This window comes from Anopheles ziemanni, chromosome 3, assembly GCF_943734765.1.
Source record: "Anopheles ziemanni chromosome 3, idAnoZiCoDA_A2_x.2, whole genome shotgun sequence".
Taxonomy (NCBI): Eukaryota; Metazoa; Arthropoda; class Insecta; order Diptera; family Culicidae; genus Anopheles; species Anopheles ziemanni.
This window is the reverse complement of record NC_080706.1, coordinates 27,997,306-28,119,201: the sequence shown is the minus strand read 5'-3', so window position 1 is coordinate 28,119,201 and position 121,896 is coordinate 27,997,306. Positions and strand designations below refer to the sequence as shown.

General features: G+C 45.7%; 4 protein-coding genes across 4 annotated transcripts; 1 reads left to right on the top strand and 3 right to left on the bottom strand.

Moving 5' to 3' along the window:
* Positions 1 to 5,065: 5,065 nt before the first annotated feature.
* On the top strand, positions 5,066 to 5,912 carry LOC131287593 (MICOS complex subunit Mic27). The gene is made up of 2 exons (XM_058316657.1): positions 5,066 to 5,406; positions 5,482 to 5,912. Exons 1-2 carry the CDS (start codon positions 5,076 to 5,078, stop codon positions 5,847 to 5,849), a joined length of 699 nt encoding a protein of 232 aa, XP_058172640.1. The 5' UTR covers positions 5,066 to 5,075; the 3' UTR covers positions 5,850 to 5,912.
* A 1,149-nt stretch (positions 5,913 to 7,061) lies between these two features.
* LOC131284468 (uncharacterized) lies at positions 7,062 to 19,743 on the bottom strand. Its single transcript, XM_058313328.1, has 7 exons — positions 19,187 to 19,743; positions 12,649 to 13,298; positions 11,042 to 11,593; positions 9,972 to 10,102; positions 7,518 to 7,744; positions 7,324 to 7,444; positions 7,062 to 7,241 (listed from the first exon to the last, which is right to left on the bottom strand). The coding sequence occupies exons 1-7, from the start codon at positions 19,741 to 19,743 to the stop codon at positions 7,113 to 7,115; spliced, it is 2,367 nt and encodes a 788-aa protein (XP_058169311.1). The 3' UTR covers positions 7,062 to 7,112.
* A 10,519-nt stretch (positions 19,744 to 30,262) lies between these two features.
* LOC131284467 (uncharacterized) lies at positions 30,263 to 31,239 on the bottom strand. Its single transcript, XM_058313327.1, has 4 exons — positions 31,071 to 31,239; positions 30,829 to 30,905; positions 30,571 to 30,727; positions 30,263 to 30,396 (listed from the first exon to the last, which is right to left on the bottom strand). Exons 1-4 carry the CDS (start codon positions 31,237 to 31,239, stop codon positions 30,263 to 30,265), a joined length of 537 nt encoding a protein of 178 aa, XP_058169310.1.
* A 4,463-nt stretch (positions 31,240 to 35,702) lies between these two features.
* LOC131288777 (serine proteinase stubble) lies at positions 35,703 to 91,371 on the bottom strand. The gene is made up of 10 exons (XM_058317953.1): positions 91,227 to 91,371; positions 66,335 to 66,391; positions 51,089 to 51,479; positions 50,484 to 50,818; positions 50,264 to 50,409; positions 48,915 to 49,221; positions 48,614 to 48,803; positions 48,226 to 48,523; positions 36,140 to 36,289; positions 35,703 to 36,003 (listed from the first exon to the last, which is right to left on the bottom strand). The coding sequence occupies exons 2-10, from the start codon at positions 66,345 to 66,347 to the stop codon at positions 35,869 to 35,871; spliced, it is 1,965 nt and encodes a 654-aa protein (XP_058173936.1). The 5' UTR covers positions 66,348 to 66,391; positions 91,227 to 91,371; the 3' UTR covers positions 35,703 to 35,868.
* Positions 91,372 to 121,896: the final 30,525 nt, after the last annotated feature.

The window sequence follows — 121,896 nt, the reverse complement described above, 5'->3', positions numbered from 1 at the left end:
TGGTGGCGTTCAACTGGTTTCTCGAATCTCTAGGGTTCACTCGTTTATCCGCTAGCCAAACCGAAAGCTTCCGGCTGGCTTCTGGTCGCCCTGTGCCGTTGACCGGTTCATACGCAATGCACATGACAGTGCACACAGGCAAACACCCTTGCAAATGGGCGACAGTTAGCCTCTGGTTGCATCTTCAACGACATGAAAAGATAGTTATCTGCACATCTATGCCCGGAACATATTTCATCGGGTGTGAGGCCAGCAGCATCTTTCGGACCGAGCGTACGTCATCCGTTCGTCGCCCGTTCCGGTGTGTCACCACCCGAGGTCAGAAACATTTGTCCCAGAAACCACACGCACATACGAGCGAGCGGGGAAGTAAGTGAACTTTTGCAAACGGCTTTTCTTTTTTCCTCTCGTGTAGTTTTCATTCCCTTTTTTGCAGTGCCTTCTGGCCCAGATGGGATGCTTTTCGCTCGCTGGGACCGAGTGACTAACAGGAATGGTACGTTTTCTCAAGACCACTGGAGTCTTCAGAGCCTCCCTGTGGGATTGGGGTGGGGTGAACGAGAACAGTTTTCCAGCAAACCGCCAAATCGGTGCCGCACATCGTCTGTCATGTCATGCACCATGCCACACCAATGCACACACGCACACACTGTCTTGGCCACTCTGGGACGGGAACACCCGGGAAGCAGTGACTGTTCCGGATGTGAACATGAAAAAATGGGAAAAGTCACCACGACGGATGGTGATGAAGAAATCAAGACGACCGAGAAGAGGATATATCTACGCAATAATGGGCACAAATAGGGAACACTCGCGTCATCCTAATTGCTCCTGCGATACGTGTCGGCATTCCGCTTTTATTTCTTTTCCCTCCCCCACGCGAAGGAGAGGACGGGTGTCGGTGGGGGAGGTGTCGCCCGGGGTCGATTCGATTTGCCACAGTCCATTTGGCGAGCGTCTGGTTCTGGTTCTGGGTTTGCAGCGCTGGCCTCGTTTCTGGCATCCAAACGACGATGGCTGGCGGAACGGGCGGTCCATTTTGTGCTTGGGATTTTTAATTCAATTTTCTAATGGAAATCCAGCCTCCTCCGGTCGCTCGCCGGTTGGCTGGCATACAAGCAGCGTGCACAAACGGCTCGCCACAAACACAGAGGAAGTCGTTCACTTTGCCAACCTCGCGTCGGCCGGATCCTTGTGACCTCATGGTTGTACGGTGTCCGGCAATATGCTCCTCCGGGGCAAATGGTCTTTCGACTTCATCATGATGACGAAATGGCTTTGATATAGATGATTGGAATTTTTACGTTTGGTACGCTTAGTTTCCCTCTTTTTTACACTTTACGGCGATGAAAGCAAGTGAAATTAAACATTTAATGTTTTTCATTTAAGAATATATAATCTAGCTACAAGTTTTGCTACAAATTTCCTTTGGACTACTCACTGTATTTGAGTGTGATAAATTATCTACATTTGCATACCATTAAGATGAGTTTACAACAATATGCTAAAAATTGTTTGAGGAATTTAAATGCTGAGCTCTTACTGTAAGATGAGCTTAACATTATCTGTCAAGAGAAATATTATCATTGTCTGTTGTACTCTTCTTTAATTAAAATTTTTGAAGTAAGAATTTTCACATGTTTTTCATACGGAGCTTGACGTTCTAGTTTAATGGTTTAAAGTGAAACATAACTCCTAAATCTAGTAAAATATTGAAAAAATCATATTGAATGAAACAGTTTATGCAAATAAAGATAAGTTAATTGTAGAAAAAAAAAACTCAAAGGGTTTGTTTTTGCAAAAGTTTATTTGGAATTTGTATTCTTACTATAAGCAAGGAATTGTTAGAAAATATGTTTAAACAATCAAATTGTATTAGCTTCTATCAACTGGTTTGCTAAGTGCATAACATTTTTACATATCCTAGCTTACTATGATGCTCTTGTGATGCTGATGGGTTCCTTTTATTTTGTTTTACCTTGTCGGTATGTATGTTTGTATGTATACATGCTTACTACACTGTTAGTACTTTATTCAGTTATTTAGTGTGATTTGTTTAGGGTTGATGTGGATTCTACGTCCATGGTATGTTTTTCGTTTTATATGCATATGTGCTGAAAGGTAGGTTGGGTGTCTGTCTGGAAGGTAGCTAGGGTACAGGTAGTTTGGGATAGGTAGGTAGGTTCGAATGCATGTTTATGATATTTATATATGGGCACGTGTACGGATGCTCTCGATTACGATTATGATGCTTGTGTTATGAGTGTATATATTGTTTTGCTTGTGTTTATGTTTACCATACTTGTTGGATTACTTTTTTATATCTCTCTCTGTTTTTTTTTTGCTCATTTTTCAATACGATTTTTGTTTGTTTCTGTGCGCATGAATCGAAAAATAACAAGTCTTTTATCTTTTCCACTTTGCTCGGTATGTTCAACAAATTTCGATTAAATTGAACATCGATGAATATTTACATCGAGGAGGAAATAATACTTTACGAGCAAGTTGTGTAGTTTTTTTTTGATTGATTTTTTTCCTTGTTGTTTGGCTTCGGTATTTTCTTTTTTCTTTTTGTTTTACTTCACTAAACTGCCTATAACCTGATATAGCTCTATGCAAAACGGAACGAGATCACCTGCTTACGAACGAACTCAGAACGTAGAACGCAGTGGAATATAACATCAGATATAGAGAAGGTGGATATGTGGAGCATTTTTTGGATCGCTCTCAAACATCGATTGATTCAGTTGCTGGAGTGATTGGAGTCGGAAAATATGGGTAAACGTGTCGGGCGCACCGGATACCGGATCGATAGCGCAACGGACGGAACGCCGCCGCTCCCGACGCAAACGTCGGCCTCTGCAGGGAGACGCCTATAGACGACGAGTTTTTGTTGTATAACTATGACGACAATACACGATTTGCGATTTAGGATACACACAGTGATGGTTCGATTGTAGGAATAGAAATATAGTTCGAGATTTAGAGATAAGTTGTGAACTTTGCTGATCTTACGCGTCTCTTTCTTTCCGTTTGCTTTTTTTTTATCTCGTACGTTCTCTGCTATTCTCTCCTTGCACTATCTCTTCCAGTAGGGGATCCAGCTCTGTCACCTTTTCTCTATACCTTTATCATAGTTCCTTATCTTTTTTCCATTAGTTTCTTTTGTCACTTTTCATATCTATGCTTTGCTTTTTCCTTTTTTATTCTGCTTGATAGGGCTTAGTTTAATGTAAGTTGGATAGGATTTTTGTGTTTCTTTTTTTTTTTTGCTCTGTCTTATATGCACGAATAGTTATAACGAATTATTATTTGTTTCGGTCCACGCAACACTGACATATTTGTTTAACTTTTTGGTTATTTTTTGTCTGCCTTTAACCCTGAGCCGCAATTTCCTGTCGTGCTTCGGACTTAAGCTTAACGAATTCCTTCGCTATTTCGTCGTTGTTTCGCTGCGACAGGATACGCAGTATAGTCCAGCCAGTCTCGTCCATATGGATGCGCTTCTGCAGCGGAAGCCAGCAGGCGAAGGAACTTTGCTATAATTTGAGGAATTCCACGGGAGCGATGAAAATGTTAGGCGAGAGTTTTGAGAGAAAGAAAAGAATATAGTGTTTTCCGTTTTCACTCCCACCTACCATCCAGTTTTTTGTTTTTTTTTCAAAGAAAATACAAGGATGATAGATGGCTTAATGTTTCAATTAAAAAAAAGGTAATCCCATCCCACTATTAGTATATATGGCACACACACATTCACTCTATCACCCAAACACACTCTTTTTAGAGGAACTATTCGAGTTCTGAAAAATGAAAGGTTAGTAAATTCAGTACTGTCCGAGACAGAATAAACGAAACACTTGAGAACAAACAGCTACCTTACTTTCCTTTTAGAAATCGTTAAATGTTGTGACCTTCAGATCCGTAGTCCCTTGTTACTCCAGTAAAGAAAACTGCTCTTTCTTCAAATAAGCTTCCTGTATGAGAAGCACAATATCAGATTAATGTATATTTGTTACATATAGGACATTTAAATGATTAGCTAATCATTTTCAAAGCACAACGCTAACTAACCTCAATAAGATGATAAAAATTTACAACGTCACCATGAAAGCTTCGGAACGGTTGACTGCTCCAATGTGTTTCGTCTAGGCTCCACGCAAAACTGTTTTCTTGGGGAGCCTGCTGGGGAGAATGAAAAAATCGATCGCCCCCAAGGCATGCGCAGTTATACCAACGTTTACTGTGCACCTAGCGTTGTGTTTAGAATTAAAAACCAGATTGAAATGGAATTCTAACACTACACAACTCTTGATATCGCACAAAATTACAAAATGCGCACTGTTTCTGTATTTTCAATTACAAACACGTGGTGTACATGAAATCAATTCTTCACCCAAATAATTGAATCCATATCTTTGGAATTTTTGTATCTGGAATGATAGCAATGGAAAATGATGATAGATTTGATAGTATACCGCCAAATACCCACTTGTGCTTTGTGTGTATTAAGTCTTTAATTTTAACTAAATCAGTAACGAAATAAATACCGGAAACTTAATTTCATTTTGCAGGTTCGAACTAACAGCAAAAATCAAAACATTTACCATTATCGGACCTGATAATACATCACTTTGGTCATGCATAGCGATGAAAAGTGTACACTGAGGAACTGTAACGAACCTGTATGTAAAAGGAACGCTCCTGTAATTTGAACTTGCCGAGTTTTATATTCTATACGAGAACAATAAGTTACCTCAAACACAGTTAATTTAAATAAATCAAACAATTTTTAAGCTTACTATGCCGTCGTAGTCTTGGCCAAACCCATAGATTTATCTCTTGAAAAATTACAGCCAACTTCTTGTTTTGGAACTAGGTACACCGTTCCAATCTAATGACTTATAAGAATGTGCTAGGTCCATCGTGGAACTCTCAACACTTCTTTTGGCAGACCGATTTTGTTTCGGATTGAAATTGTTGTGAAAATTACATAATTTTCTAACGTAAGTTAATCAGTTTGTTTATTCTTTAATAGTGTCCCGTTGGCATTTACCATTCCGCTTCACCTTTCAGCGATGATCCGTAACGTGGGGACGAAGGCATCTCCGGTGCTGCTGGGAGCCGTGGCCGTCGGTGCCAGCGCTGACCAACCAAAGCCGAAACAAGCAGAGCCAAACAAAATGGTTTGCAAACCATCCGAATTGCCGCTCTACCGGCCGCTGAATCAAAAGATTGCCTGCGAATGCCATCACGCCCGGACCGATGCGAAGGCCACCGGAGCGACCGGTGCCATTGAGGAAGGATTCCGGACGGTGCGCATTCAGGTGCAGGAAACATCCAAACTAGTCACCGATCAAAAGAAGCAACTCGTCGACCTGTACGAGGAAGGAAAGAAACAAACCAAGTGTATGCATTCTACCGTCGGTCGACGTGCCACAAATTGAGCCTGTTATTTATTTTCACTCGTCTTTTCATCCCCAGTCGTTCATGATTATCTGCACCAGGAAGACAACACGATGCCACGCGTCGGTGCGATCGCGATCGGTGGATTGGCCGGTTTGATCTTCGGTCTGCGAGGTGGATTTTTCAAACGTCTTATCTACACGTCCGTCGGTTCCGGTGCCGTTGCTTCCGTCTGCTACCCGCAGGAAGCGGAAATGTACGCGCAGCATGGTCTGGTGGAGGCCAAGAAGTTCGCCACGATCGGATACAACTTTGTGTACGGTGTGAAACCGGGTGACAAGCAGCTTGAACTGCCAACGATTCCGTCGAATTTGGGCGAGTTCAAGGATAGTGTGTCCGGTTTGGCTAAATCAGCCTACGAAGCAGTATTCCCGGAGAAGAAGTGAACGTAGAGGCTGTTTGGTGTGTGTGTCTGTTGTGATCCGTGATGCTGTTGACACGGCATCATTCCCGTGTTTCCTGCTCGTTATTGTAAAATACACACCCTTCTGATGTAGACAAAATCCTTTGATTGTTTCAAATATTTCCGTTCTTATGCATCTATATGGGGTGGATAACAAAAGGTGGATGACAAAATTTGCCAACTTGAACCACTTTATGTGCACAAAAAGACATGCTGTCCATGAAATGGTTCTTTAAACTTGCGAGCAAACAGCTACGACATCTACTTTCGTCTTATGAACATCCGGACAGAGACGGTACGGGATTTTCTTTTGATCGAATGGAAAGCAAAAAGTCTGCTAAAATATTAATTACAAAGCTGTTTATTAATAATATCAATTTTACAATATGTGTTACCTGCAAAACGATGTAACTGAATGCTGAATTCGTGATTCATATGTGAGTGCAACATAAATGTTGGTGGGTTGTTAGAAAATACTGTAAATTATTGATTTCTTTCTGGTTATCCTAAAATATGAGTGATTCAAACATATCGAATATGTTTAAGATAGTATTCTTTCATATTTCATACACCTATTGTAGAACGTTTTCAGTTATTTAAATCAAAAGAATATTTATTTCGTTCAATCCTTCGTTCAAAACCGATCGTACACTCCTTTTCAAACAATTTTCCTTTAACCCAATCTGTATTCAATCATGCTACACACTTGAGTGAAACATAAGCGAAATCACATGCAATAATATGTCCTATCGCAAATCACGTGATGCAACGAAAGTTTTTGAAACGGACATTTTGGCGATGTTCTCTAGTTCGAACAAATTCTGAAATTAAAAATCCATACACTACCTACCAAGATCGTTCAATCTGCTCGCACCGCGCCCCCATTCGCATTCCACCTCATTTAACACTAATCTACAGTTCCTGCCCATTATTTATTGTTTCCCGTTCCCGTGTTGTTGTAGCTGTAGTGCTCGTCTGGCTTCCAATTCAATAAACTTGTTTGCCACTTATTCATTTTGATTTGATTGGTTTCCAACCCACATCAACAAGCAGCTCGTTGCCATTTTATATGTTTTATAATAGCTATTTTAGTCCTCTCACTAAACCAATATTTGCTGTGTTTGCATCGATGAGATCGGTTTGGCCACTGAAAGTGAAGCCTTATAAACTAGTGTTTTGGACGTTTCTTAGTTTGATGCTTTCCTTCGAGTTCGTTAACCGTTATTGAAGCTTCCCAAGCTTAGGCCTAGTTTAGGTGCTCGAAGTAATTCGTCACCTGCCGGTTTTCCACGTCGCGAATCGGCACCGCAGGTGAGTGGCATTGGAGTCGGGCCGACTTTTCCCCCGGTACTACCGTCAGCTGGCGTAGCTCCACCTAGGGGCAAGAAGAATGGATGGACAGTACTAGCAGTAAGTCCCTTCGGGAAATCCACGTGAACGTAACAGCCGATACTTACGCCCCGGCCAACCTCCACCGTCGGGTACTGGGGCAGCTCGATCGAACCCTTCGTCAGAACGAACGAGTTGATCCACCGGCAGTCGCCGTATACGGTCACGAAGCCACCGCCGTTCCGGCCACTGCAATCAACATCAATTACCAAATTAGTGAATCGTCCATATATCGCCCAACGGCCGATCTGTCTTTTGCTACCTTAGCGCCAGCGAATGCCAGTCGCCATCGAGTAGGGCCGGTTCGCGCACCGGCAGCATCTCCGAGAGTCCGTACTTCTCCTGGATCACTCGCAGCCCACCGTGGCCGTCGGTGACGAAATTTATCGACAAACTTGGCCCTGTTGTTAGCTTCGAGCGAACCGACAGTATGTTGCCGCCGGCTGCTGCCGTTGGTTTTCCGGTGGCAGTCTCGTAGAGTGGCTCTTGCTCATCCCCTACCGCTGCCGCGTGATGCTGCGGGTGAAGAATATGTTAGAATAGATACAGACCGCCATACACTCATACACACATATACACGGCGACGTTGTAGTTGGATGAGGAAGTTTCGGGTCGTGACCATGCAAGATGGATGAAGACAAATAAACGAGCGAATGAAAAGTTTCCGTGCCACATGCAGGAAATTTGGGAAGAGGAATGAACTTTTTCTCTTTGTTGATCTGGTTTTTTTTTCTTTTTTAGGGTGCACGGAACTGGGTTTACTTGGGTTTTTTTACCGTTTTAACTTGAATAAGACTAATAACTATCGATCGGTATAAGTATCCAATGACGCTTTGTGTGTTTTGAAACATGCTGTCGCTATTTACAAATCTTTTTTAGATCCCTATGGAATTCAAAATCTTTTGTTTGAAAAGATTCACGTGCGTAGATTGGAACATACATTCGACTGGCAAAAACAGGTTTTTGATTTTTTTTTTCTATAATACAGTAAGTACCGTAAATATAGAAATAAAAAAAGAGAAAAGAGTTTTGGTAATTTTTCTTGTGTTAACCAAAAGTGTAAACTTTTTTAATCACAAATTGCTGTTTGATACGATACTTAAATTTAAAGCGAATATAACAACATTCTATATACTTAAAGCAATGTCTCTTAGAAGTTGTCTAATCATATACACATTTGTGTGACTTAGATCTTCAAAATATTGAAGCGTGTATGGTAAGTTTTAAGGCATCGAATAACTTTTCCATGGCCAACTTTCCTATGACCATCATCATGGGTCAAAAGTTCCGAGGGTTAATAAATACGGGCATAGGATCATACTGATATTTTTTTTTCTGCCCCATTTGTCTTGATTTGAAAGGACAATTTTTAGCATTGCTCACCGCCATAACAGACGATGGCGATCGAATTTGATGGTGGTATTGTCGATTGCTCGGGGGTAAACTTTGTTGCCCCGTTTTTCTCCATGAAGGATGCTGCGGGTCGTGGTGTTTGAGAATTGTTTGGGGTTTTTTTAGTTCTCCGATGTTTATCGTCTGCTACGCTAGCATCATTTCACAATGGCCTCTGTCCGGCACTTTGTGGAGTCCAGTGGTTCGTTCGTTCTAACACACTACCTCAACGAGGTTCATTTTAACGCCTGGAAAGTATATTTCCTTGTTAAATGTTTAAACCATATTGAAGGGCGTTTTAACAAAGTGTTTGTGTTTATAAACATTGAATCGTTCATTAAGATACTAACTAAAATTGTAATAATACGTATTACGTATAGAGCAATAGATATACTATTACATTTTCATACGAAAGCTGGCCAATAGCCATTTCTATTTTAAATATTACTAAAAAAAATTACCGATTTAATTGATCCTATTATTTAATAAATCACCACAAGTCCAGTGTGTCTTAACGATGGTTAAAGTAAATAACTTTTTTTAAAAATAATATACCAAATATCAAAATTTCACTAATAATCAATATTCTAAAACATCGAAACTTAAATTATAAGCAATGATGTAGTCGAATGGTCTCAATACAGTTGACAATTTCGTCCATAAAATAATTAATAGCTGCACAGAGCTTATACTGTATGTCGCAATCAAATAGGACGTTCAACCAAACTACTATTCTAAGTGCCCCGAGGGAAGATGATTCCTGTAAGTTCAAATAGGGCAACTCCTAGACACAGTTTCATAGCTTCGACGAAAGTAAATAGTGTATATTTGCTTTGGCGGTGCTGTGTTTACCTAAGAGTACACTAAACCGCTGGTACCAAAGTATCATCGTTCCAATCGGACTGGACTAAAGATATTACTACCACATAGCAAGGAATAGTGGCCAACGTTCCAACCGTCGCTCGATTAGTTCTTTATTGAATGTACAACTTAACCCATGGGAAACTGTCAAAGACAATTGCCTTTTCACTGAGTGAGCTTTTGAATGGTTACAGCATGGCGTATGCGTTCCTACAATTTACCTCGACAATAGGACATATGGTGCGACTTTAAAATGGATATGATTGAAACTAAAGTTCTATTGGAAACAGACGTGAACATTAATTGTTTGATACTTTACAACTCAACCATGCACTAGGAAGATCTAATGGGCTTGTTCGGATTGATAGCTCTCATGCGTTATGCTTCGTTTTCCGTACTTCCAGCAAACAACTCTATGAATTGTTTGCTTCAGTTTAAGTTTTCCGCACGTTCTTACCCTCACGCGAAGACTTATCATCAGCGTAAAGTTTTGCTCCATTCGATTGATTTCGTAATTGATTCGATCGTCAATTCCTTCGTTCCAGTTCCGCTCGTGGTTATCCGGTGGAAGGGCCGTCAAGAGATCGATGGTACCTGCGGGATGAAAACGAATGAGCAAAACAGTATAAACGAACATCTAGCGAATTGGTTTATGTCCGGAGATTGAAAACTTTCTTTAAACCTTTGATTCACACGCCCGAAGGTCGGTAATGTAAAGCGACATCAATCGCATGTTTTTGTTAGCGTACGACTAACTTCCAGGATGAAAAATAACACCTCACTCGAAAAAGTGTGTGTCCGTGTACGAATGAAACCACTTAAAACTCAACTCGAGGGAAGGAAAAGGGAATGTGCTTTTGTTCGTCTTTCCGCTCACCAAACGCCCCTCCATCCATTTATCGTCCGCTCGGAACGAACGGAACGGAAGCCGCGAAAATCTTGCCAAAAGTTATGGTGGCTTCCGAACCGTCATCTGCAGCCCATAATATTACCTGCAACTCCCCCCCACAGAAGCCAACAGACTGCTTGGATTGTGTCGTCGTAAAATGACAAAAAAAAAGGTACCGCACCAACGTGAAACACCTGCTCATATCCGGCCGGTACCGGGTTTGGCTCGGAAAACTCGAGGAAACCATTAGCGGTTGATCACGCAGGAGGTTGTGATGGTAGTTTGTGTACCCATGCCATCACTTGACGAGATTTCTGCACCACTTTTCCCGCTCCCTCCACCCGCCGTAGGGGCAGATAAATCTGTGAGTGTGTAGGGCAAACAAAAGCACCACAACGTGGCACTGAGGAAGAGCCTCAGATTCGCAGCGGGACAGCGGAAGGAGATGTGGTTTTATGTGCTCGTCATAAAATCATCATGTGCGAGGTGACGCACAAAACAAACGGCACATGCAAACAACAAGTGATATAAACCGTTGCTATCGAAGAGGAGTTTTTTGTTGTTGTGTGAAGCTGGATGCGTCTGTGTCGAAAAGAGAAGAGCAGGAAAATGGTGCGGCAAAAAGGTTGCATTTGGTTGCTTACCGGTGCAGTCGAACAGGTTGCAGCTTCGTTGCTCGATATTGTGCCCCTCACAGGATGGCCACGTGCCACCGTCGGGGGTACGGTTTTGCTGGGAAGCCTCGGAAAAGCCGGTCGTCGGTGGCGTCGGAAAGCTGCCCGCTGCTTCGAAGTCTTCCTCAATCGTCGGGGCTAGGTTTATGGTATCCTTAACATCTTCCCTCATACCACGGTGCGATATTCTCTTCCCTTTCTCCTTCGGTTGCTTGCCCCCGTCCTTTTTCGCCCGCAGTAAACTTTGTTCATCGGTGGAGGCGCCTGGTGGCTCATGCAACGTAACTGGCTGCGTGCGTAACGATGCGTCCGGGAGTTGATGGTGCGCTGCATCGTCCCGTTGCGATGCCTCCGTCGGGGGAACCGACGACGACGATGATGATGGAATGGTTGAAATGCGTGCTCCACGTGATGCCGGCGGTTCACGGACCCTTGCCGAGCGCAAACAATGGCGAAAACGTTGCTGCACACCTTTCCCGCAGCCAACGCTGCAGACGGTGTAGTCGCTCCATTTGCTCCACCCTGGTTACGTACCGAGGAAAACGAAAGAAAACACCAAAAGAAAGAGTCGATTTGAAATATAGGGCTCCAGCGTTGGCGACGCCAGTGCAAACAAACGCAGCGTAACACGTTCCTCTCCATTGGAACGGGCTGGCCCAACCGAGTTGTGGTAGAGGGGTTGGGGGAGGTAAATCATCCGGTAGCGAAGATTTGAATTCCCCAAAACCCGGCGGCACCAGGAGTCGGGAAAAATGGAGCCCACAATAAACGTTCGAGCGAAAGGCACAAAGGGACGAGGGAAATGTTAAGTAATTGAGGTTGTATCTTTTCCGTGTCGTAGTTGTTTACTTTTCTGATTTACCACCACGATCCAAGACTCGTGATGGAAGAAGCTTTACTCGAAGGCACGATGTTTTCCGAGCGCTGGATTCGTTGCTGCCCTGGGGGGGCATGAAATTAAAATTATTTTCCTATTGTACCGTCGGCCTGGGCGACCAGGGCCATTTGAACAATGGTTTAGCTTTCAGCACAGATTGCTCAAGCAGCAAAGACGGAGGCGCTCCAGGGAAAGGTTTAGCCGAAGAAAATTTTCAACAGAAGTGAAAAACATTTCAATGAATTAGGAATGTGACAGGCGTCGTTTCCAGCGATTCGGATCAACGCCTAATTGGAGGAATAACGGATTATGCTTATTTGTAGGGCGGTTGTTTTCATAAAATCTATTTTAAAATACATTTGAAAAATAAAAGATTAAATTAATGAAGCTATTCTCCGCAACTTGATTATCAGTAAGATTAAAAGTATTGAAGAAATATCGTCATTCATTCAAGTACTAGCATTTTTCATATGTTTTCTTAAAAGTTTTTGTAGGATGTACATACTTCTCAAGTCTCCGATTCAAAGATAATCAGTTTTATTGCATTTAGCTCATTTATTCGAGCTTTCCTACAATGTGGTACTCATACATGATACACTCCCTTGGCGTAGCTTCATTGTGAATGCCGCTCAGCACTCGGTTTTGGACAGCTTACGTTACACTTATGTCGAGGTGAAGAGGGCAATAATTTTCCACTTACCCAGCGCTTGCCAGAGGGCATCCTCTAATCGCTCGTCCCACCGCAGCAAACCCACGTATGGATCAACCCGCAGTGAATTATCCTCCCCGGCCGCCCCTCCTCCCACCAGCCGCCCAAACACGATCAGCGTAACAGGCAGCATCTCGTTCAGCGCGTGGCCAATCTGACCCTCGCCTTTCGAATCCTTTTCCATCGATCGCGCACCGGGCTCGGGTAAATTAACACGTTCGCTTGCCGTCGAGGGTTTCGGGCTGTTGCGGGCTACGCCAAGGTTACCCTCGTCAGCCATTTCTTTCCCCGGCGGTGACTCCTTTCCGGTGCGATCCTTGGTGGCTGGTGGTGGGAGCGATAAGCTGCTGGGCTCCGTAATGACTGGACGCGCATTTTCGTTCGCCCGTTCGCGCCGTTGCCTCCATGCGGTGCAATTTAGAATTTTCCCGCTGCTCTCGTTGATGCTGCGACCGTCTTCTCCGTGACCATTGTCGCTGCCGTTCTCGCTGGCGTAAGACTTCATTGTGTTCGACGATGGCTTGGTGGATGCTCCCAGCGTGGATGAAACAAACGTCCGCTGCTTGTCTAGACGGGCGGAACTGCCGGAAGACCGACCTTGGGTGGGCACACGATGATGCGAATATTCCACACTTCCATTGCTGCGGGAGAACAGGGAAAGAAAGCGAGCGAAATTATGATTTGCGGAGCAAATTTCATTATTGCAGTGTAAGGGTGGTTCCACGAACCGCTTGCTGCCTTTAGCTTTCCACGCTTTTTTTTTTTTTGTACCGCGAACGGATAAATAAATTCCAACCCTTGAGCAAAGAATGTGCACAATAACGGGGCAGTACTGTGGAAAAGTTTTAGAAAATACGCTGGAGATCATTTTTAATGGAGAAAACCCTACAAGCATATTTTCTATAAATGTATAACAATATGTAGAGAACTTATTTTGAAATCCAATCGCTAGAAAAAACTTCAAATGGAAAAACCTTTTCGCTATATTATATTTGTAAAATGTTCGTATCCTCCATCGTGCGAAAATATAATTAACCCACGTGTAAGTCTAGCAGTTTACTAATCTATCAATTTTCTTAATCCCATAACCCTCACCGCATCTCCATGGTTTTACGCTTTTGTACAAGAGAGCATCAGCTTCAACGAAATTGAATAAGCTTGATCGGATTAATACTTTGCGCTCCATTTACAAATAAGCTTTCAAACGAGGAAAACGCAAACAGTGGATGAAGTGGATGATCGTTTCCATTATGGAATTTTCTCTTGACAGTCGTGTTGGTTTCATAAAAACCGGATAACGTTTGATTTAACTGTACTTTATTTGGTTTTGAAGAAATGCACAAATTATTCCGTAAATTTTGTTTCGAAAAATAGTGAAACTAAAAAAAAATGCGAAATGTGGCCATCAGTTGGTTTCCATGTTTTCTTTCCCTTCCCCGTTCCGTGCCCCACGCAAAGCGAAACTATTTAAATCTACTTTCCAAACAGATCCATGGCACGCCCCGAATCGAATCCACAAAAGCGTTCCACGAATGAGTGGTTTGATTGCAGCAATAGTTTTCCACTCGATTAAACCGGCATCGTCCCAATCATGATGTAGCCGATGCTGGCTGCAATTTGGTTTTATTCGAATGGAGCGTTGGGGGGAGGGTGGGGGTATAGTCATCAGAAACAACGGTCCAAGGGGGGAGTTGAGTTTTCCCGATTTAATCCCACATCGTTCTGTGTGCACCACACTGTCGGGGTAACTCTTCTAACCGATCCACTTTACGGTGTTTGTGTGATCGGAAGTTTGTGGAAAGAAATCGATTCATGGATCGACTGTTGTACGTCGAGAATTCGATTTGCTTGTCGGCAGCTTGTGCATTTATTCCAACCGATGGACAATTTTTCACTCTCACACAATCAATTTTGCATTCGAAGTATTTGGTTGAGTGGTGTCGAAAAGATTGCACTTCTATATACTTAAAAGTTGAGTTGAGATTGTATCAATACTGCTACAAAAGGATTGTACTTTTTCTAAATTTTCGTTTCTTAAATTTATCTCCAACAGAATACATTTTACCTTGACCCCTATTTTAATATTTTATGTTACTTTTCGATGTATAAAATCAATCCAACTATCGATTATAGGTTCATGTGTAACGAATTCGCAATTCCAGAAAATTGTTCTGTGATTATCGTATAGCCTCGAGACGATACGAATAGCATTAACATTAATTACACCCGATGGAGACGCCCGGTAGTTTGAAAAACATCCCGGAAATTCCGCACCAAAAACGCACGAATTCTCGTGCCAGATGCATGTTCTGACTCGCTTTCCATTTAATGAGTTTCCCCCGACGTACACTAAAGCGATCGGCCCCAGAGACACATGTATTCATGGTTGTAATAATGCCTGTAAAATTGCTTCCATTCACATCACCCACAGTCAGGACAGGGCTGGTGGATAGTGGAACCGTTTTAAGTTGTTTTTTCCCTCGTCTCACTTATCTCATTTATTCATTGAATTTTGGCTGCACCAAAGCGAAGAACAAAAACGGGAAAATTGAAAAACAAAAAACTTCGCTACCAGTATTCCGGCGAACCAACCACTTGACGTTAGACACGTGGCGCGAAAGTGCTTGTTAACCGTTGGAAAATTCAATTATCTGCCCTATATCTGCCCACCGGGAGCTCGATCGCTGTTGGCGCTCCCAGGGATCGGTCGAAATGGGTTCCATTTACGGTTCGCGTAACGTGTCACCTTCGCGAAGCGCCACGTCAGGCTCGTTAGGGGAGGGTGCCATGGTGGGCGCAAAGGAAATGGCACATCGGCCCGGGTCTGTGACAATTGAAACCTACCGGACCGGAACCAACTCTCATGTGCGGTAAAGGACGAGGCGGAGGGAGAGCTCGAGGTTTCCAACTATCTCCTTCTATGGCACCTAAAACTCCTACCTAACACGAGGCATATATACAGCCGTGGAATCGTCGAAGCGGACGTTTGGACGTTTCCACTTGCCAATGTTGGTGGTTCGCAAACGGTTGGAGGAAAACCGGTGAAGCTTGTATGAAGTCGATACGATTCACCGAGCGAGAAAGAGAGAGAGAGTGAGCACTGGCATTGGCTTATGAAAGCACATTCGATTCCACGGTACGTTTGGTACGGAATTTATCTAGCTGAAAATCTAGTTAAATGTTTTGGGAATTAATTGAATATCAATTGTGCTGGTGATTTATTGCTTTCGAGCGGCTTTAATATCCCGAGGTAGGAAATAAGTAGCAAAGAGAGGGGAAGGTTTGTCATTTTGTTCGATTGGTTAATACTGTAGGTTAGTTGTGTAGAGTATCAAATATTGCTTAAAATAGGTATTTATAACAGAGAGTAGATGAATGGAGGTTTAAGATAAATGTTTGTTGTTCAAACTTAAAAAAAACAAAGTCAGAATGGACGAGGGGATAATAAAACTATTTATATAAATGGTTCATATAAACGTCTATCAATAGTGCTGCCAATGGAGTGACAAATAAGTAAACTAAGCAATTCACTCCTGGTAATCCACTATGTATGCATTTTCCTAGGAATATCAGTGAGACGATAAAGCGCAACTTTATATCCACTTTCAACACAGCCTCGATGCAATCACATTCGGTTCACACACGTCCCTATGAGATGGCCCGGTCTATAGCCAACTGAAACGAGTGCAATCCTGATCCTATGGTACCCTCTAACAAGCACTGATACAAAACGCCCCGACATAAATGCGGGTGCGTATCATAGGCACGACGGAAAACTCATCCGCAATCACACCGGAAAAAAGCAAAGCCCACCTGCCGGCTCGGTATGCTCGGTGCCGTTGCTTCAAACTATAAGAGGAAAAACTCTCCCTCTCTCGCCCACACACAGCTCCATAACGGTAGCCATGATAGCCCCTATTAGCATAGACACCACTCAGCCGTTGCCCTACTGCAGACGGTTCGTTTTAGTCCAAAGCGGAGGCTAAGCAAACACTAAATCACAATTGACGTGAATTAAGCAGTCGTGCTTGGTCAAACAGATCCAATGTACCTTGAATTGGTCCACTCCTCTTGCACATAGAAAGGGACGTAGTGGAAGGGGCTAAATTAAATGAGACTGGGAAGGGGTTTCAGTTTGTTTTGCCATAGTCTATCTATAACACAAGTAAAATGGTTGGCCGAAATATTCCAGGGTCTATCATTTTTGAGCGGGTGATTTTATTTCTTTCCCTCAAAAAGTTTTTTTTAATTTTTCCCCAAAATTCCGACGAGCTAAAGTGGAAAATGTAACGATACTCCGACTTTTCCGCGTACACTGGTAATTTTCTGCCGGCTGCGATTGTTGGAAGCGTCAAAACGAGTCAGCGTCGGGAAAGCATCGGCGAAGCATAACCACGAAAAACCTGTGATAAATTGCCTGATTCATTTACATGCCACTGCAGAGTGGTTTGCAGATTTTCTTCCGCTTGTGCCTCTTTTTTTTCTCCTCCCTTTTTTCTCCCCCCTCGTGTGAATCAGTTAAACCCAATCGTCCAACGGAGGTCGACACTCGTAACCGTCGGTAGCATCTGAGGAATTAAAAATGGGAAATAAAAGTAGAACTTCAAAACACTTGTACCGCGCCCCGGTAGGGGTAGAGGAGAGGTGAGAGGATAATGGAAAATTCATGATGGTAAGTTTCGTCAGAATTTCCCCCTTCCCCCTTTTCCTCGTTCGTCGTTGCGGTATGGCACGTGAATACCGCGGAAGTGAAAAATGGATTCTGATACGAGCGCGATAAAGAACGCGAGGAGCAAAAACCGAAAAGGTACCGGCTAAAATGAATGAAAAATGCGAATGGAAAAGTAGTAAAATTCATGTGTCCTTCAAATTCCCTTTCTTTCCCTGGAATGTTGGTTTCTCTCCGCACGGTACTAACCAGTTCTTCTGTTGTCTGCTCCCACACGAAACACATTTAAACAAAAAAAAAGCACACCCAAAACACAAGGAATACGATCGCCCAACTTTGCGTCTGCCAGCCTGTTTTGTTGTACCGCGGAACCAAAGCGTGAAATTGCTTTCAATAAAATTATTTCCGAGGCGGGCGTACGCGAAAAAAAAGAGCATGCTTCCGGGGAAAAACTTTACGCCCGCCCGGCCCGGTTGGACGGATGTTTTCCCCCAAGATGCGTCAAAAAAGCGGTTCGGTTTCCTTAGTCACGCTGATTTCGTGGGTGTGGGTGGTTTTTCGGTCTTTTTGTTTTGCGCCACGATGCAAAACGATTGCTGCCCACGGTCTGGCACGCTTTCGCCATGCTTCGTCATGGTCATGGTAATGAAATTGCATTCCCATTAGTTAAAGCAGTTTTTGTTCTTGCACTTCCCCCGCACTCGGCGCTTCTGACCGCTGACGATGAATCACTTTCACGGGCTCCCCGGAGGATCTTGCTATGAATGCAAAGTACCACCGGGAAGTTTGCATAATGCACCGTTTACTGAACATGATCAGCGATTTACTGAAATGAATCATTTTGCATTTTTGATGTTTAAGATTGATTATAATAATGGTAACACATGTTTATCCTGTTCCTTAAAAATCCGATCGCATGAATATACAAACATAAGATGCGATTGTTTGTTAATTTATTTTGTTCAAGGTTTAAATTGAACAGTTAGTTTAGTTTTAGTATATCAAATACAACTCCAAACAAAGATTTTTATAATGTGACAAGAGATGCCTAGATTCTCACGGTATTTCCTTAAAACTATTGAATTAAACTAATCCGTTGGTCAATGAAATAGACTGTTGGAGTTGTAAGCTCTTCTCCAAGGTTATAATCTTGTATTGAGACTATTTTTAGATAAATTTCAGAGTAGTTTTAGACTTCCAACCGGGTTGTAAATAATAGTATGTGATGTCATGTTTATCTTTATGATAACATGAAACAAAATTGTTTTTTTTAGTATCTAACGCTAGTAAAACAAAACTTTCAGGTAATAGTATTCAGCATAGAGTTTATACTTAAAGAATGAGAGAGTTTATACTTGATGATGCACAAAATAAAATTCTTCGTCCAAATATTGTTTATCATTTATCTTAAAATTACAATAAAATTACCTAAACAGCAATCGTATGTTTTTCCAATGAATTATTCATTTATTCAGTCATTATTAGGTGGTTCTTAAACCGCTAAGAAATGTTACGCTTTAGAAGCGAAGGAATAGTAAGCCCCGTTATCTTTCGAAACGTTTGTGGCAACACAAAAAGAACATCCATATCTCGCCCCCCGGCCATGGCCAATCAAGAAAACGCTCGCAAACCGTGCGCCAATTGGTTCGGCAAATTGGCACTCCTTCGTTTCGCTTTGATTGCACCAAAATGAGGTACAAATAGGAGGCAAACCCGGGAACGAGGGTTGTTCTGTTCGTGCTGTTTTATTTTTAACCCCAACCAATATCTACCATCTTCTCAGCGCGCGCTGAAGTCGCACAATCAGCGATCGGCAACCGGAAGGTGGCCGTACCTCCGTACCTGCCCTCCCCCACTTACCTCCAGATGATGAAATAATGCCGCCAGCTGTTCAGCTGCAGTTGTTGGAAAAGTTCATTTCCTTTGTAGACGGTGCCGGGCTCGAGCCGTACGACGAAGTCTTCGCTTCGTTCTTTCCACCGCGGCTGGTGGTGTTTCTGGTCCTGCTGGCGGCGCTGATGGGTGGCGACCGTCGGGCGGGTTAGGGCGGCATCTCGCAGGTCGTTTCCGTGGCCAGCGAATGCTTTGAATATCACGTCACTTTGCGCCACCAGTTCCGACAGGTTGAGGGTGTCCCCGTCAGCCCCGGCCGCCCCCGACGGTGGCTCACCGCACACACTTTCCCACCGACCGCCGGCTCCGAGCAGGGCGTGATCCTGCACGCGTATCCTCACCGCGTCGGTGCTACACTCGACGCACCGCCAGAGGAAAGCACCGGAGAAAAACAGTGTCACCGTAAGCAGCCGCACCGATGAAACTGGCCGCAGCCGGCCGTCTGCTGTCGGTAGTGCTTTTTCCACTTCCACTCCACCACCACGCGGGACTTTTCCCGAAGCACTATTCACGATTAACACCATAATGCTCCACAAACACGACGCAGAGGAGGACGACCTGGAGGACGGGGTCGACGATGGTCGCCAATCCATTTGCACCGTCGCTTCGTTCGCATTCAATTTTCCCCCACCATCATCCTTAACAATCGACAAGCTCTGCGCCCGTGTGTGTGTGTGTGTGTCCGCGCGTTTGTCGCAGTTTGCAGTCCTTTAGTTTGCGGTTACAACTTCACCCTGCGCGTTTCACCGAGAATTTCCAGCGAGACGGAAAGAAAATAAAAGCACTAGAATGAATGAAACCTGCAATGAATTTCACTTATTTCGGTACACCTTTCCACCATGTCCGTCTCGTCGCTGGTCCCCGTCCCATTGGCAGCGTCATTTTCATAACCTTCCACAAGACCGCTGCCACGAGAACCTGTCTGTTTCGGTTTTTGGGTTTTTCCGCAAAACTTTCACGACATTCTCGATGTCCCCTCCCACGGCCCATTTTTCGCAGTCTGTAACGGGTCTATGGGAGGGGGGAATTCGCTAGCCCAAAATAATCCCCTCGACATTTCCCGACAGAACACCTACCATCGGAACGGTGTGTTATAGCGCGTGTGCGTGTTCCATTACGCTTCCTATCTTTATCGTAATCGTTTTTATTTGTTCCCTTCCGAAGGAAAGCGACTGCTGGCGGGAAAATTGAAGATGGGATGCGAATGTTTTCGACACCAGTGAAGAAAGTGTCAGCGAGAGGCAGCAAAAAAAAACCTGTATATAGATGGTACAGGCTTTATGTGCTTGTTTCTCGGTTGGTTGTTTTTTTTTCTGCCACTTCATTTTTCTCTACCTTTCCTTTCGAGCACTGGTTTATTGGCCAACCGTGGCGAGCCACCTACGAATTGCGCCAAAAAGTAGCTTTCCCCGGGAAAGGATGACACTCGCAATGGATACCGGGGGTTGTGTTTTTCTCCTCCCCCGATTCCTATCCCTTTTTTGCCGTATTCTTCAGCGTTCGGATAATGCTGCTATTTATGGTGGAAGCATAATTTAAATATAAACTCTACCCGTGCTCCGACCTTACCCGGCGCTAACAACGGTGTGGAAATAGTCCGGGCAAACGAATCGAAAAAACGAAATAAAATAAATTTATATGAGACACCGCACGATAGAAAAGCACTGTTAAGGAAAGCATAACTCAACGGACGCCGGAGCGGCGACACAAACCTACTGGCCCCGGGCTGGTGGGAAGCTAAAATGAAATAAATTTTTCAACCACCAAAGAAACGGATCGTCGTCTGCTGGTTTTGGCTCCAGAAAACTGGTCGACTCGAAGAAAATGGTTATTTAAACAAAAATATAATAAAAATAGCAATCTGGAAAATGGGATGGGGATAAAACCGGGGCAGGAAAAGTGAGGGGAGGTTGGATGTGAGACAAAATGGCCGCATTAAACGGGGCCTGGCGAATTGAATTATTATCCCGTGGGTTTTTTTTTGACACCTGCAGTCCACTTTTCGCTTGCCCTTCGTAGACGAATGTGTCACAAAATAGTTAATTTGTTTTAATCTACCAGAAGGGTTATTACTACTATATGTGTATTTTCATGGGATTGTTTTTGTGTGTCTTTACATTTGTATTAACATTTTTGTTGAGGACTAAAAAACTTCTCAAAAATATCGGACGATTTACAAGCACAAATAAAGATGTTTTGATAAATTAAAAATTCTACCAAGTGGCCTTTAGATATAGAAAGAGCAAATAGCCAACGCAACATAACAGTATAACTTTATACTCTTGAGATGATGTCGTCCCGATGTAAAAAGGACCGGAAGGGACCCTAATACGCTCAAATCTCTGAAGACCAGTTAGTAGCCAATAAATAATGGTCCCGATAAGCGCCGCGATGAAAGCCCGTTATCGGAGGATTTTTCGGTATGCATATTTTATGCGACCAGTAAAATGCCGAACACTCCCCCTTCCGCCAACCGGTAATTGCACTGAAAGCTGCCTTTTAGCCTTCCTATGTTGTTTGGTGTTGTTTTTTACTCCCTTTCCAGTGCTGTGGTGAACTGTGGCCAGACCTTTCTCGGACCGGCAGAGACACCGACGTCTGATTACGGTGGCGCAGAAACCTTCATGTACGGCCGGAACCATCCATGACCGGGCCATAAATATTGTACGCCGCTAGCGTAGATCCTTTTAAAAAATACGACCATCTCCCGTCCCGGATCGGCAGCGCTGCGGTAAAACCAGATGCCAGCCAGATGCCTGTTGCCTCGGCCAACTCATGTCCTTGCGATGGGTTTGTGGAGCCGGTTGCAGGTGAGAACTTACAGGGAAAAGGGGCACGGTGGTACGGTTGCTAGTTGACGTCTCTCGTTTTGCAGTGCTCGTGGACAGTAATTGACTAAAACAGGTAAAAACAACAGAAACTGCAAACTTTGACGCATTCTATCGTTCGAATGACGCAAAGGTGAGCCACAAGTTATGCCCTTCGATTGGACGAAGCGAAAGCAACAGCGTATCCGAAAACAGTTTTAAAGCATGGAAGATCAAAAGCATTTGGTATCGTGCCACTTACACAAAGGTTGAAGATATGCTCAAATACGCTCCATAAATCATTCGTTTCCATCACCTGCACTTAAGACCCGGCATCAGAATTCCTCGAAAAACTGATTTTCGGATCAGCACTTCACGTGCGTTTCTGTTGCCAAGCATGATTTTTTCAACTTGTTTCACTCTTACTTGTCACCTTGACGCAAGGTTGTAGGTGTTTAAACATTCCCCGAATGTGTCACAAATGAATATAGCCGTAAATGTCACATAGGCTCGTTACATCTTACTTTGAAAGGACGTGCAATTCCCGGCGTGTTAGTTGTACGTGGTCTGATGGTCGCTTAAAGCAAGTGGGTTTTGTGATTTATGGTAATATAATATGATTGGTCGGCCACCTTTTCAGATATCAAACTTTTGGGAGGGAAGTTTATTTGATATTTGAAAATTATTCATTATTCATCAAAATGGAACATTATTTACAACAAACATCAAATTTCCGTCAAACAAATGATGTTTAATGCCATTCCCATCATTAAGCAGTGACCACTTTTATCGATTAGTAGCTGTTTATATTTATAATTTAATTGGAAAGGAATGGGACATTAAATGGTTTCACTGGAAACCAAACATAAACCCAGAGCGAAAGAATTCTAGGATTTTTGGACTCCAACATTGCTTCATAAATTTATTGCTTTTGATGGTACTCTAACTATTTACTTTGGGCACTCGAAAGTTTGCCTGAACCAGTTATTGCAAGGGATGCTTGATTATAACTGGCCATTCCGATACCGAGGTGAATAATTCAACTTTAACTTTAACACAACGAAAGTCAATGCTGGAGCGGGAAACTTCTGACCGAGAAGTGTGTGTTCAGGTGTAGCCCACGATGATATCGCTCTCTAACTTGTGTTCCATTTTCATCGTCTCCTTGGTTCAAAGCACGCCGTGTTTCACTCTGCCGGCGAAGCGTTGGAAGATGGTGGATGCTTTTGAAATTCATTAACAGAATCCTTTTCACTGTCATACCACTTTGAACAAAACCTCCCTTTGCTGCCTTCGTGCTTTCGCGGGGAAAGTCAAAACGCTCGCTGCTAGTTTTAATTCACCGACACCGAGACGCAAACGCTCACGGCCGGCCACGAGCATCTTTATTCCACCGGGGTGACCCCCGGGCGGCGCTTCAGTTTGCACTTTCAATCACGGTTACGCGGCGGGACAAAGCCGGTACCTTGCCGTCGGCGCGAGGCAATGGAAGCAATGATAAATACGCGTGCTGAATGTTTCATGAAGCTCCCACAAATGAGCGCCGACTCAGCGCTGAAAGAGGAAAAGATCTAACTTTTATCGGCGCTTTTTTGTTCGTCCCTCCCCCAGCCAGCCAGGCCCTTTATTTGCACTCTAGTCGTGCGCGGAATCATAAAATCAGCCGGAAAAGCGGGGCCAGAACAGAGAACAAAGCGGAAAGTGGCAACCTCATCCTCATCGTCGGAGATGAGGCCACCTCGCGGGCCATGTGTGACACTGCGAAACTGTCGGAAAAGTTGACGTTATCGTTCGCACATATGACTGACTTTGCTGGGAAAAACATCGTGACATTTTGTGTCTGTGTGCGTGAATCCGGAGAAATTCATCTCTGCATGTTGGATGCTTGGAAAAGACAGCCACAAGCCGGGATGAGCAAATAATATGGTCGTCCAGCAACAAAATGCGACCGAGCTGAGGTGAATAATCACGGCCGCGGATTAGGCTGCTGATGTGGGCAGGATTAGTGTTTTACATTCGTAAGCTAAGTGCGGGGCGACGAAGCTTCAAATGGTGCGTTAACTAAGAGGTTAAGAAACCTACGCACCGTCTAGGTTTGCCGTTGACGGGATACAGTTTTCGACCTACAAGCCAATGTTTAATTAATATGTTTACTGTCACGTCACTCAAAATGGGTGACAGCAGCAATTAGATCTAAAATGTTTTTTACCCGTAAATAAGTGAAAATGCAACATAAAAACTATAGTAATAATAAAAACAAGTTCATTGGGAAGCTAACTCTTTGCTTGGCCTTCAAAAGCCATCGATTTCATAAATGTTATGAACAAATTTTATTGAAAAAAGGTTGCACTAAAACGTGTGCTAAAAACAGTTGCCAGTCAACGTGTTCAGGTTGATTTGGTTGATTTAGGGGAAAAATTTCACCGTAAAAGAAATTAAAAAATAATATTTTAGAGTTATGTGTATTCAAAACTTAATGTGCTTACTACCATAAAAAATTTGAATATTTAAATAATATTATTGAAAAGAAAAACTTTCAAACATAAAAAAGAAAACAAGAAAGCGCTCTTCCAGACAAGAATATTCTGTACGATCGGGAGACGGAATTTTGCTACTCACAGAAAGAAGAAACAATTGAATAAATAAAAAGGAAGTGGCCGTAGAAAAGTTTTCCCCGCACCGTCCAACTTAACCCATCGACCTTTTCATTGTATGACATAACATCATTATTATTACCCGTAACGGGGTGAAGTTCATCCTTTTCGCTTCCCATCGCTTTGTTCGCTTTAAATAAGCTCAGTTCCATCCGGGCGAAGTGTTGCTGAAGCGCTCGTCTGCTTCTGTTCAAGATTATCTACATCGACGGAAGCTTACCGTTTCCTGCCTACCGCTTTGCCGGGCCGAAAAATGGTTCGGATGATTTAAAGCCGGGCTTAAATTGAATAGTAAAATATGCCAGCGTTCCGTTACGGAAGGAGCATGCCGTGACAGTTCAATCAATTCAACACGGCTCACTCCAGCGCGGGTCGCTCCTTCCAAGCAGATGGCGCTATGAAAGCTTAAAATATATTCACTATCACCACCCAAGAGCACCCCCCTCAAACTTCAAGCCACAACATGGCCAGCAACAACAGCGGCACAAGGGGTAAACAGTGCTAATCACTTAAAACTGGCCGAGGTTTGTGTTGACTAATTCTGGCCGGTTGTTGATCTTACAATTTCCCAAACCGAACCGGACAGGGGCTGTTAAAAATGGCAGGGGATTTGTATTGTGAGTTCAACGGAAAGTTCCGAGGCTTCACTGCCAACACCCACTTCATGCAATAGGGTGTCCCTCACCGCGTGGCTCCCGAACGAAGTCAGACGCTTCTGATTCGTTTCCGGTTTCCTTGTCGAACTCGGATGAAACGGTTACGATGAGCGCCTTCCCCGATGGCCCCGGGTGGGTATTTGAATTTAAAGTTTCCTTCAAACACTTAATGAAGAGCAAATTCAATTTACATTTCGTACATTTCACCGCCATCATTGACGCCATCGAGTGCTCGAGAGCGTGTTCGTTGGCTTCGGGCGGCCGCCTCCTCTATCATCGTTAGCATATCGAATGCCAAAAAGGGTGACAGTCCGACGGATGCCGTACCGTCGGGTAAGGCGGGTTCTTTTCAACTTCGGGATTTTCCTTTCCTTTTCAGGCCACTTTTCTTTCATTCCTCGTTAGAGATGTCTTTCGCGAGCTTCCCGGTGGTATGGTTTTGGCCGATTGCCATCGGTTTTCGGCGAGACAAGGCGGAAAATGAAAGGCGCAACACAGTGGAAATACCGTAGGACAAATCCTTCACCTCTCCCAAAACTTCAAGCGAAGCGAGAGAGAAGGGAGGGTTTGACGGGCCGCGAATCGTTGAATGCCGTTCGCGGCTGAATTTCCATTGCAAATGAGGCAATCCCGTGGTGGTGGTGGTGGTAGGTTCGTGACATGGTTTTACCTTTCGCTGTCACCCAGCGCGTACCGCTATAATGCCCGGAAGAGTTTTCCGCCGGTCCAACCGGTGAACACAATGCCGATCGCATTGGAACGTGAGGTGGAACAAAAGGTCATGAAGATGAAAAACGAGAAACGACAAAAAAAAAGGGAAAAGCTACACAAGGAGAAAATAATTGAACCCAAACGGGAAATGGCCAACAGAACATCGATAAATAAAAGGCAAACGAGAGAAAGGTAGATAAGCAAAACAAAAAAGGAAAAGAACGGCGGCGGCCCCGCAACATCTTCATCGTTATCATCGTGGCCGTTTAGTGCCCGACCGGCCGGACAGTGCGGGTTTTCCGCCGATTGACAGACGCGGCAGTAAATGGTGCTGGTAGGACAAACAATAATTAAGCCAGCGTTTCACGGAACATCCGCCGGTTCGCAGCGTTCGCCACGACCGGATCCTTTGGGGTGAAGGGGTTTTGCTTGCTTGGTCTGCACGAGCCTGCTGTAAGCGGATAGACTTTGGCCTGCAGTTTCCGCTCCATTTCTATGGGTTGACAACGTTCGTCTTGATGGAACGGCTTCGTTTCCGTTGGACATCACCTTCATTAAGCTAACAAGCTGTCTGATGTTCTATAATGAATATCAGCATGTTCTGGTTATTGAAGAGACATTTGTCTCCTCTCTGCCACCACTTTCTGTCCACCACATTCTTCTTTGCTGTGTTGTTGATCCCGAAAACGTTAAGATAGATATGCATTGCAGAAACATGAAACACAACCGACAGATTAAGGCAGGTCACTTAAGCAGCATGTAAAACTGTTAAAGTTTTGTTGCGAAAAATATACTAAATTTAAAAAAGAATGCACAAATAAATAACGAATTCACGTTAACTTGTAACGACAGCTCAATCAACCATTGATTTGATGAAAATGCTATAAAAAAGAGATACAGCAGTTGAAAAACATCATTTTTATTTGGCTGCTCAAACCCATATCAAACAACTAACAAACCCATATCAAAAGAACACCTTGGGGTATTTATATTGAAACAATATTAAGCAAAGATGCTCTTCGTCCTAGGACCTCTAAAAAGAGGCGTTAGCTTTTGGGTAGCACAAAATTTACCGACAAAAAATCGTTATGATATTTAACAGCCCGTGCCTTACGACCACAAGTAGGTAATTCATCTAATTCCTCCATTAGATCCCGTTCTACGTTTTGTTGTTTAGAAGGAAAAAGTTTGACCTCGGGGAGTTAAGAGTTACCCCATGTTATTTAGGTAATTATCAACAGTGTTCCATATCATAGTCGTTCCGGAAAACCGTATGAAAATAATCATTGAGGATGATTAAAGTTTGCTAATAAATTCATTAAAATAAGATTAAACCTATATCGTTCTCAACTTCGTCAACTTTCTTTTCAAATTTAGCAATTGTTTAGAATATGCTTTTCGAGAGTTTTAAACGTTGACATATTAACCACAATAGGATATCTAGAAAAATCAAATATCTTAGTCTACATTAAAAGCTTAAGGCCTTCGTATGAAATAATGTGGAAACCCCAGGAGTTTCCCCACTAAAACATGACTTCACCGTTCGATTTGGCTTCCCATCTTCCACGCTGTGGTTGGTGGGTGCAAACATCAAAGCACTTTCCTGGCTGCTTTGTAAGGGACAAGACACACCGGGATGTACAAAAACATCAAAAGTCATCCCGCGCTACCTTCGAGCGTTCGCCCACCTCAACGCCAAGTTAAAACGATCCACACGGAAGACTGGCAGGAAGCTGTCGATAGCGAAAGAAGGGAGAAAAGGATGTACCACGAGTGGAGGGTCTGGGCTGAAGATTGAATATGTGCTGAATTCGAGTGCACAAGTTTTCCAATTACTCCAAGGTGTCGGTAAGAAGCGGAATGATGTTGAGCTGAAATCGAATTGACGCAGCGGGCGGTATGGGCTTTCGGGGTTCGGTGGTGGTGTGAGTGCGTGATGGGTTCTGAGATTTCTGTCGGTATGATGTCAACAAAAAAAAAAACAAGCAAACGCATGCAGATCACGAGAAAGGATAGCGTCAGTTGAAATGCGACAGGTTTCAGATGTCATTGAGTGTGGTGTTGATGTGTACACACGACACTCCCAAGCACGCGAACAACCATCATTATACAGACACACGTACACGGTTCGATGCATTGGAAAATATCGTTTTAACACTAACTGGAGAAGCCAGTTCTATTGATTCAGTAAAAACGTGACACCATAAAGCATTGTAACACGACTGGGTATTTTCTTTGCAGCTGATGAATGCAGAGTATATTTTAACGAGTTGGGAAATGAAGTCAAAGAGTGCTACCCATCAGGTGCATTTTCCGTGAAACCACTTTCCACACATAACTCTTTTATATTCGGAAGCTTCAAACACGCTTCATTGTCCGTTATTGTTTTTCACCATATTTTTTTTTGCTTCACCAACACGTACCAGCACAAGACCAACTCCGAATGGATCAAACAGTCGATGAAACGTTTTCTTTCGAACCGTTCCGCACAACGCGTAGTTAAACACTGTGACTCGCGAGGACTCGGACGGAGCTCTTTATAAGACAACTGAACGGTTTCCCAACGGGTGGGAAACGAGAGAATGTAAGTGAGAACAGATGAGATGCTGCAATGAGATGATTGAGGTGAGATGAATGATATCAAAACTCGACAAGGGATCATGATGCAATAATGAGCTCACAACATCTCACAAGGCCCACCGAGAGTGGACAATTCGGTTCACTCTCGCGTCGGAAAGTGGTTCGTCCTTTCGGCTTCTCTCGTTGGTCATGGCTCCGGAAAAGATAAACAAAGACACGAAGCATTGAATCACGTGCCTCGCTAGTTCGTTATCAGCGCTTTTTGGGTTGCTTTGTAGTGCTTCCACGCTCCTGCAAAGTCCTTTCTCACAGACTCACGCGATGTAAGCAAGCGACGGTTGCATAGCGACCATGCATGGTCAGACAATTTCCGCTGCATCATATATCGGTCAGATATCAAGCAAACCGAGCCTGTTTGAATGTTCTCGCTCTGTTTCGTTCACACTAGCGTCTCCATCGGGTTTCCACCATCGCATCGATAAGTTCATCCGTTTGCAACCGTCCACTCGAAAATCACATATCCGCGACTATTGGCGTGAACTCTTTGTTCCAGCAGGCAATGGCTAGAGTGCCCTTAACACGCCATGTTGCCATGGCGAGCAACACTTCGTTAGTTCGCGTCTCATCTCAGCGAACCTATTCTAATCTCACCGCCATTGCTTGTTATCGTAAGCACGTGGAGTGTACTACCGTCCAACAACCATTTCATAAAATCAGCCCCCCGTAACGAGGCTATGAATACGGGTGGCAATGTATGAATGCGGATAGTACAGCGCGGTCAGCTTCGGAGTTGGCAGAGGTACGCCATTGGAATCACGAAGCGCTTAACGTGAGCCGTAAATTCCCCCACATCTAGATAGACGAAGGGGGCAAAATGTTAGCACGCATCGATGGCAAATGGAATCATAAATCTGTGTTGTTATGTACGTTTGTTATCCGATGGTGACTCACCGTGTTTAGAAGAAGTAGAGGAAAAAAACATCAAAATATGTATAAAATTTTTCGTGAATAACTGGGCGCCTCCATTGAAAAAAGTTTGCTTCGAACTTGTTATAAAAATTCAACAAATACATTTTTATTATTTATTAAACACAGTCTCATTTCCATTGTCAAATATGTCCAATTTTATTATGTGTTTACGTTTTCCGGTTTGCCAATTCAAATTTAGTAGGTTAATTTTTATCCCCTTGTGTGCGAATTAATGCACATTTCTTTTTAAATATAATTTGTTAGCATAAATTTTATCGAACTAGAAAAGTTACCAAAGCACCATGTATGATGATGTGACGCTTCACATTTCGCTTACGCAAAACATATTCACCCGAACACGCACCAGTGCTTCCATCTTCTTTATCGTCCACTTGAATCTGCTCTTCATTATAACCAGCTCCCGTGCAGCGGATTAACCGCATGGAGACCGATTTAATTTATTGATTCAACCACTACCGCTGCTACCAACACACACACACGAACACACAGTCGGGCTCGGGCACATTAGAACGGCACGGAACGGAACGGCAGGAAGTTAACCACCCTCGAGAAGGAAGAGCATGAGCATGCTCAGCCGTTTATCATCGCGCTCCGCTTGGTCCTTGTTGTCCTTCACACCGCATCGCCTCGGGCGACTCCGGGCGCTTAGGAGATAAATCCGCCCAAACTCAGCAGCACATCACCGGCGCCGGCCGTCGTATCTCGCTCGAGTTTAGCACGTTCCTGCCGGACGGCCTCGTAGGCTCCCCGCGTTATCCAGACTTCCATGGCGAAGTAAACTGACACCGGTGCGATGCGGTAGAGATGTGAGGCGGTGATCAACCAATGACCGGGGGGGTGTGGGGAAGGGGGTAAGGTAAGCAAATAAATCACTTAATCCTTGTCTCTAATTTACCTGGCACCGCAGACCCGTGGGGAGGGACGGGCCCGAGGGTTGAAGTTGTCAAACTTACCGCTGGCCAGGATCAACACGACGCCCCACACGAACAGGAGTGTGCTGGAGGCGAGCGCACCTCGGAATGCCAACAGGACGCCCAGCCAGCAGTAGAAGCAGAACGCCATGTGGCTCCACAAGTGCACCATGTATAGCTTTAAGAGAAGCGTTTTTCTCTTCACCAGGACCGGATAATAGAAGGAAAAACACACGAAAAGGGTTGGATCGCGAAATGCGCTTCAGTATTTTACATCCGGCTAGCAACTTCGATACTTACCCACATAATTCCCACCGACAACACAAACGACATGAAGCAATCAAGTCCACTGGCGAAAACCAGAAAGGCAAAGGTGACTAAAGTAGGAACAAAAGAAGGATAGAAAGACCGTTCAACAACAAACAACACAGTACATTATCATCGTTCTGAAAATCACTAATTTTCCAACCAAAAATTAAACCAACGAACACGTCAGTTCAATACATCACATCAGCGTCTGTGGCAGGTTACGATGCACTCACTTTGATTGCAAATCGGTGCGGGTTCGGCTGCATCCGGATCCGTGGTGCAATTATCGCGCCCAATTATATCACTCACTCGGCCGGAATTCATGATGGCAGTGATTGACATGAACATATTGCAGCCGGCATAAAAATAGCACAGCGCCTTAAATGTCGCACCGGAACACATAACTATCGTTTTAGCTGACGATTTATCCAGAGGAAAAAGATGAAGCCAAACACGGTTTCGATTGATTCCACAACTTATCTCGTAGAAAGACGCAACGAATACTGAAGCGAAATTCTCATCGTCAACACGCCAGAAACGGTTCATCTTCCTTCTCGAAACCCGCCACCGTATGGCATCCATCGCTGGCAGTTCGATGACTGCGAAAATGTTACCCTGGCAACAAGCAACCCCATGGAAACCGGTGACCTCCCACGAGCGGCGAGATGTTTATTTGATTTCGAACAAGGATTGCCCCGAAAGAGATGTGGAATCTGGGGGTGAAAGGTGATGATGTGCGAGCAAAATTTTCCTATATTCTGGTTAACGAGAAAATGATGACTGCCATTACCGTTTGTTGTGCGGTTTGTTTCGTAAACAAAATGCATCCAAACAGCTTCCATTCAGAGTCGGACCGGTAAGTTTACGAGTTGCGGTAACGTCCGTTAGTGGTGATTAATTGGTGACGGTCCACGGATGGGTGCAAAATATGGATTCAATCCGTTACGAATGTGAGAAGTTCACCATAACAATGAAGGAAAACAAAATTTCAACGATAGTTTGCATAACACGCTCGGCAAAGGATGAAAAACGACGTTCACCATTAACGTTGCCTCACCAACATTTTCAAAATAAAACAGTCAAAACAGTAAGAGTAAAAACAGAATAAATTTTGTTATAATAAAAAAATAAACCCATTTCATTCAAATAAAAATGAAACAAAAACCGTTCAATCATCATTGTGTTGCATTTACGCCGTTTTAAAATCGATTGACTAAAGGTAAATGATTCTCAAACTTGTTAGTTTATTTTATTTGGTTGTTTACTATGAAATAGAAGAAAAAATCCCGATGAATAAAGTGATTCAAGTAAAGTACATCAAAGCACGTAACAGTTTGAAATTACTTACCTATTTAGTGCAAGATGGTCAAAAGAGATTTCCAAAGAGTTGAGAACTATTGAACTTCTAACAATAATAATTTACTTTTTGTTGCACTTTAACGGATGAAAGGGAATTTAACTAAACTTTTACTCCATTCCAACATTCCATTTTCATGAGATAGGAAAATCTTGAACTGTTTTCAGGATAAACTTTTTATATTTTTTTTAATTTTCGTATTTTAATACTTCGTACTATTAGTTAAAGTCAATTCTCCCGCGGACAACGGTCAATCAACAGCTTGTTTATCTATTTTCTACATCATCCACCTATGATAATGCAAGATAACTCGAACACAACCCAATCTCAATCGGAACTCTTTTTAAAGAACATAAAAAGCGGCATACGTGACTTTACAACCGATATCGATTGTAGATAGTCTTATTGTTGGGACATTTCTTAAATAAAAACTCCATTGTGAAACACCGACAGCAAAGCACACACGTTCAAACGGAATACTGAAGCAAGGGGAAAAAAAAAGAAAAAAAAACAAGCCAATGGTCTTGCAATCAACGAACAAACGTAGGCATCCATGCGCTGCGGAAAAGTGTCTGTAACGGGATGAAGATACCAAACGAGGAATTCCAAACCTGCGCCAAAAAGTTCACCGCAAAGCAAAATGAACCGAAGCATCCGAACAATTTATACCATTTCCTATATTTCGGTTTCCCGGAAAGGGAAGGCTTTCCGACAGTTTCCGTCCGCGTTCGGGTTTCCCCCCGCCCTGTTTACCGAATGCGTCGCCGTGCCACCACCACCACCAACACCACATTGCGAGGCCGTGTTTTCTCAGCTGTGCGGTTGTTCTTACTAAATTTGAGCCCAGTGCAGTCCGTGCGGCATGTGTCGGGCCTCGTCGGTCCCGTAATCCAGTGCCACCGGAGTCGATACATTGTAGCCTTGGCACGGTTCCGACCACCATGCCGACCGGATGGCTCCGGGCCGGGTTGCAATATTGCTCTAAACCCCTCGCCTATGCCACAAACCGCTACAATAAGCAATAACGACTTAACAACCTTTACCCTGTGTCTTCCGTTCGCAATGCACTCTCGAGTCGAGCTGCTGAGTGACCTAGGGTGGGGATGGCGGGGAGGGTGTCCATTCCGCACCCGGCCTTACAAACCCTTCCCGTGAAGCCAGACAAACTTCAATCACATTCACACACCGCCATAAGGCGAGCGCCTGATCTTCTTGCAATTGCTCCCGGAATGGGGGGAAAACTAGGAAAAAGCTGGCCTATGATGGCGAATGCCGAATGCAGCCGACCGAATCCACAGCAAGACTACTCGGATGGGTCGGCCCCCGGTAAGCAAAACGGGAGCCAGCGGAAGCACAAAAACAATTTCCCTCTGCCGGATGCCGTCACATTTCCGCGTTTGGGAGGAAAACTGTCTAAGGTTGGTACGGCGCCAAATCGGGTGAGGGGGAGGGGGAGGGGGAGGAGGGGCACGGAGAGTGCGGTTAGCGGACCGGTGCAAGTCGAAATAACGATGGTAAAACGGTTTTATTGCCCCTCCTTTGGCCGAGCCTCTCCACTCTATCCTCCCGCCAGGCCGGATCAGCTTCCTAATTGTGTGGTAAAACCAAGGGTTTCGGCCTTCGGCACCGGAATGGGGAAAAGGGGTGGAAAATGTGTGGGGGGGGTGGAAAAAAGCTTTCCAAACTCCGAGAATCCGACGTGCCGAATCATAATGCAATTCGATTCTTGTTCACTTTTCAGCGTGCGAGAAAAAGGTAAAAAAAAACACACAGCTCCGAGAAGAAATAACCGTAAAATGGGACGAAAATTTATTTTCCCTGCTCTTTCGGTGACCAGAGTTGAAGAGGCTTTTTATCCTTCGCAGCTAAATTCGCCGCCTCTCGTCGCTCAAGTGCTCAAATATGGAGCACAGAACAAAAGGAAAACAAAAGTGTGACAACTAATAAATTACCGGAAGCTTCTGTAAATAGCACTCTTCGTTTTCGCTCGAGTGTCCGCGGAGGGGGTTGAAAAATGGGTTTGGCGCGCGAGACGGGGTTGTCCTGGTTGCCGGCCGGATAAATCCTTTTCCCCTCCTTTGCCCGTAGTTGAGAGCGTTTGATTTCCACCGCGTCCCGCCATAATCCGCTAAATCGTAATCTGTTCGTGATGAATGTTAAACAAGATTTGCAGCCTTTTCTGCGTTTTGGATGCCATTTGGGATGAGGGCTGGGAAACGTATGGAAAAGCGGCAAATAATTTATTTTGCACTCTCCACACTCCGGTGAGTTATGGCGTGACAAACATTCAATAGGGTTTCCTTCGCTTACAATTGTTTACAAGACGGGGTAGAAAGAAACGGCGTTGAAGAAATAAATAATAAGTAATATTTTTTCCTACTCCAGGAAAATGCGAAGGACCGTAATGTGAACCAGATGGAAGCGTGAAAAATCCATCCTTAAAGTTTTTTGAAAGTTGATACCATCATCTTCATCCATCTTCCCAATATTTCGTCCTTTTTCTGGATCTTGTTAAGAACAGCGTTGCTCGTACATAAGAACTTAATAAAAACAACCTAAAAGCATTTCGGATGATATAAACCATTTTGTGCAGAAGCTAAAATATTTCGGACATAAACGGACACTTTCTAAAATGAAAACATCAAGTTACAAATGGATTTTTCTTTGGAAATATGAATATTTTACTATTTACTTCGTTAACTACTGGAACAGCGAGATAAATACACCGGAGTGAGGGGGGAATAATATTAATAATCAGCTATTAACAGGAAAGCCAAGCGTACACGATCGCTAACAACGGTATAGTTATGATGAACGGCCTAACAGTAAAATAATATTAAATTTGTTTAAAAATATTTTAAATACTCTGTGGCGTCCGGGAGTTCCCTCAATTGATCTATCTCCGATTTTCGGCCGTGCGATACATAGAAGCCTACGGGCGCCATCCCTATGTACAAATCGTTAAACTATGCAATGTACAATTGCATTTCGCTTCCAAGTTTATTTTCTACTGGTCTAATCAAGGTCCGCACCTTAACTTGATATGTTCATTTGGGGGGTTTTTCCTTCTGCCTAGAGACATTTTCGACTATTTACACATCACTTTCGACGCTCTAACAAGTGGGCAAGATTGGAACAACAATTTGCTCTCGAGGGCTTCTTAGTCAACGTGGATCATTGCGATGTTTAATGTATTTTTCGCATCGCGCCATTTTACGATTTCAGCTATATTTACATATAAAGTTACCTCGTTTTATTTAAAGATTGTCGATAGATTTTTTTAGCGTTGTTTTGTTTCGCAAACTATGTCCCTTTTCCAAATTACTTGGCTTATGCTTTAAACTCTTTTGCTATACTTCGAAGGTGCCGCTATCGTGTTGTGTGTATGATTTTTTTTGTTTTGCTAAATATCTATTGTTTGTAATATAATGTCTACTAACTTGTAATGACGGTTTCTTGATGATTCTGAGCTATTTACAGTGATTTAAATTTACCGTCTGTAAAGTTTACCTTCCCGTGTTCTGTTGCACGTTAAAGTATTGCTTGCATGATTATAGTAAAAGGCAGTACCCGCTGTTTATCGTCATGCGTCGATGTTGGCGCCGTAAGCACTCGCCATTTCATCGCTGGACGCAACTTTTCCTTCGATCTTTGCCACTGCGCTCACAAGATTATCACAGAACGGTCTCCATGATCCACGGTACAAACTTTGATATTCGCGTGCACACACCGGGCAGGTTCGCCTCCGCACAACCGATGCCCCACGAGATGATACCGGCGAGGAAATAGTGCCCATCCTTTCCCTTGACCTGTGTGGAGAACGAGAGAAAGAAAACAAACAGAATGGTTAAGAGAAAGCGAGCGAAAGAAAAACATAACAACCAACCAAAGGTGAACTACTACGAGTCGGTAATATTTCTCGCATCGAATGCACCGGGCGCTTACCTGCAGCGGTCCACCGGAATCACCCTGGCACGAGTCCTGACCGCCCGTCTCGTGGCCGGCGCATAGGAAAATGTCCGGAATAAACTCGTGCCGACCGGCGCGCAGGAACATCGATTTGCACCGGTCGTTGCTCACTATCGGCACGGACACCTACGGGGTGGGTGAAAGGGGGAGAGACACAAGGAAAACGAAACCGTCAGGATGAGTTAGCCGGGGGTGGGAAAGTTGAAATAAATGGGAGCAAAATGCTTTCCCATGAATAATAAACGGCAGTCATAATTCAGGGGCTGGAACGCATCTGACCCGCTGGAAGAATGCGCCAGCGAAATGTTTGCGCCGGTCGAGGATAAGGCGAACGATGGATAGGGCAAACAGGCAGTATATTTCCACCCAGCTGGTGGGTTTTTTTTTCATTTTTACTTAAATTTGTTTTTCATATGGTTCGTTACTTTAACCGGAGATTTATTATGCCACATAAGTATTCTGAACGTACTGAAGTTGAACTTGAAATAAAAGATTTATAATCCCTTGTCCATAATGCCTTCACAACTCGTCCAACACTGCATATGTGAAATAACCTCTTTCTGATAATTAGATCAACTCAATCCATCCTTCACAAGTCACAAGTGTCCGAAAACTTTGTGCAACCCTTGTGTAATACGCGCAATAAACTTTTAATTAGTGTTCTACCGGTTCTTCTACCCCCATCACCGAAACCACAGGGACCTGGGTAAAACATTAATGATAGGCATCTATTTCGGAGAAATTTCCGGCTCCTCGCCGGCCAACCGGAAAACCCCGGGAGCGATCTTCTTGGAGCGGTACCAATTAATTATCAATGAACAGCGGGCGAAACTATCGATGCCTCATGGAGGCGCCCGGTGCTTCCATCGCTTTTCGGAGGCACGAACCAGCATTGTGCCTGCGCCGGTAATGCGCCGGTCAACCTTCCAACGGTCCCGTACGGCCGGAACTAATCAACATCAAGCTTAATTAATGGTACATTCCGGGAACGCCCGGCAAAGGGCACATGGGCGCCCGATGCGTGTAGAGAATGCGCTAAATGATTCTACGACCGGACGCTTCACGGGTCGCGAGGCGAACCTTATAAATGAAGCACTTAGCCGTATGGTAGTGCTCGAGTACGGTTACAAATAGTTGCACAATGATTACACTGTAAACACTTACACACTTTATTGGGAGTGTAGGTTTTCTTGAGATGGTTTCAAAATAAATCCGACGAAGGAATGAAACCGAGAAATTTAATTTATAAAATTTTCTAGTTTAAATTTATTCAAATAACAATTTCTAATTATTCTGTTGGAATGTTTTTGTTAAATTGAATCATTCACTATATTTTATCTAAACAAAATACATGATATTTTTATTTTGGTTTTCCTTGTCTCAATTTCAGTCCGACTCATTAAATAACATAGGAACACCCTCGAGTTCACCCCTTTGGTGTGAGAAAGCTATCACTCGTGTCTACGATAAACATTGCAACTAATCTTCCCCCCAAGGGTTGACCTTCCTTAAGTTTCAGTCAGGTTTCGTGCAAACACAACCGTAAACATTGATACAGATGGCAAGGAAAAACATTATAGAAAGAAACACACCCCCAGCAGAGCCTTTGAACCGAAAGGATTACCGAAACAACACTCATCGACTCATACACGCACAACGCACAAAAACTCACAAGACCCGCATAAGCTGACGCCCGAAATATTTCGTTCGTTTCTCGGGCGACGAGCGCCGCACGCTCGGATCGGCATCTCCAAGCATCCACATCAAATGGCTCACGTAGGACGCCGGCCCTAAGTCCGCCGGTGTAGGCCGCATTGGGAAAAGTGTGGGCAAAGTTTTCATCTTTCTCTCTCTCTCTCTCCTTCAGGTACGATAGTTTCGTTCAGGACGAAACGCACCTGTCCGCCCTGCTGAAAACCAAGGACGTCGTGAAACCGAAGCCGAAAGTGAGCTACCGTGAAAATGACAAATGATGGCTCGTTTATTCATCACCGAACTCGACGCCGGGCTCATCCTGGCAATCAATGGCCTTAGGACGCGGTACGGAAGACACCGGTTTGAAAACGACGACGCATGGAACTTCTAAAAGCCCTGACAACATCCCACGCTCGGGAACCGATCGTAGCGGATGGGAAAATCTCCTCAGCCGGGCGGTACTCTTGCCGTAAAGGGGTTCGAAAGTTTCCCAGCTATGAGCGATGGTATAATAATAAAGCGAAAATGATAGCACCGTGGCGTAATACGACAACTTGGGACATGCTACAGCCGTCGGATGAAAACGGAACTGAAGCATTTTGGTGGCGGTTGGCTTCAGCGTGCTGTTGAAAGTGCACGGACCAAGCTGTCCGGGCGAACTGCGATGACTCGGATCGAACGAAAATCTCTTCTCGCCGACACGCTGATTGAAGAAACTGCTTCAAGAAGATTGATTGCTTTCGGATGGGCGAACAATTAAATCCAATCGCACCGCACCGACTTCGCCCAATTGGATTTAGTTCTTCAAACCCTGGTTGGCCTGGAGTGAATTGAAGCTTTCACTCCTTGGGCGAAAAATATATCACGATGCTTCTGCTCATCGTCCCAAAGGATCTATAAAAATGAAAGTGAGAAAAAAATGGAAAGAAATCGCTTGCTCGATCGTCGCCATGATTGGTTATTTCGCCATCCGTCATAAGCAAGCAAACATACTCCGTAATTCAATATCGGACCATCGTGTGTCGTTTGTGGCTTTTCCTGGCACCTCGGACCGATTGACAATCATCTTCACTTCCCAAATCGTGTCGCGCGCGTCGAAACCAAACACTGGTACACATTTCCCGAACATGGCGAACGTTTCACTATTTGTGCATGATAAATGGATGCTTTTGAAGGCCGCAAATGGAAAAACGCGTCAACAAAGTTGTCGGTCGAGATTGATTGAAGGTTTTTCATCGTCAATTGTCGCTTGAACTCAATTGATTGCCGAGCGGTCGGTACACTTTTAAAGTTTCTGCTTCTGCTAATCAGGAAGTGATTGAAATGGTTTTCATTCTTCCATCAATCATGCCAATATAAAGTAAATTTATTTTGTTTAAAATTACGAAACAATATCAACCTTGAAATCTTGCGAAAGTAAAACGTTATCTTGCCAGAAAAAAGACACCCTGCGGTCGTTTTTCTTCGCGACGGTGTTATTTACAGTCACGTAGTTTTCTTAGCTCCATTTTACAACCCACAAAATCATGTTCCAATGTCCCCTGTTAGTCCCCCGAGGGGAAAAATAACGCTTTCGTAGAAGCCACACCTTCGATTGGGAGTCGAAGATTGTGGCAGAAGCAACGTGTTTCAGAGCCTCGGATAAATTACATCGTACCATCGTTCACTCCGTCGGCAGCTGTAGGCTCTGGAATGCGAAAGGAAAAGCTCTACGCTCTTTCCATCAACGAGTCTTTTTCATCCAGTTCGTTTAAAATTGCGTCGTTTGAAAATCAATACTACAGAAATGCGGGGTCGTTTCGTGTAAAAAATTGTCACCCCGTAAGTATCTCCGATGGCTCTTCAAGCTGCATTATCCTTCCTCCCAGAGATGAGGTGAAGGAAATACAGGAGCAAGGGAAGATTTTCCTTTCGCACTAAACTAAAAGCATCGTCTGGTGCCAACGCGTTCGAGATTTTTTTTTTTGTTAACAAATCATTCTGTCGCTCGAAGCTAAGCCCGCGTTTTTCTTTAACTTCCGCAATCTCTATGCCCCAGACTTTGATACTGGTCGGTAGGTAGCCTGCGGTCCAGATTTTGATAGCGATCTGCTCTCATACAGGCAATCGTCCTATCTGCCCTCGGATGTGCACAAAGACTGGAAGAATCTTTTCACACAAATATAAAAATTCAAGGACCTTTGAAGCGACTTCGTTACTGGACCAAACATTTCGAATTGAGGATAAAGAAGTTTCCAATTCCTTAACAAGCTAAACGCAAGCTATCCATCAGATACCGTGTGTATCCATGTGAAGATATTTATTTGAATTATACGTTCCATTTTGTGTTCATTCATAAATTCCCATAAAGCTGCAGTTATTTCGAGCTGGTCCTTCTTTCCGCACGACTTTTCCACATGTGGCGTCGCTATGTGCAAACAAAATCGATGAGAAAGAAAGAAAGAATGTAAAAATACACACACGGGTGAAATGCTCCACCGGAATGTGTTGAAAGACATTCATGATTTTCCAAGAAAATGAGCGAAAGCTATGTCACACCATGGATAAAAGCGTTGTTGGAAAATTTTTCAATCCACTTCCGGTTAGCAGCTTATCGTAAAAGCTCCTTTTTTATTCGCTTGCAGGTGATTCCGGTCTTTTCCATCGGCCGACGATCGAGGTCCTTTTTACATCGCCCGGCAATCCAGGTGGAATTTAGGAAGGTCCCTTTTTTCAACCGGGTGTCAATAATGGTTGGGGCACGTGCACGTGATAACATCTATGTTAGCTCGTGGGATACCGTTTCCCGGAAAACCAGTCCAAGAAGTCAACACCTGACCGGAGTGCCTCGAACAAACATACCCAAGGACAATAGTTATGAAGCTGGCACGAACCGAACCGCAAGGAAGGAATTTTCAAAGAATGACTCGGAAGGTGAAATTCTTTTAACATTCTTCAAATAATAGGGCAGCTTAGGTTTTTCTTCGCTTTCAATTTATCCTTTGGGAGCTGGGAATATTAAAACGATAAATATAGTATTTGTCATATGTATTGATAAAGGTTGTGACACTTCGTTTTAATCAAACAAAAAACTAGCTTCACCTAATATGTCTTCTAAATATGCAGGTGGGAATTGATATGAAATAAAATTTGTCGAAAGTTTCACAACAATATTCCTAGTGTTAAATTAAATTTATAACACATTATAATTCATTTCAGCTTTGCAAATTCTCATAACTTGTTAACCTAACTATTTAGAAGCTTGACGAATCGTTACGACAATGTATAAATTTGAAACAAAGAAACAACAGCATAACAGATTAAGATAACAATCAAATAATGCAATCAAATGGAACAAATACCACTTCTCGCGCAATGCGAAAGATAAAACGATGCGATAATGTATTCAAGCCAAACGGAAAACTCCAACAAGATTGATAATCATCGGCCCGGCGAATGGTTCCATTTGATCCTGCTTAGCATGAATCGAAATGGGGAGTAAAATTACGTGAAAGAGCGTCAACGGCAACACTTTGGCACTCCTTATTTTCCAACCTCCTCCTTTCGGTAAATTTAGCGCGAGAAGCAATCGCTGTTTCCCTCTAATTATCATATCTGGGAAAACTGTGTCCCACAAAAACCGCGCCCCGCTTATCTATCAGGCAGGGTAGGGTACACCGGAGCGGGTTCACGAGGAGGTGCCCATAAAATGGCGTGAAACAACTTTAAGCAAAACCCCAACACGCGACACCCGCATCCCCTCCCCCCCTACAAACCCCTTCCCTAAGCCATGCGGTGGGAAATGCTCTTGCTATTTTCCCTTTTTGCTTTCGGTTTTCGCCAACCCAGTTATGACACCCGGCAGAAGCGATTGCAGCAAGGCCACCGGGCGGTAATCCAGGATTATGGCTTTTTCCTGCTTCTCTCTACCGTCGCTCTTTCTGGCGCACCAATTTCCCTTGGCGCCGTTTGTGGCGGGAAAAACCCCCGCAATCGGTGCCACCCAAGCTCTTAGCTCTCGCAGCTAATGGCCAAACGTGCGGCGTCGCCGGTGTTTTATTGAAGTCGTTAGATGGATGGTTGAAGATGTCAATGCGACACACCGTGGTAAAGTGGTTTGCAGAGGAGCACTCACGGAAAAAGATCTTGCAGGGGAGAAATGTTCCTTTACGGTGTTTTCCATTCGTTGCTCATTTTGTCGCTTTACATTGTGAGTTTGTTTAAATGGTTATTTTATTGTTTTCCAATATATTATCGCCAAATTAAACAATATCTTAAATTATTCTCACTGTACTCAACATGAATAGCAATCAATTTAGTTACATAATAATTAACATAGTTCGATCATTAAACTCCTTAATAATCAGGCAGTTTTGCTCGTAACATCATTTTTATTATTTACCTTCCACATACTGGAACCTCTTTGTGCGTAAGCCAACTCCTTTATTTCATCTCCTCCAAGATAAATGGGGCGCTCATGAGGTCACGAAAAATATTTGCCATCTCACCTTCAGCCAACTCCATTAGTTGACGGGGACTTGGGGATTCTTTAAGACTTCCTCAAGGCACCAAGCCAAACGCTACGCAGCCAAAGATCCGTCCTTGCGCCAACCATCAGCATCATTACCGGCATCAGAATTCGGCGCGGGAAGGGAACAATGTGGGAAGCAATTTATTCATTTTCTCACAGCGGAGTTTTCCTCCGATCGGAGCTATCATTATTTCCTTTCCTTATCGACAGCCATCCAATGGCATTCCATCCAACGGCAGCGGGGGTTTGAAATTTCTTCATCGACTTTCTAAACATTTTTTTCCCCCTCATTTCGCTCGGAAGAAAAGAAGTTGACTCACTCCTTTCTAAAGTTTTGCAACCGAAATGGGAAAATGGTTTCCCCAGTCCCTCCAAAACGACGAACGGTTCGCTTTCTTGGCGCACAGTTGACGAGCGGATTGATTACAATGCATTCCGCAGCGACAAAATGGTTGCGCTGGCAGAATGTTTGAAGAATTCAAAGGTTGAAAGGGTTCTCCAAATGATTCCCGGGGCCCATTCTTTGCCGCCGCAATCATCGACGAACAAACGGAAGCCATTCGGGTGTGGATGAATGGAAGAAAACGCGCTGAAAATGGGAAGAAAAATGGGACGCAGTCTCGGGGAAAAGAGAAAGAGAGAGGGACTGGCAATATTCCGAAGGATATGCAGGCTGAAAAAAAAGACAAGCGGGGTTTCTTTCTTGACGCATCTCAAGCAGGAAATTCCCTTTTCCCATGTGCCTCGATGGTACGGATGCCTGTTTTACGCCGTAAGGAATCTCCTCACTGCAACCTTGGCACTGGCTCAGCGGTTGGGAAAGGTTCGCTGGAAGCCATGTCGAATGGAAAACCCGTGCGGAAAGAAATGAAATATGCACAACGCATCTTTGGAAAGCTCGTGGGACCGTTTCTTGGAAATTTTCCGAAGCACCGCACCGGTTTCTTCTGAGGAGCCACTATGAAATTATTTAAAACTTTTCATTTGATAAGAACGCGTCAGCGGAGAACGAGACAGGGGAGAAATGGCCATAAATAGCAGCCTTTAACATCGCCTATTTTAAAAACCCATCCGGGCGTGTTTATTTAATTTAATTAATTAGGAAAATTTCATCCAATAATAAGTGGAAGGTTTTGTCGCATTACGACGAACCGTTCCGTTTATTTACATTTCAATTAGTGAGAAGGTTTCGCAAAACAACTCCAACGCACACTCATTCAACACATAATCCATGCAATTTCCTCAAAACGCTTTGCCACGTTAAGAAACTCGCGGGAAAACTTAAAAACTATAATCTTCCGCCCGGAGCACCGACTCATTCCGGTATCAATTTCAAACCCGGAGGGCATCTCGGTGGGAAAAACTCATTCGGAAAGTTTGCTGCACGAACGCTGCCAACCTTAGCCCTTCCGCGTATCCGGCGCCGGCGTCGTTATTCCTCTCGAGTCTAATCAATTAACACCACTTCGGTTTTGGGCTAAAGTTTCAGCTACCACCGGCGAAATTTACGTTCACTTTGGCCTCGCACTCGGGGTTTCCCGTTTCGTCGCCGGGGTGAAACTAAATGCTTTTAAAAGTTTCTACGCGCCAAAGGAAAATATCTCAACGGAGCCAATACACCGTCAGGGTGCGCGTGGAAAAGTTGCGGATTTGATTCTTTTTCGTCGTTTTTCTCCTCATCACCAAGCAGCAGGAGGGGGCGGGTTTCCCGGGAAAAGGCTTAACAGTTCGACAATAATCATTAGGGTTAGTGAGTTGCTGAGGTGGGTATGAATTGATCCTGTTGCGATTTGCTAAAAGCAAAGGGTTCTGAAATGCCTTCAGTAAAAGTAAGCTTAAGGGTATTGATCTAGTATGAGCCGGGAAAAGGGAAAACAATTTTGAGGAAATGGTTCCTCGAGAGCAAAAAAAGAGCGCGAACAAAGAAACAATCAGAAGTTCTTGTACTTAATGTGTTTTTCAAGTGAACCTGCTGGGCATTTCCTGAGACTGGGACAAAAGGTTATATGAAGGTGTTTTTGGTGGGACGCTTATGTAATAGAAACATCATGACTTCTGATGCAGTTTATATTTCCTGTTTTGCAAAACCCATTTCAAAAAAAATAATTATATATGCAACATGAGTTTGTTAGTAACTTTAGCATTCGGGATTCTTTCAACTTTCCAATCACACTTCGCTGGAAAATTCGATCAGAACTTCGAAGAAATGTAAACCAAGTGTTGGCTTTGTTTTCGATGCTAACTAGAAACGCTCGGTCAAACGCCACTGGACTGCGATAAATAGCAAATGTGGCAAATATGTGTTTGCTGTGGCCGGCCGGGATCTCCCTCCCTCACGTCATAAAAGAAATCAATATCCGACACCCAGCAACTCTGCTAGAGACCAAACGGGAAAACAAATGCAATCTGGCTCCGAGATGCTTTCTTCGATTCCCACGGACGGTTTCTCCGCGTGTCACCGCCCCTTTTGGTCATGATATAGGTCAAACAGCTATTGGATCACGTTTGGCAAACAACTCAAATTGCCAGCGGAAAACGATGCCACCGGGCACGATTGACCGGAAGGAAGCGAATGTACAGCACCGAAGGGCGAGCGAAGACAAGAAAAACATATCCTTTTTTCGCCATCCCATCCCGTGCTTCCTCCGAAAAAGGTATCCGTAGGTACGTGGGAGGCCGGCCGGATAAGCTTTTACTAGCGGCCACTCTAGCGCCGGTTGTAACCGGTCCCCATTCTCCTCCGGTAACCAGGATGAATTTCATTTTCCCCCTGCCTTTTGACTTCTGTCATTTTTTTTTTCCTCCTGTGAAGCAACTATCGATTCGTCGTTAAGGAAAACTTTTCGTACGACTAACGTGAGATATTGCCCGAACTTGGCGTGCGACCGAACTTTAGCATGGCTGATTCGTGTCCAAGATAAGCACAAATCACGACTTTCGTAAAGTCATTCTCGCCCTTCTTTCCCTTTCCGAGCGGGCAGCTTCTCCGTAACTAGAGAAAACGCAACGTAGAAACACTAGCTTTCCCAAATCACGCTCCCTCACGTGCAGCCTTTGGTGAACTCGAAAAAGCAAAGGAAGTGTCAGCCATCTTACGGTTGGAAATCGAATCAGTTCGAAACACGATTCCGAGCGCCCAACGGACGAAATGGACGAGTGACGGGCAGGAGGTTTCGAGTTGTTCCATCATCAGCTCGTCGGCTTCGACCCGACGTGATGATGTTATCGGGGTGCTTTAATACATACAAACGAGCGGCAGCTAACGACTTTCTTCGGCGCACAAACACACACACATACAAAATAATGCATGTGAAAAATGGACTAACCTAAGATCGAAACGTGGAAACGAGCTTAGAAATTCCCCACTCGTACGATCTTAATTAATTCCAGCGAGGCGTGAACCAGCATCTCGGTCGGCGTTTGGCTTTTGGCCCGTGCCACACGCTAGAGAATTGTATCTATTTCGGTTCGTTGGTTTATGCATACAAATCTTGGCCAAATAAATGGTTTAGCATCCATGGGCTGTTCAAAAGGTGAAAAACGAAAAACCAATCGTGGAGTGTTGCAAAAGGAAAATAAATCTTTCTACCTTTTAGGAACAGTATATAACGAATTTTAACAGATCTTAAAGATAATTCACCGGATCAGAAAAGTCAATTGAGATGAAATAAAAATAAAAAAAAAGTTGCAAGGCCATTGAAATAATGACCAAAACCATTATCATATCATGGAAGCGAGCCAACAAATATGCAACATAAGAATCATGAAAGATTTGTACACAAAACTTCACCGTGTCTAATGATTTCCATGTCCCCGAAGGGACAAATATACTTTGTAACATTCTCCAATTACTCCGTTTCATCCTTTTTTCCGGAGAAACAACATAAAAGCCCTGACAACGAGCAGGTTTCACTTCACCGGGATGATTGCTCCCAAGAAGAGAGCAAGGACGAAACAGACACGCTGCATCATATGTCAAATTGACACACAATAATTTTCGTTCACGCCATCGGGTAAGGAAGCAGCACTGCACGACCGAAAGACAAAAAGGTCCTAGTGAAGGCGTTTGGCGGTGTCGTCTCATCGTTATCGAACGGTTCAGACGAGCTGACAGTATGTTGGAAACATTTGACCTTTTTTATACCAGTGTAACCAGTTACAGCAATGACGATGGCATTTTCTGTTCGACATATGCTTCAGCAACACTATGTATTAAACATTGAACCAAACTGTCGGGAAAAAGACGAAGAGCAACTTCATACAATTTTGTTGTTTCCTGCTGTTTCATATTTCCTCGAATCAGAATATTTGTTCTAAGTAATGGAATCCGCTTACCAGGGGCGTAATCAACGTTTCAATTAGTAAGAAAGCAATTAAAATTGCAACATCCATTAAGAGAACAGAATGGATAAAGTCTCGTGCACAGTCTGAGAAATTTATTAAGATTCTCAGCAGTGCAGTACTTTCCCAGCTCCAATTTACTCTTCCTATGTCTTGAGTGTCGTGTTAATTAAAAATGCTTGCGTGCTAGCATACAGACTCTCAGGTTTGAAACAAAATATAAAAAAAGTTCTCTATCTAAAAACGTCACCTTTAAAAAAGAAAAATAAAAAATCTTTTAAAAGTGCTGGAAGCGCTACCTTCATTGCAATTGACAGAGTGAGGCTTGGCAACGAGAAACGCGACTCATAATTACGATACCGGGTACGAAGCTGGTGCTCTATGAATGCACTCGAACAAAGACTATATGCGAGACACTTTGTCCCGTGCTTCTCTGCGGATCCGTACGATTTTGTTTTTTTGCTACTCAATGTGTAGAATTTTTCTACAGACATAAACGTTCATTCACCAGATGAGATTCACATTTGCCGAGTGACGTTCTTTTTTTATCCGTACGATCTTATAACACCGTCAGACACCGGTTCCAACCGGGTTTGAAGGGACAAAACGTTCGTGGTAGGACCGGTATCTTAATGAAACTTTTTGCTTAAGCTCGAGACCTTTCATGTTGTAGACAAATGAAAATATCTGCAATAAGTGTTGCATTTTCTGAAGGAGAATGCTTCATGCTTAGTTTACACGGTGCGCAAAAGACTGAAAATACACGCAAAAATATCAGTTTTGCTGTCACTTGTTTTCGTTTTGTGTAGACATTACTATTCGCGAGCTCATCCAAATAAAGCACATTTGATGTTGATTTGAGTGTTTCACTGCAAAAGTAATGCGTTTTTTGAAAATCTATTTTTCACTTGCCCACCAAAAACCTTATTTTAACAGTTGACTGACCAAGTGACAACATTTTGCTGTTTGCAATGGTTGCTTTGCGCTTCTTGTAAACTTGCCATCGGAATTCAGAGAAATATTCTACTTCTGCTGATTGAAGATGCTGATTGCAAAATTTGGTTCGAAACGAGACAAATAAATAAGTTTTGATGTCAACCAAAAAGTTCAACAGATATAATAAACGAATAAACGTAAAGCGATGTGTGAAAATCGAGGAAAATTGCCGTGTATCAATGTGGTTCCATAACCAGATTTCACAAATGCTCAAGAATGCCTCAAGAATATCCGATTTCATGAGAATCAAGTGACACAAAGCGATTTGGAATTCGGAGAATCGAATTGTCGAATGACAGGGCACAATGTTAAGAAAGAAACGATAAGCGGATATTTAAAATACACTTTTTTGCAACATAACGAACACAGCTCCGCATATTCCAAAGAACCCATTCTTGCCAGACGGTGCTTCAAATATCAATTTGAAATTTAAGACGTTGTAGCCATATGTGCGAGGGAATGAAATGAAAGCGGCAACAAGATGACATGTGCTTTATGGGATTGGGCATCGTTTTCCTACCTCCTGCAGCACCGACGGCAGCGTGCCTCCCTCGCTGAGCCGTCCCCAGCCGGTGACGGTGGCGTTCTCCCCGATCAGCAGATCGTCCGTCGCCGGCAGGCAGATGGGGCTGATGTGGGGCGCAAAGACGAGCGGCTGCTCCAGCTTCACCAGCGCCAGGTCGAACTCGTACGTGAAGAAGTTGTACTTCGGGTGGACCACCTTGCGCGCGACGCCCCGCTCGATGTACGGCAGCTGCTCCTGCACGTGGGAAAAGTCGTACTCGCCCACCCGTATCCGGATCTGTGACGTCAGCAGGCTGAAAGAGTGACGCCCGGGGGGCAAAGGTGGACAGGTGCAATTAGTGAAAAAGCCGCACGGGTCATCCGCTCGCCGCCGCCGGACTTACTCGTCGACGCAGTGCCCGGCCGTCGCTATCCAGTTGTCATTTATGACAGCTCCGCCGCACCGGTGGGTACTCGAGAAGCCGAAAAAGGACGTCCGGCGCACCGACACCTGCCAGGGCCAGCGCCCGAAGGGAGCGTTCTTGCCGCCCACTATTCTCGTTTCCGGTCGGCCCATCGTTTGAATGCCGCACTCTGTTGTTCGGGAAGAAAATCGAAATCAAATCGCATGAGACGGACGGGAGAATCCAATCAGGCGCGCCCCAATCAACGGGCCCATTATGTTTGACCCACTGCCGGACTTACCAGCGTTTCTTGCTGCGGAAATGGTGTACCGTCCCGGGGCCGTCGTGTAGGACGCTAAGGACGGCGATACTTCATCGACGTCAATCACAGATGGTGACACGGGTGCCGGGGGACCTGTTGAGCTGCTGGCGGCGTCCGTGCTGGTCGGCCTCGCGGTGGTGCTGGTGGAGGTGGAGGTCGACGTTGTGGTCGTCCTTCGGGTGGTGGTGGTGGTGGGCCTTGGTGTCGTGGTCGTGGTGGTGGTCGTGGTCGTCGTCGTGGTCGTGCTGGTTGTGCTTGTGCTGGTACTTTGCTTGGTCGGCTTGGCCTTTGAACATAAAAGAACACGTTAAGCTCACACCCTACAGCTTTCTGATGCTTAAGCTCTACCCCGCCAACATAAGCTGCCATTCGCAGATTGCAGTCAGAACAGATTTGACCTACATTTCATTGGTCAGTCAGCAAAATATTCACAAGCCATTATAAAACAATAAATTCTCCAAAATATATAAAATCAACGAAACCTGAAACTCTTTTCCAGAAAAATAAACAAAGGTTTTAAAGAGCTGTCGGTAGTAAACGGTCGCCTCGAAATCCAGATCAGTTAAAAAAGAGGTCGAAGCAAACCATGTGAAGAGAAAAAGACTGTGGGAATATTTTTGACAGTTGGTTTGAATTTAGTATATTTCACTTACTGAACAAGTAATTGCGGCGTTGGGTGGAAGGTTACACGTGAGAAAAATCTTCACACTTGATTGCGGCCATATCATAGCGACCAACAAGATCCATATCCCATAACTTTGCACCGAGGAGCACTTTTGACTACTCGGGATATTACATATTTTACGACACTATCCGCGAGGCCATGTGTTACAACTGAAACACTATGATCCAGACATCCAGGTTACCTATTTCGTCTAAGATATTCTTGGGAAGATCTGCTACATAATGCAAGAATGTTTGAAAACAATTTGTAAACCAACTGTCAAACCAACATTTGTAAACCATTGTGGTGCAGAAAATAGCTTTGCATCGACCTCTGTATTTACTGTTTGTGTTCTAAATCGACTAAATTGATTCACTTGCGTTTTAAATTTAAAGTAAAACAAGACAAATATACCTCCCCTGTACGAGAGGACTGACAATCCACGTATACAAAAGAATAAAAGTCTCTTAAAGGGCAAGCATGATCAAGAGGTCGTTACGTCAAGAAGAAGACATTGCACACTAACAATATGGTGCAATTACTAAGTGTGAATTTTATAACATTGTTTTCCATTTTTCAAATCGCGAGTTAGAGAAAACTATTCCAGAAAAATATTGCAAATTTTCAGAAGTTAAACAAATTAAATTTCAACAAAATATCCTACCGATGGTTTTGGTTTCAGTGCGGTGCTTTGAATGTTGTTCGAGATGGACAGGATCGGCTTCTTGGACGGTTTGTTCGGCTTCGGGGGCTTCGTCCGCGTGATGAAGCTCGGCTCCGTCGTGGCCTGCCAGTGGGTGGTGAAGATACCTACCGGGCAAACGGACGTCGGAATTAGAAGCTGTTCAATATAGGGAACCTATCGTACAAGGCGTCACTCTTACCGGTCGCTACGCTGGCCGCCATCTCTTGGTCCGCTCCCGACTGCTGCTGTTGGACCGGGGTCGATAAGGTAGAATGTTTATTTACAGTGCCCTCTGTTGGCTTTTGACTAAAGTGATTGCTGCCGGTGACGAAGGAGCCACCCCCGCTACTAACACTACTGGAACTACTAATGCCGTTGTTGCTGCTGCTGGTGGAAGCATGGCTAGGCTTGTTATGGTGATAGGTGTGGTGCAGATTCGACTGCTGGTGGAAATTATGCGACGGTCGTATCACCAGCGTTCCACTGCCGTTCGGTCGATAGATGGTTGTGTAGCCGTTGCTACTAACGAAAGTGCTGTTTTAGGAAGTTCGAAGTTCAGGTTTCACGTCGTCGGGTTCCATGGCAGAGGGGGGTTTCCGTTGGCGGGGTGGTGAGTTGTCGTGTGCGTGAGTGGGAGTTTTGACCACAAACCCAGAATGATCCGAACCGAACCGAGAGGGGGGAGGAGGAAACGGTAGATTAGGTCAGAAGGCAATGGATTACGGTGCGTTACTCTTGTTGTTATAAGTTTAAGGGTTGCGCCTCCGGGGCAAACAAAGCTCCTGGGGATGGGGGAGACCTTACCTTGGCTTCGGAGGCTTGTACTTGCCACCCGTCGAGGACGGCTTGGGCCGGTACGTCAGCGTCTGGTGGTAGTTGTGCGTGTTCTGCGGTATCACATTGTCGGTTAGGTTGTGCGAGCAGCAGGACCCGAACATGAACTGATCCATGCACATGCCCACGTGCTGACCCTCGGACTTGATGCATTCCCAGACGAACATGCACGTGCCCTCGATGCCGTTCACCGCGCACGGGTTCGGGTTGATCTTGTAGTGGTTATGGCCGGAGCCTGCCGATGCCGCGCCCACTGCCGCCACTCCCGCCACCGCCGGGGCCCGCTCAGCGATCCAACAGCAGGCCGTGAACAGTAGAATCGATGCCTTCCATCGACTCCACATGGTGGAGATTTTTAGATCTGCAACAATATGCGAGAAATCAAATGGACTATATGAAAATCATGGTTTTAAAATAAAAGATTTATTCCGTAAATATCCAGCTTCTTCCCTAGCAGCTAAGGGTTAACGGTTCAATCCTAGAGTCCCACTCGCGACCCGAGATCATTCACCATTTTTGGTCATCCCTAAGCGATGGCGTCATGTTGTTCGACCTTTTTCTACCGTCCTTCGCGGGAGTTCATACGGAATCAACAAGTTGCGTAACGTCTCCCCATGCGCCCGGCTTGTGTTTCTCTTTCTCTAATGCGGCGTTAGAGCGAGAGCTAAAAATACAACAAAACATGGCCTACCGTGGGTCCCTCGTGGGGTTTGTTTACAATCAACCCCGGGGGGGGGTTGGAGGTGGACACAACGAACCCTTCGTGATGGCGCTCGACAAACCATATCTTCCGTCGGCTTCTGCTGCATTCGTGCTGGGGTTTTCATTCACGCCAATGTGGGGACAATATTATGCTACTAGCATAATAAGGGAGGTTTTTTCTGTATACTTTCCAGAGCATATAACTCTCACCACTCGATGCAGCTGCTCGGATGAACCGCGTTTCGTGGAACCGCGCGGTTCAGAATGAACGTGTCTGAGAGCCTTTTCTTGTGAATGATGCAGCGTTGGGGAACACCACGCGGTCATTTCACCCCGACGCCATGTGTTGGGATGCGCGTGGTCGACCGAAATTTCTAGATATTTCGCGTCGTTTGTTTTTTTAAATCAAATTTGTTTTCGGTTATGCCGGTTCCAGAGGTTCAGCAGAGAAATGCATTGCCAAGGGCTGACGCGCATGTCGAGACAAAAAAATAAACAGTCCCTGTTTACTGCTCAACTTCTATTCCCGTCGCGTATCTGGACACAGGAAACGGTGCCAAACAATTTTTTGTATCTAGAGCACGGTGTTGGGAAAGTATTCTATTTTTGACCTCCTTTTTCATGCATATAGTAAAAATTGAGAAAAAATGAATACAGGTCGTATGATAATGCTAGTGACACACGCCAATAAAAGTACAGCACGGTTTCAATCGTATCTTAAAAGGCACAGACGGATAATAAAGTGGTTTATCATTATTTATGCATACTACGCAGAGTATATGATAATTTTCCCACATACACTTAAGCAAAACTATATCGCAATCATCGCAATGGAAATTATATACGCCATCTGTTGCATCGTTTCTGGCTCCCATCCATAGAAGGATACGGTTGAATCGATTTTTCTAGAATATTCGTAGATGTTTGTCCTCTTTCGAGGCTGTTAAAAAATAAGAAAAATCGTACAACATTTCATTTTAATCTGCCGTTGTGCCGAAGCATCAAATGCAATTCAAATTGGTTTATAGCCGCATTAGTTATATGTTCTACGAACAAGCCTATCTTTATTGCTTTTAGCAAATTACGGTAATTGTACGGGGTTATTATTATTTTATTTGATTGCGATGACATGTTATCGATTCGTACGATGCGGTGTATAAATCTTTCCAAACGAAGCGAGGCATAATTCACTTCAAATACTAATGACCTCATAGATTCATGCTACTATTCATAATTGCCACTCCAAGTAATGTTCCCAGAACGGTTGGTGCTACACTAGCCGTTCTTCATCTGACGTGCTGCACCGTTAACAACGTCCACCACTGTCCGTGAGTTCCTACGCACCGCACAACGCAGGTCAGCATCAAGGCCCGTTTCCTTGGCAGCAGCACGCGCGTTTTCATCGATTTGTGCTGCAAGGGTATTGTACTCTCCCGTAAGATGATGCCTCGCGGTCTCCAACTCGCGGGGAGCTCGTCTAATCGCGTCCAACAACGCACCGCTGCTGAACACAACTACCACCATAGCTACGGTCCATTCGAGCACAACCTATATACATTGGCCGGTTCCGAGCCGAGCGCGCTCAGTTGAGCAGTGGAACTCCCCAAGTGAACAACGCCCCAACGGATCGCGACCGCGCGGTCATAGTGCCTTTTTCTTTCCCCCATTGTGCAAAGTGCCAAGTAATAGGAATAATTGGTGTCGTTAATTAGCCGCCACCCGATTGTGCACGTGCCGAGACAGTTTTGTGACCTGCCGAGTTGTGTAAAAATTCTGCATTTTGAGGTGCCTTCGAACCGCTTCACGGTAAACCCTTCACTGCAAAAGCCGGACCGAGCGGTTGGTTTATGCAAAGCGAGCAAATAAAGAAACCGGTTCGCGTCAGCATCTGAACGCGAGCAGCTGAGTCGCGCGATCGCACACACAAAGCGAAGGGAGATAAGCAACGCAAAGAAACAAAAACTAAAGTGTCGTCTTACGAGACGCGTCTACGCACGGCTCAGCAAAGGGGGCAGCCCTGCAGCAAAAGGAACGGAACGAAGGTGAGACACATTTAGTGCGCGTGCTTCTTGGGGCGAACGATCTTAGGGAGGCTGTGGAAGTGGTTTAATTTGTGGTAAAAAATTCTTTGTTGCGTTCGTCGAAAGGCGAAACATAGGCGTGGCGAATTAGAGCACTGGTCTTATCAACTGCGCCGAAAGTGTGCTCAATTTCTTTTTCCATTCCCGTTGAAGGAACTGTTAGTCCGGAGAGGAAGGAGCCGTGAATAAATTAAATGTCTAAGTAAAAACAACATCGAGGAAGTGCGACGAAAGAAAGTGAGCAACACTGAGGCGATGGAAACAGGCAACCGCTACATCGAACGACGCTCTCTCGCGCAGGAAGTGTTCGTGGTCGAGTTCAAGCGTTTGAATCTTCACCAACATTTTATTTTTGCGGTAGCAACTCGGGCGGAACACAAAGAGGGAGACCGGACGACCACGCGCCGTACGCGTTGTTGTTGCTCAAGCAACTGCCACCCTCCGCCCCAACACATGGCCAAGGGAGGGTAGTGGAGTCCACATGTGTCGATAGGGGGAAGCAGCATCGGACAGCGGGACTACCGCATGCTTTCCGCGTGCACAGTTGAGGATGAGTCACGGCATGGAGCTGACCGTCCGTTGCTACACGCCCGTGAACATCGACCACCGTTGGCAGCGTTGGAGAAAAACAGAACAAAACAGGCCCTTGCTTTCCTCGCCGATACAAACAAAGCCAAAGTAACGGCAACAAAGGGATAATTGGCTAAAGACACCCTCGACGAGGCAGCGGGGGGGGGGGGAGGGTGCAAGTGAATGTTAGAGAATTAAATCCGCGACCCCACCTAGCGTGGACGAGTGTTTGGTTCCTCTTTTTTTGCGAGTGTACCCATCCAACTGCACGACATAGCAGCACAATGTTCGACTAACCCTTCGATGGGCAGCGGCGAGAAAAGATTTGAAAATATTTCTTTCCAAAAAAGATATCGCCGATGTAAATTTCATTAATTTCGAAATGAGGTTTATTGTAATTGAAATCAATAAGATAATTTTCAATAAGATAATATTATGACCATTAAGGGTTAATGAGGAAAAATGATATCATGTCTGGCAGATAATTTTCCAAACTAGCCAACCGTTTCCAGTTCGTTTGCCGTTGCGTGTTGGAAGGTTATTTGGTTGGGAAAAGTTAACCGTTTAACGCACTCCACTTTATCGCAACATCGTTTTCACGAGCTCGAGCGTGTGTTTTTCCGTTTGCGACCGTCGTTTGCCGTACAGTTCGACGTACGCCAAAAATGGGTGAAGTGTTTAAAAAAACACAAGGACATTCAAAAATAAATTGTTTGCGTATTTAAACAAGAAAATAAATACTGATACTACAACAAGTTTTAGAACAACCGTACAAAAAGGCACACAGCTGTATGCTTATGTATGGATTGACGAGATGATGATGCGATGTTTAATAGTTGGCACCGATCGGGTAGCGATCATTCTTGATAAATCAAAGAATACACAAACGCTCTCCTGGCGAATTGTAACGGACATGATAATGAGTCTATCGAGGCCGCCGCAGCCACAATTATCGAACGCTCCATAAAAGCCCCTTACGTCACAGAACATCACCCCACCGATGTCATGTGCCATCGTTTGGCCGGGAGTTTCGTAACGAAACCCCCCAATATATATGTACATCGCGGGAGGCTCGCACACGTCAGAACGACGCGACTAATTTGCATCTACTAACGTATGGTTTCTTGTATTTTTCCCCTTTTTCTAGCCGGGCTCAGAATAAAAGCATCCTTCAAGCACGGTGGACGGCCATTGGTCGACCGGCAGGCTCAACGGTCGTGGCCACCGGAAGTGGAACCCTATCTTCAAAGCAACGGGAGAACAATCGCGGTGACACGAGGCCGCCAGTGAAGTGCCTTGGAAAACGTGACTACGCAGCCTAAACGAAGCGGAAGTATTGTCGAAGGATCGTTCTGCACCAAAGTGCCCAGTGAATCAACGTTCCATTCTGTTCTCGTTTCGCACAAGAAAGGAACAATTCAATTGTAGAACAAACCGAGGGGTGTGACCGAGTTAGCGCGTTGATTGTGTTCTTTATTGAGTGAAATTTATTCCATCACGCGAAGAAAGGGGAATTATTGGACGCAGAGGTGAAGCAGGGAGGTATCGTTCGCGGGCAGGCCACATTCGTCCAATTTGTCTGGCCACCGAATTTCCCACAATTGGAGGCGTGCCCAGCCGTCGAAACCAATCGTCAATTAGCGGAGGTTAACTGGCGCGAATTCCAACCGTTTCGAGCACAATTCGAAAAGTGTCAAGTTCGAGAAAAGAAGCGAATTATTTTACATTATTGAACATTGGCAGAGAGTGTTACCTTAACCCTTTGGGAAGAAATTGTTGTGGAAAATCGAAAAGATAAAAAAAGCGGTGAGCGACGAAACGTAGTCTCCAACCTAGACATTGACTTGACGACAAATTGTTGTGTTTGCTCGACGAAAATAGAAACATCGCAAGCCCTTAGTGAGAAAAAAATGGCCCCAGCAACCGGTCGGTTTCGTCATACGACGGGGAAAATGTGCCCCGTGCCGCTCCTGCTACTCCTCCTCCTCCCTCTGGCCACGTTGCTCGCCGTCGCAGACGCTGCCAAGATACTGGCAATCTTCCCGGTGCCGCTGAAACAGCATCAACTTGTCTACCGACCGCTGCTCGAGGAGCTTGCCCGGCGCGGTCACGACATCGTGCTAATGACAACGGATCCGCTCGACCTGCCACCGAAGGGCACCGGAAACGGTACGCTCGCCGACCGGATCGAGCAGATCGATCTCGGCTTCGCCTACGGTTCGCCAGCCCTGGAGCAGCTGCACGTGGACGGGCTGGACGGGCGCGACATGCTGCGGAACATCTTCGACGTGATGCGCACCATCTCGGCCGAGGAGTTGCAACATCCGGCCGTACAGCGACTGATCAAGTCGGCCAGCTCGACCGAGCCCGGCAACCGGTTCGATGTGGTCATCGTCGAGTGGTCCGGCGTGACGCTGATGAACGCGTTTGCGGAACACTTCCGTGCGCCACTGGTTGGCATCGCGAACGGCGGGGCGTACATCAACGCACACGAGGCACTCGGCAACCCGAACCACCCGATCGGCTATCCCAGTATCTTCATGCCGTTCAGCGAGGATCTGAGTCTGCTGCAGCGCATCTCCAGCGTACTGTTTACCGTGTGGTACAGGTAAGTCATACGCTTACTAACAACATACGATGTCGACGAGAGGCAGGTGATATGCGAACCAAACCCAACGAGCCCCCCTTTCGCACACCAGTGGTGGGCAATTATCGCTGTCTAGAATGAATTATTCAACCCTGACATCGTAAAGTAAAGGCGAGGGAAAAACCAGCAAACCTGCAAGGAACCGGGTCGGGTGTTGGGGGCCTGCTTGGGGCAATTATAATTGAGCAACCAGTCGTTGTCCCTCGTGCTGCTGCATATGTTTCACCACTCGCTCCCACCTTACGATGTCTGCCCTCAAACGATTTTCTCACCCTCGTGCGCCGAACGTGCAAATGTGCAAGTCAGATGCAGCAGTCATAGATCCGAACGAAAGTAAAAGTGAGCCCGGCTGTAACCAATAGCTGTCTCATTCTTCTGCCGGTACAAACTGTGCTACAGAAGACGTTTTTGACACAAAAGAGGCTTTGAGTTTGTTCAAAATAAACGAACATTCTGGACCGCGGAAGTTTGCCTGGTTGGAAACTTGAAATGCGTGAATAAACACCCCAATTTCGTACGTTTCTCGGGGGTTCAGCTCACACGCAACACTTCTAGCTTCCTGGAATTGCGATTAGTTGAACCGCTGCTCCTAGCTTGGTTTTCCATCCACTCGGAACGGGCTGTCACGTCCGGTGCATATCCGGTTGTTGCACTTGAGCATGTGGTGCGTTTCTAGAAGCTGATATTTTCTCGATTCATTGTAGAAGGGCAACTTGTTGCGCAGGGTTTCGTGAAGTATATTGCATGACGACTGGAAACCATGTCAGTGCGTTGTCCAATATTTAAATCATGACCCTGATTTGACTTGAGAGTTGCATGCTAGATAAGTGGTCAGTAACGTCCTTTGTATTAGCAGTTGAACCTGTTATTGATAATGTTTTTTTTTATTTTTGTGAAGTAGTTCATTTTGACAAGATTAAATTTATGATGTGTGTTCAAAAACAAATATCCATTAGTATCTGCCCAACAATGAATCAATCAGCACATTTCAAAAACAATTCTAACGTATCTCTTACTTAATGGATATATCAATAATCGACCTTACAGACAGTAGGTTACGAGACAGCAAATTCCCTTCTGATAACAAACCAACCGTCCCGCACGATGAACTTTTGGCCCAGTTTGTCCCTCCGGCAGCATACGGTAGATGATAAGAGTTCAGATTGCTTTTATCAGCAAAATAAAAAAGAACTCATAGCTTAAAATCAATTCTGTGACATTTGGCCTTGATTTGTGCAGACTTTTGACAACCTTTTAATACACGATTAGATTTCATAACGTTCAAACTACGTCGCAATGAAGAAAATAATTACAGCCGAACCTGATGACGTAGGTGAATTGAGAAGCAGGGCGACTGATAAGGGCGCTCCCATTGGACAAACATGTTTTTCGCATAATATAAACGAGTGGCAAAGTAGCTGCTGGTGGTAATGGCGGTAGCGATAAGAAGCTGACGCCGAAATGGGTCTTGGTTTGCCGTAGAATCCTCTCCGTTGCTATCAACCTATAGCCCAACTAACCTTTGATGCCTTTTTGCACTGCTTTCCATCCTTAGATTCTATTACTACACGGAAGAGATTCCGGCCCAGAACGCGATCGCGAAGAGCAACTTTGGCGAGCAGATCTCGGATTTGCGTCAGATCGAACAGAACGCCGACCTGCTGCTAATCAATGCCTTCCAGCTGCTGGGAAATGTGCGCCCGGTCGGGCCGACGACGGTACACCTCGGAGGAATCCACCAGCGGCGTGTGGCCGAACCGTTGCCGGAAGATCTGGCCCTGTTCCTGTCGCACTCGGACGGCCCGGTCGTGTACGTCAATCTGGCCGTGACGTCAGTCGGAGCCCGTGTCGACAAGATCATCAAAACGCTGGAGCGGCTCGACCTGGCCAGCGTTTGGGCACTGACCGAGGACAGCGAGCTGATTAACAGCACCGGTCGGATCTACCAGTCCTACAGCGTCCCGCAGGAGGCTGTCTTGGGTAAGTAGTCGTTGTGTGTGATTAGCCACACTTCATTAGCCCCTTATTCTTGACGTCATAGATTAAAATATGGTTTGAGGACAGCTTACTCTGACGATAAAAATCTGTTCTGTCTTAGAAAAGAACAAAAACGTCCCAAAAAGTTGCGACACAAAAAAGTGTCTTTATTGACCTTAATATTTTGCAAACAATATGCGCAGTATAGTTTCATCCTTCCAACAACACCTCCACACAAATAGATACGACTCAACCAGCGGCGAGACCTTGAAAAACGCACGTTTTCTTCCCGGCGGAGCGAAATGTCGAGCCCCTCGCGAGCTCTACATTGTCTGATCGCGCCTAAGATCCGTTCAAAACAACCACCCGACCCTCCACATTCTTTAAATGGACCACCGGTTTGTCTCCCTCCCGGCCGGGATGGTTGTTTTGCAAATAGAAATTGGAATAAAAAACTCATCCACCTCATACATTCTTCGCATGCTGCAGCCATGATCGTCGTGAATATAAAGTACTTCCCGGTGAGTGGCGCGAGTGGACCAACGAGAGATGTCTTCATGTTCGATAGACAAAGACCGGATCGGACTTCGGTTGGAGGAAGGAGTAGAAGCAGGGTGTAGATGGAGAGGACTTGCCGGTCTCGTTCGTTGGGGAATGTTTAGAATACTCAAAACAAAAACAAGATTAGATAGTGGACGGCGGGATGTTGGCCGCGAGGAAGGATAGGGAGGTAGATAATGACGCGAGGCGCCGCCACCTGTTCACCCAACGTCTCCGTACACTCGCGTCACTCAACTTTGAGCCAATCCAATCGCGGCACCGTTTCGCGCAATCCCCGGGGGCTTGGCAGTTGTTTTTCTCATTTTTTTTCTCTACTCAACTGTTTGCTTGAATACATTTGTTGTTGATGGCCAAGATAGACCGAGGAAGGCCGGCGAGAGGCGGCGTGGCGAGGAACAGGTTGTGATGGATGTGTGTAGAGAGGTTTACTATAGCAGCGTTGAAAATACTGTGTCACACTTCTACGCACGTGCTTCCCATTCGCGGTTCATTGAGAAATGCATCAAAACAACAATAACAAAGTGCCGGAACGCAGTATCTCGCAGCTGTGAAGGGGATATCTGCGGGCGTACACCCCGCGAGAATGTTTACGACAGGAAGGAAAATGAAGGGGCGTATTTATCAGGGGGGAAATGAAATGCATCATTCGCACAGGAGCATGCTTGAGAAAAACATTTACCCTTGATTTGTTTGCCAAATGACACTACAAAGTGTGGGGGTGCGTTTCTCGTAAACAGACTTTGTTTATTCTCACTTTCTGTTCACGATTGCGTCCTACGGTTATTAGTTAGGATGTTTTCCAATTTTGTTACAACCTATTTCTCAGGTCCTAACTTTATTTTTCTATACAAAAAACACTTTGTGTTATTTTAACGACGACATAACTAATAATTTTCTTTTCCATTTACAGCTCACCCTAAAGTGCGCGCCTTCGTCACCGACGGTGGCCAGATGAACGTGGAGGACGCCATCCAGCATAAGGTGCCCGTCGTCGGCATCAGCTACTCGACCTCGTACGAGCACTATTTGCGCCAGATCGCCAAGTATGAGGCGGGCATCATTTCGCTCATCGACTACGAGTCGCAAACGTTCGCGGACAAGCTGCGAGAAGTCTGTACGGACGACCGGTAAGTGCACTTGGCCTCCCTGCTCGAAGTATTCACGTGCCGCATAGTGACTCAAAAGATTAACACATTTTCCTCCCCTTTTTTCCGCCTCTTCAGGTATCAAGAAAACGTTAACAAATTGCACCGCCTCCTGACCGATCAACCGCAAACATCGATCGAGCGCGCCATTTGGTGGATCGAGTACGTGGCACGTAACGGCGGTGCGAAACAGCTACGCGTGCGCCATCTGTCGTGGTTCGAGTACTTGATGCTGGACGTGCTGCTGGCGGTCGGTGTCTTCGCTACGGCGATCGTGTGTGCGATCGCGTACCTTATTTATCGAGCCGTGCGCTACTCGAGAAGTCTTCCAATAGAGATGGTTACGCGCGGTAGCCGCAAATGCAAGATGCTTTAAGGATGAAAGCATTTTTTTTAGAAGCATGGAAAAACAAACGTACTAGAAAAGTCTGATTCTAATTAGGGAACCACGATGAGCGACCGTTACTATTTTTCCCAATGTCAGTCAAAAAGAAGGAAAACGTGAACAAAGAATCTTTGGGTGAAGCAATCTCTTCACAAACATGCAATAAAACACTACTAGCGCATAAGGCATTGTGATATTACATATATAAGATGTACCTGTATGAACATAAGTGTTAATAAACTAGCGAGTTGAGCTTCTAAAATGTTTATCTTAATTTATTTATTTGTATTTTTATTTTATTCCAACTTCTTGCAGCAGAAGATAGTTAGATATTATTCATATTAGCAAAAGAGACAGAAGGAATCATATTTAATAACTCAAGAGCTTGAAAACATATGCAAATAATACCACAATGCACCAAAACTTGCCTCCAGTACAAAATTGATACATTATCTCACAAACTCATCTTGATTGCCGTTCGTTCAACCATGTCCTTAAGATAATTGCATTTATTTACAGATAATAAGATAATTACCTTAAAAATCCTTGCCTCGAGATATTTGGCGAGCGTTACTAAAACGAACGTACCGTAACGGTGTAGCACAAGTTGCATACATTCAGGATTCACCAAATGCTTTCTCGGTTTTCGAAACGTTCGCAACCAAATGGGAATCAATTACTGCAGGTTTAATTTTCCATGGACTTGAGGAACAATTTCCCAAAAAATTTTAATACACAAAAGAAAAATCCACCCAACAGGAGCTGAAAACGGTGTCGTGCCAACGATATATCACCACCAAGTGCAGTAGAGCCAGTGAATCATCGTTGAAAGTGTCTCATCGTCTCCAATTAGCTTAGAGGATGGAGGGCAGATGAAAACTCCTTGCCTCTCCGGTAAACCCTTAATTTGAAGCAATCTTTCACATTTAGCTGCGGACGATTTGTGACATAAATATTCAGCAGCCAGATGCTGCACCACGATCTAAATGCAGCAGCGCGTGTTGGGCGATACTTTCGGTAGCGCTCACCCGAATCATCAGTTGGGATTAGCATATTTTGTAGCCACCCAAACGCACCTGGCAGGCCGGTTTTTCTTTTCTCTTTACAATAACAACACTCCTATAGTTGTGGTGAAAAAGTGATGGACTAGCGATACTCTACGGCAAGCAACAACCGATGATTAACGGATTAAATTAAGCCAAACATCGAAATCATTTCAACTCGATGCAAACACTGTCGGAAAGACCACTGCGGATTACACCGGTTGAATGATGTTCCATGCCTTCCTCACTCCAACAGCAAGAGTGCAGATCGGGGAAGAAAGATCCCTCTTCATGCACACCTTTACATCTTCAGTCCACGCTACGGTCGGCTGTAACGAAAGCAGCCTAGGAGACTCAGCATCGACAACGTCGAGGGCATGCAGATCAGCTTGCACCCCAAGCCTACACGACTAATCAATTTGTTTATGTTATCGTTCGACTCGGTGGCTGTGCGCTGGGGTGTGGGTTTCACAGCTTTTTTCTCCCGTTACTTCCCCGACACCGAACGATCCATGTTGTTTCCCCACGCCACAGCAGTCCTTTGCTATCACACCGACCCGCAATGATCGTGTCGAACAACATAACAGAACACCATGAGGTGCTCTACGGTAGCATGGAGTGCCCGGGGAATTCGCCGGGCCGCTTTTATTTGTTGCACATCAGATAGGGAAAAATCCACCCTGAAACTGTCTGCAACCGTTTCGATCCCAACGGTTCGTTTGCAGTTGGCGGAACGATCGAAAGTGAGAGTTGTATATTTTTTTCTTATTTGGCATTGCATTTGCCTGGTGCTGCCTTAGGACTCACCCTCGCAAACCCGGTGGAAATCCTAACCAGTTTCTCCGTTATATCTTATCCACAAGTGCCAGCCTGTCGGTGTGCGATTCAAACCAATAAAAACTAAAATGTTAACTGATGATGTCATGTACCTCTTTAAACAGCTCTATAGTTTCGTTGCGCCGAACGATTGAGCATTAACAGATTGCGCCAAGCTGGATTATCTGGTTGTTGTTTAAACGGCAAATTGATCGACAAATTAACATAATCTTGAATCGATTTAAATCCATCGCGTTGGCGATCGCAGATAAATGAGTGGCGCTACATTTGTTTTCCAACGATCGTTAAACATAAAACACGGCATAAATTATTGTAGTGTCTTATCTTTAAGAGGTTGTTGGATATTATTTTTAAACAATGGTTTAGTTCAATTCACTTTTGGGAAGTTTTATGACTTATTCACAGACATTTATACATCTGTTAAGCACTTTTAATTACTTTAATCACTTATTTATCTTGCACACAAACGCTTGTTGCACCACCAGCACAATTTTATGTAAATGTTACACTACATGGGTCACAAAATGTAGGAAAAGGGTATGTATACACTATTCCAATCTGTTACAACGTGCCGCACCGTTATGACGATGCTTTCGAACTCGATGATGGATATATATGATGAACGACACCGATCGCGGACCGTGCGAAAACCCCGATTGTCGTCGTCGTCCCCGTCGTTCGATCCGGCGACACTTGCCGACAGGGATCGGTGTACCATTTCTCTTTTGTCGCACCAGAATCCAAAGATTATGGAGTGATGGAGTTGTTTTTCCTCTAAACTTTACAGTGCACGCCAACATCAATTCCGCGCGGGAACGCACGCGAGCCCCGATTGGCCTATTTATTGCGCGCTCGGTTCGGGGCCCTCCATAAAACCTTCCGAACCTCCCGAAAACCACCGCATCCTCCACCCGCCCTTTCCGAGGCGGACCGATCGCACGATGGTTCCCGGCGATCAAATCAGCGATCGATAATCTGTTTGCTCTCATCGCGGATTTCCTATGTGGAAAAGTAAAAAGACACAAAAACCTGACCGCCCACGCCGATTTTTCGGACCCGGGTTCGCCGGGCGGCCGGAAAAAAGCGATTCAAAACGCTTAGCATAAAACATAGTGAAATAATCTATCAAATCCAGCCCCGGTTCTGGTGACGCTTTTTTTTGCGGGTGAAAAGAGCGAACGAACGATCCAGGGAACACGGTGAGGTTCGGGCGGACCGTGATCTAATTCTTTGCCCACAGCTTAACGGCGATGTATTTTTGCCTATCGATCGTTCGAGCTCCGCTCCGTAATGCATGCAAATTATAGTCACCCTGCCACAAATCTATCACCAGATCGTACGAAATTAGGTGACAGTGTCCCCTGTAGGTTCTGAGATTCCGATGATTTGATACGGTTTGCCAAAAACGGGTGTGTGGGGAGAGCGTGCAATAAACCGGAGCACCGTGCGCCTTTTCGGAAGACTTCGAGATGATAAATGTCGGTCGAGTTGAGAAAAATCGCTCAACCCTCGCAAAAATTGATTTCACCGTTCCGCGCTCGACTCTGGGCGGTTATAGCGATTTGCATTTTACGACAGGATTCGGTAATACCCCGGGAGCCTGATGAAAAGTCGCGACGCAGAAGATGCCTTGTGGAAGCGACGGAAGATTTTACCGAAAAATTACGCATCATAAACAAAATAGGAATCAAACAAGGAAAAGAAGATGAAGAGCATCAAAAGACAAACAAATTGCGGTTATTAATCAAAAACGAAGACGTTTTTCCTTCCCACGACGGTCGAGAAGGACTTGCGATGAGCTGCGTAAGGTCTAGATTTTTAGAGAGGTTGATATTTTGCATTGATTGGCATGTTTTTGAAAATTTAGTTGACATTTATGTGTTTCCTTAGGATCCGGCGCGCTTTAAACTGTGAATTTCATGCTCTTCAAATTCAGAACACGAAGGACACTAATGAGTTTAAAGCAAAGGATCAATAAAACAGAAAATAAAAACAAACATTTCATTGAAATGCATCGGAGTGAAAGCGAAAATACTGAAACGCATATATCTTATTTTTCCGTATTTTTTTTTTTAATCAAATTCGTGCTTTTGAGCCTCGAAAAGAAATTTAATGTTTCATTCACTTTCCTTCCCGCGCTTGATCGATCGAACGGAACGCTCAATAAAAGTATGACGAATGTCGGTAGATTATCAAATTCATTAGCGAAGCAGCGAAAAAAGGTTTTTCGGTTGAGGAATACGGCCTGTCGGCCTCGGAACAGGCGACGCTGACGAGCCTTCAACATTCATCATCGGGAAGCCAGCAGCGACTTGATCGTATTAGCACGTTTTCCTTAGCAGACACACACACACACACACACACTGAGCCAACAAAGTGTACCGGGGTCCTGAGGTCCGTCAAATTCGTTTCCATCACGTCGGATCGATTGGTTGATAATGTTTTTAATTGATTGGTAGAAATTCACCGCCGATAAGGGAGGGAGAGAGGGAAGAGCGTGATGGCATGGGGAAGGAGGGGAGGATTATTAGCATAAATTTTCGTATTTTACGCTGTGCAGAAACGATCGCAGCCACCATCAGGGGAAGCGTCTGTTGGAGGGTTGATCGGCAATATAAAGAAAAGAGAAAAATAATTCCCAATATCGATGTCGACCGTTCGGTCCGTCAGCGACGCTCAAAATAAAACGTCGATCCGTCCGAACCCCAACGCCGTCGCCAGCCAGAGCTTTGATTGATTTATATGGCTGCGAATCGTAAATCTTGCCTCTTTCTAACATCTCACGCAAATTCGGTCCGCGCCTCGTGAGGCTTTACATCCGAAAACGGGCATAGACCAAACCGGCAAACCGAACCTATGCGAAGCGATCTCTGTTCGTGCCAAAGCAAAAGCTCGACTTTCGGAGCATATTCTCTAATTAGCAAATGGTGCCGAACTCCCGGGGAATCACCCGCGATCGATTAGTTGTGGTTTGTAAAGTTTCCGTGCTAATTGTTTTTAAGGAGCTAAGCGAGCTGACTAAGAACGTTTGCCATGGAAGAGAGAAGGGTGAACCAGGGTGCTAAGAAGGCAGTGTAAATTTGTGAACATTTACCACCGATCGCCCCTTTAATCCTCAAGAGCTAGAAAACGTGTTAGGGCGATAATTGGTTACATACAATTAAGATCTTCCGAGTGCTTAATTTTATATAATTAAAAATGGTTGAGAAAGGAAATATGCACGAAAACAATAAAACATGAAGAAAAAGAGAAGAAAACGATAACTTACCTATATCCACCATCGAAAGCCTTTTTAAGCGACATTTATATGACCATATCAGTTGTCCTGCAGAGGAAACAAAACAATGCGTTAATAAGAAGTCCGGTATGAAACACATTAAGTGCTGTTCGCAGTAATTAAAACGGTCCTGTTATCATGATGGTCGAACTCTGCCAAACAATGTCTAAAAGGAACTGTGCCCGAGCACGTTTTCCCGTTTCCTATCGCTAGCAACGTCCCCGGTGACCGCGTAATATGTCTCCACTGATACCGTCAATTACCGGCCGTCCCTAACGATCGATGCATTGGCACGATAATTAAGCCGTAATTTTAACAAGATCCTGCGCGAAATTTTGATAAAAAAAACAGAGGAAATGAAAGGTCCCTTCGGCAAGGGTGGTGCAAGAAGGTGCACCACAGGGCCGATGGCGTGTCGGAGGTCCATCAGTTCAATCGTTTCTGCCAATGACCGCAGCATGGATGCTTTTTCCTTACCGCAAACACTGGCTCCTCATTCAATCGATCGGCAATGACCGGGCCTCATCCGCCGACGACGGTTATTCAATTCGGCAGGTATTTTTCTCCCTTTCCGGTTCCTAACGAACCGATCGAACCCGTCCGACCAATTTGCGAATAATGAAGCTCAAAGTGTACGTGAGTGTGTGTGTGTTTGGGTTTTTTTTGCGTTGTTGTATTTTGTTTCCTGCCCACAAGAATTTTAATCAACTCACTGTGAGCAGTTGCACAGATGCAGGGGGGAAGAAAAAATAAGGTAGTGCTATCTTCTGTTAGGTCTACCTCCCGGAATCTGTGGCGAAGATGCTGGTACGGCGCCACTCGAGTGTTTGGATACACGGCCGCTACCAGTGCAGCGTCACAGTGCATCTTCCGAGGCTCATTATGCGCACCCGGAGTCTCGGAACGTGTTCATCACGGGGATCATGATTTTCTTGCCAGCGTCTTTCGCCTTTCCCTATCGTCATCTCACGCCGGTTGGCTTCCGTCGCAGTGAGCCGCGCGCTACAGCGTGTCCCGTACCGCTCTCGCCTGCCGCAGATTAACGGCCCTCCCCAGGTGCAAGCGGCCGGAAAATGATCAAAACAATTATCAGATTAAACGGAAAAATTACGATTTGCAACAGCAGGCAGGCAGGCTGGTTTTTGTCGCGCTTCAACAACGCCGGCGTCACCTACGGCTTTGAATGGTGGAATCAGATCCGATCTTCCCGAAGTGTCCCACTCTACGCCCTCCTTCGGCTCCTGATGGTACGGGTTGTTCATGAAGTTGTAAGTGTTCTTAATGATGTTGACACCTTCTTCCCGGTATGCGCCAATGCGAATGCTAGGGATGCCAGGTGCAACAGTTCCTTAGGCTCACCGGAAGCGGGGTAAACACTCTAGGGAGAACAATTAGATCGTACCGAAGTGAAAGCGTAAATTGTCCATCCGTGGAATGTATGTTGATGCTGTTTTAGATAAACATCTCCATAGTGGAGGGCTGAATTTTTGTCACCAAGTGGTAAATATAAACGCATAACGCTAAATATACACGCATTATATCCAGAAAATAAAGACATTCTGTTAAAGCAGGTGATTGCAAATGCGAAGGAATCCTCTGTCAAAACGAGCATTCTGAAATGCAACAACATATGGTATTGCCTCTCGACTGCAACTCTACAAACTAACTAAAAAGTACACAAGAAGTACTCAGTTGCTGGTGCTTAAGAACACGAGTTTTAATTACTTACGCTCATCAGCTATTTTCTCGTCTTAATTAGGCCCTCGTCTAGAGGCAGTCCCTGTCCACGAATAGGGATGTGGCTAACCAGTATATGATGCTGCTGGAGACGATCGGTACTTAATCTGGTTCTAGTTCGATTTTGATGCCGCACGCCATCGGAACTAGGCCATCGGACGGCTTTAGCTTGCCGTGCCGCGTAGACTTTACGACGTGACGGAAGCGGTCACCGACTTCTTCGCTCCAACTGCAAGGATTGCATGAAAACTCGCTCGCGGGCCAATAATTACACCAACGGTTCTTTGCCAGCGAATCGGTCAGTTTTGACGATTCTGGATCACCGGAGCATTCCACCGGCGGATTCCTTCCTTCGACACAAACACACACACACATACGAAACTATCTAGAGTCGGTTGAACATCACGGCCCGGGGAAGGGTTCTCGTTCAACACCAGCGACGACGCTTCTCGCCACGGTCACGGTGGACAATCGTAATTCATGATCACGAGCACACCCATTAGGTTTGTCGTTGTTAATTTTCGTCTGTCTTCCGGGAGCGGCCCCAAAGCCGAGACACGCTGGATTCGATACGATCTTGCGCGGCCGTAACATCCGCCGTTAGGTTCGCCGACCAAAAACGTAGAACGCACGGTCGAACGGTCCGGCGCGTCATCAGGTGTACCGGTTCTTCTTCGGGGAACCTGACCGCCGCCGTTCTGCCGATCGGGGAATTCGGTTTTCGACTTTTGGCGAGGTGAAAAATGGACTGCGAAGTCTGCAAGAACGCAGCCCCATGTGGCGAAGATACACGGCTGCATACACACACACTCGGGTTCGGTTCGTTACGTACGGTTCTTTGTTGTTGCTAATGATTTCTGAGGCGGAACGGCAGATCAGAACGAAATTCGGCAATGAATAGCTTGTTAGCCGCTTAACACACCATTATTACGGTGTGTCCAATATAATCTCCATGACTTCTGTCGAGCTCACGTGCACTGTAGCGTCGGTTATGTAATACCGTTTGAAATTATTTTTCTTTAAATTTAAAATCAATCATGCTACGAGAGAAATGGCACCATTGATGCTATTTTTAGATGCGAAGAAAAAGGTATACGACATCAAATGGATTTCTAAACTCGGCTTTGTTGAATGTCAAAGTACCAGTCTTATGCAGAAAATAACTTATAACGATCGTTCTGTTCCAAAGCTAAAGAATCAGCCAAACTGTGGCGGAATAAATAAATGGTTTGTTTGTCTCACTTCCCGCTTCTCCATCAAAAGATCAATCGTACGACGTGCCGGTGTCGGATTCGACTAAATAGCAGAAAACACTCCACTTGCCAGCCATCTAGAAACATCATTGGCATGCAAACGCCCCATTGCAGCCGGCCGGGGGGTTGCTTCCGATCTTTCCGAGCTCGAAGATTCGCTCTTGCGCCGCGCCGATTCCTTTTTGCGCCTTTTATTTTCTCGCGTTGTTCTTTCCACCGTGTGGCTTTAGGAAAGCGGTTGCACTGGTTGCAATTGTAGCTGCTTGCAGCTTTGCCGTCGCGCTGGCAGTCAAATGGTGGGGTTGTTCCGACAGCTCGCACGCTCGCAAACGGGGCTGGGTGGTGGAGGCGCCTGGCATTTAGGTACCACCATTCGCTTCGAGGCGCACGGTTGGCGCACGCCCGTAGTTTAATATAATTTATTAACCAATCAGTAGCACATCAAAATAATAGACCGTTCGGAATAATAATTCATTAGCTATGCACGAATGCAACTCCCATCGCTTCCCGGTGGAAGGCTATTTGGTGGTGATGGTAAGTCAATTGCGCTATTAATGTCGCCCAAGAAGTGCAGTCGACCTTCAGCGAATGGGCGCGAGCAAGGCAAATAGGCGCCTTTGCTACCGGGTGGTCTGAGGTTTTGATCGGAGGTTCGGATCAAGCTCCCGTTTCCCGCTCAACTATATCAATCAAAGTGCAGTCGGAATTGAACACAAAGGGCAGCGATTTGATTGCTCCCAAGGAGAAAGATCAACCACTCAAACTCTCAGATTTAATTGAGATATTCATTGATACGTTCGAAGAAATTAAAATTACAAAGGCCTACCGTTGAGATTCGTTTGCATGATCAGAAAAATAAATAGAGTTACTGCTTAAGACAAAGAAGATAAGAGGATTGGAACTTGGTAATAAACAAAATCCCTTAATCTTTTTATTATTTATTTTGCAACACAACTTAAGTTGTTAGATACCGTTAAAGCTGTGCACTATGCAGCTTACAGCCATAGCTTACGATCAGGTTGCGTTTCAACGAGCCACTTTAGCCTCCAGTAATCGCCCATAAATTGTACCTACGGACGAAGGATTTTCGGAGTGTTTTATTCATTGCATATTAAAATGAGATTAACCCTGGAACCCTCGCACTCGCACGAAAACATGAACTATGGAATAGATGAGCACGAGATATGTTCATCAGCTCAAGCAGTTCAATTCCATGGTTTACGCTAATCTCAGTCAGGATTTTCCCAAATCCTCCCCCGGTGGCCCCTCGCCAAATCCCGTGGCGCATCACTTGACAATTATTTAATAATTTTCCGCGAGCTCACAACGACAACGTCCCATCCCTCCGAGATGGGATACCACCGAAGTCAGGTTCGCAGAAATAGCGGGACAGCGGGGAATCGGTTGGTTTCGGTTCGGAGACCGGGCCCGAGGTTGCTGGCTCCAGTAACGTCAAATAGATGAAGCGTCCCATCGCACGCCATGTGTAAATCAACACCTCATCATCCAAGGGTCTGGAAAGTGCGAAGAAGCGTGCGAAATGTAAACAAAAACCTAATCAAGACGCACACGAAGGCTATCCTTCGGAGCTCTTCTTGTTTTGTCCCAACTTTTTCTGCTTTTCCGACCGAACACATTCCGAGCGGTGACTGAGGTTTGGGTTTGAAGTATCTTTTGTTGCGAACCCGTATCGTCACTCGCTGGAGGAAAAGATAAAACGTACATCGATGCTTTCTAGAAAGCTTCCGCCGCTGCGACTTTGGAGGCAGCGTCACTACTTTCTTGCGGGGATTTGATGGGTAGAAACATGAAAAGATGCCCCAGCGAGCGATGCTTAGCCAGGGAAAGAGAGAGACCCGAATGGCTTCTATCAAAAGGTAGCGAAAAGGGTCGAGGTAACATTTGATACTATCGCGGCGAAACAATCGCCTGAAGATGCGACCTTCTTGGTGGCCATTCGGATAAAGTTTCCATTTGCGATCGGCGACAATATTAGTGAGAAAAGTGCAGTAGCCAAGCGAGAGCGCTTTGAAGAGGAAAGAAAAGGAGATGTAATTATGCCAAATTGAAAGATTATGTTTTGAAAGATGGGGGTTTGAGCATTGGAATTACTAATTGGTTAAGAAAAAGAAACTTAAAATATATGAGACATTATTAAGGTTGGACTAGGTTAGAAAACAAATTATGGTTTCTTATATTCGTACTCCAACCTAATAAATCGTATGCTAATGCGGATTACTGTAGGTCATACAACTGTTAAATCTTTACCCAACAGTTCCCGAGTTCAGCGAGGAAAAATACATCAACAAACTCTATCGTCCTTATGGCAAAAGTTCTATCGACACGTTGCCGCCGCGAAGAAAAGCGTCCGATGCTACCGATCAACCAAAACCAGAAGGTAATCAAAGTTGACCTCCTTCACGGGGGTAAATTGATACAGTAGCACCGGCAGGTTGCACGTCCCCAAGTCCCACCGACCGTTTCACAACCACACGCGGACCGAGACCGCAGCGAATAATCGCCGGCCTTTCCCGGTTGGTCCTCGGTCTCCAGGCTCCTTCCCAGACCGTGATGGTATCTATCGCGTGTTGCGTTGTCTATTCTTCAGCGGTCCATTCTATGCGCACGCATATCGAGCTCAGACCCGGCGAGGCCTGGGGCCCGCTTTATGAAACGTCCAACGACACCTTCGGGCGGGCGGGAGGGAACCCTCGGTAGGTGCCCGCCGTCGCCGCGCGTACGTCAGAACGAATAGAATACCTATCGTGATGTCTTGTCATTTATCACTCACCGACAACCGACACTGGCGACCGGGACCGAGTAGTCCGGTCCGGACGGGAGCCCGAAAGAATGCCAAACCGGCGTCGCCTCGGTCGTCCCAGCGGTCCCTGCAGGCCTCCTTGGAAGGACAGTAGCTGCTGATGGCTTGCGACAGTGATAGGTTGAGGCAGTTCATCGGAAGAAAACGAAACGGGGCCAGGTGCGGGGAGTTAGTTGCCGTTATCCATTCTGACAGGTCGGCGGGATACGGGAGGGTTAGTTTTCGCATCCGCATGTTGGTAGTTGGCGCGTTTTGGCGTCCCTATTCCGGCAGCTGCTTCCAGGATTTGTTCTTGCGCTTGAGCGCCCCAAGATCTGGTCGTCGGGTAGAGAATGATCCTTGGTCGAAACGCTACAACGAACCACAAAAACCAAACGCTGGTGGCGAACATGATCAAACGGCGGCGGCTGAGTGACTCCGAAAGACAGTTCCCTTTTTTGGAACACCTATCGGGACATCCACCTCCATCCACCAGTCCCTTCTAATCCCGGAAATCGGACGCAAGGCAAGCAGGTATGCCGTTCCCAGTGGAGCAGTGTGCAACTGATGTTGGCAGTGTTGCGCTAATCGACGACACGATCAGCATCGCGCACGATGTATGGCACACGCACTCGTCGACCGACGGCAGATGAGCAACGCGCGATAGTAGCAGGTGGTGTTTCTTTAACGGACACGAAGTGATATGTACAGCTTACAGCGCCGGAACAGGACCTGCACCACTTTTGAGGTTATGAGTGACCTTCACGAATTCGGGGCTCTGACATCTGAGAAAGACATGTTGACGGGTCGACCAACGGGAAGAAAGTCACCGATGAGTTGCGGAAAGAGTTCGGGCCAAGTGGTTTGACATAAGCAATTATCATTCGCACCATTAATCACCGCACAACCCTACCCACCGTCCGCGAAACCAATCCCGGGAGGCTGCCAATCAATCAATGGCGATGATGAGGACCTGTGTGGGTCCTGTGGGTAAAGCCCAAACCCGTGGGTTGCATCAAGCTACAACCTGAATGAAGATGTCAAATGTAGGTCTGTTTTTGCTTCATGTTTTTTGCCTCTTTGTTGATACTCCCCGAACGAACGTGCAAACGTTAACAGTCAAAACTCCTTTCACCAGCCGATGCCGGTCGTCTGTTTTGGGGGAACGAAGGGCATGAGTTCGCATGATTATTTGCATATATTGACGTTCGACAGCTCCGCGCTCTGTCCGTGGCGCGAAGCGGACGGTCCCTTTTGCCGATGATTGATGGTGTGCGTTTCGGGGCGTTGCTGGGATAATTAATTCAGCAATCGTCACTTGACCTCGGTGCACGGACGTAATAAAAACCCGCGCGGACTTCATTCACAAACATTTGGGACGGAATAAAGAGCGCCCTTACGAAAGTAAAAAGGCAGCCGGGTTTCATTCATGAGCCAAAGTGTTTAGTAGTTTCTACGAAACCGTTATAGCACGATTCTGACTATAAAAGCGAACGATCGTTTGAAGGCAAGCACAAAACAAAACACCACCTTGTGGCCCTGGGAAGGCAATAATCCAGGGATCCATTACACACGATACTCACGGGACGCCAAATGACTTCCGAGCCATTCCGATCTGCTGCCCCACTGTATTTCTACGTTTTTGCGTAACGAGGCCGAATGTCGTTCGGTACGATAAATCAACGATAATGAGCAATCGCCAGGGATAAAGCGAAATATGCAAACAGCACCTCTTATCGAGCTAATGAGCAGCAGTCCTGGCTGGGGAGATAGACTCCCGGCAGGTTACTAAACCTTTCCGCTCTTTCTCTCTCTCTCCTTCGTGGCCACTCCTGCGGGCAGGTGATCATAAAAGAAACACTGTAACTGCACTTCTGCGTCGAATGGCGCAACAAAACCGAACGACGGCCATCACTAACCGGCCGGTGTATTTGTTTTTATTTGATGCTTCTAATTAAAAGCACAATCTGCAGGCGCAGTCTGGGGGCGAGTACTGGTTTTACAATTGAAGCACCTTGCCGGGCCGGGACTGGAACTGTCGTCCGGTGGACAGTCCATCAGTAAACGGGAAGCCCCATTGTCGGTTTGGCGGCAGACCAGGAGTCCTTGGGACCAGCTGACCATTTAAGCGGACCCCCCTCGATAGGATGGCCAGAAGAAAGCTACACCGGAGCAGCCCGCCGGAGTCCGGTTCCGGCGCTTTGGAATGCCAATCATCATCATCATCATCAACACCACCATCATCGTCGTTGTCGTCGCTGGCGAGCAATGTCCGCGGTGTTGTGCGAGCCTAAGCCGTGTAGACATGTTCGCGAGAAGCTGTCTCAACTTGCAACGCCAACCGGACAGCGTGTAGAGAGGAGGGGGAAGAAATCTCACCACCCGAAGAAGCAGAAGAAGCCGCCACGAACGGCGGAGTGATTAGTAACAATCAGTTTCTCTTTCGTTTTCGGCTGCGAGGGCGCTGGCGAAGCCCTCGGCGGGAAGGCTGGCGACCTGGGGGTCTGTTCGGCACGAAAACGGACAAGTCACACGCAAACCTGTAGCGAACCAGCCGTGGCCACGGACGGTGTTAGGATTTCTCCGGTCCAGTGCGGTCCCCGGGCACGGATTGGATTCGATTTCATTTTGCGTGTCCAGCAATTAAATGTTCAGCCGGCACGATTGCGCATCTGACGTGGGGGGAGGGCAGACCAATGCGAAAGGAAACAAACAAGCTGTCGGGAGCAACTTTTGCAGCAGCAGCAGCAGCAGCAGCGGCGGGAGGGAGGCGGGGAAACTGTTCTCCGAAGTCGAGTCCATTTTTCCCAAAGGGCTAATGCGGCCGGAGATGGTGCAGAATCCGGGTGCTAAAAATGGAACCATCGATCGACGAGTCATTTGTGTCAGTCCCGATCGACTTGTCTTGACGAGTTGGATTAATGGAAACTGTGGTAAGTTATATTATTTTCCCCACTGATCATACCCATAATTGGTTCAGTTTTACAATTTCATAATGAAGTGAACACTTTTAATGAGATTCTGCGGACTTTGAAGTGATTTGTCACATCTTTCATCATTTCACATAAGCCAATGTGGAGCGTAAAGCAATCAACTGGAACTGTAAATGAAAAGTGTGTACATTAATTGACTACAACCTAAACGTTTTCCTCGTACAGTCACCGATCATGTGGAAACTACTTTCTAGGGACAATTCTGTTTGCTTGTTACACCTCCATCCTCATTAAACAAATGGTGCTATCGTAGGAAACAAATCGATATAAGCAATTACAACCTGCTCGGCATCCATCATCTGCTTCCAAGCATGGTAAACAAGTAAATGAGATTTTTCACACGTTTGTCACGTCGTGGCCGGAAGGGGGAAGGGGAGGCAATGTAAATGGGATCCTGAACGGGAGCAAGAAGGAAAAACAAAAAAACGAACCACATGCTGCTCCAGATGTATAATGGAGGTGTTTATGGGTTTGATTTTACCCCCGCTTCGATTGGTTTCATTTTTGCACGCATCCCTCGCCCGATTGGCGCTCGAATCGGTGCAGAACACCGGCCATTAGGGACCGCGGCCTATTAGGTACAGCTATTTGTTATTGGACGCGTCGGGTTCGCCAAACGTTTGCGCCTCCACGCAAACTTTTTTCCTCCTTCGTCGGGTGCGATTCCCTTTCGTCTAAGAGATGGGGCCAATCGTGGCAGTGTGCGTCAGCAGCCTCCACCACTAATTGCTATCATTCGATCGATCCCGTTGTCCCGTTTGCATATGTTTGCAGGGCGCGGGCGTAACCGATACCGCCAAGCGCGTTGTTGGTTCTGATGTAAGTATCACTTTGGCGCAGCTCGATTTAATCGAACGCATCTCATTGCGTTAAACGAAGGCCGTCGGGGTGAGGGGGGAGAGAGGGATGGAAAATCTTTGCCCATCGAACGCTGACCCGGTGGTTCGACGGTGGTTTTCAGTTGGTGCCCGTTTCGGGTTTTACCATAATTTTCCCCCCAAAACCGTTTCGGGCGTAAACGATCGGTTTCAGGGATAATTTGCGTGCCGGCTTCGGATAATGCGCTCGGGCTGAAGGAAGTGGGTGAACTTGTGTGGTTTCGCGTGGTGGCATGTGTTCTCGTTTTTTTGGTTTTGCCATAGCCATGGCATCATTTTTTTCGCTCCCTCACGGAATGCGTTTGCGGTTTCCTTTCCGGTCTCGCCCGGTACCCGAATCCGGCGTCCGAAGTGGCGATCGATTACGTCCGACGCAGACAAACGGTACAAGCGCTCCAGAATGCACCGGTTAGGCGCATTCCTAGCGCAGACCCCCGGCCTGCAGCGCACCGGATGTAGTGCGCAGGGAATCTTATTAGCCTCACGTGAGCGAAGCCGACCGACTGACTGACTGACTTCCCATTTTGAGCGATGTTTTTTTCTAGGTTAGTTGCATAACTGTTGTGGGTGCCTTGCGTTGCGGACAAACGGCAAATCGCGTTCGCGGTAAATGACCGACAACCGACAGCCCATAAACTTTGCCGCACGCGCAAATGAACTGTTTACGGGTGTGGCAGTTCCTTGGAGGCCTAGGTTTCCAGAAGGAATGGGAAAACTGGTTGGTTTTGAGCGAGCCGCCATTCCCGCAGGCGTATTTGAGTGGTCTGGATCATAAAAGCTTCAACGCTTGCAGCTGCACTCTGCGTTCGCTCCAGCTATGCACATTGCATGTGTATATTCTTTTAGGAATAAAATAATCTTACGCTATTTAAGTAATTAATTCTGTTTGTTCAAATCACGAAATTAGTCAAATGAATATTTAATAAATAATTTACAATAAATTTATTATTATCAAACAAAAATTTTACCAGAAAAAGAGATTTTACTGTTACTTTCTCAGAGCATCAAACAGAAACCTAGTAAGAATCCCCATTTTTGGAAATAAATATAGAGAAAAAGTTTAACGAATGTTGAATGAACATGAATGATTTCATTGAAAGGACAAACACATGTTGCCATATCTATGCTCGAACCCACCAAGAGCTTGGGAACGACGTCCACTACCGGATCTATTAGTGCCACATTATGGACCATTACGGATGCCGTGCTCTGTTATCAATGTTGCGAGTATCAACTAACTCCTCGCAATCTGTTATTAGAAGGCATGCTTCCTTCATTGATCTCGACCGTTAGATCATTTGACCTTGCGGGCTGTTTTGCAGTCGTATAGCCATGTTTGCAGTAATTAGCCACCAGGTACAGATTGATTGAAAAATTTGAACGACCGTTGAAGATGCCATTGGCAGAGTTAGTTGCATCCTGCTATAATACGGTGCCACGAGAAAAAATCCTTCTGCAAAACTACGACGCGAGCATAATTGAAATCGTTTCCCTCCGTTGCGGAGTAGCATCGACTGATGAAAACTCCGTCCGTCCCGTTAGGGCCTACGAAAGGGGAGGAGGGAAAGGGTGCAATTATTACGCGTTGATCGATTTCATTTTCACCGAAGCGCAGTAAATCCTTTGTACGGTGGGTGCGTTGTTGTGCTCCTCACGCAGACATGCAGTGAAAGTAGTATTACATCAAAATTGCCCACACCGAGAACGAAACACGTTACCATCAAAACTTAAGCGACGCTCATCGATGATTAGATAAGGCAACCTGAAAACAACGTCACGCGTAAACGCGTCTAATTAACGCAAGCACCAGGCGTGAACCAGACCCAACTTCAGAGCTGACTAACGGTGCTGACCAACGTCTCGCTGCATCTTATCGTGTGCAGCATCTCAGCATCTAAGGTCTCCTGCGGTAGTTGAACAGCTTCAACGTTTCGTCGCTCCCTCGGACCTGGAAGCGTACTAAGCGACACCGAAACGATCGTTATCAGCGACCCTAGGATAGGACAAGGCCTGCCAAGCCACCGTTGTGGCCGCTTCTGTGCCTCGGAGGGGGGCCCGATTGACTCGACTTGTTTAACGGCAGCAAAGACAGCTCGGTCGAAGCAGTTGGGGCAGCCGAACCATAGGTGGGCAGTGTTTGGACATCTCGCTCAAGCAGCAAAAGCGACGAACCACAGATCATTTTCCCCATTTTCCTTCCCGCAAAGGTTCGACACGCCCGCGAGCATGACCAATGTGTAGGAAGGTCACTGGCAACGACACCTTAGCGCAACCCGGTGAGTCAATCGATTTTCACCCGAATCTGATCACCTCCCGGGTTAACCCGTTCCGCTAGCAAAACCTAACGGGTTCCAACCCGGCCCGGGACGTCGTTTGTCGCTCGGTTCGCATGTTCATTACGTCCATTCACACCGAGGAGGAACGCTTACGCAACAATCATACGATTGAGCAATAGCTCATCAATCATCGGCTGCCGATCGGAAGGGAAAACGGGCCTGCCCAGCGAGGGGTCAGTCGCTGACGGGGGGGGGGGGGGGGGGGGGGGGGGGGGGGGCCGAACACGCATGAAGGTCGGAGAAATTCCCATTCCTAGCGGCAGCAAATGGTTCGATTATGATAATATATCTAATTGATTGGCGCGCTCATTTGAATATTACGATGCCCGGTCCGGGAAAACCGGGCCCGGTCGTCGGCAGCTGTTTAGCGGCCCGGAGAGCCGATCGATACGATACCATCTACAGCTACCACCACTACCAGCTGGCGCGGATAAGTGGATCAGTTTGCGACAGGCGTGAAGCCATGATCACCACCTTCCGGCGATCCGTTCCGTCGATCAGAGTCGTGTAAACAAAACATGCATAGGAACTGCTTGGGCTGGCGGACTATTTTACCGCCGATGGCGATAACAAATCGAATCACAACGGCACTTCAGACACAGTAATGGTGTTTTCAAAAAATCGGCAGGAGATCATTTGTTTGAATTGGGAAAATACAGCAATAAACATTTAATGTTAAGGAGTAAGAATTATGAGAGCATTTGCTAAAAATTCAAATACTATTGAAAATGTAAGCATTGGAACTAAAATTAGGTTCACAAATTACAATTCAACAGATCTCACAAATATAAAATTACACGAGCATATAGACAAAGTACAAATAAAAAATATGCATACAACTATCCCTTCACAAACGTATGCATATCAATGTTCGGTATCGCATCCGGCGAGTTCACTTTAATTTCCATCGTTTGAGATAGTGTCCGCTCTGATTTATGCGCACGCAACCTTAGCGAGTCTTTTTCCCCCTCTGCTTAATCTACCCGAACTGGTTTTGTGTCGGGCATAAACACACTTTAATTAATTGCGGGAAAATTAGCTTCCTCCGTGCGCCTAGAGCGGACGGTGCGCATAATGCGGTCGCGCTGAAGATAAGTGTAAATGATGAGTAAATGTTTCTGGTTTTTATTTTTCAATTTATTTGGCCCATCGTCGTCGTCTTCGTTCCTTTTGCTCGACGACAGACGAAAGCTGCCGCACGTTAGTCTCGGTTTCCCGAGCATATCGGATGGTCACCAACCACGGCCTCTGGTTAATGCTTCACCACGGTTCCGGGTGGTCCCCCACCCCCCTGTCGGGAGGGTGGGAAAAGCATCCGACAAGCCCTTTTTGTGGTGGTCCATCCCCGATTTCAACACTTGTCAAGGGAAACATTCGGCTACCGGGTTTTGGTGCCGCCGGGAAGAAAGCGATGAGTGGAAAATGTCACGAATTTCTTACGACGATGATGGGTCGCACGATTCGACGGTGACCAGGCGGAGACTTTTTTCGTTGCGAAGTGGTGAAAGGCAAGTGGCCATCAAAATACCACAAAACCACAAGCACCGCAAGCATTGCAATGTCTCGAAAGAAATATCTCTACTGTAACAATTCTTAAACGGTTGTCATAAAATATACCACAATTTGTTGGCGATGAAGCAAATTGTAAGCAGCAAGAAACCAAGTTCCAACAACGATATGCAAAACCGGTCGGTCAATGAACATATTTATGATTCCAAACAGTCTATCATTTGATCAAGATGTTATCGTGATCTCAATTGCATCCTTTATTCGGTGCAATATTGTTTTCTCTTATCCGATCCTTGGCATCGCAAAAGGGAGCGGTTCGTTTGTCAGAAGGTTTGTTCATTCATTTTGACAACAATGCCCTGACGGATGTTGTGCAGCAAAAGAGTATATTTTTCTAGATATATCCATTTTACATCCGCCAAAGCCTCTTCAAGGTGCCACGTGACAGAATCAGATATTCCAATCAAAGCGGCTTTCGATGCCTATTTTGTTTGCATCTCAGAAAATAAAATCGAATAACAGTTTAATGCCACGAATCCTTGCTTCAGGCAACGGCACTCGACAAACGTTTGCGTAATCGTTATAATTACGACGGTGAACCCTCTCCTGGGGCACATACCCGCCGTGCTGCAGAATTCTCACCTGTAGCGAACGACAGATCCGGTTTTTGCGCTTGCCATTAGCTGTCGAGTATGCTGAAACCGATACCAGCAAAACCGTCACCATAAATCGGCAATAGTGATGTCGATGTGACAAGGAAGGGTTTCCATGTCCATCTCCTTCGTTCCCCTCTCCATTGGAGTTTTCCTTGGGCTCAACGAGGCAAGAAAATCTATTCGACGGCATCCTTTAAACCCAAGGCTCGTAGGTTCTACCCAGTGTGTGTATGTTTTTTTTCTCCTATGATAACAACTTATTTGCTTTCTTTAACGAAGATACTTGTTTACGTTTCATGCCCGTTTCAGTCGGCATTCCTGCTAGCAAATCCGATTCTCAAGAATTATTGCACTCGTTGTGCCCTTCAGGCTGGAAGTGTGTTCTCCAATTGCCGGTGGATAATCCATAAATTTAAATAACACTCTCGTTATCAATCAACCTCTTTTCCCCCCGGTTTCCAACACTCTTTTCATTCAGGTTATTGAGCTGAGCACCTTCACCATCTCCTGGAATGTGCAAGCATCGGACATACTTCCTTTATCCTTGTAGCGTATTCCGTCTACTAAACGCACGCTAGCAACGATATAGCTCCCTAAAACCATTCATCACCGGGTCGAGAATGCCATCGTCGCTATGGAGCGTCTCGACCCATGTTGTCCGAGTCATAGCCGTCACCAGCTTCAAACCGCAGCGAGGTCTGATTTATTGCACACCGTTGGCAGTTCGTTATTAGTTTTAATCGGCGAACGTTTTGTTTCTCACCCCCTCGCTCGTGTTTGCTATTGCCAATTGCGTTGAGCGAAGAAATTTCATTAAAAACCATTCAATTAGGAACGCGCCGTAAGCATGGTGCTACAGAAAAATGGCTGAAGGCGTTGTAAACAGTACGATATTACTCAAAACTGTCCATTTTTTGACCATTCATCAAGAGCCGGGAAAGCGTGGACCTGCGTTGCGTAGTTTTATTGTAACGAGACCGTGGCTAAAGCTAACGACACTGAGTAAACCCATAAATCTTTATGTCATTTGAAGCCCCGGTAGGTTCGCTGAACACTCTAGAGACACGCTGAACACGCGTAGAGAAATACCTTTGGTCTGTTCGTTTGGTTTGGATTAGTATTTGTTCTACGTTCTTAAGCCATTCCAAGCATCTGGTAATCCGTGAAGATAGCTGAGGAAATGGATGTACGTATTGTACAGTTACGTGCGGATTCCGTTGTGTTCTAGACGCATCAAGTTTCCGATTGCAAAAGCCAATGAAACGGTTCCAGGTGAAGTCCAGAACGTCAGACTCTATTAGCACACAGCAAAATGATGCTTGTTAACTGCACGCGGCACTATGGAAAATAAGCAACATTAGCAATGGATCTAATGGATCTAATCCAGTTCTTCTTTCTCAACAGAGAACAGTTTAACGCTTTCCATTTGACTCAATAATATAAAGATTACAGAATGTCTGTTCGTGTCAGTAATTAAATTTCTTATTAAAATTACTTTATCAAACAACCGTTACACATTTTATTTTTACTATCTCGGTTTACCACACGATTAATTACAATGGCGTCCACTAATGTGTGTCTATCCGGCGTCCGCTACAAAGAATAGGAAAGAAGTGTTTGGACCGCGGTAATTGCTTAACGCAAAATATACTCAATGAATATGGTACGGTTTATGTCTTCCTGCCACAAAGATATCATAGGGTAGACGCGTACATATGACACACATGAGGGACGACCACAGTTCCCGGAAATCTAAACTAGGTGCGATGCGTACGGGAAGATGAGCCGCACCATCCGATTCGGTAAGAGAGCACTATGTTTTCTCACGCCACGAAGAAGCCCCATATGTTGACCGCAACCATAAGCACGGCCCTAACGATAGGGGACACATTGTTGCAAGTATGGGTCCGGTGGGACTTCATTCGCACAAATTACGGGATTCAGCCACTCGTATTTCGATAGGACCTACACCGCACGGCACTTAAGCAACGAAGAAAGCAGAAAACAACCCTCACTGCCCGTGGACGACAGTTTGTGTGCGGTTTTTTTTTTTTTGGTGACGGGAGGTTACGTGAGGCTGCACAACGCCTCCCTACGTAAATGCAGGGCTCGCTTGATAAGTGATCATTAATCAGGCGCTTTTAGGCTGAAGTTCCTCGTCATAACGCGGTGGCACAGATTCGCACCGCGGGGTACGGTTTCTTTATCCGGTCCCGTTTCCCGCGCCCGGACGCAGATAGATTTCTGACTGGTCATTGACAGTCTCGTTGGAACGGTTGTAATGTTGTAATTAATGAAGTCCACCCAATACCGAAGTGCTTACCGGCGCAGTCGCGCTGCGGTCGTTTGCGCTGGTTGCACCGAACCGGTCGCGGAAAATTAGTGCAGTTTCTGCGGTGTGTTGCTGGCGACCCTACCACGGTCCGGCGCCATCAACTTGTGGACGAACGGGAATCCGGGCAACAATGTTGCAGAGATGCTTCGGCGAGTCGTCATGGAGCACAGTCCTCAGAAGTACTTAGAATGCATTGCTTTTCAATCAATACATTTTTTCCCAAGTCTACTTTTTATTTGCTCTTTTCTTGCTTTTCCATTGTTTGTATTTCTTTTGTAATAAAAATCTATAAGAAATTTAATTTCAACCAAAATTTAATCACCAACATTGCCAAGGTTCCTCGCTTTACCACGCATTGAAATCTTTTGAATCATAAGGAAATCATGGCAGCAAATTTGTGCTCTTTCGTTCGCAACTTTTCCTTATCGAGCTCTAGTTCAACGATTCGCTCGATTTGTAACAGATATCGACAATAAGTTCTTCTATTACAGCACGTAATCTAGTTTTTTACTTCAACTTTCTTCCATATTATGCTCTACGTAATGTGATGTTTTTTTGTGTTTTCAATCGCAGTCTATCCATTTTTTCGACGAAAAGCAAGCCACAAAGACTTCTTACAGCACACAGAAATGAAGCGATGTGATGAGTGTGTTAAGCAGAACCTCTCGCATCACGAGATTCCACTGGAAGGTGATAATTAGGGACCGCGCATGCAAGACAGGAAGGCTTAAGGCAGCAGACGGAAAGGGTCCATTGCAGCACGACGGACACTGTCGAGTAATATCAGGTGTTAGAAAAGGCTCGATTGTGTTCTAACCAACACAACCTTGACCTTCGGTACGGCACGACCGGCCGTGAGCTGCCGCTCGGTGCGGCAAAAAACTGATTGATAGCCTTGGGATATTTGGTTCCCTTTCGCTTCGGACCGAAGAAAGCAATCCATGAAATGGATAGGTTTTCTTCTGTTTTTGCTTTCCTTATCGTCGTACACAAGACGTCCCCTCCCTCCCACTTCCGTTTCTCCAAGACGCAAAGCTTGCCGAGCCAGTTGTTGAAAGAGAAATTGAGCAATGAACATGAATGAATTCGAAATAATACCCCATGTTTAGGAGGACTCTCGCAATGATCCTACCGCCGGCGGAGGCCGGGGGAATTAATTCGATAGCAGCGGGTCGGAAGGGCCCGACATGATCGTTTCGAGTGAAGTGTTTAATTGGACATTTGAACGTTCAACCCCGCCGCGAGTGAACGGAGAATATTGTAATGCCGCGGCACCGAGGGCTCGACCACGAAGAAAGTGATGGAACAAATTGACGCGTATTAACACAAAAGGCTCATTGGTTGGACGGTACAGGTGTACTTACATTTTCAACGTACTCCGAGCGGTTTGGTACTTAAATGATTTTATTTTATTACTTATAGCATTGGGTAATTGTTTTTTGCCGTTGATGGGAGAGAAACTAACATTAATGTGGAGGAAAAATGGTGCCCTCGGTGCAAAAATTGAAAGTTCCCATTTATGTAAGTGTTTTCATGGGTTGGGAAGCTTTTTATTTATTGCCGCCTTTTGCCAATCATTAAGCATCCGATTTAAGCTTTGTAAAAGTTTTCCAACATAACACTGTCAAATGACACGCGAAATGTTATGTTGTTTTGAGCCTTATCTTATCACTATGTCGAATAACTATTAAAAACATTATTCGCAAGATTGAAAGGCAAACCATGACCAAACATAAACCCATTGATGGATGACACCTGCAAGCGCCACTTATGCTGCACGGTAGCCACGTACCTCTCAACATCAAGTCGCGATAGCACGCAAAATTATTGCCGCTTCTACAAACATGGCAAAAGCCGCGGCGTTCGCATCGCCGTTTCATCGTGCCCGTTTATCACCCTGGTGCCTTTCGCAAGGTGCATGATATCTCAATTATTCCCTTCGGCGTTGGACAGGCAGGAAAAATCGATCCAACGGCAGCGAAAGCGCGCTACAAGTTGGGCAGAGTTGTGGGTTGTGCGTGCGAACTTGGGATAATTTTACAAGCTCGCAAACCGCGTTGCAACCCACTCGACAGTTTCCACCGAAGATTTACGCATCACCGGCGTGGCACCGGTGAAATAATAGTGGTGTAAAATAAAAAAACACTCACACGCCAGCGCTAGGGATGAAAAGCACAGCAGCAGCTGCATTTCGATTCATTTATCAGCGCCATCGATGTTAATCGCGAGCCGGAGGGGCGCCAGTGCATTCGAACGATGCGCTTCCGTTTCACGCGTTCTGGCGTGCGAGAAACAAACCGAACGATACTGGAGGGGTGAGGATCAAGGTGGACGATTAATAATAATTATTTGCAATTTATTGCGGGCACGGTTACATGATACCTCCGGCCATCAGATTAGCGTTGCGCCCTTCCGGCTGTATGTGGGCCATTCTTGGAAGAATGTCAATAGGTCTTAACCAATTTTCATTGGACTAGAAAGCGAAGAGTTTAGAATTGGAATATTAATACAAATGAATACATGATAAAGTGGTCGTGTTTCAATCCTACTCAAACTGCAACACACACTTCGACGGCCACATCCCTCGTACAATTAATCCACACATTCCAAACGGGTGCGGGATGTTGTAAAACAGTTTATCATGATGCAGTAGCATCGAGCAACGAGTAGAAACAAACCGCCCCGCGGGCAGGGCGAGCATAAAATTGAATTAATAAAAATACTCGGCCCGACGATCGCACACACATGCTCCCATTACGATTGCAATTTATAATGCCTTCCCGGCAAGCGGTTGAACGTGGGTTCGGAACATCCCAGTTGCCACCGACACCGGCTCGGAAACCGGCCACATCGTGTAACCAAGCTCCAGTCTACCTAAAGATCAATAAATAAATACACCCAATGATGATGATGACGATGATGATGATAGTGCTGCTATTCGAGTGGCCGCATCTAAGCAGCGAACTGTCGGATGAAAGAGTGAGTACGCATCCTGCCCCGCTTCGGAATGCAACCGAAGCGATTATGTGGCCAAAAGGGTGGACATGGGAATAAATGCTGCCCACAAATGGCGGCCGGCCCGCTGGGATGCGATACTATGTCCGAACGTGCAGGCACGAACAAAGTGAAAACATACTGCTGTACTATGGCCCGAAAGGAAAACAGAACTCAATTGCAAGTGTTTTATGTTTCTCGCTCACTCTTCCTTGGAAAGGCGATCGCAGTGGAAGGTAATTCCCAGGGCTTCAAGTACGACTCGACCGTTCGGATTTCCTCCGCCAAATGCGAAGATGAGTGGGAAATTCGACCCGAACTAGCGACCGCGGGCGCAGACCACGTGGGAATGTAAGGGTGGACACACCGCTGCAAGCCATCCCGCAGGCGATCTTGCACATTTCGCTTTAAATGAGCAACCGACCGATGTTCATGTCGCTCAAACAAGTTAATTTAATTATATCCATAGCGAAGACTGACTACCGGATGGGGTTTTTTTAAAAATAAAGTCCGGAAAGAAACCAGTCCAGAAGCCAGGAATTAGTGATAAGTTTTCATAATGAGGGTACTTATTTTAATGTTTCCTTCACACACTGCTTCACAACAAGGTTTGGATAGATGCATGAATGAATTATTTATGTGAAAGCCGTTCACCAAAAAATGTCTTCCAATTTTTTCTCTCATAAAAAGCTCTTTTATAATGTACTTCAGTGTGTTTGTGGAAGCAGTAGTACGTTGAACCTCAACTGTTGCCTTCACCAACCAGATTCCCTCGATAACACCAAGTTGCGACTCAATCAGGATCCTGTCGCCACCGTGTGATGATCCGTTCCTCCCGAAAGAAATCGACCATCAGTTTTATGAACTTGCAGCGCGCTTGGAAGAAACCCAATCGCACCTGATCATCGGCCGAACATCGATCATCGATCGCCGAACTGTCACTGTCATCACGCACCGGGTCGCTTCTTCCCTCCGAGCACCGTCATATCGATCATACGGCGAGCAGGGAAAACACCGGTGCACCTATTCGTAGAGGTGGAGGGAAAAACAAAGCTACAACCATGACATTGCCGTACATTGGTTGTATGCCCACTTTTTCCAACCAGCTGGCCGCGCGATTGCGATCGCTCCCGATCGATCATGAGTGGAATGATAATTTATTTGTTAAGCGAAATGACCAGCGTGGCCAGGAAGAAAACCCGGAGGAAAAGGCAAGCGGTTCACGTATCACCGATAAGGATTGATTTGTAATTTTATCGATCTCGGCCCTAGAGGACGGGTCGGGCTCGGATGGCCACGTTTGGTTTGCGTCGACACCGAACGCACCCAATGGAATGTGGACACCGGACAGTGGGAATGTTGCATCTTCCCAGCCACGCTCGGGAGGGGCTTTGCGGGCCAGCCACGTACGCGGCCGATGTCGAAAAGATAATGTCATCGACGATTGACACGTGTTCTACTATTTCTGTTTTTACCCCCAACTCCAACTTAAGCGCTGTCCAATTATCATATTATTTTTGATCGACTGATGTGGGATGGTCTCTGCGTCGATGGTTTGTTTATTACATTTACTGAACGCACGTTCAACATGTCCGTTTACCGTTACCCTGTGTTGGAATTATATAAGCAAACTGTTTCCAATTAGGTGTTTTTGTTGGGTTTTTACATTTTCCGGACGTTCAATGCAAGCATTTTTTCTTACTTTCACAAAGTGCATCTCAACTTTACTTCTCCGATCCGATAGCGTTTCAAATTTCACACCCCGTCTCTAAACGAAAGTGAAAACAGAGCAGTGTAGTTCCGTCCCATTTCCCACTTTCCGCACCGTCCTCATGGTCAGAACTTCCCCAATGAGATGTTAACACCAACCCGCGAGATAAGTTTCATCCCACATCCGTAGGCCATTCGATTTCGTAAAAAATGCGCTTCCGCTCCCGCGAGAGGACGAGCCCTCAAAAGTCACTCCTTTCCCTTCGGTGCCATTAACATAAAACGATCCGCTTTCTCCGTGTCCTGCTAATAGATGACAATTCGCCCAAACCCCTTTCGGCCAGCGAAATAGCATGCCCTGCGCAAACTGGCGCTTTTAACACTTTCATTGTTGCGCCCTTTATGCTGCGTTATGATTTTATTCTTTCGCTCCATTGCGTGCACCACCACCACCACGAACAGACCCCGTTCCATTGTGGGCTTTCTCTTTCGAGCCCTCTCGTGTTGGCGAACACTGTTAGATTTGTTGTTCCTGGTGGCGTACAGGATGGGCTTCGGTCTAGGCTTCACCGTTTCCAACTCGACGGCCAGGTTTCGTTTCTTCCGGATCTTCTATAGATCGAACTCAGATTAAAAGTCACTTTCCATTTCGTCAATCACCCGAAGTGTACGTGCCTCGCCGGGGTTCCTGAAAGGTGGGAGGCGAACCATCGGCCCTCTCTCAACACTTCGACGATGCTGGTATACGATTTTTTCGCCGGCCAGAAATGACCCATAATTGAATAATAAAATATTGTGAAACATTAATGGCACGGTCGTTGAGCCTTCCAGTGAGCGATCAGCCCCTGGAAGATGCAACGGTGGACTGGAATGGGGTTTGAAATATCACGGCACATCGGTCTATCATCAGGGACCGGGAACTTTTACCTTCGACCATAAGGAACTCACGAGGAGGAGTACTAAAATGTTGATCCGACCTCTTCGATGTCGAAGAATGGGCTTGGATCGATTGAACGGAGGCCATTTTGTTCGTAAACAATTGAATGTCGCTCTGAACAATTTAACCTCTTATGACCTTCTCGTTTCCCTACATTATTTTTTTACGTTTGAAATAAGTTTTAATTCAATTTATGGTAAAATATAAGTTGCAATTTATTTCAAAAATAACATTTGACATATGCTTCGGAAAAACTAGTACAGTTTGAAGTCACACGTTATGTTCGCAATGATTATTTTTACACCGGATTCCAAGAGAGCAATATTAAATAAACGATTTGTAAAGCATGCTCTAAGATGACCTAACTGAGATAAATCTGTCAACGAGTCGAACCAATTGAAACCATAAGCAAAAATTTGGGACGGTGGTAAACAATCCAATTTGGAATTAGCAAAGATTCAATAAAATTAGATGCCGCTGCGATTCGCTCCCGAAAAAAAAAACACACACTCAATGCCTCATTGTTTTGTTTCCATTAATTGATTATAGGCCGGAGCATAATCACGCACTGGCGCACGAAAAACTGCCTCACCGACACCACAACAAAACAAAGTGTGCGATAGCAAATTTTGATAGCTTTCGTTGCAAACCCAGGAGGGAGAAAAAAACGGGCCACATTACCCCTAAATATGGTCCAGTTTTCCGGCACGGTCTGTTAATCCGACCAGGGGCGGCCGCCCGGCATTTTCACTCCCGTACCAAAAACCAGCTCACAAAACTGTTCATATTTGTCCCAGTTGGGCATGTTGGGTACATCGTTTTCCTTTTCTTCTTCTTCGCCTAGCCGGGCCTCTCGGGCAGTCCTTCCCCGCCGCCATCCTAGCCCTTGGAAACGCATAATTTTGGTTTCCCCCCTCCTCCAAAAAGAGAGCTAATTGAATATCGCAATCCGCTTGCCACACACTCTCTCCCGGCCAGCGCCGAAACAATTCCCTTCCCAAACAAACAATCACCGAAGCACCCTAATCAGCGATCGGCGCCGCAAACCGATCATCACGCCAAACACTGCGCACGATTCGCGGTGATGTTTACCTTTCCGCCTTCCCGCATTCCCCCCCTCGGTGGACGACTCCAAGAGCACTCTTTATGGGCCACTCGAGATCGATCGGAGGCTCGCGGAAAAAAAGAGCTGGCAAAGCATTAATTCCGGTGCGTTACATTCGCGTCACCGTGGCCGCCGGAAACATGCCATCTGGTCACACACATTTCGCACGGCCAAACCACACGCGAAAGACACGCAAAATTGGCAGTTCCTGACCGGGTGCGGAATCACACACACGCACGGTGGCCAGCTGGCCGGCTTTTGCTGACACGACGTTCCGGTTGGATTTGGAATACTTGCCGGTCGTGTTTGGCCCGTGATCATTTTGGTGGAGGATTGCGGCCCGAGTTCGTGCCTCTTAACCCTCTACCAGGAATGGAAAGCGGTTATCAGACATGTTTGGCAAAAGGGGAAGATCGAAGAAGAAAACTGATTCACTCACCATCAATTGACCACCTAATCCGCTATCTATTATCCCTCCTTAGCTGGAGGAGGTTTAAGACAAAAATCCTACCACCGAGTGAAGGTTATGTTGACATTTTCCGACAACGAGAAACGCAGCGAAAGCATCCTGATCACCGGAAGATGACCCCGACCAAGGTTTCACGTGCCGATATCGATTGATACCGGGGCTGGCCGGGGGCGAAGAATGTAGGTCATCGGCAACGGAGCACGCACACACACACACACGCTTCATGTCGCTTCTCGCACCATTTGACGTTTGACGTACTGGCCGAAAATCCGCCACACCCGGCCAAAAATCAGGAACTGGCATTTGCCAGCAGGCGGGAAAGTTGAACCCATTTTGGGTGGCATTACCGAGGGATTGGGATCGGGAGAGGGGGTCCGAAGTGATGAAGAGAAACAGAGACAGTTTGCATCGGCACGGCATCGGAAGGGGAGTGGAATCGGGGCGGCCACAAAAAGCCAAGCTTCTTCGTACATTTCTGTTTTGCTTTCCATAACACCGTCCATCATCGCAGTTCGCGATCGAAGGTGATGGACGGCATGCAATCGCGCCTTTGCCGGTGGAAACGGCATGGCGGCGAAGGGATGGACTGTTTCTCCTCCCTCCGAGGCGTGCTGGATGGATTTTGTGCGAATTTTGGACCTCCAGGCGACCAAAAACACACCCGGCCCGTCGTCGATCTCGGTCGAACATCGAAAATCCGCTCGATTTCTCTTTCAACGCGAACGGCGATGATTGCGGATTAAGTTTCTAGACTTTTTCCGCGACGATCGGACCGGACCACTATGCATTCGGAGAGGTCAAAGTCCTGCCAAAAGGTTAGCTGACCGGTATCAGATGTTTTAAAACATCTGGAAGCTCAAACAAAATCAAACGTAAATTGCTCCAAGCCAAACAAAGTGTGCAGCAAGGTAAATATTATTATTAATACCATCGGTGCTGAGATAAATAGCTGCACGATTTACATTCAAAAGCATAATTGATCTATTTTAGCTCAGTTGAATCCTACAACCAATTTACAGCTCTATTTGATTTTCTTGAAAATCTATTAAACATCTTCTTAAAACAAGCCAACAGAGTAATATTTATTCACTAGGGTATTATTTTGTAACTCAATATTTAAACAAGTTTTTCCCAAAGCACCTTTAACAATCCATCATCCCACAAAGCATACCTGGATACTGTGAAGTGTGCAATCCATCGAAACTCTACGATCCTAATGTGTCTCGCGGTCGTTGTTTCCTTTACGCCGATGTTTATCTTTCACCGACACTCACTCTCGATCGATGATCACCACGAAGAAAGAAGCTGCACTATCGGGAAAAACCAGCACCGGACGCATCTGGTGGAAGCGGCTGTGGAAAGGAGAACGAAAGCGAACGATAATTTAAAACACGTGAGAACACATCCGATTCGGTTTGTTTTTGACATTCCATCGGAAAACGAAACCGAGCACGGGAAGCGAGCGCGTGTACGCTCGTTTGGAGCACAAGGTTTTGGGTGCAGCATAAGCTTCAATGTTTGAAAATAAACTCAACAGGATCGGCTGCGTACGCCGGGGGGCTTTCGGGGTTGCACAGGTTAATGCATGTCTACGTTTGCACCGGGCGGCCGTCTGAATAGAGCAAGCGTGCCTAAGTGTTAAATCGTGCAGATCTTTTGGAAGGGCGTGTAGGTCCCCGACCGCCCTGCAGGTGCTGATAAATGATGATAAACGCTGACAAGGAATATGGCGTTGTTTTGGACATCGCGAGCGAGTTGTGAAAGTGGTTGCTTGAGTAGAAGTAAAAGCGAACGATGAAATTCGAACAAAGTTGTTTTGGTAAAATTACCACCAACAAGATTTCCTTTTTGATCATATCAAGAAAAAGTTTAACTTGGAAAACGATGCACAAATATATGAAAGAAGGAATAAAACTAAAGAATACATGAACAAAAAAAATGAAATTATATACACAAACCCGATAATAATGTTGCTTGTTTCCGAGACTGTAATTTGCATCGATGTTTTCGGCAGCTTAAATTGGTGAGATAATTAAGTGGACAGCATCATGCCATCATTTGTTAACTGTTTTAGCTGGTCAATTTCTTTATTTATTTTTATGGCAAGTAAATGGGGAAAACATCCTTCTGTTCACGGTGAGAGGTGATAAAACACTACTACTTCCTGTCATTATTCTGAAAAATGTCTGTCGAAGACCGAATTTGCAGAAAAATTGACAAAATCAATAAGTTAAAACAACATAATTAACTAAGAAAGTTTCACAACCAACTTAATGCGAAATTTTCGTTGGATGAAATTTAAAAATACTTTTTAATCACCTTTTAGACTAATGAGTCCGACTATCACTTTTTAAGGAACGTTAACAACGTATATTCTCCAACACGATTAAAAACGTCAACTACGTTTACTACAAAAAAAAACGTAACTCTTACGGTATGGATATCTTCGAATACCAGGCCATCACCGTTTGGGTTCACACCTTTTCGATACATTCCCCAGTGAAAACACAGATTGCGGTTGTTTTTATTTATTTTTTTCATCGCACAGACACTGCAAGATCGATCGCCTTTGAATTTCTTGCCCCGCCAAATACCAGAACGCGCATGCCTTGGGCCAGATGCTCGACTTGCTTGCGTTCTTTGGTTGATTCTGGGAACTCTACGTGCCACGGGAAGCTGCACAGCGCTACACAAATAAGGCTCGCGTGCAACTGTACTTGCGAAAAACAATAAAAACAAAAATCAAATAAACTCCCTCCGGGCACCAGCATTTACGAGTGATGTATGTGGATGGAAGCGATGGATGTGAAAGGGATGGGAAAACTGGGAAGCATAAAAATTCCCCATCGACTATCCCTCGTGTAATCGATATATCGGTTGGGGATAAAATAACAACTCAAGAAAGGTATATACACAGTTTGCAAGTGAAACAGGTTTGCATTGAGTAAAGTATTGGTGATAATTCATCCTTATTTCCAAATAAAGGAAAATGTTTAATCAAATGATTTGAACCTTGTCTCTTGTAGTTTAATTTTCATTGAAATGTTTAGAGGCAATCTCCAACTAAATCGTTATCAGAAAAAACAAATTGAGGACCCGTCTAGTTCGCTAGACACCTGTCATCGAAGGTAAGTTAGAGGCAGTTAAAGGCTCGAATCAAAGAAAGTTTACTCGACGCTCCCTTCAGCAACGAGGTGTCACGCCCGTAACAAATCCCTCGGGACGAACCATTTCGAGCCTCATTAGCCAATCTGTCTCTAACGGGCGATGAACGGATGGTGGGGTACCCCGTGCATGTTCAAGTGCACTGTTTGATGCTGATGTGCTGCCGTGGATTGCATGGTACAAGTTCGAATGATTTATTGAGCCGTTAAAGCTTCACCATCGTTCAAATCAACTGCGCGGAACTGCAGCACAACTCTCTCACTATGCAGAGCAGCCGTGGTGCCGGGTAGCTTGGTAGCACCTAATGAATGTACGAGCATCACTCGCGAGACGTCTCCACATGATTCAAAACCAATGCAGGCCAGGGAAGTCTTGGGATCGATCGTTGATAGGTTGCTCCATCCTGCAAACTGCACAGCAAACCATTTGTCGACATCTGCCCGTGGCAACTCCTTGCAAGTGATTGATTGTACATATTGATGACCACAAATCGTAGCCATGGGAACACAGTCGCTTGGCAAATCGATTCACTAAGCACTTGGTGTTGGAACAATGTTTGGAACTTGCGTGGAGCAATAAATATCGTAATGAAACTTCAAAACTCGATACATTATAAGTGCAGTCTACGTTAGAAAGTATTCTGACAGATATTAATGATCTGTGTTTTTGTGATGTTACATAATTTGATTTGATCATTTATTTTTAATCGTTATATATTATTAAACATGTGCTACTGCCACCTACAATATCACATCATTTTGCATCAAATGCACTCCCAAATTAGAAATGACACCGACAAAACATCGCTACTGCTGCTTTCCCGTCGAACAATCAAAAGACTTCTCCAACAAGCGACGAACCCCTAGGGTGCAAAAGGTAGGTTAAATCGCACCACGTTTTACACTTTTGCCACCGGGCAAATCGAACTGCCCCGGAAAGGTCAATCTATACCTCGGGTGCGGGAGTGCTACATCTAGACTGGATATTTATTACGAAACCATACGATTAGGCCTTCTTGAAGAGATCTCTATTAGTTGCCCAAAATCTCCACATTTTCCCATCGTTCGAGACTTCAGCGGGATTCGGCGCTTTCGGCGTACGTTTGCACCGTCGATAGTTGCAGCATCATGAAGGCATCATTTAAACGCAGCATTCGGCCCACAGCGGGCATAGCGGTTTTGATTGATCGATTGATGCAGCCCTGCCGATAGCGATAGCGGGTGATCGGATTGATGAGCCGAACGCGCCGATGGCGAACGGCTGGATGAAGGGCCAGAACACATGGTCATCGTTCAGCAACCCTAGTCTGGATACCACAGTGGTGTATGGCGTTGAAGTGCTGGCCGAAATAAAATCACCATTAGCCGGTAGGTATCACTCAATCGCCCAACGCTTTAAAAGCGCAACCAAATAAAAATAAGAAAATCGTTTAGCATGTTCTCTTTAATCTTCCAGACCGATTGACCAATCCGGATCGTAGTCTCAGTTTCCAACCTATGTTTTTTGGGGAGTAAAGTTGAAGTACTGTTACATCTCAGAGCCCAAAATCATTTCCATTTGCACCAGCTGCGGAAGCAAATAAAATATTAACATGTTACACATTCGTTCTCCGTGCTCGACTGCACCGAGATCTGCGCACTTCCTTTCATTTACCTACCAGCGGTACAATTTATTCTGCTCGGGGGGAAACACTTGCGTGGCCATTCCCGAAACATTTCCCAGCGCACAGGAACAGATGTTCGGTGCCGATTCTCAAAGTGAAAATTATCGAGCTCTCCCAGTGGATCTGGTGGATGAGTTAAATTTAGGTTAATCGATACCATTTGAGGTGAGTCTTAGTTTTCTTTTTGGTTTTGAATAAATTGAGTAAATGCTCACAGACGGGTTGAGGAAACAAACTGTATCACTCCGACTGGGAGTAATGGGAGTGATTTTTCTATGTTTCCCAGGAGGGATATGATCCAATTCCAACGTAGCAATTTAATAGTACAACGTGTATGCCAAAGCATAAAATTCTGTTTTCGATTGTACCATTTTAACATTTTATTCGCTAGAATTGCAATATTTTGGTTTGGTATTAAATGTTTTCAACTTGAAATATAAGTACAACATCCTTGTAGAGTCAATAAATAATATGTTCAAGGTGATTGTGAGTAATTTTAAAATAAAATGAAACTAAATCACCCATGTTTTGGTCAAGATCCAAACATTACTTACGAAAAAAAGAAATAAACAATACTCCTCCTAATTATAGATGCATTGTGGGGGATTTTCCAATTTTCCAGAAACAATTTTCCCATGTCCCGAATGGCTGATCAATGGAACCCGAAGCCATCAATCCCCGGTAGCTGAGTGGGATTCCATCGTGCGGTGAAGTTTCCCTTTCCGCTGACACTGATTAGCTCTCCTTACCGGCGGCGTCAGCTGACGACGCGGGTCAAAAGTGACAACTGATCATGGTAAATTACCCGCGATTCAGTCGACAACAATGGGTAAACCTGATCCGCCACCTCCCCCAAGCCGCCCTCCGTGGCACGCCGGTCGATTCAGGCGAAAGAGGGTCACACGTCCACCATCGGTGGACCGATTCACCCATCCGGTCCTAACAAGCCGTAGCCATCGAGATCGATCCTTTTAAGGTGCCACTGGCCACGGGCAGCTGATCTAGCACCGATCTGGGGTCACCGTTCACGCGGCTGAACAATCACTGTCGAAGCCGAAAGGCGGTGTGCAGGAAACCGTCCCTTGCCAGCGCTCCGGTAGCCGGATGGAGAGCATTATTCAAATAATTCCATCCGGCGGAGGGAAAGCGCCAGGTGACCCGCACGTACACGTACCTCTTTCCGTTGCCTGCCGCTCCCCCGCGGGTTTCCTACCAGTGCATCATAATGCACCGTGACTGTCACGTATTCATCATCAAGATCGTCCACACAGCTATCGCAGCCTTTCCAACCCCCACCTAGTCCCACCCTCTCTAGCGACGTCACGCGGTCTCGTAAAAAGAAACCAACCTCAGCTCACAGCAACATAGAGCCGAAGCTCAAGAAAATGCGCATGTGAAATACACAGGCGCGCCGCGGAAAAAGCGCACGGCCGATTCGGTTTGCATTTCGTTTGTAGCACGGTCGGGGCCACCTCCCCCCGCCTCCCACATGCACGTGAAGCTCCACCAGAGGCCACACAACCGTTGCTCTGCGTGTGGATGTGATGAGCGTAGATCAAAAATGTGTCAACTTTTACCTTCGCCTCTCACCGAGTTCGAGCCCGGTGACGGCAAAGATCAGTTGTGCGCACAGGTTTAGAAGAAGTGCTTTGACGGTGTACGTGTATGCACCGCCCATTGTGCATATGCAACGTAACGCGTCTGGTGCAATTTGATTTTTGTTTTCACTTTTCTTCGTCCGCTCATCTTCAGAGCGACGAGGTGCATCATTAGAGAAAACCGAAGAGGCAAAACAGAGACCCGGCGACGGTGTGAATGGTTATTGTAATTAAAGCAACGGGAAGGAGCATGAAGGCAAAACGTTGGAATTTGGAAACGAAAGTGAGGGGTAGCGCTGCAAGCACGACAGCATCCCGGCAAAACCTTCACCAGCTGAAAGTGCTTGAAGTGTATGCAATGAAAAGAATTGGTAAGTTAGGCAAATAATTTTTTCTTCCGAAAATTAACTAATGCGACATTTTCACACACTCTTTAATATGTCCATGGGAGGGGAAAAATAAATTTCAGAAATCCTGGTATAGATTAAAAAAAGACACAAGTCCCCTCCCCCCTGTTCCGACGCGCTGATTGACTTACTGACTTTGTTACTGACCTACACAACCTAACACAGAAGCTACTCCGTGCTCGGCCGATTGGCCGAAACAAGTCGGAAAATAACCCACGCATTACCATCCATTTAACATAAGCTTTACTGCTCCATAAATATTTCATAGCTTCCAATGGGCAACGGGGAGGGAACTTCCCAAAAAAGGGGACAATATTTTGCCATCCCGCATAAGCGGTCGTCCATTCTAAGCGCAATCGTGCCACGGTCAGTCGGCACCATTTCCCACAGAACAGTGTTTCCCTTTCGATGCGCCGCCAAGGAGCGCAAGGCGATCGAGGGAGACTGTGCGACTTACCTTTTACGAAGCCAACCACTTAACTGGCCGGCCTAAAAAGCCTATGGAGACCGGCCACGGGACCATAAGTTCGCTCGTTTTTCCTGCGAACGTCGAAGGCGCCGCCACGCTCGGTTGATTTACGAGCACCGGCACGCGGAAGGGGTTGTTCCATTTCCAAAAGTTTTCCTCGCTTGGCTCGCGTGGCCACGGTGCGCCGATCGGCGATCATCGGAACTACAATCTTGGCACGATCGCTGTCCAGCATAATAGTGACGACGACTAATGTCGCGACTCTCTATCTGATTCTATCGCTGCTCTCCATCTGGTTCGTGGCCCGCACGGCGTACGGTTCTTTGCAGCCGTAAGCGAACCCTTTTTTCTACTATCTCCTGCTGAGCCTGCAGTGCTGCATGGAGATGCCGAGTGCTACTGCTCCATTATTAAGCATTGAGTTTGATGATAGTTTTATGTAAATTTGTTTTACTGCGGAAAAACTAAGGCGAATGGAAATCCAGTTTGGGCCCTGCGGGAAGCATTCACTTTCGTTGGGAAAGCATGTAAGCCGGGCCATTTTGTTGCTTCACAGTGAACGTGGATAGATTTACGTACGAAGAAAAATGTTCCCGGAATGGAAGTAGCCCTTGACAATTAACAACATAGTAGGTTTGTCCGAACCATAAATTAAGCAAACGAGCGTTGATAAATAACCACCAACGATATAGCACGTGTTGAAAAGTAAAACACATAAAATTTGAATACTAAGTCATTTTCAATCTCTTAAAACCAATAGAAAATCCATTCAATCGTATAAAAATCAATTACTGAACATTATATGTAGATCTAAACTTATTGCATAGCCAAAGAAAATTGGATACAATTGAAACCTTTCCCAAACCGTAAGTGTATATGTTTGCTTCACTCCAGATGAAGTTGAACTTCCCTCAATTTTGTTCCCATTAGAAGCCATTGCTCTATAGCAAAGCTACATCAGATCTCTTTCCTTTCGATGATAGCTTTTATTCTGCGTTATTAGCTGGTAGTCAAGTTCGTATTCAATTTTTGTTTACGCCAGAATAAGATAGTTTATGTTATTCTGTTTCGATCGTAAAGTATTTGTATCTTTGACCTCATCATAATATTATATGATTTAGGAATAAGACGAAGTAATATTATTTTTTAAATAAAAGTTTTAATATAATTAAAAATTAATTTCCTAAAACACTATCATAAGAATTGGTTTATTTTAAATTAAGCAGTGAGTTCAAAATATATTTCTTTTCGTACCACGATAAAAGTTCGAGCTTAAACCTGATCATTCGATTGTATTTATACACCTACTACTACTACTTCTACTACTATTTTTACTACTACTTTATAATATAAAACTTAAATAAAGCTGCTTTCCTTGATCTGGCTTGTCCAGTTGACTAACGGTTGCGAAAATTCCCCATTCGGGTGATGAAACTGGGACCCGAATCGCAACAGGTGGCCACCAATTTCACGCTTTTCGATTCACTCAATCTCTCACACCTCCTGCTCCTTAAGACAGAAAAAAAATAACAATCGTAATATCTTCGATAAACAGCGAAACAATAGAGCGAATGGACGTGTGAAGTAAAGAGGTTATAACTGTATCGGAAGCAATGTCTATTTATGTATTTATCTGTGTTTCTCGCCTCAAGTCGTTCGGTTGGAAATCTATTTTTCTCACGTTCAAAACCGGACGAAAAAAAGGGTTAAAAAATGCTCTATAAAGATAAACTTGTACTGACACTCTTAGTGCACTGCATGCGGGAGATCATGCTGCGCGCGGGGACTTTAAATAACAACGAATAAAAACCAAACCCCCCTGCGAACCCAAGCTGTGAGGCTCGGCAAAGCTTCCCGTTTGCTGTGGACTTTATTTCCTTCACTCAACCCTATTCACGATTTGACACAACCGCATCGTGATGAGGTAGCGGCGGGCTCCGTTTGCATCTGCATCTTGAATCGGGAATTCACGACGATAGCGGTTGGAACAATTCAATATACATCGACAATGCATGATTTATATCAATGCAGTAGCGATTAATTCTCCTCTTCCGAACGGTGCACTAAATTTCATGCGCAACTCCAGTAGCTACAACATAAGGCCATAAATATTCTGCTCACCTCTTGGCTGCAGGTTATATCGAAACATCATGCCACCGAGCGGCTTAACGATCACGAAAAATGAAGAACAAAGCGTCCAATGGGAGGAAAATGCAGTCACCGTTTCTTGCGATCGGCCAGACACAGTCACCTTACCAATTAGACAATTGACATTAATAAATGAATATTATCCGTTTAGTTCCAACTCAACATAAGAAGGAAAAGAAAAAGAGATGGCTTTTAATGAATGCAATAATGTAAATTGATTATCCGTGTGAACAATTTAGATTTACCATCTGAGTAATTTTACCAAACCAATATGAAAAGAACAATAACACTTCTTTCTTCAATACCGTTAATGATCGATCAACCTCATATTAACTTTGTCATAGCTTTTGACCTTAGGCTTTTTTTCTTAGAACACATTTGTCTGCTGAGTTCAAGTACTCTAGCTACCAACAAAGTATGCGCCATAGCCACTCATTTGCGTCAGCCTTAAATAGATGCGAACCATCGATCATGGTCGGAAAATGTGTCATCAAGCCCTGCACATCCTGTTTCAATGCGGGACGAAAATATCCATGGTCATGGTGTAACAACGTTCAAGAAAATATTCTTACTGCAACCGTAGAAGCCACCATGAATGCTATAAAACAGGACCAGTTGCTAGGGTGGTTTCGGTTTCCTGTTAAACATGCTCATTACCCACAAGCAGCCCACCAGCTTACCGACTTGCCCATCAGGGTTCACATACTTAATCACTCAATTACCTCCGCACCGGGGAGTACCAAGGCGGCACCCTTCGTTCATATGGTCATATTTGATGTACGTTTTGCGTTGCAACCCTTTTATTTTTCAACCCCAACGCATCCCGCCAGATATTTCGTTATTTATTTTTCCATTCGTTTGCCACAACAAGCATGATAACGAGAGTGCAGCATCTAATTAGCCAACATCGATTGGCAAAACCGTTGATTCGATTAAGATTTCTCCATCTCGCTCTGTCCTTCGCTGAGTGTAAAACGTAAAAAAAGGATTTTAAGCAAAAACAAAGATATGCCAACGACGGCGATGATGCTGCTGCTGATGATGATGATGATGACTAGGTCGGTGACAAGAAAAGATCAACCTCCCGCGGCCAGCTGCGCCCGGGTTTGCAACATTTGATTATAGGTTACTGTATGTGTGGCAACGCATCAACAAATGATCTGGCTGTGCGCTCGCTGGCAGTACTTGTAAAATTATACCCAACAAAGTGCAATTAATGAAAACGGCAAGAAGAAAACCACCAACACAACAGAAAACAAGGGAAGTACAAGAGCAACAAAATTCCTTAAAAAAAACATTCAAAAAATAATACAATGAAAGGCGGAAGGCAAAATAAGCAACCACTGAGATCAAATTATCACACATCGCTTTGAACTGATGACCATAATACCGCACTCACGGGAATGGGAAAAACTTGAGCGAAAACTAACTGTACTACTGAAGGTCCAGTCGAGTTTTCCTCACCAACGGTGCCGCTATTTAGCGATCGTATCTTAATGTTTCGTGGTGACAGAATGGATCGCATGACAAGGAAACACTAGAATCTGCGTCACTGGACTAACGTGAGAACATTGTTCTCCGGAACAAGAGCTGAAACAAAATGTTTGTTCTGTGATAACATGTGTGTGTTTGTGCTAATAATGACGCTGTCTGTTCTGTACATAGGAAAGTGTGGTATGATTAAGAACTTTTCAACATAAACATTCCAGCCAAATAAAAATTCATTTTGACAACTTTATACCGCTTGCAGCTTTATTATGCATGCAAATTTATTTTTGTTGTACGATTCTTTGCGGTAAAACTTGTAATAGATTAGAAGCCGAAGCAGATTAGAAGCCGATCGAAATTGTTATGCGGTAATCGTCGTACCAATTACATAACAAAATTTGCAGCCAGCGTCCATGGGCTGCTCACCGCACGCACACTGGCGCCCATGTAGGCAGGGTTCATCTTTAGGACGACCAGAACACCAGACCGCAAACCATTGCCACTCCTCCGCGTGTTGCGTGCGTGTGTCGAGCGGCGATTTCCATTGTGCTCCAGCGACGCGCATGCAACTTTCCGCCATTTTCGGAGCTCCGTCTTTGGCCACAGGCTTTTAGCTAGCCCAAATTTCCTGGTACAAGACCATTTTTCCCATGCTACCACCGAACGCTCGGGGCCGACGGAATGAGTTTTCATTTTGGCCAACTTTTATCCCCTCTCCCCTCTCCCTTCATGACCACCGTTCGATTTTTCATTCGCCAGCTTTGTCGTTTTCACGGCGCTGCAGTGAATTCTGTACGCTCACTGTCCGAACAGGCCGCACAATTTTGTGGCCCCGAAAAATCATTCCAATGCCCTCCCCGCCGACAACACGCACATGCCGCTACATACTGCCCTCCCCCGGGCAGTACCTACCATGCCGTCGCCGTCTCCTCCCCGGTGCTCGCAATTATATCGGAATCGTATTCCGATTCCGCGGTCTCTAATCATCTGCTTTCGCCATTTTACCACCTGCTCTTTTCTTTTTACTTCTGTTACGTACCACCGCCAACGTACCATCCATCCCGGCCCTCCCGATGCTCCCCGGATCGTTCGCGAGTTTGAGTGGCACCTACACGTGGTGCGAAGAGCAAAGGTGCCCGGTTTTGTGCGATTTTTTTTCGATCTTCTTCCTTAAATCCCTCTACTCCTTTGACCACCCTTCCATGCGAGCCGGCCGGCTTTTCACCCCGAAACCGATGCTCCTACCTGCGCGTGTACCTTTGCGCCTTTGCGGAACGGAAAGCGTTTACGTAACATTCAAATATCTTGCGATCATTCAACCCTACAATACGTTTCCCTACGCGGCAGCGTGTCTTTTCATTTTTCCATCCTCGGTTCGTTTGGTTGGTTTGGTTTCCTTTTTTTTTTAATTCTCAATCCCCGAAAAGGAAAAAGGTTTCCCTAAAGACTGCTCCCAACGCCAGATTCGATGGGCTTTCGTGGTTTTCGATCGTGAACTTTATTACTATTATCATCGACCGCCATCTTCATTATCCGTCCGTCCGTTCGGGGCGTCCATTTGGCAGCACCCGGGGTTGCCTGGGAGTTGCAGCAACCCGAGGTCGGTTGATGATATTTGCAAATTCATTCACACAGTTTGTTAGAACCGAGCGATCCACCGAAGTGTCAGCGGAAATTCGTAAAACGCAACGCAATAATCGCACGGCTGCGGTTGCATTGTATCGCCGGACTCGTGCATTTCCGCTCGAATCCACCTTATTTATGTGTAAGTTAGTCGGCAGAGAGGGAAACGAAAAAAATCTTGTAAAAAATAACACACCACTCCACCAGTGGTTAGCACGGTCAAGGCTATCGCTCAGCTGGTTGCGTGTTTTCCGCGGCTCTTCCACCGGGGCCCACCACCAAGAGGATGGTGGTGATTTTATGCAATCTTAACGTTTTCACGTGCTCTCTGCAACATATTCTCCAAGAAAAAAAAAACATTCCCCAGGAAGTCACACGTTCGCAACCAGGCAATTGCCTAACTTTTACCGGGGCAGCGACCGGATTGCGGACCGGAGAGTGGCAAAAAAAAAACACATCCCACATCGAGTGCATCGACGGGCGTAACATCATGCGGTCATTCACCGAAAGGGGTTGCATTCGCCCTTTTATTTATGGCCCGATGTCACAGTGCGATGTGGATTACGCTATCATGCCGAGGATCTCGCTAAAAAGAGGCTTTGCTGATGTCGCAACGAGTGTTATCTTAATTGGATGGAGAGTAATGGCTTTTAATGTAATGTTGCTTAAGAGATATGAATAAAACGAAGGTAGACAAAGCATAAAGCAGAGGAAAGTATCTTGAACTAGTTATTTAAACTTATCAACATCAGTTATGCACATACTTTTGGGAAACAATTACCTTTTTACTAAAAATCTATCAAGAGTAATGTACCGTACTTTCGTTTTCCCTTGCTACAGATGTCTCAACCAAACACAATAGTGAGGACATCAAAACGCTTTCCATCGTTTCGATCGGCATTAAAGAAGCCAACAGTCGAAAGTAAAAGCAGCCTTGCCGAGGTCCGGCCAACCCGGGGACCTCCCGTGCGTCCCTCACTGGACCGGTCGGGGGGGGGGGGGAAAAACACCCATCAAGGGTCGCAACACCAACGTGCAACCCGATCGAAAGTACGCGCCGTGTATCGAGAAGTTGCTGGTCGTAAAACGAATTCTTCCAACTTCACCGAACCGAGCTCGATCGAATCCAACCGGCGGATCGGGTTTTTGGAATCGTAAATCACGATTCATCAATCATTACCACTCCGATCGCGCCCGGGAGGTCAATTACGGGCCACGGTTCGCCGGCTACGGTTTTTCAGTTCTCGCGGGCGTCGACTTTCCCGCCGGCGCGGCTAATTTTGTTGTGCTGTTGTTTTTGTTTTGCACTGACCGAAAAAAAAAGCCCAAAATCGGGGTTTTAATTTCTTCGTTACCGTAGCGCATAGGAGCATACATTTCCCGGCGATGCTAGGGACCACCACCACCACCACAACGGTGTCTATTGATTGCTTATCTGTTCATCTTTCTCGGCAGCTATCCACAAGCATCTTCGCAGCCATACGTTGCACAATTATTGACCGTCGGAAGGAATGCACCATTGCGTCGCTCGTCTCTCGCTGACCCCGGCCAACGCACGCGTCGGTGCCTTTTTTCTCCCGTTTTGTGGATCAGACAAATTATAAAATGATTAACGAACTCATTTCGACCCGCTTCGTTTTTCCTTTCGCCTCATGAATCCATCGTCCAGGGGTCCGCTATTATCGAGAAAGTAGTATCAAGCGTGCTTTTCCAGTTCACAGTTCCAAGCTCCTGCTTTGCCAAGTGACTTGTTACCTGAGGAGATTTTTGTCTACCCATCTGGCCTTCCATTGCTTACAACTACATCTCCCCCCTGCAATAAAGCCACCAAACCTTGAGCTTGGAAAAGCGTTTGGAATATGTTAACTAATTTGGACAATTTGGGCGGGTGTAGATACGTATCCGACACTCGATAGTATCACTTCGGTCTTATACACCTCCAGGTTCTCATTTACATGTTGTGAACATCCATTCCATCCACGCGATATGCAACGCCAAAATATTTGAAGATTGAAATGGATAATACGACCAGTTTTCGTTAGCTGATGCCTATCACATTCGTTCCGGGTGAAACGATCACAGCTGGAGTTTTTCCTACTATTTTCCGTTGCTCAGGTGGATATCTTAATGTGGTGTATATTTACCATCAAAACGAGGCTTCCGAGGCGTCCCACTGCGCACTAGTGTTGAGCCACTTACCTTTAACAAGCGAGTAGAAGTATGCAAATGAGAGTGTTTCAGATAATGTGGATAAAAATCATTTAGCCAATTCGAAACCTTGTTGCTTATGCAACACAAGTTGTTGAATTGTTTAAAGTGCCACGCAACGGGTGGGAAAATAACTTAAAAATAATTTTGACAATTCAATTGCTCGATGGCGGAAAAATAAAAATGAAACTCCCAACCATGGAGCGTCCGAACGGTTATAAAACGGAGCAATATCGTACCACGTGGGAACGGAAGAGCAAATTTCACCGTCGGTAGAACTCGAACTGCTATTATGCAAACGATGCCCGGTTGACACACTTAAGGGCGCTCATAAAAGGAGCGCTTGGTGGAAAAAGGATCAAAACCTTTCACTCCATGTTTGCCGGCCATCGGGTCGGCGTGCGGTCGAATTTAGATCGGGGTCTAGCAGCAGTGGCCGACCGTTCCGGCATCCAACCCGGTGCCCATTTTAAATCATGTAACGGTGTTATGAAAGGAAAATCTTTTATTTATTACATCGGCCCGGCGACCTCCAATGTAAGCCATGCGGTTGCCAGACTGAACCCAAACCCGAGTGGATAGTGTGTGTGTGTGTGTGTGAGTGTGCAATACATGGCATTGGAAACCCGCCACTCAACGTTGGAAACGAGTGACGACTTGGGAAGGGGGTACAAAGAGTCCGGGACAAAATCATCCCCATCGGAACGGAAATGGTTGGGAAAACTGGGTCTGCTTAAAGGTGCCCTGGACGGTCTTTGCTCACCCATCGAACAGCGTCGAAATGCATTGCCCGCTCGGTTCGGGTCCAGAACGAGATCAGTCCGAGAAAGCAATGACTGACGAATGGCGATGGCGTCCGTGTGCAGATGGCGGCGAGGCGATGATACCTTGGGCTGGCTCGGTGGCGCGGTTGGTGATTTGTTGATGTTCGTTATCGGTTTTCAGTGCCGGTGCCGTTAGCTTTTACTTCTTTATTTCCCATCCCGTGAAACCGTTTTGCTGTAACGCGCGCCCCGGCCGATAGAGACCGATTGACGAAGCGGCGAAGACAAGCATTTACGATGCGTGGCGATAGATGTGCAGTAGGTCAAATGCTTTGACTTTTAGGGATGCAGGAGTTATGAGCCGCGGAATTACGGTCAAGAATGTCCGATGTGAGGGGAGCCAGGGGGCGGGAAAGTCCATCGCTTTCGTACAGAAAATGCGATACACATTTTCTATCGCTTTTCAATTACTGAATTTCCATTCCCCGAGTTCCTCGAACAACGCATTCCAAGCCCGAGGGCGTAAGATCTACCGTACGCATTTCCGCCACTCACCGCTCGATAGGCATCAAGGTTGCTCGGTCCGATGCCAGCTGCGCCCTGCATCCCTCCCCCCTGCGCCGTAGTGCTTAATACCCTAAGAGGTTAATGCACCAAAACCATACTGTTCCCTTATGCTTTTCCTATGCCTCTCTATACCTACACGCACCGATGGTGTAACGCGAAACCTTTGCAGTCGGGGTGCGGGTGTGCAAGATTCCATCTGCTGGCCTCTTGCGGCCGGCCCGGTCGACGCCTCCCACGGAGTTTCCTCCAAGAAATGCGCCAAGCGTTCGTACACATGTTAGATTAGATAAATCAACAGCCGTAACTAGCGAGAAATGCGCAATGGGTGGAATAATTTCGCACATCGCGATCATCAACGCAAGACGATTCGTTGGCGGGCCGGAAAACCCACGACCGAAAACTATCCTCGATGCATCTCGCCAGATGTGTGTTACGCAAAAGCGCGTCTCGCCAAGGACAGGAACGATGCTGGGTGGAGAAAGAAAGAAAAAACCGCATCGAACGGAGCATCGGTCGAAGATGGCGATCTTGAAAGTTCCTACACCGGTTGCACAAACACTCCGGACGTACCACGTACCGCATGCCCAAAGGCTCATTATAGGTCACTGCGGTGTTCGGCGACCGGGACGAGCATGTCCGGCGAGTCGAGGTTGCCGTGCCGATTCCCAAACCATGCCCACCGGGAATTTCCCTACGATTTCCGCGCGTTCGGGAGACGCTCGGGTAAACCTGAAACTGCAGCTCCCCGGCCAATGGCCTCTGGCAGGTGGAATGCATGGAAGTGGAGCATCTTCAGTCGGTGTTGAACGCACGCGCACACACAGTCGTACGAATGATTTATCTTGCGCACCCCGTACCACATTAGAGCCAACTGCCCGATGGGACGACAGATGCGCCGCGGAGGGTACAAAAACAAATTCAACAGGTCTTCCAGGGGAGAGAAAAACATCAACGAATCGGCTCGGACGGTCGCGGGTTGGTGCGACTTCTGGTGCACTCCAGAACGAAGCCACCTTAAGGGGTGTCACCTGGCAGAACCTGGCCTGCTTGCCGTCGGGAGCAGGCCGCGAACTCGATTGCAGTGAGTATAAATTAAATAAAATCACCCAACCACGTTTGGCGGCGACGACGATGGGCGGTGCGATGACAGAACTGTGTGTTCCAATTATTTCTTCATTTGCATCTAATTGCGCCGGTTCGAACGATACGCATCGCGCGGGTCATGAAAACCGGGCTCGGGTCGTTAAAACTGAACCGGTAAGTGTGTTAATTCCATTTAGAGATATCCGTTGCAATATTCAAGTATCAATAAGAAAGTGAGAAATAGGTCTCGCCAAGTAGAATAAGTTTCCTTCCTTTAGGCCGTCAGTGTTTTGTCGTACGATATTTTATCGGAAGTCAGATTCGAGAATGTTTCTGATATTTTTAAAATTCTAACTCGGGGTCCACACTACAGCGCGACGTCGCCTGACAGGAGCTGAACTCCATATAAAAAAAACCTTGCGCGATGTCGCGCGAATCGCGCTAGATTTTTTTTGCACGGTGTTCAGCGCCTGTCCGGCGACGTCGCGTTACGCGACGGTGCAGTCTGGAAAGCGTGTAAGATAGTTCAATGAATTGTATAATTTATTCTAGATGAAATCCTAGATTCCGGTTTTGGAAAATCCAACTTTGTCGACAGATAAATTCAAACGACTCCATGCATCTGTCAAATCTAGAGTTGTGTAAATCTGATTCAGATTCATGAATCTGAATGATTCTCTATCTTACAAGGGATTCACGAATCTTTCGTCGAGAGATTCATGAATCCCATAGACACACCAAGTGATGAAAGTCACCAGCCAAAACTGGTTTGAGGGACCCTTTTTTTGTCGCATTGTCCACGCCCATGAAAGAATCGGGGAGATTCATGACAGATACATCAAAGATTCATGAAGATTCATTAAGGTTTTGAAAGATTCATAAAGCTTTGAAGTTTCGAATCCACAAAGATTCATGAATCCATCTGAATGAATCTTAGGTGAAAGATTAATGGGAATAAATTTCGCCAAAAGATTCATTAAGCACAACACTAGTCAAATCCCATATATTTCCGTCTGTCAAAACCTGATGCACTGACACCAGCCTTAATAGTACTTGAAACCGACCACCCGACCAGTGAAGAAGGATATTGGTACATTATGAAGTCCCGCTTATTAAATCTATGACACCTTTCTTTTTGCATTTAAATTTTTTGGTAGAAGGTGTTGACAATCGAATACAGCTTAATTATGGCCTCAATAATGAAATCACGCAACATAACAATGTTTTTTCAACTCCATTGTGTCGTCCGCATCATGTTTGCTGTCAGCAGTGATTGAACTGTACTAAATTAATTTAAAATTATTACCAATCTGAACATACTCAGCTCAGTTTCTACTGGCGTCTCTGAAGCGATGGCCTAAATGAGCGATCTATCCGATCAAACCGTACACCGATACGCTAATGACATTTTCATTTTGATTTATTGCCCTCCCAAAGATTTGCCCAAGCAGTGAGTTGGCTTGATTACCTCCGCCAAGCCGGCTCGCCGACCGGAGTACCTTGCAAACGATCGGTGGTTAGATAAAGTAACCGTTTCTCGACGACCGGCAAGCCCGCTCGACCAAGGTGGTCCCGGTCGGTCCGCGTTGTGCACCACACGAATACGTCTCGTGCTGGACAGGTCGTCGATATATGAATCCGGCGGTGGAACCAGCTACGGGATTCTAGCACAACCCGTGAACGTCCAGATAAACCTGTGGACGAACGCTATGCGAAACCGACGGCATTCCTACCCGTCGTTTAGGGCATGAACTTGCTCCAGCTCGTGCGACTTCTTCCGAGCCGGTTCGATTATGGCACAGGTTGCAGCGTGAGCTGTGTGTCCATAGTACGCGCATCGGGCAGAGTGTGTTGTCCAACCGGAGACTCAAGTTACGGCTTGCGCTGATCTGGTTAGCACATCTTCCACGCGGAAGAACTGGCAGCTATGCGGTTTTGCCCCGGGGCTCGAACGGGTCGCCCGGGATCTGGAATGCTATACGACTTCTTGAGCCATACATCGAGGAACTTGGATGCGTTCCTTAACAACAGTTCTGTGCAGTCTGAGAGTGTACTGGTAATAATGGATTGTCGTGACGAGGAATTGTTTTTCCACTTTCTCCACCAAAGACTCTTCATCGGAACACCCTTTGTCAGCTAGTAATCTTGCCAAAGAAGCTACATTGTTTCAACTACCAAACGAAGATAGCATGTACGAACATGATAAACGCATGAAAAATTAATTTGCTACGGAAGATGGCATTCCAGTGATCCATCATTGTCCACTATCACTTTCAATGCTACTTATCAAATGCAGACATTGTCAAGGTGACACCATCTAATGTCTAATGCTGACTGGTAACTAACAATCACTTTGCAAAACATTCCCCTTAACGTCGGTGCCTAATTGCCGATTTCTCTTTACTAACCCCTACCCTCGGGTCCGTTGAAGCTCACTTGTACTTTGAACAACGTCTAGAGCAGCTAATAGCCACTCTCGGCCTGTAGTGTTGTTGAAAGCAATAGGCATCTTGACCAAACGAGACCCACACGGGCGAATTGCTGATGGGAACATTCCTAACAATAGGCTTTCCAGTCCCTTCAGAGACCTCTCCACTCTTTCTTGATCCGTCAAGTGGTAAGGTCTTGGGTGGCGTGAGATATGGATGTGAATTTATTTAAAATAATTTTAGAAAACGATTTTCAGTATTTACTCAAATTTGTATGTTATGCATTGCTATTCTAGGATATTTTTTAAATGATTACAAACATTGGTAGATATTAAAACCAGTTTAATTTGCAACGCCCTTTCTTCAGCCAGTCTCGATAGTTGACCACCATTATTGCCTTTTCGCAACAAGTTATACGATAAATGGAAAGGGTACACCTTTTATAAACTCGACCGACATAGTGGTTATTCAATCATTGCAAACATCTCGTTGGACGGGAGGGAAATTAAAATTGTGCACTATTAAAACACCCCCCATGGGTATCGCGTTCTGGCTCGCTAATGAATATTTTGATTTGAAAAGCGTTCAAGTTGTCCAAACACACCTTTCCGGCGTCGACCGGCACGAGCCTTCTCACTCGCCGATCGGCCGGGAGAGATTTATGAGCTGTTTGTTTTGTGCAAGCAACGAGTGCGTTTGAGTTATTGTTGCATCCAACTAACAAACTGTAATCCCTCCCGGTGCATTACAAGCCATATTTACATGTTCCGTTTTCTAACGCCTCGGCACCGCCCGTAACGTCCCCCTCGCGTCTGATGATGGTTTCGTGGATGATCTCTTCATCTTCAGGCACGGAGACCCATACACACCAGCACCGCCGGCAGAAGATAGCTTCATTTTCCAGACCCGCCGTTCAGGTGTACTCGAGTGTTGATTTATTAGTCGCACTTCCCCGTGCCCCAGAGACCAAGTGCAGCAAGTTGGTGTTTGGTTGAGGAGGTTTACTTTACGGGTGCCACCACCTCGAGCCACCCGGTCCCGGTCGTTCGGTTTGATTTATTAAAGTAGAAGTTACGCTTCTGCGAGCCGATCACACGAAACGCTGCCAGGCGGCCCCCGGCAGGAACTAGCATTAAAACACGCTTAACAGCACGCCGCGGCGCCCGCTCGGCCTCGTTGCCGAACCGAGTCCAACCCTTCCGGCCAGAACAGCATCGTTTCGGAGGCGGCAGGAGGGACGGGAAACGGCACGAGGCTTTGGTGCAAAGACCGCAAGGTTGTTTTAAGATATAACTTTCCACCGAACGCCAGCAGCGTGAGGCAGATTGCGTGATCGGCGATCTTCGCGATCATCTTCGCCGGGCGTTGTGCGCCTGTCTACAGTCCGCTTTTCCCCCTCCCCGACACGTTGCGAGAGCCAGCCAGCCTTGGACCCGGTGGAATAAGGCGACGAACCCCCATTTAGAACAATTCCGTCGGAAGAGTCCCGTTTTGGAACTTCCAGGCTGGTTGCCGGTTTTCTGCCCGGGCGTACACCTGACACCCGGCAATTATTTCTGTTCATTTGTGGCACATTTATGTGGAAAGCAGAAACCGTAGGTTGAAGGTACTGTGCCGCGGGCACATCTATCAGATGTGGCAGCTGGCTACTGGAAGGAAACCGATACGCATTCATCCCGTGGTTCACTATGGCACAGGTACATAGTAAGTGCAATATCGATCTGGTTCTATGTATTTTTTTGCAATCATAGTTTATGTTTCATCGAGATGTTCCACGACCATTTCGTATCCTCTAGGGTTTCTTTTCTAGTGCAAGATCCAGAGACTCATTCTGAACTTCAAGCGAAATTCCTCTCACAGGACATGGATTGCGCAAGGCTTAAAGCTAAACGTTTACCCATACCCTAGCGAGCAAAACTTTGTTTCAATCTTGACCGAATCGGCCCATTCCGAGCGTGTAGCTCCGTTTCCGCCAATTTTTACTTATTATTTCCTCAATCAATCGATCGAAAGGCGATACACCCTCAAACGGGCTGGCGGCGTGCTTGCCTGCTTGTCCATCACTCGTCACGATTAAGTCGAGCGCATTACGCAGAAAACGGTCCGCGAACGAGCCATGGCGGTGTTTGTTTTCAATCTGAACCGCCCCATTCACCCTCATCTCAGCCCGGCTCGTCGCTTTCCAACCACAACCCGTTGCTTCCGAACGCTTACCGGGCGTTCCAGCGTCCAAAGCAAAGTTTAACGACACGGGACAGCATGGGCAAGGGGGGAAAAAAAAGCAAGAAATAATTCGCGCTGGCCCATCGGACCAATCTATCTGCAAACACCACGCCGGCATCACGCACGAGGCCCATTCACAACTTACTGGCAGCGTTGAAAGAATTTCAATTTGCAACTTTGCGCACTTACACGCCGACGGTTGGGGCACGGGAAGGTGCCCTTGGGGGGGGGGGGGGGCACAGGCTCGCTTCAAATTGGTTCTGGATGAACGGTGGCATAATTGGACTGAATTCGCTGACCACCCTCGGCTGGGCGACCGACCGCCCTACCGCCCTCTCCTCGACCGGGTTAAATGAGCGCAAATGGGAGCAGAAAGCGAACCGGAGGCACATTAGAGAAAATAAATCATCAATCTTTTACACACTCCAATAATGGCGAGCGCCCTATAGAACGTTAGCCTCGTTCTGGGGGGGAGAACGGAAAACGGGCGTGGGGTTTCCTTCGTTCTAAGACAGCCCGTTCATCGGGATCGGGCCGCTCCAGCGCGGCACGAGCACGATTGCTCCAAATCCTCGCTCATCCTCGTCCGGCGGCTTCGTCACATCGTCCAAAGAGCTCTCGAGTCTCCGACTACGATCCGAGCGACCGGACAGGCCAGTTAGCCCGACGCGACTGCAACACGGACACACACTAATTGGCCATTTCGGTTCAACGGTGGCCCGCCAGGATCCGGCTCCACTCCACGCACGGAGTCGGAGCTAATCGGTTGGCGCAGCATGCCCCGGCCCGCGGCGCGGTAAGGCTTTATATGATTTCCGTCATAATCTACGACAGGCAATCGGTCGCGCGATAGGGCGGTCCTGCCTGGAGACACCCACATCAACCTGGCGACATTTCGCTATTGTGCCACGTCGCGACGGAAAAATCTCTTGGGGGAGTTTTCTCGCGACACAAGCAGCCCTGCGGTTCCATCGATGTGGACTCAGGTTGCACACATTCCATCCAGCTTTCCACCCCCGTAGTATGCGGTCGGTTGGATTACGTCTACCGGACAGAAGTAAATGAGTATAACGTCACCGGTAAGATCAGAGCCGGCCGATAGTGGCCTATCTTCCGTGGGAGCGATTTCCCGATCGGAATTCGATAATACTTCCCGATACAGATTTGTCCAACCGAGGTTAAATCTGTGGAGGTTGGGATGTTTTGAAACCTGACCCAGATAGATCTTTCAGCCATGCGAACTTTGATATCGCTACGGGTGAGGGCATGGCATACCTTCACATACCCGTACATGTTTTGCTATTTGTGCGTCCCGACCATATTATTGGATGATTTTAATCGTTCTTTTCTAGACGAGAAAAAAGGGGCTCCCACTTATTAGTTAGTATTCCCAGAGTTTTTCAGATGATAATGTAACAGTAGCAGCATTATTTCTAACTGCAACACATGATATTCCAACAGCATCAGTGGATTTTATAATGCGATCATGTTTATTAAAGCGTTGTCAGTGGAAATGAGAACCGCAGTAATTGATATTATAAATACAGGATACAGCGAGCTTGAGCGATGTCCTTAACTAACGAGTGTAAACGTGTACCATACGAATGACACTCCAAAGTCGTTCAACAAACCAGGTGGGTTCATTTCGAATGAATCGCTTTGATTTCATTACAAAACTTAAGGAAATTTCAAACAATCAGTGCTAATTAATTTTATTGTGAACTACATGTCATTTCGTTTCAATTTTGTTAGTGAGCTGCTTCATCAGTGCGATATACATTTACACTCGCTAGTTGTGTACTACGCTCAAGCTGATGTACCAGGATTATAATATCAATTGCTGCGATTATCATTTTAACTGAGAACGCTATAATAAACTGATGCTGCTGGAGAGGAAAATCTGTATTTGATCTTTTGCACTAAAAAGGATCAGATGAAGAACCGAAGGTATGTTCCCAGTTCGGATCCAACAGTCCGAGCCGAGCGCTCAGAGTTCAGGTACCCCCCGTCGAAGCCTTTTTCAACACTAATTGAATGTCAGGTTAGCACTAAAGTGTGAATAAACATAATGGAAAAATGCACAGCAGGAAGCTTTCCGCATCGCGTCCGATCGTAACAGTGATGCGGTCTCACTCACAGCACCGCACGTGAAAAAGGATCGTGTTGTGTGTTGCCGTGTCGGCGGGTGAACCCCCTCCCCCCAGGCTAATTCTTGCGAAAACCTCGCGAACCCCAAGCGCGAGCCGCGGGGCTAATGGGAAAATTTGCCACTTTCCTTCCAGGGTGCACCTTCACACAGCGTTTACCGGGCACAGAATTCCGGAACGCGGGTCATTAATCTTGAACCTAACTTACAAATAGGTGTAGTTCATAGAAGTAGTAACAATAATAGCAGCAAAAAAAAACTGCCCGACCGATGAGGTCAAACAAATCCGGCCGTGGGAGCTGGCGGTGTGGGTTTCGTCCGATTGGGAGCACACTCGTATGTACATCGCGTCGGACAATTGCCACCGATGTGTGATGATGATTGATAGTGTCTTATTCAGATGGGATCAGCGGTCAGCGGCTGCACGCCGATTGACCGGCGAATTGCCGACGAATTGGCGGATGAACCTTGCCATTGGCCGCCCGGAAGACCTTGGCCGAGCTGCGCCAATGAGCCGGACCGTACGAGATGGTGCCAACGAGCCGTAAGCTTCACGGCTCATTTGGTACGCTGAAAGAAAATCGGGTCAACCGATTCCGCTCTAGTGAGGCGATCATGCTGTGACATTGAGCAGTTGGCAACAGTTGGCCACGAACGATCGCTCACGCCTAGAAGATACCGTAGACTCTTATTGTGCGCCGGTCGAAAGCTCGTAAGCATACGCGGGCTGCGAAAAGTGTATCTCGAGAATGGATTTATTTCGATAAATTAGATTAGTAGACTTTCATCATCACTTTGAAAATCATGATGGAATTATCACACATAATATTTTTTTATTTTACTATAAACATCACACGGGACTTCTGTCTTTTCCGTAAAAGAATCAACTGACGAACAAAGCCCTTCAAAGCAAGATAAGATCGAAATAACTTTTTCTTATTAACACAAATGAACATTGAAACCTAATCGCGCTGGATGCATCATAGAAAATGCACCCCATCCACATTCGAGGACCACCGACAATTAAATCGCCAGTAAAACTAATTACCAAGGGCGTTTGTTATGGTCCGTTTTTCCCTCTTCTCTCCAGCGACGCACCTAACGGTTTCGAAGGTTATAAAAAGCAAATTCCTTTAGAACGATTTTTCATAGGCTTCGAAATTACAAGCCCCAATCTCGTGGCGCCAACCTTCACCGGCCTCCGAACCGTTAATGACGATGCGGATGTAAGCGGATGTGTATTTTCTTTTCAGCTTGCCGGCTTCGTGTTCCGTAATGAAAACTACACCATCCGAACACACACGCACGCGGCGCTCCACGTGCTATAAAATGACCCTTTTTAGAAGCGGAGTGCATCCATCGCTGGGCCGTTTAGTGTGACCGGTATTAATTTGTTATTCACCCGCTCACTAATAAATTGTTTCCGATGCAATAAACCACCCGTGTCGAGCGTGGCGTGTTTGGGATGCAACGATTCGAAAAAGTGCTCAAAACATTTTTATTCACCCGAATGGGTTTGGGGAACCACTTTTTGAAATATGACATAATTGCCCAGTTTGGGCCGGTTGTGATCGTTCGAAGGTGGGGAAACCAGTTACAATATATGGTCGATAAGTTTTCCACCATTTCGGACGATCCAGATCAATAATCGGCCTCGGCGGTCACTCGACATTCAGAACCGAGGAAAATTTGGTGGTTCGAAACGGAAAAAAATAAGACAGGACGTCCGACGGGCAGAGAAAGTTCAATGGAGATGCGCCGCGACGGTAACGGGATCTGATTTCTTCCGAAACACCTGTTTAGTGGGGGGGTGCAACGGGGTAAGAAATAAGAAACAACAGTAACACAAAAACAACAGAGGATGAAAGAGAGAGAAAGAGAGAAGGAACAAGGTACCGTCAAATGGAGGAGATAAATTTTATCTGTTTTTAATTGCAAGGTTTCGATCGTCATCATGGCGATCGCTTAATGATGGGTTTCGATGGAAACCACAGCACATCAACGCAAGTCGTGCTTTAGTAGTTCACTAAATCGATACGTCGAAGAAATGCAAGAAACACCATTGCACGGACAATGATATAATGTAGTTTTTCCATCAACCGACTCGAATAAAAAAAGTTTACTCGTCAGAGGATAAAAACAGTACAGTTGTCTACAAGATCTGAAAGCATTAAGATAAAGAATGTAGCATAAGATTTGAAATTGAGTTATTAAACTCAGCAACTTCAGCCAAAGAAGTAATCATAAGCCATATTTTAATCCATCGTCGTAACTATCCATTTCCCATATCAAAAACACATTTCCCATGTAGAAAACACCATCAGTGGAGCTATTACTTTTCGTGTAGAACGATTGACTAGAGTTGTGTAAATCAGATTCAGATTCAAAATCTGAAAGATTCTTTGCGTTTTAGAGATTAATGAATCTTTTAATGCGAGATTCATGAATCCCAAAGATTCAGCAACTGATGAAAAGTGATGAGCAAAAATTGGGTAGAGGGACCCCCTTTTGATTTAGTTCGTATGATCCACGCCATTGAAAGAATCAAGAAGATCCATGAAAGATTAATTAAGGATGCGCAAGATCAATAACCGTTTTAAGATTCGAATCCACAAGATTCATTAATCCAAGTGAATGAATCCTAAGTGAAAGTTTCTTCTGAATGAATCTCGCCAAAAGATTCATAAAACACAACACCACAATTAACGTCATTATAGCAATAAAAACTGGGGAGCAAACACCTCTGTTTGGAATGATAGACCTCACCGGAGCCTAGAACCTCATATCAGCCCTCCAGACAGTTCGAGTACAGGAACATCTAATTGTTGGCCACGGACTGCCTACAACAAAGTCGTGTGTCTTCCAGTTCGATGGAAATGCTCACATTCGAGCGATAGACATGTTTACACCGATAACACCTGATAAAATTGTGCTTTTAAACATGGAACCCTTTTTTAACACTCTCTGGAATGGAAGACATGTTGATAATCAATTTAATCAAGCGATTCTTCTTGGCACGGCGCGAAATCCGTAATTAATTAAACGTAATCGTTACCAATCAAACACGAGTTATAAATAAATCGTGAACTATTTTCAACCGCTCTACGGTAACATTCAGGCGAATGATTAATTTGCCATTATAGGCAAACAAGTTTCGGTTTGCAGGAATGTGCCACAAGTGCAACACATCCCCGTTGCCGACCTCGCGCGAAAAACGTTCCCTTCGCCCTCGCGCACACGCGTTCGTTTCGCTTTCAATTATTGCTGCAACTGGCAAGTTTACTGCCTTCCCCAAGCGTCGGCGATAATTCGCGCTGATGATGATACGCTGAAAAATGAAACGAAAGTCGCTTGTTCTAGCTATCATTACGCTGATTATAGAAGATTTACAGGCCCTCGAGTCCCTGACGGTGAGGGACCAAGGAACGCACCGCCGAGATCCCCGCCGATGAAAACGACAACGACGACAGCCATCGTACCTTGCCATCGGGCCCTACAGGGGGCAACCAGGTTCCGGTATGCTGGGTTCGTTCACTTTTGGAACCGCTTTGATGCGACGGTCCTCTAGAAAGAGGGCGCGAGGAGCGAGAGCAAGCGCTCCAGGCGAGAATTGTCATAATTAAAATAGTCTCAAGTTCAACTACTTGGCGTGCTGCGGAGTACACCCTTAACCCCGTCATCAGCAGAACCTCCGTCACCCCTCCGGAAGGTCCCCCGACGCCATCGCTCATAACCGTCATCCCTTGGCAAACAAGTGCGCTCCGCCGGGGCCCAAACCGGGTTGGGTTTTGCCTCGCCGAAGAGTAATGTCCTCGGCGCGTCAACGCAACCGCATATCTTTGCGCCAGCGACACGACAACGCTCGACGGCGACAACGTGTCGTGTGCGGTGTTGTTCTGCGTGTGCTGCGTTGCGTTCGCGCGTGTCTGATTGCGATGTGGCCCGCGCTAATTATAGCAGACGGATGCTTCCTCTGCGCTGGAACCTGCTCCGAGGAGGCCACGCACGGTGTTGCCGGAGTTCTGCACGTTCTGAACATCCCTCGCGCGGGCTCCTCAGGAGAGGTGGCCTCTGCTAACCTGGCCTGAAGCAGCGAACTATCCATTCTTCTTGTTCTGTTCCTCTCCCTCGCTTTATATCGCCCCCCTCCCCGATACTAATAAGCGGGACAATCATAACCGCGCATCGCAACGCATCTTTCGCGCTGCCTAAGTGATGTGTAAGTTCCGCGAATCTTTGTGCGACATTTCCGACGAGACGATCAGGCCACGCGAAAAGATTGCATCTGGCGGACACTTTTCATTACTCTCCCCCCTTTGGGTACCGTTTTGAGCCAGAAAATAATTTCTTTTCGTACAATTCATTTAATTAGTTTCGTCAGAAACCATTTTCCCCTCGCACAAGATGTCACCCTGCTGGATGGTGTGTCTATACAAATGGACATTCAGTCAACCTTTTATTTAACGAACAGCATCGACGCAGCACTTCACCTCATCATTTACTCCCTGCCAGATAATAATTCAACGTCGACTCCTGGGAGAGACTACCACTGTTTGATTGGCTACAAATTTGCATCAGTCCACCATGAGGTGGAAGAAAAAGCAGTACGAGGACACAAACTGCCACCCCTTTTCTTTTGCGTTTTCCATCGCCCGGTTCGTCGGATGGGATCATTTTCACATTAATGCCAAGGTTGAGGCGCAACCGCGATTAAAAGCTCATTGTCGCGAGAACCGAAGGCGGTGGAGGAAAAAAGCTACCACATCACTCTCTCCGTCGCCCTTCCGCGGGCCATTGCTCAATCGGTTTCGGAATAATTGAATAAAATTAGCATACCATTTCCCGGGGGCACCGAGGAGCATATCCACTTCCAATGCTGCCTATCTTCGCTGCCCAATCTCGTGCAATGATTGCTGTCCACGTTTGTTTTACCCTTTCCCGAACGGAACCATCCGCGCGGCTGGATGGAGATTTAGGATGGCGAAACCCACTCGGTGGTGAGAAAAAGCGCTCGCCCGATGGACGCTTACATAATCCACCGCGGAATGTAAACTGCAACTGCCAAAGTGATAAAGTGGGTTCTAAATTGAGGCCTGCCGTTGCGCGAAGGGCGTCCCGAGTCGGGTGGACCACACCGTGTCTTCGGTGGGACGGCGAGCACCGATTGAGTCGTTGAAAGTCACCGGAATACAAATTGAAGTCAATATGTTTTCGGACGTGGCCGACGAGCTTCGATGTCTCGTTATCGTGTTCGTCTGTCGTTCCGTTTCAATTCTGCAACTTTTAAGATAAATGTGCAAATGATTTCCCCGTGCCGGTGGTACGGGAGGAAGGGAGAAGACGTACGGTGGTGGCACAGTTACATACCATTAGGGTAAGTGGTTCGGGTGAGGCTCTTTTTAAAATGGTTCCGGATTATGAGATACATCGACCAGGATGAGTTGAAATATTCTTACCTAAAACGAAAGGAGAACAAGAAAGAAAGTGGAGGTTAAGTAACATTTCAATTCACTTTATTCGATAATAGGTAATATAAAACGTTTGTGCAAATATTTGTGTTGGGGGAGAGATCATCTGAAACGAATCTCAAATCACTCTTCTCGGTTCTCAGTAGACAATTCGCTAATAAATACGTCAAACCCAGGCTCCAATCAACGCAATCTTTCTGCCGACAAACGACAGGTGAATCTCAACGCAATCGCCAGCATGATGGAAATGGGATTAGCAACTCGGACCACTCTCTTTCCATTTATTATTCTCTTTTCCACCCATCACCCATTCTTGCGATCGAGGGAAACAAATCCCTCCGACTCGACCAGCAGGACCATTTCTTCCGTATTGTGAACAAAACAAAATCTAACAAACAAAACATAACCTCCAAATCGCGTCGCTTTGACGCACGGAACGCCTTAAAAAAAAAGATACGATCGTTGTCCCTGCGAACGCCAACGAACCTGATCTCATTTCGCTCAACATCAGTCAAATCATAACGATAGCAAGCGACGGATTGTTAACGCTTCCTTCGTTTCCCAGAGCAACCTGACTTATTTCGTTTGCTATTCTTTTCCTTTCGCCACCAATCGACACATTTCCTCCAACGGAGGGTTTCCATCGCGAAGCGGGATAGAAACGCGAACCAGTAGCCGGTTACCTTCCCGTGATTCCTCGCCCGCTGCGCGACACTGATCTTCCGGTAGACCGGCAGCATTTCCCCCAAGCCCCGGCCAAATTCACTCTCGAAACAAGGTCAACGGTTGGGCCCGGGATTAGCGTGCCACTTGCTAGGACCGACCGGGGTTTCGCGCTTGCGATGTTGTCTAAAGGTTGTTATACAATCGAATTCAACTCGCAAACTGGTTTCCGTAATTCTTTCGTTCCCGTTTTGCCCATTTTCCCCCGCCCCGGCCGAAGGGTTTGCCGCTCAACCCAGTGTGTGTTTGCCATTTTCCCGAAACCCCTCGAACGCTTGCCACCTTGGGCACACCGAACTTGTACCACATTCCGGCCGGCCGGGCGCACAAGAAAGTGGCCCCCTGCGCGACCGGCCGTCGTGTGAGGTTAAGTAAGCGCGCGCCGGCCAAGAATGGAGAAAAACGGGAAAACGAGCGAGCGCTGAAGAATGTTCGCCGTAATCGACGACGCTCGCTATAATTGGCTTGGGGTCGGGCGAAATCGATGCGAGAAATTAGTCAAGGAATAAATCGATGTGAAACTGTGTGTTCTGGCGTTTGCAAAACCCGCTTGGCCCGGAGGTGCAACCACGGAACAGCATTAAACTGTTAAAACAGCCACAAGAAACTGCGTCGTAAAGGCCAACACCAACACCGCGCGAACAAGTGATTGTGCCAAACGATCCGGGGAAAACTATTTCCAACCGGTACGAGGGGAGTGAGGGGGGAGAAAAATGAAAACAGGCGCACAAAATATCATGGAAACTGTCAGCCTATGAAGGATTAGCACGCGCAGATGAATCCATCCATAGTGTGCCCTCAACCGGAAACGGCTGAACCAGGCGAACCGTTTCGAAAATCATAAATTTGGATACACAAAACAAAAGGTGGATAATTCATTTTATTCGTTACTATAACTCAAACGCACCGTGATGAAACTGATCGCTTATGTTAAGGTTCTTGCATAAAAGAAAAGCCATAAAAAACGCGATGCTACAAATTCTTCACTGCATTATTCATGCCAGAGTTGCGAAGTGATTTTGAACAATTCTATTTCAGAAGATTCATGGATCCCTCGAGCAGACACCTATGTCCATGTACCCTTATAAGAGTAGGGGTTGTTAAGTTAAACAAGAGAAAAAAGAAAGCACACCACTTGCAAATGGGTTAAAGTGAAGCAGTCACATTCCTTTGGCCGGATGTAGTAACCTTCCCTTCCTAAGGTTCACTTGTCCGCGCTGTCATGTTCCGCGGTGTTCTGTGTCCTCATAAAAGCAATCGCGCACTGACCAACACCCCATTCAACCTGTTAAAACCCCATCGCAAGCGAAGTGGACAAAACGGGGCTCGCACCAGGGATCGCAGATAGTAAAAAGTAATATTGAGTTATACAACACATCATTATGGGATCATTACAATCGTTATTAGAAACCCTTTCGAAGGCGGAAAGACGCGCGGAAAGCGGGTGTGTGTGTGTGTGTGTGTGTGTTTGCTATTAACTGGTGCATGTTCTTTTACACCTTGTCTCACCTCGATGGCGACTGCATTGGCCTGGGAGTGGGATGGAAAAACATCCACCGAGGTGTTTGAGGTGAAAATAACACGCTCGATGGAGTGCAGAATGCGCTCGAGCCCCGTTTCGGTACCGAACGCGCGGGCAAAAGAACGCAAGCATCCCGGCGTCGGCTCG

Excerpts from the sequence above, each read along its gene's own strand:
- LOC131284467 (XM_058313327.1), bottom strand. The coding sequence starts at position 31,239 with ATGTGTTCCGGTGCGACATTTAAGGCGCTGTGCTATTTTTATGCCGGC. Across the intron at positions 30,906-31,070 it reads CGCACCGATTTGCAATCAAA|TCACCTTTGCCTTTCTGGTT; the intron begins GTGAGTGCATCG and ends TTCCTACTTTAG. Across the intron at positions 30,728-30,828 it reads TGTCGGTGGGAATTATGTGG|AGAAAAACGCTTCTCTTAAA; the intron begins GTAAGTATCGAA and ends GTCCTGGTGAAG.
- LOC131284468 (XM_058313328.1), bottom strand. The coding sequence starts at position 19,743 with ATGGTGTTAATCGTGAATAGTGCTTCGGGAAAAGTCCCGCGTGGTGGT. Across the intron at positions 11,594-12,648 it reads TGCCCTCTGGCAAGCGCTGG|GGTGGAGCAAATGGAGCGAC; the intron begins GTAAGTGGAAAA and ends GTACGTAACCAG. Across the intron at positions 7,445-7,517 it reads TGGCATTCGCTGGCGCTAAG|TGGCCGGAACGGCGGTGGCT; the intron begins GTAGCAAAAGAC and ends TGTTGATTGCAG.
- LOC131287593 (XM_058316657.1), top strand. The coding sequence starts at position 5,076 with ATGATCCGTAACGTGGGGACGAAGGCATCTCCGGTGCTGCTGGGAGCC. Across the intron at positions 5,407-5,481 it reads AGGAAAGAAACAAACCAAGT|TCGTTCATGATTATCTGCAC; the intron begins GTATGCATTCTA and ends TTTCATCCCCAG.
- LOC131288777 (XM_058317953.1), bottom strand. Across the intron at positions 48,524-48,613 it reads GCCGGGCACTGCGTCGACGA|CCTGCTGACGTCACAGATCC; the intron begins GTAAGTCCGGCG and ends TCACTCTTTCAG. Across the intron at positions 36,290-48,225 it reads TGCCGTCGGTGCTGCAGGAG|GTGTCCGTGCCGATAGTGAG; the intron begins GTAGGAAAACGA and ends CCCACCCCGTAG.